Source organism: Mirounga angustirostris, unplaced genomic scaffold, assembly GCF_029215605.1.
Source record: "Mirounga angustirostris isolate CCGP_5_RB_7025 unplaced genomic scaffold, mMirAng1.0.hap1 SCAF_17, whole genome shotgun sequence".
Classification (NCBI taxonomy): Eukaryota; Metazoa; Chordata; class Mammalia; order Carnivora; family Phocidae; genus Mirounga; species Mirounga angustirostris.
Genome location: NW_026991725.1, coordinates 3305546 through 3449724, shown reverse-complemented (window position 1 = coordinate 3449724; position 144179 = coordinate 3305546). Strand labels below are relative to the sequence as shown.

At 40.3% G+C, this 144179-nt stretch overlaps 2 protein-coding genes and 1 pseudogene across 2 annotated transcripts; 1 reads left to right on the top strand and 2 right to left on the bottom strand.

The window, feature by feature from the left end:
- Nucleotides 1-9622: 9622 nt before the first annotated feature.
- Nucleotides 9623-20726, bottom strand: TMIGD1 (transmembrane and immunoglobulin domain containing 1). Its single transcript, XM_045888139.1, has 5 exons — nucleotides 20645-20726; nucleotides 18329-18607; nucleotides 15106-15381; nucleotides 10689-10792; nucleotides 9623-9667 (listed from the first exon to the last, which is right to left on the bottom strand). Exons 1-5 carry the CDS (start codon nucleotides 20724-20726, stop codon nucleotides 9623-9625), a joined length of 786 nt encoding a protein of 261 aa, XP_045744095.1.
- Nucleotides 20727-41906: 21180 nt separating this feature from the next.
- On the bottom strand, nucleotides 41907-42381 carry LOC123854361 (uncharacterized; annotated as a pseudogene).
- Nucleotides 42382-63001: 20620 nt separating this feature from the next.
- CPD (carboxypeptidase D) lies at nucleotides 63002-143199 on the top strand. The gene is made up of 21 exons (XM_064583205.1): nucleotides 63002-63794; nucleotides 69472-69719; nucleotides 92645-92787; nucleotides 93336-93505; nucleotides 94348-94697; nucleotides 95378-95569; nucleotides 97081-97248; nucleotides 113578-113687; nucleotides 118668-118770; nucleotides 119259-119401; nucleotides 120951-121120; nucleotides 125064-125387; nucleotides 127133-127328; nucleotides 129937-130072; nucleotides 130981-131112; nucleotides 131913-132008; nucleotides 132111-132175; nucleotides 135767-135898; nucleotides 136416-136601; nucleotides 137014-137113; nucleotides 139075-143199. Exons 1-21 carry the CDS (start codon nucleotides 63058-63060, stop codon nucleotides 139299-139301), a joined length of 4128 nt encoding a protein of 1375 aa, XP_064439275.1. The 5' UTR covers nucleotides 63002-63057; the 3' UTR covers nucleotides 139302-143199.
- The last annotated feature ends 980 nt before the right edge of the window (nucleotides 143200-144179 follow it).

The window sequence follows — 144179 nt, the reverse complement described above, 5'->3', positions numbered from 1 at the left end:
ATGGGGGGCTCGATCCCAGGACCCTGGGATCATGACCTGAGCCGAAGGCAGACGCTTAACGACTGAGCCACCCAGGCGCCCCTAGTTAGATGATTAATAGCATTGTGGAATCATAAAATGCATTATACCTGCATTTAGAGTAATCAAAAGAGATTGTACAGAAATCTTTAGCCGAAATCCGAACTTGTTAATAAATCAGTAAATATTTTCTTAAAAACAAATATGATACACAACTCAAATCGGGGCAAAGTCTTTTAGACTGGTGATTGCCAAGTGAGCCAAGTTTGTTATTAAACACTTTTATGAGTCCCATAACTATAAAATTCAGGATTCAAGGCTATGTTGCTTTAGCAGAAGCAAAGTTTATATCCTCTTTGGTGGAATGTTTTAAATTATGCCCTTGAGCAGCCTATAAAGCCTACAAGTGATAGCTAGAGTGAAAAATGACCTGTTTGGGGCTGAGAATCTGTTGCAAAAGAAACATACAGTTTGCAAAATGCCGTACAAGGCCATACAATAGTAAGGCCTCCCAAGAGGTGTTTCATTATCAGTCATTTTAATATGAGGACTCACAGGATCTTAAAGATTATCTTTTGGTCTAAAACCTCAGTTTGAAACCTCTGGAAGATTATGGGACATCCTGGAGGTGAGCAGCTCATTAGCGGCTGAGCCAAGAAGGGAGGCCTGTTTTCTGAAGCAAATGTTCATACATCTGGTAGCTTCATCTACATCTGGTGGCTCAAGCTTTCCCATGAGCAACGTTGAATATACACAGCAGAGTTGCATTACAAACTACAGGAATGCAATTACCTCCTTTAGCACCAATCAGGTTGGATGATACAAGTGGGTTGTGGCTTTAAGACTCACGGATTAAGGGGTGCCTGTGTGGCTCAGTTGGTTAAGCGACTGCCTTCAGCTCAGGTCATGATCCTGGAGTCCCTGGATCGAGTCCCGCATCGGGCTCCCTGCTCGGCAGGGAGTCTGCTTCTCCCTCTGACCCTCCTCCCTCTCATGCTCTCTGTCTCTCACTCTCTCTCAAATAAATAAATAAAATCTTTAAAATGATTAAAAAAAAAAAAAGACGCACGGATTAAGTTCCAAAGTCATGCAGACATTGATTATAATCAACATCCTTGGAAATTCGCTGGGGAAGTGTTGCCTCAGAGACCCAAACAGCTCCTCTTAATAAGCACAACAGAGCAGGTTTTCATTCCAGAATTGGGAAGAGATTGCTGTTTCTTTGGTTGAGAACCAAATTAAGTAGTTGGCTTGCATTTAGGAGCCACATTGTAAGAAAAGTGCACTTCCTTGAACACTAGACTCATCCTCCGCTCATGAGATGCTCATGCTTTAAGAACCATAAGGGAACGAGCTGATTCTCCTCCTCATCTTCTGCTCTCATCAGGGCACGTGTTCTTTGAGTTGAATGGCCGTCCTCTCACAGTACTTTTACTTTGTTCTCTCTCCCTCTCTCCCATCCTCTCTCCCTTCTTCCTCACCCCTGCCCTTTTTTTTTTTTAAAGATTTTATTTATTTATTTATTAGAGAGCGAGCGAGAGAGAAACAGCATGAGAGAGGAGAGAGTCAGAGGGAGAAGCAGGCTCCCCGCTGAGCCGGGAGCCCGATGTGGGACTCGATCCCAGGACCTGGGATCATGACCTGAGCCGAAGGCAGTCGCTTAACCAATTGAGCCACCCAGGCGCCCCACCCCTGCCCTTTTTTGCCCATTCTCCCCTCCCTCCCTAGCTCTCTGCATCTACCTTCAACTTGAATTCAAAGGTTAAGTGTGTCGCTAATAGGGATTAAATCAGTCTATAGATGTTTGTTCCTGCCATGTAGGAAGTACCGTTGTAAGTCAGTTGTTAATGTAAAGGTAATTTTCCCTGGTGGTTAAAAACTCAGAAACCATACTCCGTGGGTCCAAATCTGGTTCAGCCCCTAATAAGCTGTGTGACTCAGGACACACATGACTTAAATTCTCTGAGTCCTAGTTTTCCTCTCCTATAAAATGGGTATGATAAAGATAGGATCCTTGTTGTGTGATTGTTAGGAGGACTGAGTGAATTGTAATATATTTCAGGTGCTTAAGCCAGAACAAGGCAAGTACTTATAGGAGCGTAACTATAGTTATGTGACGTCCATGTCCTTCAGGTCGCTCAGAGAAGTCAATTCTGACAGTTCCGAATGATTGTGTGCACTAGTTTAATTTCTCACCTTCTGTCTCCCTTCTTCCTGGCATATAATGATCACTTGTGAGGCAAAAGGGCTGCATGAGTGTCACTTACACAGAGCCCAAAGGCAGGGTGATAGGAGGGGTGACTCTTCTTACTAGCTGTGTGGCCTCGGACAGATCACTGCAACCTTCGGAACTTGAGTATTTCCGGTTGCAAATCGTACAGGAAGACAGCACCACCTGTGTCACGGGCTGGCTGTGAGGATCAAACAAGGTGTATGTAAAAATGTTTCCTAAACTGTAAGGTAGCTGGAAAGTGTAAGAAATTGTTACTAATAACCATAATTTATTTAAGATTTTATTTATTTATTTGACAGAGAGAGACAGAACACAAGCAGGGGGAGTGGGAGAGGGAGAAGCAGGCCTCCCGCCGAGCAGGGAGCCTGATGCGGGGCTCGATCCCAGGACCCTGGGATCATGACCTGAGCTGAAGGCAGATGCTTAACCGACTGAGCCACCCAGGCGTCCAGCAAGTATTTTGTTTTAGGAGAAACATAGGAAGCCATCAACTCCTTTGCATTTCCTTTACTAAGAGAGAGTCAGTCAAATACCCAGTCCTGAGAGCATTAGATACAAGCAGGTAAAGTTTTTTTATTTTTTATTTTTTAAAAGATTTTACTTATTTATTTGACAAAGTGAGACAGCACGAGAGGGAACACAAGCAGGGGGAGCGGGAGAGGGAGAAGCAGGCTCCCCGCGGAGCAGGGAGCCCGATGCGGGACTCAATCCCAGGACTCTGGGATCATGACCTGAGCCGCCGAAGGCAGACGCTTAATGACTGAGCCCCCCAGGCGCCCCATAACCATAATTTAAACTGAAGCTATTGTTGTGGATATCAAGAGCATCTGAAGAGACAAAGACAGGTATTTCCTGAGTTTCCACAGCAATACTTTACTGTAGGAATCTGTCGGTAAGGATGCCAGATTCCCGATTTTTTTCTTTACATGTGTACAATTCTCTGAGAACTCAGGGTTTTGGGAATTTGCAATAGTGTCCTCCATGTCTTCCAGTATTCTGTCAGGGAAAGCTACCCATGCTCTAAGTTGTTTGCTCTAAAATAACCTTGGTGTTGCAGAGATAGGCTCTTGAGGAAAGATTACCTGAGTGTTAAAGAATTTGTGTTTCATTATGGGTTTTGTTCTCTAGTCATTGGCATGAGGTTAAATATTATTTGGATTTTTTAATGAGACAAGTTAATTTTTTTGTCTGGCTTGCACTACTGCTGCCCTATTTCTTTAAAGATGTGAGTTTAGGGGCGCCTGGGTGGCTCAGTTGGTTAAGTGACTGCCTTCGGCTCAGGTCATGATCCTGGAGTCCCAGGATCGAGTCCCGCATCGGGCTCCCTGCTCAGCAGGGGGTCTGCTTCTCCCTCTGCCCTCTTCCCTCTCGTGCTCTCTGTCTCTCATTCTCTCTCTCTCAAATAAATAAATAAAATCTTTAAAAAAAAAAAGATGTGAGTTTACTCGAAAGGGAAACGTGATTTTATTGCAGGTTTTTCAGCATTTAAAAATGACTCAGGATCCCTGGTGGGAGGGGATGGGGATTATGATGAATTTGTGCTTGAAATTAAGCCTCACTTCATTAAACTAGATTAAACCTTTTCCTGATTTCTTATTATAATGAAATACCTGTATTAATCAGGATAGACTAAGTTATGCTGCAGTAGCAAATTAATCCTAAAATCCAGTGGTTTAGGGGCACCTGGGTGGCTCAGTCGTTAAGCATCTGCCTTCAGCTCAAGTCATGATTCCAGCGTCCTGGGATCGAGCCCCGCATCGGGCTCCCTGCTCAGCGGAGAGCCTGCTTCTCCCTCTCCCACTCCCCCTGCTTGTGTTCCTGCTCTCACTGTGTCTCTCTCTGTCAAATAAATAAACAAAATCTTTAAAATAACTAACTAACTAAATAAATAAAATCTTAAAAAAAAAAAATCCGGTGGTTTAACACAAGGGTCTATTTCTCACTTACCTGCGAGCAGGTAGCTCTGTTCCACATTGTTACTCAGAATCCCAGGCTGACAGATGCTCTTAACATCGCTTCACAGTGGCCATATTGGGGGGGGGAAGGGAGGAACCTAAAGAACATGCACCCATTCTGCTTTGCTTTGCCCAGAAGTGACACTGTTAATTCTATCCATAGCCCCTTGACTAGGACTAGTTACACGCACCATCTAATGGCAAAGGGGGCAGGGAAGTGTGAAGAGCACAAGGATATTCAGTTAACGCTAAATATCTCTGCGACAACCCCCAAGCCTCCAGTCAGTAAGATGCTGTCAGTCACATTCCAGTATCTTTACCTCTGTCCCCCTGCCCCAGGAGGGTGCAGTGTAGGGAAGGAGCATGGACTGTGAGGTCATGCAAGATCAGTGAATCCCAGCTCCACCCCATGCCAATTGTGGGAGTCGGAGCAAGTTATTTTGTTTCTCTAATCCTCAATTTCCTCATCTATAAAATGAGGATTCCAACACCTACCTTTTAGGGTTGCTGCAATATTAAGAAATTATCTAGGCGAACCCTTTGGCAAAGAGTAATACTTGTTGATTATGATCGTCAGGACAAGCAAATATCTAGGACAGCAATTCTCAGCTCCCATACTGCAACATTGCAGGACATCTCGAATGATATCAGGGAGTGTTGTAACATCTTCAAAGATTGTTGTAAATCTTAGAGCTACCCATGCTCTAAGTTGTTTGCTCTGGAATAACCTTGATGTTGCAGAGATAAGCTCTTAAGGTAAGATTACCTGAGTATTAAAGAATTTGTGATTAATTATGGGTTTTGTTCTATAGTCACTGGTATGAGGTTAAATATTATTTGGATTTTTTTAATGAGACAAGTTAATTCTTTTTTATGAACTCAAAATAAATGATCTATAGGTCACTAAAGTAGGATTGGACATCTTTCTTGGCAATATATAAGAGAAGTGAAGTTTGTCTTTATTATTCAACCTTTGCCCCTTCTGTGATATCCTCTCCCCTGCTCCAGGCCCCAGGCTTTGGATCAGGCCAATATGAATCCCAGCTTAGTCACTCTCTATAAGTGAGTGAAGCATTCTGAGCCCAAGTGTCCCCGTCATCAAAGTTGTGACAGTCATCAGTACTTCATAAGGGTTGTTGATAGGATCGAATAACACAGGTAAAGTCCTCAGCACAACATAACTGCCCTCTGACTTACTTCTTCATGATCATGCCTAAGCTTTGGAGGAGAGGAGGACAGGGGTGAAAATTACAAGAGCTGTTCATAAAAATCTCCACGAGATAATGAAAGCCCAAGACAATGCTGGGTTGTAACTTAACTAACAGATTAGCAGGTATTGGGGTGAGAGGATTCATCTACTTCTAGACATCAGGATTAAAAAAAAATTTTTTTTAAGATTTTATTTATTTATTTAAGAGAGAGTGAGAGAGGGAGCAAGAGTGGGGAGGGAGCTGAGGGAGAGGGACAAGCAGACTACCCGCTGAGTGCAGAGCCAGACATGAGGCTTGATCCTACAACCACAAGATCATGACCTGAGCCAAAACCAAGAATCGGATGCTTAACTGACTGAGTCACCCAGGTGCCCCCTCAAGTTTTTTTAATTAAGAAAATTACACATAAAAATTCAGAGTTCTGACTTCTCTTAAAGAATCAGAAGATCTGTCCCCAATGGCAGCTATTCACCCTCTTATAGACAAAGCTGTGTTCTCTATTTGCCTCTGTCCCCACCGCTCCCTATTGTTTAACAGCTTGCCTTTTTCACTGATCTGCTTGACCCCTGTAAGAATTTGACTTTATGACCCATGGCCAGTAGGTTCAGGTGATGGTGGTGATAACAGGGGTAAAATTGGTGAGCAAAGGAGTTTGGAAGCTATTTTCAGTGATTCAAAAAACCTAACGGCAGTGATTATATTGTTAACCTATAAAAGATTGCCCAGGTTAAGTAAAGCACCAGATTTCTTTGCTCTGAAATGGAATTTCATCAACTGGGTAATGGCACCATCATGAAAGAAGTTCAGGTTGGCAAGTAGAAATCACTGATGTTTTATGTATTTATGTATTTATGTATTTATTTATTTTTGTTTAAGTAGGCTCCATACCCCATGTGGAGCCCAATGCAGGAATTGAACTCACCACCCTGAGATCAAGACCTGAGCTGAGATTAAGAGTTGAATGCTTAACTCACTGAACCACCCAGGTGTCCCAGTATCACTGATGTTTTGAAAATTGGGAAAGCAGATTATTATTACTTAATAAATACAGGTTTCTTGATAGACCAGGGTTTGTTTGTTTGTTTGTTTTCAAAAAATGGGGCCCAAAAAGGAGAAAAATGATAATTACAAAAGGTGTTCCTATTGGTAGAAAGGTTGAGAAGATAACAACTGGCTTTGTCTGTCACTTCTTCACTGGTATTTGCAGTCCAAAGTGTCAAAAACAGACTATTAATGTTGGAATTTCAAGTATCTCATAGTAGATAGAGAAGATATTTAGGGAAAGGCCATGGGGGTTTCTTTTAAGTTCTGGAATTTTGTCCTTTTAAGTCAGGTTCTAGGCTGAACTTCTAATTTTAAATAAGAGACACTGTTTTGGAGAGATTGGGTGGCTCAGTCGGTTAAGCATCCAGCTCTTGATTTCGGCTCAGGTCATGATCTCAGGGTTGTAAGATCCAGTCCCACCTTGGGCTCTGTGCTGGGCATGGAGCCTGCTTAAGATTCTGTCTCTTCCTCTCCCTCTGCCCCTCCCCCCTCAAAAAAAATAATAACAGACACAGTTTTTAATAAAGGCTCTGGTTTTTTTTTTTTTTTTCAAAACTAAGGCAAAATGAAATGCTGTGACCATTTGTGATATTGCTATGCTCTGTTAAAACTAATGTTCCTTGTCTATGCTAATGTACAAGGTCACTGAAGTTTGTAAGGGTGAAGAAATTCCCTACTGATGACCCGTAATACTCAAGGATTGCTATATGTCCTAGAACAAAGCTGATTCATAATTCTGCTAGGTAGGGCAAAGGTATTAAGTGTTCAGTTTTTCTTGCCAACTTCTTCCAGCATTTAACTAAACTATTTGGGAATCTTTTGAGAACCACATGCGTTAACATGAAATTCAACATGAAAATTAGTTCTTCCTCCAATCCAACCTCCTCGTATTCCAAAGGCCCAAGAGAGCTTAAAGGACTTGCCCAAGGTAACACAGCCAAGACTGGAATTCGGGTCTCCCGATTCCAAGTCCAATTAGATAGGTAAGTTTTTCCCATTTTCCCTTCTACTTTAAACTATCCCAACCCCCCATTGCCTGAGGTGTGTGTGTTTTCTTCCATAGAGTCTCCAGGCTTCTCCTTCATTGTCTAAACTTCCAGATTTTCACAGTCCCCCTACCTTGTCCTTACACCGTTTCACAGGGCTTCCAAATTCTACTTTGAGAAATCCTGAATGAGGAACAAGATTTGAAGGCTTCCCCACACAATCCTGCTGAAGAAGACAAAGAAATCTGAAAATCACAGTCTTTAATGGTCTCTTTCTGCATTCCATGCAGAAGTTTCCAAGGAAGCAGAGAGAAGCCTCACAGGAGGATGTGTCTGGGTCCCTTTTACACACAAGACCGTTGGGATTTCTTACAATCTGCTCGTTTCTTCTCTTTGCCTCCATTATCAGTAAGAAGCTTTGAACCACCAGGCTGATAGTCGATCTCTCTTTCTTGCTGTGACACCTTCAGCTACTGCAATATTAAGCCAAAAAATTGTTGTTGTTGTTGTTTTCTAAGAGGGTGAGCAGAGCAGAGACATCAAAGGTGATTCTGGCCAGGACGACCTCTCTCCCTAACCCATCCCACCTGTGTGGGGCAGCAAAGCAGAGACTCTCAGGGGAAAAAATGAAGAAAGAATGGAAGTGGGGAAGGTCGATGATAGATCACAAGAGCCAAAATTTAAAATGAAGGTATATGAGAAGAGTACAGGCTGATTCATAATAAATGGAGAAGGGTGAAGGTTGCCTGTGAGCAGAGCCACTGGCTAGCCCGTGCCCCCTGCAGTTTTCGTCTCCAACCCCACGTAAATCTTATAAAGTCTGCAACTGTGTCACCAAACCAGGATGAGATGAGAAAAATAAGGACATATGCTGACTTTTTCACAATGCTAAATTTATTCCGTTGAAAGGAATGCCTTATATTCTGAGATTATATCCGTCCTTTTTTTAGTCCAAAAACACTTCTTTTATGAGACAACAGTGAATATGGATGATAATTGACATTATTTATGTGCTTCCTTGGCAACTTAGAAATTGATCACTCTAGGTTCAGCTCCCCTTTTCATTTTGGTATGGCACTGATTCGTGAAACCCAAATATCTGTTCATCTCCTACCTAGAAAAGGACTCAATGGTGAACGGTGACCAACCTTTTTGGAGCAAATCTCCATTAATTAACATACCCTTCAAGGAGAAGACTTAACAGAATCTTACTTTTCCTTCTTAATAGTGTTCTCCATAAAAATGTTCTGCAGGGATATCAAATTAGTCATAACAACTACTGTTCAGTGCTTAATGAAACACTTCTTCATAACCTCTGACAACTTGACAGGAGTGAATTTAATAATAGCAATAAATACAGATGGGACTACATAAATCAAGGAAGTCCTGATGCAAAACTCTTGGTGTGTGAGGTGGCATCTCTGCTTGCTCATCTGAAATGAACCAAGAAATCAATTATAATGACGATCATGGCAATAAGAAAAAAAAAATCAAAACAAAATTCACGCTCTTGGAAAGAACACCTTTGCTCTTTTTACCCACTGCTTACTTCTCTGAGGCTGGAGCCAACAGACTAAAGGAAGCTCCACAGAGAAGGCAGTGTTCAGAATGAGGGCTGGGGCTACAGACCCCATTGTGAAGGAGAAAGGAGAAGGCAACGTGGCTCCCCACCCCACCCCACCCCCCGGGGTAAGCCCTCTCAGCCATTTACGAATGTGGCAATACAATGCAGGCAATTTAGCATTTAGCCCAAAACTTCCTAAGTGGAGAGCAGGCTTAAGACCAACGATAGTGGGACGCCTGGGTGGTTCAGTCAGTTGAGCGTCTGCCTTTGGCTCAGGTCATGATCCCAGGGTCCTTGCTCCGCAGGGAGTCTCCTTCTCCCTCTGCCTGCCACTCCCCCCTGCTTGTGCGCACTCTCTCTCTCTCTGACAAATAAGTAAATAAAACCTTAAAAAAAAAAACCAACGGTAGTATCCTCAGTCCTAGGCAACCTTCCAACCTAGCCTCACCTGTCTTCCTCTAAAGTGGAGGCAGATTCTCCGCCACCCTCCATTCTTGTCTGAACCTCTTCACCTCCCAGCACCTCCCACCTCAGGAGGAGTTTGCCCAGTATGACACACACCACAGCTACCCATCTGCTTCTGGGAAATCACTGGCCCCAGCCCGGAGTACTTACAAAGCTGTGTCTCTTTGAGGATCTTCATCCTTTCTGCACAGCTAAAAGCAAACACAAGGGCAATGAGTTTGCCTGCTTTTCTAAGGCTGTAGATAAACATTTTGAATGCACCAATGTGGCTCAAGGGATAGGAAACCCAAATGTCTGTTAATCTCCTACCGAGAAAAATACTCATCGATACAGAGGTGGCTGGAAATACAGACACTTCTGCGCTGGTATCTGTCTTTGGCCATATTAATTATTTCTATTGAACCTACAGAGATGTAATTCTTAAATCAAAATGCTTCCAGGATTCTTAGGTAGTTGAATATTTCTTTTTACTTTCCTTTTCTTTCTTTCTTCCTTTTTTTTCCCCAGGCAAAAATTTGCTTTGGGTTGGCACCAGGGGGTGGGTGAATTTCTTCTTGGGAGACGTTGTTGCCCTGAATCATACCCAGGTACCATATGTTTCAAGAAGATGCCTCTTGCTGCATAACTAACAAGCCTAGACCGTACTGGCCTTTTCTTAGAGGCTTCCTGCCACATTTGCCTCCCTTTGGCACTGGAATAACCGGCGAAGCCAAATGCATGGCATCAACAGAGGCACATACACTCTGCACCAAGCTAACCACCAAGGCGAGCCATTCAGCAGTTCAAACTCCAGCCCACGGCTACCAGGGCCTGGGGCTGTACTCACAAGGTGAGCAGCAAGGGCCACTTTTTTTTCATGCAGATCTCTGAACCCATAGCAGATGTTTCTCTGTATATTTATTTATTGTCCCGAAGGTACCATAGCAACAATAAAGGGCAATTTAAAAGGAAGAAAAATCAGCCCCCAATCCCCTACTCCTAACACCACAGCTATTTTCACCCAGGTTTTGTCCCGATGCCTTCCCAGTCTTTGTTAAAGGGGTACTCATAGTATTTGTATGATTTTTATTTCTTTGAGCAACTTCCATTTTAGATCTTTAGAGAGACCAGAGTGTCCAAGTGTGGTTCCCAACTCCAGAGTCACTTAGACAGCCAGTTCTCTGCCTGTATTTAGGTGACTTTTTACCTAAATAGCTTAGAATACTTAGATACCTTCATTATTCTTTTTCTTCTAGCAATCAGGCCAAAGCACAGCGTCAGAAAGACCACAACACACGCAGCAATAATGGGTTCTATTGGTAGAGCCACAGTTCTATCTGTTGGAAATGCAAACACAAGGAGCAAGAGCTGACATTTATACGAGTCTCGTTTATATACTTCTACTAGATCATTCTCTTAATTAAAGCCTCCAAACAACCCAAGAAGGTAGGAATTATTCCCTCATTTTACAGGTGAGGAACCACTGATCCAAAGTCACAGAACGAGTAACTAGCAGAGATAGGCTTTGGATCCATTCCTTTGTGGAAGGATAATTTATTGTAATATGAATAACTCTCCCAAAGCAGGTAGTCAGACCATTTTGTGCTTTCTTCATCCAAAATTTTTGCCACACAGAAAGCAGAAATAGGCTGAAATCAATGTTTTTTTTTCTGCACTTTGAAAAGCCCCAAAGATATTCGGAGGTATCTCCAAGGGAGAAAAAAGAGGAAGGACTTAAAGGCAAGAAGAGAAAAATTAGGGGTGTCTGGCTGGCTCAATCGGAAGAGCATGCAACTCTCGATCTCAGGGTTGTGAGTTTGAGCCCCATGTTGGGTATAGAGACTGCTTAAAAATAAAATCTTAAAAAAAAAAAAAAAAGAAGAGAAAAGTGGAAGAGCCTGCTGGACTAAGGGGAGAGAGGCCTCTGGCCCGAGGAGTAGCACTGTGATAGTGCCCCAAGCAGGTGACAAGACATTATACAAGGTGGCTGCATGGTCCCCCTAGGGAAGCAGGACAAAGCACCAGCCTTCCCAACCTTGGCAAAGATGTTCATACCTTTCTAAATGACATGGAAGAACAAGGTCTACTTCTAATTTGGGCTAGAAAGAGATCAGCAGGGGTGCCTGGGTGGCTCAGTCGTTTTAAGCGTCTGCCTTCGGCTCAGGTCATGATCTCAGGGCCCTGGGATCGAGCCCCGCATCAGGCTCCCTGCTCTGTGGGGAGCCTGGTTCTCCCACTCCCACTCCCCCTGCTTGTGTTCCCTCTCTTGCTGTGTCTCTCTTTCTCTCAAATAAATAAATAAAATCTTTAAAAATATATATATAGGTTCCAAAATATGAAAATAAAGTGGCAAAATTAATAAATGTTCAAACATCTATAAAATGTAACTTTGTGTCAACTGTAACCCAACTGTTACATAATAATAATAATATTTAAACTTTAAGAACCAAATTAATAACTTATTTATAATAAAATCCAAAATGTATGCAAGTTACAAACATCCTTTCAAAATTTTTACAGCAAAGAAGTATACTTAATGTGCTTCATTTTAATGTTTGATATGATATGGGATGAAACTTTTTTAAAAAACATTTTATTTGTTTATTCATGAGAGACAGAGAGAGAGAGGCAGAGGCAGAGGGAGAAGCAGACTCCCCGCCGAGCAGGGAGCCTGATGCGGGACTCGATCCCAGGACTCTGGGATCATGACCTGAGCCGAAGGCAGACGCCTAACCAAATGAACCACCCAGGCGCCCGGGATGAAACTTTCAAAAGTAAGAGTGCTTAATTAAGATCAACAAAGACATTTAAATGACCCAGTCTAAGCCCCAGAATTCAGCCTAGAAAAGGGGCAGGGCTCCAATCTTGGATAAGATAATATTTAAGGAATTTATAGGAAATAAAAAGTGTGCTGCATCTCTCCTACTGTCCTGTTTTACTCTCTTATTTGTAACCAGACTTGGTTATTTTTTCCCCTCCGTATTTATTAGGCAAGATAATCCCAACACACAGGCTACACTCTTGTGTGCTCAAGATCCACGCTTTCACTTCTAGCTTTGCATGGCCTCATTTAGAAACTACCCTGCTGAGGGGTGAAGCCGGGAGAGGCTCACGGCAAACATATTTAGCCTGAGCACCAGCAGCAGAGCACTTAATGCTGTGAAGGCAGCCCACAGCCAAGGAAATAACAGAGCAGGAAGAAATCAGAAAAACAAGCTGGTTTGGAAGAGCTCCACCCAAAACAGGATCCCAGCCACCTAAAAGCCAAGTTGCCAAGCTAGCATTCTGCTTGCCACACGAGTTGTATGTTTTATTTTGTCTTTTTTCTGGCACAGAGCACTCGTGATTCCTTCTTAACCAACAGGGATGATATAATTCCCTAATCTCTGCGCATAATTTTCACAGCCGATTGGAATGGTGTGGCTGGAGGTCCCATGCTTCGGAGAGGAGGTGAATAGGCACGGCTTCGATAGGGTGCCTCCTCCACCACTTCTAGATCCCATGAGTACTTGGGTTATTTGTGGGTTTGGTTTTGAAAGCAAGCAGCCCTGGGCGCCTGGGTGGCTCAGTCGTTAAGCGACTGCCTTCGGCTCAGGTCGTGATCCTGGAGTCCCGGGATCGAGTCCCACATCGGGCTCCCTGCTCAGTGGGGAGTCTGCTTCTCCCTCTCCCACTCCCCCTGCTTGTGTTCCTGCTCTCACTATCTCTCTCTGTCAAATAAATAAAATAAAATAAAATAAAAAGAAAGCAAGCAGCCCCTGGGCATACCGTCACTGCTCTGTAGGACAAGTTACTGAACATGCCAGTAATCACAGTAATGGACCTTCAACTGGGTTGGTATCCCAGACCTCTCCTCGAGGAGGAGGAAATAAGCCCTGTGGTCACATCATCCAACACTTCTGGCAGGGCTTCCTGGCTTCCCAGGAACTAGCAAGAAAGGCAATGTGTGGGCACAGGGAAGCAAATGATGAAGTGAATAATGTTCTAACAAGAAATAGGAGCCTCAGCTTGTTTGGCTGTTCTTAGAATATTGGCCTCGGACCAGGTAATGTGTGCATGAGCATTTTCTGCATCTGCTACCCCAGGTATCTTGCCTTTCTCTTTTTCTTTCTTTCTTTTTTTTTTTTCAGAAAACTTAAATTTTATTTCAACGGATCCACATTATCCAATTAGAAAGAGAAGGGACTTATTAAAATGTACCCAAACTAAGGCTTTCCAACCAGAACATTAACTTAGCTTGCCCAAGTTTGCAGATGACATGATCTGATATGTCTCTCAACTTCATAAATGCAGTTTTAACATGAAAGCAAACTTCAAAGATTTTTTTAGTATGTTTTTCCTGTATATTCAGCAACTAAGATTGACAATTAAGGGTCTTTTTTTTTTTTTTAAAGATTTTATTTATTTTTATTTGACAGAGACAGAGACAGCGAGAGCAGGAACACAAGCAGGGGGAGTGGGAGAGGGAGAAACAGGCTTCCCGCGGAGCAGGGAGCCCGATGCGGGACTCGATCCCAGGACCCCGGGATCATGACCTGAGCCGAAGGCAGTCGCTTAACCAACTGAGCCACCCAGGCGCCCGACAATTAAGGGTCTTAATAAATGGTTGTTTCAAATTAAAGAGATGTTATCTAAGAAAACTATGTTAACCAAACTTTCGGAATCTGTTATCAGAAAGGAAGTTATTTTTGAACTTGGATTCAGTTAATAGCAGCAAAGAATGATTGACAGGTATGATTGCTGCCAATTTCCATCTCATACTGTCCTGCTTCAACATCCAAAAATTTCCAGGGCTTGGGCATTGTCTACAGAAGCCCTCAAGACTCAACATCCTCTACAGGTCTTTTCTGCTGTGCTTAGATGGTGGCTTTCTTTATCCTGCTACCAAGATCATTCCTATTCCAGTTATCACAGTTGTGTTCTTAAAAATTTCTTTTTGTGCTGCTCACCTCAAGGTCAGTTTTTGCCACAATCACCCGTGGTAAGTGGAGGTGTGGAAATATTGGTTTGCATTCCATTCATTCCCTGACCTCATTTCTTTCTACTGTCTTCCTTGCTTTCTCTGCTCAGGTCCCCATTCTCTTCTTGTATGAATGAGAAGTATGAGGGAAGAACACTTGGAACTTCGTTTGTTCCCTGTTATTTACTGCAGGGATGAAAAATCTGGGTAGGTGGAGCATGAAGCCAAGAGAAAGACCTTTTGCACCATCTACCCCCTCTCTCACTACTGCTTAGCCTATAGATTACAATTTCAGAGTTAGGAATGATTTAAGAGACTCATTTTCTTATCTATCTTTCTTTCTCTCTGTGTTTCTGACTTCTTTTTCTGTTTGTCATTAGGGCTGTAAACTCAGAAGTCCAGCTCCTATGAACCTTATTGCCCAAGAGGATTCATGAAAGGTACTCCTCCCTAAAAGCCACCTGGAATTGTCTTCTACCCCTTGGTTCTAAAAAGGACCTTTGCCCAAAAAGCGGTGTTTTATATGGAATGGGATCCTAAATGGAAGAATTGAAATTCCTTGGATAGGGATGACTCTCCAAAGAAAATCATAGCCACTAATCATAACTGTCATCATCATTTGTTGCCACAGAAATATTTAGGAAAACCTATTCTGACCTTTTGCTTACTATTACTTAAGAAGAGAGTTACCTTTGACGATGAGATGAAAGTCCTTGGTCTCCACTTGCAGAGATGAATTGGCAACACAGCTGTAGGTTCCATTGTCAGATTTCTTGACTTTGGTGATTGACAGTTGAAGAGACTCACTTGTCTGATGGACTTGGTAAGTTTTCTCTAAATTCAGGATGTTGCTGTTTCTGTACCACATCATTTGAGCCTGGGGGTTGGATTTCACACTGCAAACCAACTTCACATCACTGCCTTCCTCAACTGCTTGGAAGTCATCTCCACTTAGAATAGGGGGGACTGCAAGACTCAAGCATTTAGGTTGAATTAGCTGATAAGCAGTAGTTTACTGTCAACGTTCAAGATCTTCCTTCAGTCTATCTCATGTAGTCATCCATTCATTTGACAAAAATTTATTGAGTATCTACTATGCCAAGCACTGGACTAGGACTCAGGGATCCAATGGTAAATAACATATATCCAGTTCTAAACCTCATAGAACTTCTATGTGGTAGAGAAGATGAACCGTGAAACAAACGTATATAATAACGAATCTGGGGCGCCTGGGTGGATCAGTCATTTAAGTGACCGACTCTTGGTTTCGGCTCAGGTCGTGATCTCATGGGTCGTGGGATCAAACCCCACATCTGGCTCTACACTCAGGGAGGAGCTTCTGCTTGAAGATTCTCTCCCTCTGCCCCTCCCCCACTTGCAGGTATGAGCACTCTCTCTCTCTCAAATAAATAAATCTTTAAAAAAATAATGGGGGGCACCTGGGTGGCTCAGTTGGTTAAGTGTCTACCTTTGGCTCAGGTCATGATTGCAGGGTCCTGGGATTGAGTCCCACATGGGGCTCCTTATGCAGTGGGGAGTCTGCTTCTCCCTCTCCCTCTGCCTCTCCCCCTGCTTGTACTCTCTCTCTCTTAAATAAATAAATAAATAAATAAATAAATAAATAAATAAATAAAATCTTAAAAAGAGAAATCAGAAGCAACTATATGAAAAAAGAAATAATTAAAAATAATAAATAATAATGAGTCGGGGTGCCTGGGTGGCTCAGTCAGTTAAGCGTCTGCCTTCAGCTCAGGTCGTGATCCCAGGGTCTTGGGATCGAGCCCCACATCAGCTTCCCTGCTCAGCGGGGAGTCTGCTTCTCCCTCTGCCTGCCGCTCCCCCTGCTTGGGCTCTCTCTTTCTGTCAAATAAATAAAATCTTTTTAAAAAATTTTAAGAATAAATAAAATAATGCATCTGTATCAAGTAGAAGATTTATAACACTACATAAGAGCATAAGCCTTGAGTCTTTGCTCTCTAAAACCAATCTGCACTAATATGTTGGAGAAAACAGTATAATAGGAAGAAAGCAGGAATTGCAGCTGTCCCTAATTCCATCTACACCACTTACTGTGACCTTGAGAAAGTTACTTAACTGCTAAGTAACCGCTCAATTTCCTCATCTAAAAAGTGGGATGATACCTTTCCCTGCTGTAGACATTAAATAAGATAACGCCTGTATAGCATTTACCACGGTGCTAGTTACTATCATTGTGGTGGTGGCGGCCATGGTGGTTTTGAGGTGTCCTTACATCCTCTATTTTTGCATGTTACCGAACCACATTTGCCCTGGCCATATCTACTTGCATTTCCTCACTGATCCTCTAGAAATAATGTCCTCCTCCCAGAAGGTGTTCCAATCATGGCAACTCTGACATCGATGGAAGGTATGACCTTCTGAGTCTCCCTCATCCCTCTGTGTGAGCAAGTCCTTACTCTCTCCATGATAAGGGCAGTCGTAGAGACATAGATACTTGAACACATTTATCTTCACCAAATAATTCCAACTCACCCCCACCTGGGCTTTCCAACATGTAGGAGGAGAAATGGCTGAGCTGACTCTTTTTCTTCTCCATGCCCCTTGCGTTTTAAGGTCAAGGTGCAGAAGTGTAATAAAGTGCTTGAAAAGTGGGCAGTAGGAAAGAGATAGAGGTGGAGAAGAGGAAAAAAGGAGCTTGTATAATCTGCACACTGAATAATTAGACCCTGAGTAGGCTGTGCTATTAATAACTCAGAAAAGTGACATTTTGTTGCTCTTTGGAATGAGCTTGAAATTCTGTATCCATATCCAACGAGGATGTTATATGGTATTCAGATATGTAGGAAGCTGCGAGAATAGATAACATAATTACCATATATACCATAGGGCTTGTGGACATGTCCTATTAGTTGTTACTTTTTATTTAACTATTTAAAGTTAATTGTGAAGCTGTGAAGCCTGTCAGCTATACATAAATATTCCCTTTTGCAAAAATTAGTACATTTCGGATAAAGTTAAGATCCTCTTTGACTCCATCTTGTTCACTTCCCGGCTCCCCAAAGATGCTCACTGCTATGAGTTTGATGTAAATCCTTGCAGATCTTTTTTTAAAAAAACCAGTTTTTTATATACATATAATGTACCAATAGGAAATACATTGTATTGTTTTAAGAGGCTTATATAAAAGACTCTATTCTCTCAATAGCTTGCATGTTTTTGAGAGATATATCCACATTGAACCACAGAGATCTAGCTCATTGTTTTAGAGTGATACCATGTAATATAGGACTTTTTAATCATTTTACTTGATGGGCATTCTTTTCTTCCTTCCTTCCTTCCTTCCTTCTCTTCTTCTTCTTCTTCTTTTAGAGAGAGAGTGTGTGTGTGGGTGTAGGGCCAGAGGGAGAGGGAGAGAGAGAATCTTAAGCAGGCTCCAGACCCATCACAGAGCTCCACAGGGCTCGTTGGGGTGGGGGTGGGGTTCAATCTCACAACCCTGAGATCATGACCTGAGCCAAAATCAAGAGTCAGTCACTTAACCAACTGAGCCACCCAGGCACCCCTAGCCAAACCAATTTTAAAAAGGCAAATAACCCAATAGAGAAATGGGTAAAGGACATGAGCAGGCATTTCGCAGAAAAGAAACATGAACAGCCAATACATTTATGAAAGGGTGGACACCCTCATTCTTAATTTAGAAAATGAAAATAAAATTCCACATCAGGCCGGCAAATTCTTAGAGTTTGAGGATACTCAGTGCGCATGAGGGTGTAAGGAAATAGGCACCCTCGTGCATTGTTGTGGGAGCATAAATAGGGCAATGAGGCAACACCAAGCAAATGTGAAAATGCACACACTCTTTAGTCCCAGGTTTCAAGTACCAGTTAATATAGTGCAGACAACACAGACTAGCAGTTTCTTCCCCCTCACTCACAAATGACATTCAGCACCACCGAGACGGACACCGACTGGTCGCTCTGCAGCTTGCAGGTAAAGGTGACTCCGTTGTCATTTTCACTGATGGAAGAGACACAGACAGAGCTGGAGTTGATTTTGTTTCCAGATTTCAAGTCCACTGTCCCCTCTTCTCGGTACCAGAGAAGTTCTTCCTCCCTGGTGTGGTTTTGAACAGCGCATTTCAGAGATTCTTGGGAGCCAAGCCAAGTGTCCAGAATATAGTTCTCAGTTCTATCATTCACAGTTAAAACAGAACCTGGGAGGGCAGGAAGAAACTATTAACCTAAAGTGAATGATCTAAATGGTATAATCAGGAGATAGGTTAAACAAATCACATTACACAAGTGCAATGAACTACTCTGTAATAATTAAAAATAGTCATATTGATCTATATGATTTTACAAGGGAAAAGTTCCATAATGTAACTAAAAGAAGCAAAATGTTAAAATGATGGTTACCAGATTTTGCTACACATTGGACTCACCTGGGGATCTTTAAAAACACTGATGCTTGCTCCCACCCCCAGACATTCTGATTAATTGATATGAGTGCAATCTGGGCATTGCATTTGCAAAAAGCCTTCAGGCGATTCTAATGTGTAGTGAAGTTTGAGAACTACTACGCACAGAATTACCCCATTTACACACAAACACACACACGCACACACACATGCACGCACACATGCATTTAAGAGGAAAAGTCTTGGGGAAAATCTCAGTGTGTACACTGAATAGGGTTGATAAAAAATAGAGAAAAAAATAGAGAAGTGCTTTCCAGACTTAAACTGTTTACTTCAAGGGGTTGAAAGTAGCAAAGGAAGGGGGTGGAATTGGGGAAATACAAACGAAAAAGGACAATAGCAAAATTAAAAAATACTTAAGACACATTAGGTGAATAGGCAGAATGTAAATTACATCTCTAGTAATTACTGTAAGTATATAAAAATTGAATATGCAATTGAGTATGGACAAAAGCTGATTTGAAAAGATTTCTGATTAGGTGATGGGATTGTGGAAAATTTGGTCTTGCATTTCTGATGTTTGAACAATAATTGATGTTTAAACAGCTGTGGTTTGTAGCATAGATGAGTTGTTGTAGAGTAGATGATTAGAATATATAGCAGTTGGTCTTCATCTCTGATTTTCAGAAATCCATTCACTGTAACATACCTGAATTTCAGTTCTTACTTCCCTGGTTCAGAAGCAAGTAACAGAAGCTAAAATTGCCTTTAGCTGCCACAGACTTGCCCCCGACATAACATTTGTTAATATAGTCTGTAAACATATGAACTTTTCCTTTAAAATGCATAAACTAGGGGCGCCTAGGTGGCTCAGTCATTAAGCGTCTGCCTTCGGCTCAGGTCATGATCTCAGGATCCTGGGATCAAGTCCTGTGTGGGGCTCCCTGCTCAGCGGGGAGTCTGCTTCTCCCTCTCCCACTCCCCCTGCTTGTGTTCCCTCTCTCGCTGTGTCTCTCTGTCAAATAAATAAATAAAATCTTTTAAAAAATTTTAAAAAATGCATTAACTACTGGTGAAAACAATGTGATTGCTGCCTAGTATTTTTTTAGAAATCTGGAAGAACATATAACAAAATGTTGTTGAGTGGTTATCTCTGGATGATGGAATTTAGTTTTCTTTATTCTTTTTTTTTATTAAATATTTTATTTATTTTGGGAGGGGGAACAGAGGGAGAGAGAGAGAGAAGACGCTCACACGTGAGCAGGGTAGGGAAGGGCAGAGAGAGAGGGAGAGAGGGAATCCTGAGCAGACTTCCCGATGAGCCTGAGCCTGACACAGGCCGATCCCACAAAATCAAGAGGCAGACGCTCAACTGACTGAGCCCACAGGCACGCCTTCTTTATCCTTTTATATATTTCCTAATTTTGTTTTTTTACAAGGACTATGTATTACTTTTAAAATTGGGGTTTGTGGGGTAGGGGATCTACTTCCAGGTTGGGGGAGAGAACAAATGCAGGCAAGATTTTCCTGTAACTGGTATGCTCACATAAACAGAAGAGCTTATTTTGGATGTCATTACTAATGAAATGCATTAAAATGTAGAAAAACTCCGGCTGTGCTCTGGAGAGAATAGAATATTTACTCTGTCTTATAATATCAGAACCATAAAAATATTTTTCCATTTAATGTCTTATCATGTTGTCTGACTCCTCTACTCTGAGCCATACCAACTGTGTATTTGGAGATTTGGATTTTGGATTTTCCCAATGCCCACGGATCGTGTTTTAATCGGAAATGTTTATTTACAAAGAGACCAAAGGAATATCAACTTACTTGTCACCTCACAGGGCGGAAACAAAATCACTAAGAGAAGAAATCTGCACATTCTCATTAGGCCACTGATGTTCCACGCCATCTTTAACAAATTTACATCTGATCTGCTGGGGGAGAAAGGGTGTAGTTGGTTCTGTACTTTGGTCTGTACTGAGTTTATGAACCGTCCTCTTGTCTATTATGCATTTAAAATAAAATCCCAGATGAGTCATCCCAACTGTAACAGTACTTTTCCTAGTTTTTAATTAAACAGTCTTGTTCTGATTATTGAGTTCAAAGTACTTTTAGTATTAAGGATTTTTTTTTTTAAGGCAAGAAAAAGAAAACCACAAGGAAATAGGCTATAAGATATAGGGAAGCTATAAGGCAGCCCTGGGGAAAGTGGAGCCAGTCTTCCCTGGAGAAATTGATAGAATGTCATTTTAACAGAAAGAGAGAAGAAACTTGCTTCATTCACAGACAGTCTCTACTGAGCTGCAATAATTCTGATTTTGAAAGCCTCTCCTGGGCAATTTTTGTAAAAGTTGCTCTCTGCTAAAGAGAGTTTTTGAGACTGTTCCAAATTCCACAGACTCAAACGGTTCATACCCTAGAAGAGACTCAACTGCAACATGGTCTCTGGTCTGAAATCATGTTAATCTCTCTGCTTTCCCCCCATCCCACCACCACCCTCCCCCTTGGAATACACATTCTGCTTAACCCAGTATAGATGAAAAATAATGGATAATAAAGTCCTCCTTTTTCTTCCTTCTATGCTTTTGCTGCTGCTATCCCTCTCCCTAGATTCTTTCCATTTTATCTGGAAAAAACATGTATGTATCACCTCCTTTCAAGAGTACCACATGAATACAGTAGAAACACATGTTGAATGCTTTCTATGCAACAGGCACTGTGCTAAACACTCTACATATTTCTTTCAATCTCAATGAAGTCCCTAACAACCCTCTTGAGGTCATTTCTAAAGGTTTGGAGAGATTATATAATTTGCCCAAGATCCTGGAGACAGGAAATGTCAGGGCTAGGATTCGAACTCTGGACTCCCAAGACCAGACTCTTAAGCACCCTACGGCATAGACTGATATTCTCCTCCTTTAAGAAGCTGCCATTAATCCCTTCTGAGCCCTCTCCACAGACATTAGGGACTTGAAGTTTTGTCCCCTTAATACAAATATTAACCTTCAAGAGCTGGAATTTAATTCAAATATTAACCTGCCTAGGACTTCTGTAGGCAGGCTCTGCTCCTCCCCATCCCAGGCCGGTCCTGACAGGAGCAAGCTTCATTCCTGCCAGACTCACCCTTTCTGACTGGCAACCCTATGTCAATATTTCAATAAGATACATTTAGTACTAACATCAATTCTTCTGGGAAGCCTCGGTGGCTCAGTTGGTTAAGCATCTGCCTTCGGCTCAGGTCATGATCTCAGGGTCCTGGGATCGAGCCCTGTGCCGTGCTCCCTGCTCAGTGGGGAGCCTGCTTCTCCCTCTCCTCCCTGCCTGTGCTCTCTCTCGCTATCTCTGTCTCTCTCTCTCTCAAATAAATAAATAAAATCTTTTTTAAAAAAAATCAATTCTTTTGTAATTTTAAAACCTTGCCAAACAGACTTCTATCTTAACACTCTAACAGTGATGATTTCAGAATTTGGTCATTAATAGAGTTTTCTCAAGCACTGTCCACTGTAGGTGCCTAATAAGAACTGAGAGTGTGAGCTCCTTGGCAGACCCTACCCGGCCCTATTAATTAAGGAGGAGGATTAATGTCTCCCCTTCCCTTCCACCATACCAGACAGCATCCTTTCAAAATGAATTTCCTTTACTTGACTTGTTTTTAACTTTCTATACAAGACAAAGTTTTACTGCTTACCTGCTGAGCTCTGAAAAGTTGACTTCCTTGGCCAATTGTTCCTTCATCTGGAACCCTGAATCCTTCCCTGTTACCATCTTTATACTACTTGAATTTAAACACTTTATGACAGTAGAATCAAGTCAGCAAAATAAATTGGGTTCAAAGTCTGTTTCTTTTTATGGATTTGTAGAGAAGACACTAACTAGGAAAGACATCTTCAGATCTAAGTTTTCATGTGTCCCTAAATTACTAGGTGGGGCCACATATTGCTAACAGGGATGTAATTATTCCAGGAAAACCTGACCTTATGCAAAAATGTGTAACATATTTCACTGAACATTACCATGTTCAAGTTAGATAATGCACCGGGCTTGGGTTACCAGTGGCAAGTAATACTTTTCCAGCATTATTTAAGTTGTGGAATCTTCCAATATTTCAGCTGCTGTGAAAACCAACCCTCTCCTCAGACTTACCCCCTTACCATTCTCAGGTTGTCAGATTATCAAAGTTATCTAACTTGAATATGGCGGCCAAAATATTGGAAGATTCCATAACTTAAATCATGCTGGAAAAATATTGTTTGCCACTGGTAACTCATGCTTGGTACATAAGCTGTACTAAGCCAAGCATGACGGAAAAGTTTTTTTTGTTTTTTGGGGGTTTTTTGTGGGTTTTTTTGTACAACACCTAGAAATGATTTATTTCCGGTGACTTTAGAACACAGTTCAGAGCCCTGCAAGGACAAAAAGAACTAAAAAGACATTTTAAATTTCATTCAGTCATTTTCTTGGTAATATTATTATTGGTTTTATTATTTGAAATTATTTTCCTTATAGTGAAGGATAAACACATTTTTGAGTTAATAACATTAAGAATCAAGAATTTTAAGGGCACCTGGGTGGCTCAGTTGGTTAAGCATCTGCCTTCGGATCCCAGGGTCCTGGGATCCAGCCCCGCATGGGAGTCCCTGCTCAGCGGGGGGGGGGGGGGGGGGGGAGTCTGCTTCTCCCTCTCCCTCTACCCCTCCCCCTGGTTTGTGCTCTCTCACTCACTCTCTCTCTCTCTCAAACAAATAAATAAATAAATCTTAAAAAAAGATCAAGAATTTCAGTATAAGAGAGAAAAAAAGACCTAATCAGAAAATCAAAGAACAAAGTAAAACACTGTAATGGTAAACAGAATTTAAAACGATTTTTAAAAATGCAGTCTTTTTCTAGGTATACAGCTTGGAATGGCTGGAAACACTGCCAATCCGGTAGAAAAGAACTCCTAGTACCTAGAATCTGGGCTTTAATATCATTCCTCACTACAATGAACTAGGACTCCTTGAAGAAACAGCTGATATCAGGTCTGGGGCAGGAGAAGTACAAGGTGAACCAAGGAGATCTCAAGCCAGAAAGGAAGGAAATTTTTGAAGATTAATGAGATCCTATAAGGCAGGGAAAAGTTTTATCCCTTTGAGACCCTCACATGTTTAGGGAATCCTTGTGTTACACTCTCAAGAATCAGCAACTGAAGAGAACTCTTTTTTTTTTTTTTAAAGATTTTATTTATTTATTTATTTTTATTTGAGAGAGAGAGAGAGAGAAACAGCATGAGAGGGGATAGGGTCAGAGGGAGAAGCAGGCTCCCCGCTGAGCCGGGAGCCCGATGTGGGACTCGATCCCAGGACTCCGGGATCATGACCTGAGCCGAAGGCAGTCGCTTAACCAACTGAGCCACCCAGGCGCCCTTTTTTTAAAGATTTTATTTATTTATTTTGACAGAGAGAGACACAGCAAGAGAGGGAACACAAGCAGGGGGAGTGGGAGAGGGAGAAGCAGGCTTCCCATGGAGCAGGGAGCCCGATGCGGGGCTCGATCCCAGGACCCCGGGATCATGACCTGAGCCGAAGGCAGGCGCTTAACGACTGAGCCACCCAGGTGCCCCTGAAGAGAACTCTTTTATTGGTTAAAAACCATGTACATTTATGGTGCTGTTACACTGTGCTATATAGTGTTATCTGGCCTGCACTACTGTTCTTATTTATACAAGAATAGAATAAAAGAAGATTTATGGTTATCTGCACATTTTAACACAGTGGTGAAGCATACCAGAGATCTGCCTCTTGCTAGTCGTGTGACTTCAACAAGTTATTTAACCTCCATGAGCCTCAAGTTCTTCGTCAATAATATAATAATAATGCCTTCCCTACAAAGTCACTGTGAGGAGTAGGTGAAGTAAAGTATGTGAAGCACCCACACAGTAAGCTCATAATTAGCAGTAGCTATCATTATATTACTAATACAGCCTGGGCAGGACATAATAAACACAGCCTCAGCATATAACATTGTTCCAGTAAGAATCGTAACTAAGAGTGGTTTCCGTGGCTGAGTTGCAAGCACCATCTAAGCAGGTTTGGAGTTTGCTTCTCTGTGGATCTAAGAACAGTGTGTTTTACTATCATCATTTGTAAGTGAATTTCGCAATGAAGCAATGTCTTGGTTCTGGGTCCCTCCAGAGCAGACTCTAAGACAGAAGCTTCGGCTGCAAGTAGTTATTTAAAGGTGATCTCAGGAAGCACAGTAAGGAAGTGAGGTAGGGAAGGAAGGACAACCAACAAAGGGTGTGTTAATGAGCAGGTTAGTGCTGTGGGCGACCATCACTGTAGACACTTTGACGCCCTCTGTGGAGCACAACTCAGAGTCAACTCATGAGAGGAAGGAAGCTCGGGTGTTTACCCACCAACTTCTTTCCATCACTGGTCAAGGAACACTGTTGGGGTATTGACTCCCCAGCATCTCTAGCCCAGCGTATGAATGTGGAGTGCACTGTTTTGATCCAGCCATGAAGGTTCAGGCGGAGACACTCAGGAAGTCACCTGTTTGCTATACGGGAACTGTTGGCAGGTTACCCAGTTTCAATTTTTCTGTATATTTGACATTTTCATAACTAAAATCTGAGGGAAACTATTTAGCAGATATTTACCCCCTATGTGCTGAGTACTCTACACATGGGGAGGGCCAGTGCCATCCAAGCCAATATGATGTCTTTATCATGCATAAATAAAAGACTTGGCTTCTCAAGTCATCTCCTGACATCTGTGGAAAATTGCTTTATTAACTACACAAATCTATGATGTCTACAAGATGAACGGTGCTCCCTGAATTCCACAAAATTAAGTGGGTACCCCAAGACATACAAAGATTTGCAAAACAAAGCTCCTCGTCTTGAAGGGCCTTACATTCTAGAAGGGAAAGTTAATAATGAGTAGGAGCCAGGGCGCCTGGGTGGCTCAGTTGGTTAAGCGACTGCCTTCGGCTCAGGTCATGATCCTGGAGTCCCAGGATCAAGTCCCACATCGGGCTCCCTGCTCTGCGGGGAGCCTGCTTCTCCCTCTGACCCTCCCCCCTCTTGTGCTCTCTCTCCCATTCTCTCTCTCAAATGAAAAAATAAAATCTTTAAAAAAAAATTTTTTTTTTTTAAATAATGAGTAGGAGCCAGGTAGACTGCACTCAGTGCTGGAGACGGAGTTCAGATTTTTCAAAAATGATATCATGGCGCCCCTTCTGGAGAGTCAAAGAAGTGGTGAGTTTTGTCCAAGGTCGTAAAAGTCATTCCTGGAACATTTCTCCTTCCTAAAACTGACAGAAAGGGGAAACAATTCTGCCATAAATAGTGAAGCCTAGTAGTTAACCATTAAGCCTAAGTAGTCTAGGACTTGACATCTCCCCCAAGTAGGTCAGGCCCAGAGGGAGAGGAGAGAGTCAGCCTCAAATTTGGAAATTCCTGGCAGTGGAAACCAATCTGCTCCTCATCCGGCCCCGTGCACTTCTGGACAGAGAAGGGGGTCCAAGAACTGGCAGCCAGAGCCTGCTGATTTTGGTGAGCATAAGAAACACCTGGGGAGGGGCGCCTGGGTGGCTTAGTCAGTTAAACCTCCGCCTTCAGCTCAGGTCATGATCCCAGGGTCCTGGGATCGAGCCCCGTGTTGGGCTCCCTGCTCACAGGGAGTCTGCTTCTCCCTCTCCCTTTGCCCCTCCCCCTGCTCGTGTTCTCTCTCTCTCTGTCAAATAAAAAAATCTTAAAAAAAAAAAAAAGAAAAGAAACACCTGGGGAGTCTCTGGGCACCTTTCCTTCACCAGTTCTGATGAGACTCAGGATTTTCATCTTTAACAACCTACCAGGTGACGGACACGGTGTTCAGGATTCTCATTTTGGGAACCACAGACTATAGACCAAGTGCTGGTGAGAGCGATGGAGATGGAGCGTAGAGCCTACTGCATGGCAGGTGCTCCAGAAACATCAGCAAAAGGAGGGGAGGGAGGGAGGGAGGGAGGAACGGAGGGAAGAGAAAGGAAGGGAGAAAGAGATGAGGAGGATACCCACTTGGAGATAAATTAGGGGTGCAAGCTGGGTGCTCCCCTGGAAGAGAATGTGTAATAGGGCCGTCTGTGGGAGATGGACTCTGCAGGTGCACGGGCCCCTTCATTCCCTGTGGAACGGGAATGAAGAACAGGAGAGGGAACCAAGCAACCAGCATGTAGGAAAGGCCTGAGAGGCACAGGTTTTAAGCCATTTTTTAACCAGGGCTATTCCCGAAGGTCTTCAAGCCATAGCCTTCACATCTGCTGTCACCAAGCTTTATGCAACAGAGGCAGCAGCTTGGCAAATGGCTGGAGGGTTGCAAGCCAGGAGGATCATCTAGCTGGTCACTGGGAATGCATTGAGGGTTTTTAAGTGACAGAAAAGCTGGAAATCTGGTAGTCACAGCCTAGCGACAATAGAGTGGTTCTTTGAGCAATGCAGGGACCCAGTGTGGTGACTTTTCCATCCAGAATCCAACACGGTGTCCACTCAACTGCTTAAGCTCAGGGGTGCCTGGCTGGCTCAGTCAGAAGAACATGTGAATCTTGATCTTGGGGTCGTGGGTTCAAGCCCCACGTTGGGTGTAGAGATTACTAAAAAAAAAAAAAAAGTAATAACCTTTTAAAAATAAAAAAAATAATAAACTGCTTACACTCAGTCATGGGACTTCAGAATTTCTAGCTTAAACAATGATTAATGATCCTCTAATTTCCCAGTCTCCTTTAGGATTCTTTCATCACTGAAAATCTTAGACCTTAAATCAAGACCTCAGAGGCCACCTGTCTAGGGTTGCCAGATTTAGCAAATAAAAATACAGGACCCCTGTTAAGTTTTAAATCCAGGTAAACAATGAACACTTTTTTAGTCTAAGTATGTCCTGTGCAACTACTATCTGTTAATTCATAACAAAGCCAATATTTGGGATATAGTTGACTAAAAAAAAAATCTGTATTTATTTGAAATTCAGATTTAACTAAGTATCCTGTCTTTTATCTGGAAATCCTACATCTATCTACCCTTCCTCTTTTTAATGGATGAGGAAATGAAGCTCAGAGAGGTAAGGAGACTTGTCCAAAGTGACACAGGGGTTAGAATCCATTCAAGATTCCTGGATGCTCCACTGCATTCTTATCCAAATGCCGTATTTCAGAGTTTGACTTGGCTTCTTGAACCACCATGGATGTGCCTTAGAGTATCAGTGAAATTCCTGAATTTCAGGCAAAAATGTATGTGCGACGGTTATTTTTCTGAGGAGATGGTCTCTGGCTTTTAATTAGCTTCTCAAAGGAGTCAAGATTTTAAAAAAAGAGATTAAAACCCACTCTTTCACAGTAGTATGCCCCACCTTCAAAATGCAAAACATCTATTACTCTCGGCTGAGGTCCCATTTCTTTTTTTTTTTATTATTCTTATGTGAATCCCCATACATTACATCATTAGTTTTAGATGAAGTGTTCCATGATTCATTGTTTGTGCACAACACCCAGTGCTCCATGCAGAATGGGCCCTCCTCAATACCCACCACCAGGCCAACCCATCCTCCCAACCCCCTCTCCTCTAGAACCCTGTTTGTTTTTCAGAGTCCATTGTCTCTCATGGTTCGTCTACCCCTCCGATTTCTCCCGCTTTATTCTTCCCCTCCCGCTACCTTCTTCTTCTTTTTTTTTTCTTAACATATATTGCATTATTTGTTTCAGAGGTACAGATCTGAGATTCAACAGTCTTGCACAATTCACAGCGCAATGAGGTCCCATTTCTGCTTCCTCTCTATCCCTTCACTCCCTGGCACAACACTGGGCCCGGTGTCCCTCAGAGATGAGTAGATTTTGTCTGCAAACATCCACTCCGTCATCTACACACCATACGGAGACGTCATCCTACCCTCCACAACCTACCTATATCAAAACTAAAAATCCTTCTGATCTAGTCTACATCTTCCTTGTTCTACCTCTTGGAACGGACACCCCAGGGTTGACAGACCGGAACACCTTTCAGAGACAAGGGGGAAGGTGGCAGGGATGTGACCTTTGCGATTGACCACTAGAGGTCCTTCTCATCTGCAGTGGTTTTGAAGTTAGACTGCTAGGGGTCTGAGAAGATGCTTCCCTGGGCCACTGGGGACGGTCGCGGCCTGTCACAGGCCAACTGTTGTATTCTGTGCCAAGCAGGGGGGGGGGGGGGAGCAGCCACGTGATTCAGCAAGAGTGACGCAGCATAAAATGGCTTCCTTGGACGTTGGATGATGGCTCAAAGGCAGAGTTTTTAAGCAGCACGGGTTTGGAGCTTCCTTCTCCTCCACAAAGAAAAAAAAAAACCACACACACACACACACATACACACAGGACATTTCCCCGCTCACCGTCACCAGACAAACGTCCAGCTCTCTTTGGAACATAGTCTGGCTACAGAGGTGCATTTACCGGAAGCGAGTGAAGCTTCCACTGGAGACTCTCCTTTGCCCCTTCTAAAGGCCCTGACCCTAGTAGCTTTATATTTATAAGGTTGGATTCTGAAGCGGGGGAAATCGAAGGGGCGGACGAACCATGAGAGACGATGGACTCTGAAAAACAAACTGAGGGTTCTAGAGGGGAGGGGGGTGGGAGGATGGGTTAGCCTGGTGGTGAGTATTGAGGAGGGCACATTCTGCATGGAACACTGGGTGTTATGCACAAACTGAATCATGGAAAACTACATCTAAAACTAATGATGTAATGTATGGGGATTAATATAAGAATAAAAAAAAAGATAAAAAAAAAAAAAAAGGTTGGATTCTTTTCTTTAAAGAAGGTGATCCCCCAAGTCTATAAACACCAGGCCTCCTAGGGCCTGGATGCAGCTCCTCTGGTTCCAGGAGACCGGATTTCAGAGAGGAAAGGGGCCAGTGTCAAAGGGAGGCCTCCCTGGAGACTAATGAGGGAGAGTTTCCTGTGGAATGAGGAAGAGGTTCATACATGTGTCAAACAACAAGGCAGCCACTTAATTGCCAACGAACCGTAACTGTGGGGGCACCAGAAGCGAGGGAGCGCCCTCTTGCCTGCCTGGAGCTTTCCGTGGCCATCGGGAGCTTGCCAAACCTTGAGGGGCAGGGTGGTTCACTGACCAGCCTGGAGCATCCTGTTGGCTGCTTTCTGAGTAAACAAGTGGTCTTGCCAACCATTGTGTAGATTTAGGGTGGGGGGAAATACTTCAGTCCCAGAATTCCTACGAGCTGTGAAAGGCCATGAACTTTACAAAAGAGTAAATAATTAATCAGGGTTGAATGAACAATGCTGTTTGGGAGGTATAGATGGATTCTGGAATCCAAACTAAATCAAGATCCACAACTTTAGAAGCAGATGAGTGTAAGGAGCTGGGAGTTTTTTCTGAAAGAGAACAGTGCTGGAAACCTGCAGCCCGCAATATGTTGGAACTGACTGGTACCCGCGGGTAGGAGCTGACTCTGCACATTTCTTCTCCATTCTGCATTCAGCTATTGCAACCCGGTAGCTTGAAATCAGCCACGCTGGGAGTATTTACACCACTGAAATTGGCAAGTGCTACAACTCAGGGCTCTCCCCACCAGGACTGGTTGTTAGATATTTCCCAGCACATCACTGCCGTTACTTTACCCTTAAAACCATCCCTCACTGCCCCCCCTCTCCCCCACTGACAGACCGCAGAACCTGAAAGCGTGCCACCCTGTGCGTGTGTATTTGTGTATGGGTAAACACACAAAGGATCACATTTGTACACTTCCCCTTTGTAGCCAGCTTGGATGTCAGCAATCTTCCTGGTTCTGTGTTGACATTTTTAGTGTTTTTCTACTACTTACATCCTGATCCCAGACAGTGATCTCTCTCTCTCTCGAATTCACAGTTGTTCTCTCCCTTATATCGTGAAGCCTTCATTACCTCAGGGATTAAGGAGCCAATTGTGAAAGCTTCTGAGGCCATAATATAGTCAGAACAGCAAATCACCTGAGCTGTCCGTAAGTGAGAAGTACAGACCGTATCAGCAACTTGCATAGTATTGTCCAAGTGGAAATCATGTTAATATTTGGTCAGTGTTCGGGGCGCCTGGGTGGCTCAGTTGGTTGGGCGACTGCCTTCGGCTCAGGTCATGATCCTGGAGTTCCTGGATCGAGTCCCGCGTCGGGCTCCCTGCTCGGCGGGGAGTCTGCTTCTCCCTCTGACCCTCCTCCCTCTCATGCTCTCTGTCTCTCATTCTCTCTCTCGCAAATAAATAAAAAATTAAAAAAAAATATTTGGTCAGTGTTCTTTCAAGATGCAAGTTCTCACCAATGTACATCCTGTTCCCCTAGCCCTTGGAGAAATTGGAGATGAGCATCTTTGTGTCAGATAGACAGAACCCAGGAACGTTATGTCACTTCTCAGCCTGAAAGTCTTGAACTGCAAAATATTACATGGGAGACATAAGGAGGGGACTGACATCTTCGTGTCTACTTTAGGCAGATATTCCTGTAACAAATAGTCTTTGAGGAGATCATTATTATCCCCAATTTCCAGACAAAAGAATGGAGGCCCAGGGAATTTAAGTCATGTATTCAAGGATATATAGCTAATAGGTAGTATAATTTTTTAGTAGTAACTTAACATATCTAATATATACATAATATGGCAGAACTTGCAGGAAAATCAATCCCTTGTCCTATTTCTCTCCACGCACGGCCTCTCCTAAATCTGCTCCCCAAGGCGACGCTTTTTGTTTTTTTTTTAAAGATTTTATTTATATATTTGAGAGAGAGAGAGTGAGTGAATGAGAGAGAACAAAGTGGGGAGGGGCAAAGGGAGAGGGAGAGGCAGACTCCCCGCTGAGCGGGGTGCCTGACATGGGGCTCCATCCCAGGACCCCGGGATCATGACCTGAGCTGAAGGCAGACACACTTAACCAACTGACTGAGCCACCCAGGCGCCCCAAGGCAACTCTTTTTAGACTTCTACTATTCCTTTTTAATATCTCTATCTTTAACCAATAGGCTTATAAGTAGAATGAGTGTAGTGACTTTGTTTAGTTTGTTTTATGTCTGTATCCTCATTGCTTTAGGACATCATAAAAATTTGTTGAAAAAATACCATCATTTGATGTAACAGTTGGTTTCCTGCTATGTAAGATAAGGATCTGGTGTGCTAAAAACACTTCCCTTTCACCTCCCCCACTGCTTCCCATTAAGTCTTTATCAGTATGTTTATTTCCCCAGCTAGTAACCTTTGTAACTCCAAGTCATGCACATACTCCTTTATTTCTTATTCCACAACTATAAATACTACCTTTGGACTCCAGCGTGAGGGTCCTGGTTTCACGGCGGGTCTGTCTGACTTGAGGACGCACAGCTTTTCCATCCCGCTGACCACTTCTGGGCCAGTGAGTGTCCCTCTGCCTCATTTTGGAAAATATATTTAAAAAATAATAGGCACTGGATAATGGATTTTGAGCTAGAGGTATTCTTGGGCCAGCGTCTACCAACAGAGAACGGTCTGAAGATACTAGAGTGAAGTTTATGAAGCTAAAGATAAGTGTAGTTCAGAAGCATTAAAAAATATGCACAGTCCAGAATTCTGATAGCAGGTTTGCTGAAATTCTCCTATTGCCTAAGGTGAATTCCTGCCCTTCCTACAAAACAGGACTTGCATTTTACATTAGGGAGGTGATGGACCCAAGAAACTGGTAGATACTCTGGGGTCTATCATCAGCACAAAATACCCCAGAAATGCCTCCCCCCCCCCCCCATGTGTGCCTGGAGCCAAGTTATTTCCTTGGCATGTGGTGAGAAAGAGAGTGGGAGCTGAGCATAGCCCTGGCATAAGCCTGGGTGTGGGTTCCATTAGAGAAAGTAATTGACACCGAGAAGCAGAGGCCATGAAAGGAAAACAGACATGGCCTTTGTTTCCCAGGGCCCTCTGGCTGACATTACACACACAACGCAAACACTGTCCACGTTGGTGCTTGATACGGACTTTTTGTTTGTGCCCAGTCCCTGCCTTCTTCTAGAATACAGCTTTACTTGTCTTTTATATGTACTTCCTTGTCCCTGGCAAGTCCCACTCCTTGTTCTTAAAGGTACCTGCTGGCTCTGCATAGCTAAGGGCTTGACCTACACATCTGGAACCTGCGCTTGGGCAACACCCGGACAGATGGCAGGAGAGCTCAGTTCCGAGCCCCAGAGGCACCTGCTGGTCCTGCTATCTAAAGAGAACCCCAAGGACCAGCCCCTGCCCTAACCTAGCCTCATCCCTACAGTTCAGCAGGAATGTCCCCCTCTCTGCAGATTGTGGAGTTGCCAGTGGGAACCTGGCAATGTTTGCTTGAACTCTTTGCCCTATATTTAGAGACAATACCTACCTACTAGAAGAATATCATAGGAAGTAGTGGGGGAGCACATGTCATGGCAAGACTAGATTTGAGTTGTATACACTGAGGGTCTGGACTTGAACAAAGCCACATCATCGGGATTAGAATCAGTTAGGAGTAACAGAAAAATCTAGAAATGACTTAAAAATGCAAATCTATTTCTCTTTCATATTTTAAGAAGTCCAGAGATAGTCATCCCAGGATTGGTAAGGTATGCCATGGTGTCCTTCTTGCATATTGCTTTAGCCTGCTTGGCTTCTAATCCCAAGGTTATCTCAACATGGCTGCTAAACTTCTAGTCATGGCGTCCACATTATAGCCAACACAAAGGAAGAAAGGCAAAGCGGGGCTTTGCTTTCTTAAGGCTATTGCCTGGAAATAGCTCACACCAACTACTTACATTGCTCATACCAACTACTGCTTATATGTCATTGGCCAGAGCCTGGTCACGTGACCACATCTCACTGCAAAAAGACCGATCATTGTTGTTTTCACTCCAGGCAGTCGTGTGCCCAGCTAATAATCTGGGATTTTGTTACTAAGTACAAAGGAAAATGGAGATTGAAGGACAACCAGTTGTCTCTAATCCTTGATGGAGCAGATCAATAAGAGATCTGCTTATTTGGGGTTGACTGGCCTAAACAAACATTACACATGTTGGAGAGCCAACTCCCAAGGACAAAGATGAAACATCCTCTCAGGTCACACCCACTCCACTGACCTCTCAGGTCAGGTCAGACCAACTCCATTTGAGGAATTGGGATAATTAGTATCCCAATGTATCCTGGCTAAGAAGGCATGCTATCTAAAGATAACCTTTGTCCCTGCCACAGGAAAGAAGAGCAATAGGCTTAGACCTGTCCCAACACACAACTGAAGGAAGCAGGGGGAAACATCTCTAATAGATGTGTACCCAAGGGCATTGGACTCCAAATTAGGGTTTGATTTAGACCTTGCACCTATCTTCAATGACTAACATGGTTGGTCAAGGTATGCCTCCTGGACCACAGAGCACTGAGAATGCAGGCCATGCCAGATGGAGGAGTAGAGAGCTTCACTGACCAAGACCTGGTCAATCATGTCAATCATGGGGCACCCCTGATCCAGGTAAAGCCACACCCATGGAAGTATATGGATACTGTGGCAGGCAGTCTCTGAGAGGACCTCAATGATCCCTCTTTCCTGTTATCCGTACCTGTGTGTAGTCGCTTCTCCTTGTGTGTGGGCAGGACTCACTGCCTCATTTCTAACAAAGAAAATATGGCAGAAACTGTGGGATGTCACTGCTGAGAATAGGTTACAAAAAGACTCTGGCTTCTGTCTTGCTCTCTATTTGAGCACTCACTGAGGGAATCCAGTTGCCCTTGTGGGATGCCCTTGGGGAGGTCCACTTGGCAATGAACTGCTGTCTCCAGCCGACAACCAGGGATGATCTGAGGCCTGCCAACAGCCACCTGCGTAAGCTTGGAAATGGATCCTTCTCCAGTCAAGCCTTGAGATGACTGTAGCTCCCACCAGGAGCTTGACCACAATTTTGTGAGGAACCCTGAACCACAGTCACCCAGCTAAGCTGCACCCAGATTCTTGCCCCGCAGAAACTGTGAGAGCATGTCTATTGTTGCAAACTGCGGGGTCTTGGGGTAATTATTTAGGCAGCAGTAAATAACGAATATAGGTTGTTTAAATCTTAGAAATTCTGTGAATTTATTCCCATTCTCAACTTTTAAAACCTGTTGCTATCTCAGCCTTGAAGTGCCAGGTTCAGGCCATGCAAGAATGTGATCACAGAGCTGAGATAATCCCCTTGAAATTAGAGAAATATCTCTGCAAGCAGTGTGAGTGTCACGAAGAAATACTATAAATCACTTTCTTTATTTAAAAAAATGTGTGGGAGCGCCTTTCCGCAGCAGACGACATGCCTCTGCTTAGAGAAGCAGAGTCTCGTTTCTTCTCACAACATGCTGAAAAGGCATTCACTCATAGGTCGCATTGCATATTTGCAATCACCTCTCCTTCCTTCATCCCTGAGTCAAGGTCAGGGCACCTGTTGTTTGCTTTGTTCTTCATGAGTGAAGCATTGTGTGGATTGGCATTCCGGTGCAACCTTTTATTCCTAGAATAACGCTCTTCTTTGCTAAGCATATGGCCAGGTTTCCATCAGTATCGACTCCAACATCTATTTTTTCACAAAATAATTATTATAGATGAAAACTCTCTTCTCCCGTAGCATGAATCTGTAGCGATGAATAGAATAAAATGTCATGGAGCACTTTTCCCTCCTATATTTAGCGCACATATGCCAAGGGCTGTTTTGTACATAGAACATCAGCCTTTTCCTTCCTATGTGAAGGGAAATATCTTTTAGTATGCGCACACATAGTAATTGCTTTTTTACATTGTATGCTGTTGAATTTTTGCAACAGCCTAGAACATCACTAGATAAACAACTTTTGTTTGCTTTCTCTTCAAGCATAAAATGTGTCATTAGCTCCGTAATTGGATTTAGACCTTTTTGGCAATAGAATGATTTATAGCCTTGTTTTACTGCAGAAGTGTAGATTTCAATAATGTTGCTATAGTTATGATATTTTCTGTCTGCCTTTAGAAACAAAATTCATCAGTATGGAAAGCATTATTTGTTCTTATTCTAGAAAAAATTTTATTTCTTTATTGAGAGGTCACCATCTTTTATTTGAAAAAGACAATAAAAAGTCCTGGGTGGCTCTATGTTCATATCTGAACAAGTTCATAATAATCAATACACTGAGGAATAGAGATGAATAAATTGCCAGCCCAGGAATATCTAATTTTCAGATACCCACTATCCCTTTTACTATTTGCACTATTATTTTTTGCCTACTTGTGCAAAATAATTACATTTTCAGATGTCTATCCTATAACACACAGAGTCATGCTCTATATTTTCACTGGAGTCCTATTCACTAACTTTATAATGCTATTTTGATTTGTGGTATTCATGTTACTGTATTCGTGATTTTTATTTTATTTATTTTATTTTTATTTTTAGAGAGGGAGGGGGAGGGGGAAAGGGAGAGGGAGAGAGAGAATCTTAAGCCGTCTCCACGCCCAGCATGGAGCCTGACGTGGGGCTCGATCTCACAATGGTGAGATCATGACCTGAGTCGAAATCAAGAGTTGGACGCTTAATTGACTGAGCCACCCAGGCACCCCTATTCGTGATTTTTAAAAAAAGCTTTAATAACAGGTTGATTGAGATATAATTCACATAAAATTTGCCCTTTGAAAGTGTGCAACTCAGTGGTTTTCAGAATATTGGTAGAGTTGTGCAACCATCACTGTTACCAAATTTTAAAACATTTTCATCACCCCAAAAATAAACCCTCTCCCCCCATTAATAGTCACTCCCTATTCCCCCCTTCCCTCCAGACCCTGAAAACCACTGATCTGCTTTCTGTCTCCACAGGTTTGCTTATTCTGGACATTGCCAATAAATGTAATCACGCAACATGTGGTCTTTTATGTCTGACTTCTTTCACTTCTTAGCATGTTGCTTTCAAGATTCATCCATACTGTGGCATCTATCATGACTTCATTCCTTTTTATGGCTAAGTATTTTTCCATTACATAGATATGACACATTTTGCTTATTTCTTCATCAGTTCATGGACAATTAGACTGTTTCCTCTTTTAGCTATCACGAATAATACTGCTACAGACATGCATGTACAGGTTTTTGTGTGGACGTGTGTTTTTATTTCTCTCGTGTATATACATAAGAGAGGAGTTGCTGGGTCTTATGGTAACTCTATGTCTAACGTTTTGAGAAATTTCTAAACTGGCTGCACCATTTTACAATCCCCCTAGCAATCTATGAGGGTTGCAATTTTTCTGCATATTCATCATCATTTGTTATTGTCTGTCTTTTCTATTTTAGCCATCCTAATAAGCTTAAAGTGGCAGCTCACTGTGAATTTTTTGATTAACAGCTTTATTGAGATACAATTCACCTCCATACAATTCATCCACTTAAAGAGTACAACCCAGGGGCACCGGGCTGGCTCAGCCGGTGGAGCATGTGACTCTTGATCTCGGGGTGGTGGGTTCGAGCCCCACATTGGATGTAGAGATTACTGAAAAATAAGATTTTTTTTTAAAGCGTACCATCCAGTGGTTTTTCATACATTCACAGTTGCGCAATCATCACCACAATCTGTTTTAGAACACTTTCATCATCCTCAAAAGAAACTCCATGCCCTTTAGCAATCTCATTGTGGTTTTCATTTGCATTTCCTTTGTGCGTAATAATATTGAACATCTTTTCATGTGCTTATCGGACATTTGTACATCGTCTTTGGAAAAATGTCTGCTCAAATCTTTTGCCCATTTTTGTTTTTTTAAAGATGTTTTTATTTGAGAGAGAAAGAGAGAGAGAGAGAGAGAGAGAGCATGGGGGGGGGCAGAGGGAGAGAATCTTCAAGCAGACTCCCTGCTGAGCTCAGAGCCCAACATGGGGCGTGGGGCTCCATCCCACGACTCTGAGATCATGACATGAGCCGAAACCAAGAGTCAGACACTCAACGGACTGAATCACCCAGGCACCCCTTGCCCATTTTCAATTGAGTTATTTTTCTTTCTGTTGTTGAGTTATAAGAGTCTTTATATATTCTAAATACAAATCCCTTATCAGGCATCTGGTTTGCACCTAGTTTCTCCCATTCTGTGGGTTGTCCTTCTACTTCCTTGATAGTGTCCTTTGAAGCACAAATGTTTTTCTTTTTTTTTGTTTTTTTAAGATTTTTATTTATTTAACAGAGATAGAGAGAGAGCACAAGTAGGCAGAGCGGCAGACAGAGGGAGAGGGAGAAGCAGGCTCTCCGCCGAGCAGGGAGCCCGATGCGGGGCTCAATCCCAGGACCCCAGGATCATGACCTGAGCCGAAGGCAGATGCTTAACCGACTGAGCCACCCAGGCGCCCGAAGCACAAATGTTTTTAATTTTGAAGAAGTATAATTTACCTATTTTTTTCTGTCACTTATGTTTCTGATGTCATATCTAAGACAACATTGTCTAATCCAAGATCACAAAAATTTACTCCTATGTTTTCCTCTAAGAGTTTTATAGTTTTAGCTCTAACATTTAGGTCGAAGATCCATTCTGAGTTAATTTTTTACATATGGTATGAGATAGGAGTCCACATTCATTCGTTTGTGTATGGATATCTAGTTGCCTGGGCAGCATTTGTTGAAAAGACTAATTTTTCTTCATTGAATGATCTTGGTACCCTTGCCAAAAATCAATTGACCCAAAACAGGAAGGTTTATTTCTGAATACTCAATTCCATTCCATTGATCTATATGTGTCTATACTTATGTTATTATCACACTGTTTTGATTACTTTTTTTTTTTTAAAGATTTTATTTATTGGGATGCGTGGGTCAGTTAAGTGTCTGCCTTTGGCTCAGGTCATGATCCCAGGGTCCTGGGATAGAGTCCCTTGTCGGGCTCCTTGCTCAGCGGGGAGCCTGCTTCTCCCTCGGCCTGCCGCTCCCCCTGCTTGTACTCCCTCTGACAAATGAATAAGTAAAATCTTTTTTTAAAAAGGTGGAGAGAGGGGCGCCTGGGTGGCTCAGTTGGTTAAGCGACTGCCTTCGGCTCAGGTCATGATCCTGGAGTCCCGGGATCGAGTCCCACATCAGGCTCCCTGCTCAGCAGGGAGTCTGCTTCTCCCTCTGACCCTCCCCCCTCTCATGCTCTCTGTCTCTCATTCTCTCTCTCGCAAATAAATAAAATCTTAAAAAAAAAAAATTTAAAAAGGTGGAGAGAATAAGAGAGAGTGAGCACAAGCTGGGGGAGGGGCAGAAGGAGAGGGAGAAGCAGACTTCCCGCTGAGCAGAAGGCCCCATGCGGGGCTCAATGCCAGGACCCTGCGATCACGACCCCAGATCATGACCCCAGCCAAAGGCAGATACTCAACCGACTGAGCCACCCAGGGGCCCCTGTTTTGATTACTTTTTACTAGGTTTTGAAATTAGGAGTCTGAGTCCTTCAACTTTGTTCTTCTTTTTCAAGATGGTTTTGTCTATTCCAAGTCCCTTTCATTTTCATATGAACATTAGGATCAACTTATCAATTTCTGCAGAAGAGAACACTGGTATTTTGATAGGAATTTCACTGAATCTGTGTAACAATTTGGAGTATCATCATCTTAACAAAATCAAGTCTTTTGATTCATAAGCATGGGATGTTTTTCCAGTTATTTAGATATGCTTTAATGTCTTTCAATAATGTTTTGTAGTTTTTGGTGTACAAGTCTTACACTCATTTTGTTAAATTGATTCCTAAGTATTTTAACTTTTTTGATGCCATTGTAAGTGAAATTGTTTTTTCTTTTTTTTTTAAAGATTTTATTTATTTGAGAGAGAGCATGAAAGAGAGAGAGAGACAGAGGATGAGTAGGCAGAGGGGGAGGGACAAGCAGACTCCCTGCTGAACAGGGAGCCCAATGCAGGGCTCAATCCCAGGACCCTGAGATCATGACCTGAGCTGAAGGCAGCAGCTTAACTGACCGAGCCACCCAGGTGCCCCTGAAATTGTTTTCTTAATTTCATTTTCAAATTGTTCATTACTAGTGTATTCAAATGTGTTGACTTTTCCATGCTGATCATGTGTCCTACAACCTTGCTGAACTTGTTTATTAGTTCTAATAGTTATTAGTCTCCATTAATGATATTCTGTATATAAGATCAAATTAAATCACCTAAAAATATAGTTTTACTTCTTCCTTTCCTATCTGAATACCTTTTATTTGTTTTTTCTTGTCTAATTGCCCCAAATGGAACATCCAGTGTAATGTTGAATAGAAGTGGTGAAAGCAGACATCTTTGGCTTATTCCTGTTTTTAAGGAAAAGTTTTCAGTCTTTTACCATTAAGTATAATAGTAGATGGGTGTTGTATTCATATTTTAATGAACTACTTTTGAGCTGCTAGTTTTTTTTTATATAGTTTAATATATTTTAATAGCAAACTTACAGGAATAGCACAGAAGACAGACAATGTTAAAAACATGTACTTGCGGGTAGGACAAGTCAGTTAGAAAAGCATAGTGAATGGATGGAATCTACTACTTATAAAAATGCTATAAACACCAGTTAGTTGCTGTCAATAAGAAATTTGCTTGTTTATTATGCTAAGCGAAATAAGTCAATCAGAGGAATACAATTATCATATGATGTTACTGATATGTGGAATTTGAGAAACATGGCAGAGGATCATAGGGGAAGGGAGGGAAAAATGAAACAAGGTGAAACCAGAGAAGGAGACAAACCATAAGAGATTCTTAATCTCAGGAAACAAACTGAGGGTTGCTGGAGTGGTGGAGGGGGTAGGAGGGATGGGTGGCTGGGTGATGGACATTGGGGAGAGTATGTGCTATGGTGAGCACTGTGAATTGTGTAAGACTGATGAATCACAGACCTGTACTCCTGAAACAAATAATACATTATATGTTAATAAAAATAAAAAGAAGAAATTTACTTGTTTTGGGTGCCTGGGTGGTTCAGTTGGTTTAGTGTCTGCCTTTGGCTCAGGTCATGATCTCAGGGTCCTGGGATCCAGCCCTGTGTCAGGCTTCCTGCTCACCAGGGAGTTTACTTCTTCCTCTCCCTCTGCTGCACCACCGGCTTATACTCTCACTCTCTCCTCTCTGTCAAATAAATAAAATCTTTTTAAAAAAAGAAATTTACTTGTTTTTTAAAAAAATCCAAAATCCAAATACTGGCATTGTCCAGAAAAATTTAACAGGTTTATTTGTGTGTGGTTTTTTTAAAGATTTTATTTATTTATTTTTTAGAGAGAGAGAGCATGAGCAAGGGGAAGGGGAGAAGAGAGCGGGAGAAGCAGGCTCCCCAGTGAGCAAGGAGACTGAATCAGGGCTCAATCCCGGGACCCCGGGACCACAACCCGAGCAGAAGGCAAACATTCAACCGACTGAGCCACCCAGCCACTGCTTAACAGGTTTATTTGTCATTGTTATAAAGTTGAACTGCTGAAACATGTTCACTGAAACATTCTGACTTGAGTTAATGCTTTATGTCCCTGCCTTTCTATTAAAAATTCACACACACACACACACACAAATGGAAAAACTGCCAATACCTGATTTCTGCTCCCTACTTTTCCACTTGCAGTCATATACTTAGGTGCCTTTTAATCCCATGGGAAAAAAATATCTAACATTCAGAATTACCAATAACAGGAAGAAGTGAATTTTTTTTAAAAAAGAATGAAATGTTTTCCATCATAGTGGATTCTTTTTTTTTTTTTAGATTTATTTATTTATTTATTTGAGAGAGAGAGAGCATGCAGGGAGGGGCAGAGGGAGAGAAGCTTCAAGCAGACTCCCCAACAAGCAACTGGAGCCTCACACCGGGCTCTATCCCACAACCCATGAGATCATGACCCCAGCTGAAGCCAAGAGTAGGAAGCTTAATTGACTGAGCCACCCAGGCGCCCCCATCATAGTAGTTTCTTTTTTTTTTTTAAGATTTTATTTATTTGTTTGAGAGAGAGGGAGCACAAGTGGGGGGAGGAGCAGAGGGAGAGGGACAAGCGGGCTCTGTGCTGAGAGCAGAGCCCGACGTGGGGCTTGATCCCACGACCCTGAAATCATGATCTGAGCTGAAATCAAGAGTAAGACGCTTAACTGACTGAGCCACCCGGTTGCCCCCCATCATAGTGGATTCTTAAGCACGTTCTCCACATAGGCCAGGTGCTAGCTGGATGTCTTTTGGCATAATTGTTATATGTTTGGCATGGATAGCACACAGGCTGGTGTCTCCAAAGAGGCCCATCAGATAGGCCTCGCTTGCCTCCTGCAAAGCACCAATAGCTACAATCTGGAAGTGCAGATCTGTTTTGAAGTCCTGAGCAATTTCTCACACCAGACTCTGGAAAGGAAGTTTGTGGATCAGAAGTTCAGTGGACTTATTTTTTTAATTAACATATAATGTATTATTTATTTCAGGGGTACAGGTCTGTAGTTTGATGGACTTCTAATAACGTCTAATTTCAGAGTGCCATGGGACCAGGCCTGTAACGATGAGGTTTCTTCACCCGTCCAGTAGAGGGCGCACTCTTGCGAGCGGCTTTTGTAGCCGCTGGCTTCCTCTGTGCTTTACCACAGGTCCATTTGCAGGCAGTCTGCTTTGTACCAGCCATGGTACAAAGACCTCCTTAATTACCCCCCTTCTCCTTGGGCTGGGCTTGGCAAGCTAGAGGCGGCCCTGGCGTTAGTGAGTGACGAGTGACGGTGGCGAGGAGGCCTCAGCTACTAGTTCTTCTTAAAATCTTTTGGAAATATGGTGCCCTGGGATAGTGGCAATGAAAATGCAAATTTAATCATTGTTCAGTCGGTGTTCTTAGTTGCAAGCAGCAGAAACTAACACTAGGTGATTTAAACACGAAAGAAAATTTACTAAAGCGATCTTGCTGGGACTGATGGAGAACTGAGAATCGGCTCTGAGAATCGTCAGAATGAGGGGTGTTCCATCAGTAACCAGGACCACAGCCTAAATATTACTATAAATCAGTCCGGGAAGATCCTGTGGCTACAACTGTGGAACCACTGAATGCCACAGGTTGGATCATGCTCCCCAGAGGCCCTGGACACTGCCTCACTGCTAAAACCGTAGCCCCTGCAAGTGGATATTTCTGCCACCACGGCGCCACCAGCCACCACAACCAGTTCCTGATTCTCCGTGTCACTTGTCCACAGTCCAAAGTTGGAGAAAGGACGGTGCAAGATCACGTCTACCCTTGTGTCTCAGACCCGTTGACGCTTCCCAACCCGCCTTTGGAATAAGACTGGGGCAGCTCAAGGGTGCAGCAATCTGGTTGGAAGGAGGTCTTGTGTTGAAATTGCATTTGCAGCATTAACAAATTGTGTTTCCTTAGACTGTGTATTTATTTAGGGTGGCTTTGGGCATATAATGGAAAGTAGGGAGAGGCTGGTGATGGTAGAACTCTTCCACAACAAGTCACCCTTTAGCATATGTAATTCAGACATACCTTGGTTTAACTCCTAGCTGAACCACTTAATTTAGTTACGGAGCTTAGGAAAATTATGTGAGCTTTCTGAGTCTTGTTTCTTTCTTTCTTTCTTTTTTTTTTTAAGATTGTATTTATTTATTTGAGAGAGAGAATGAGATAGAGAGAGCATGAAGGGGGGAGGGTCAGAGGGAGAAGCAGACTCCCTGCCGAGCAGGGAGGCCGATGCGGGACTCGATCCTGGGACTCCAGGATCATGACCTGGGCCGAAGGCAGTCGCCCAACCAACTGAGCCACCCAGGTGCCGTCTTTTTTTTTTTAAATAGATATTTTGTGGGGTTTTTTTTTTAAAGATTTTATTTATTTCAGAGAGAGAGAAAGAGGGCACAGAGGGAGAGGGAGAAGCAGGCTCCCCACTGAGCAAGGAACCCAACGCAGGACTCGATCCCAGGACTCCGGGATCATGACCTGAGCCGAAGCAGATGCTTAACGGACTGAGCCACCCAGGCGCCCTGAGCCTCGTTTTCTTTGTCTAGAAAATGAAAACATAATAGTACCTTTTTTACAGGGTCATTGTGGGAGTCAGAGGAGCAATGAACATAAAAGTGAATAAGACAGTGTTTGGACATAGAAACGTTAAGAACTGGTGGCTGTTGTTTATATTCTTGGGTCAGTCTGTTTCTTGGCTACCAGGTCTTTTTTCTTGGAGTCAGCAACAGCCCGTTTTTCACTCTAGCTTTTGAACCATCTCTGGCTCCTAGACTTTTGTATTCCGGCTCCCAACCAAAGCCAGTGTTTCTGAACTTGAGTACCTGACCTACTCAGAAGCAGCACTGCCTCATATTGAACTTGGTATTGGATGTGTAGTCCTGGCCATGTTATCGGCAGAAAGCTGTCGGGCTTAGAAATGCCTCTCCACCCCTTCCACAATTAGCCAGGCACACTGGCAAGAGACAGAGCAGAGAAATCAGGTGTTGTAAGCACAGGCTCTGGAGTTAGACTGCATAGACTTGAACCCACCCGTCTCCATCACTTATTAGGTATTAACTTTGGAGAAGTTATGTCATCTCTCTGTTTCCTCTTCTGTAAAATGGGGGTAATGGTATTATTATTTCATGGAGTTATGATGATTAAATAAATATATTTTTTAGAACAGTACTAGGCCAGGAGGAAGCTCTGTAGTATTTGCTTTTATTTTATTTTATTATTTTATTTTATTTTTTAGGTCTGAGACTCAAACCGAAGCACTGAAGAATGAGGACACAAGGCAGGAAAATTATAACTGGCAACTAAGATGCTAAGGTCAGATTGTGCCCAGCAGAAAGACTGGCTCAGGCCAAACAGTGAGTTGCTGGTGTTGGCCTACTGGCGGAAGAACAATAGAATCAGAGCCATGCTTTGCAACAGGGGTCTCCAGAGGGGGTATGTGTGCTCATTCCTGGGGCTATATTAGATGCTACCTGGGATACAGAAAAAAATATTACAATTTCTATTTTTTTCTTTTTTCTTTTTTTTTAAAAGATTTTATTTATTTATTTGAGACAGAGAGAATGAAAGAGAGAGCACATGAGAGGGGGGAGGGTCGGGAGGGTCAGAGGGAGAAGCAGACTCCCCGCCGAGCAGGGAGCCCGATGCGGGACTTGATCCCGGGACTCCAGGATCATGACCTGAGCCGAAGGCAGTCGCTTAACCGACTGAGCCACCCAGGCGCCCCATCTATTTATTTTTCTTTAAAAAAATGAAACTTTTCTGAAATCTACTGTATGGATTGTTGCTGGCAGCCACACTTACCATACATGAGAGAAGTCTCCTGCAAGGAACGCGTGTGCCCTAGGGTATCATTGTTAAGGCCATTTTTATGAAAACAAAACCAAAAACCCAAGACTTTTAAGTAGTAGAACCTTGGTTGTTGTTGTTGCTTAGTAAGTTCTGTGCCCGGGGTGGGGCTCAAACTCACAACCCCAAGATCAAGAGTCCCATGCTCTACAGACTGAGCCAGCCAGGCGCCCCTAAGTAGTAGAATCTTTGTAATATTGTATAATGAGCTAGGGAGAGACTGTAAAAATCAATTGTATCAAACAGGCTCATAGGTCACTTTGGGGTAGAGGACTTAAAAGAATTGCCAATTTAGGAAGCCTGGGTGGCTCAGTTGGTTAAGCGACTGCCTTGGCTCAGGTCATGATCCTGGAGTCCCTGGATCGAGTCCCACATCGGGCTCCCTGCTCGGCAGGGAGTCTGCTTCTCCCTTTGACCCTCCCCCCTCTCATGTGCTCTCTCTCTCAAATAAATAAATAAATAAAATCTTTAAAAAAAAAAAAGAAAGAATTGCCAATTTAAAGATAAATTATAGGGGCGCCTGGGTGGCTCAGTCAGTTAAGATCTGGGGTCCTGGGATGGAACCCCACATTGGGCTCCCTGCTCAGCGGGGAGTCTGCTTCTCCCTCTGCCTCTCCCCCTGCTCATGCTCACTCTATCTCTCAAATAGATAATTAAAATCTTTTTTAAAAAGTAAACACTATGCTACCTAGCAGATATTAAAATAATAAATACATTTAGACATTATCTTTAAAGAAAAGGTGGTGCAATGTAAAAGTAACTGCTTTTGCAAAGAAACTCTTTATTGAGAGACCATTTTGAAAATGGATGCCTGGAGGGGCGCCTGGGTGGCTCAGTGGTTAAGTGTCTGCCTTCGCTCAGGTCATGATCCCGGGGTCCTGGGATCAAGCCCCGCATCGGGCTCTCTGCTCCACGGGAAGCCTGCTTCTCCCTCTCCCACTCCCCCTGCTTGTGTTCCCTCTCTCCCTGTGTCTCTCTCTGTCAAATAAATAAATAAAATCTTAAAAAAAAGAAAGAAAGAAAGAAAGAAAATGGATGCCTGGAAATGTTTCCATTGTTATTTTATCCCTGAAATTGATATAACTGTATTATCGCCTAGGAAACATTTGAATCTTCATGCTTAAAAAATTTTGGAAACAAAGTCCTCTGATCTATTCATATTCCAGACATAGGTTTACGATACCTTTCAATTGGCTTGCAAGAATAACTCTTTGACAATACATTTATTGGCTGAATTTTGATAAAACTGCATAATTGGTGGATGGAAATGAGTATTAAGACCTAGTAATGCTTTTTTGGTGCATTTTAATACTACATTACTTTGTGAGACTCTTTTTTTCAGCTATAGTGATGAATAAAACCTTTTTTCAAAATAAACCGAAGTTAGAAACATGTTTGTGAATCTCTGAGTCACAAATTATTAAACCAACATTAAAACAAAAACAGTGAAATTTATTCAGGTATAGAGAGAACAAAAATGTTTTGTATCTCTGAGATGTCAAATAAAAATTTAAAAATACTCATTTCCTCTCTATTTCCTTTTAATTTATATTTTTCTGCACATTTTACAGTGTTCATCTATGTTTAGTCATATGCGTACATTACTTAGAAATAAAGAAATATACTAGAGATTCATGCTCAAGCATTTTTATTGAGAGGGAAGTCTGAGCCTGTGTAGGAGATAAAGGAAGAGAGAGGCAAAAAGATGTTAGGACCCAGACCAGTCAGGCACCTCCGCCTCGCAACATCCCAGGTCAGTGGTAGTAAGAGAATGAGTTAGGGTGGTGACATTTTGAATGGAAAGGGACAGTTTCAGGAAAATGAGGTGATGAGAAGACAGCAAAAAGGTTTGGTTACTAATGGCATTTAGAAAGCAAGGAGAAGGGCACCTGGGTGGCTCAGTTGGTTAAGCATCTGCCTTCAGCTCAGGTCATGATCCCGGGGTCCTGGGATCGAGACCCACACCGGTCTCCCTGCTCAGTGGGGAGTCTGCCTCTCCCTCTGCCCCTCCTCCTGCTCCTGCTCTCTCTCTTAAATAAATAAAGTCTTTTTTAAAAAATCCACCATTTAAAAAAAATACAGAGCAAGGGGAAGGAGGTATCAATAACTGAACTGAGGACAAAAAGGTTGTTGGGCCGTAAAACAATGAATTTCATTTTAAACATGTTGAACTTGAGTGCCTTTTGGGACCTTAAGAGAGAAGATCAAAGGAGCAGTTGAAAAAAAGAGAGTGGGTGACAGTGGCTAAAATCGACTTTCCAGTCCATATGTTTTACAGTTCTAACATATTGCTGTAAAGATAATATACATTCATGGGAGACAACGGATTTGACTTCTTAAAATATGACTACCCTTTAGAGGCACACATATCTCTCTTTCTCCTTTAAGGACTTCCCACAGTAGCAGAAGATGGGTGAGAGAGGGAATCCGGAGGCTTAAGGTGGAGACACTGCTCTGGGAAACTCAAATTCCAAACCCACTCTACCACTCACTGGTAAGGCAACTCTGGAGACTTACTTAATCCTCCTAAGACTTAGTCCTGCCATTATTAAATGATGGCCTAATAATAATTATTTTATAATGTTATTGTGCTAATTGAATGAGCCACATAAAGTACTTATATCCTCGCCTTATACCGTTTTTAAGCATTATTTAAGCATTAAATAAAAATTGGTTCTAATTATCGTCTGGTCTCTGTAGTTCTTGGCAAACAAATTGGCTGCTGTGGTATCTTTTATCTCAGCCTACTATATCAGAGACTACACATTCACATACTTATAAAGCCTGGACCTTGTGTTATATCTGTCCCCAAATAAGTGTTGTTTTCTCCCCTTCAATATTTCTATAAACAGTGGCACCATGCAGCGTGTTTGGGTTTTTTCTAATGTTTCATATAAAAACTATATACTCACATTCACACGCATGCACACACACACACACACACTCACACACATACTAAAGACTATCCACAAAGTTTTGAGACCTGAGCTGAGAAAGAACATTAAAATTCCCATATTTGTGGGGTTTTTTTAAAAGATTTTTTATTTTTTATTTGTCAGAGACAGAGTACAAGCAGGGGGAGCAGCAGGCAGAGGGAGAGGGAGAAGCAGGCTCCCTGCTCAGCAGGGAGCCCAATGTAGGGCTCGATCCCAGGATCCCGGAATCATGACCTGAGCCGAAGGCAGATGCTCAACCGTCTGAGCCACCCAGGTGCCCCAAAATTCCCATATTTGGATCATACCTATAATAATGATGATTATCCTTATGTTATAGACTGGATGTTTGCATCTCCCCAAAATTCATATGTTGAAATCCTAACCCTCAACGTGATGGCATTAGGAGGTGGGGCCTTTGGGAGGTGATAAGGTCATGAGGACAGAGACCTCTTTTATAAAAGAGACCCCACAGAGTTCTCTTGCCCCTTCTGTCATGTGAGGACAGTGAGAAGACATTTATGAACCAGGAAGTGGACTTTCATCAGACACCGAATCTGCTGGCACCTTGATCTTGGACTTCCTAGCTTCCAGAACTAAGAGAAATAATTTTCTATTTGTAAGCCACCCAGTCCATGGTATTTTTGCTACAGCAGCTCAAACTTAGACATTTTACATCTATGTAGAATTTTGCAGTCACAGAAATGATACACATTGAGAAAAGACAACAGAAATCCACCATGTATATACGTGGTGTCCCTGAAGTAGAGAGCTGAACAAATTGAGAATAAAAATATTCGAAGAGAGGGCACTTGGGTGGCTCAGACGGTTAAGCATCTGCCTTTGGCTCAGGTCATGATCCCAGGGTCCTGGGATCGAGTCCCACATCGGGCTCCCTGCTCCTTGGGAGCCTACTTCTCTCTCTGCTTCTCTCTCTCTCTCTCTGTCTCTCATGAATAAATAAATAAAATCTTTAAAAAAAAATATTCGAAGAGAAAAGTAGTTCCCTGAAATGAAGAACAGAATCTACAAATTTAAATCATACACTGTGTTGTAGGAAAAATTAATATAAGAGGCATAAAAACATGACATAGTCACATGAAATGACTAAACTTCATGAACGAATGAATAATCCTACATACATCTAGGCAAAAAACACAAGTCACTTGTAACAGGAAGAGGTAAAGCTGGATTCAAACTTATTTACAGCAATGGTCCATGCCAGAACATGATAGAGCAATGTAAGGAGAAATTAGTGTGACCCAGGAATTTTATACCCAGCCCAGTATCTACCTGTGTATGAAGGCAACCAACAAAGAGTCTGACACGTGGTTAGGCTTAGCTCAGGTAAGGCAATATAGAAATACTTTTTGCAAAAGCTACCTAATGATGAAATCCAGGCAATTAAGACATTTCAGAAGAAAAAACTAGGGAATGGGGGAAATGTGATATAACAGGACTAGTCATCTATGTAAATATAGAAATAAAGCAACACCATTACAGATCGTTACAAAAGAGGTCCTCCATGTTTGAACAAAGAAGAGCCAGCGTGCTAAGTGAGGAGGACATGGAAGTGGTGGTGTGGTCCATCACAGGATGTCAGAGCCTGAGTGGAGCAAGGAGGGCATCCATGCAGAGGAGCAGCCCCACACAGGGTAGGTGTCAGAGTCCATGCAAAGTACTGGTGTTGGAGGGCTTCTTGAGTACACGACGTTGGAGCCTGTGAGGGTGAGAAGGGTATCCACGTTGGGTGGTGATGGCGGTGGCTGAGGGCAGGGTGTGAGAGTCTGAGCCAGATGGCGAAAGTGTCCATGCATGGAGGTGACCTGGCAAGGGTGTCAGAGCCCAAGCAGGGTGAGAAGGGCCTCTCTGTGGGAGCACAAACTGGTATAGAGTATGAGAGCTTGAGCATGGTAAAAGGGAATCTCCATTGTAGGGCATGAAAAAGTGTCTTGTCCTTATTTGTGATTTTTCTGACCGTGTGTGACTGTTTTTTAAAATGTGCTTTAACACAGACTTTTTTTCTGACATTGCAGCTACTTACACGGGAGGAAACAACACAGAAAATGGTTTTAAAGTCTTATTTGGGGCGCCTGGGTGGCTCAGTCGTTAAGCGTCTGCCTTCGGCTCAGGTCATGATCCCAGGGTCCTGGGATCAAGCCCCACATCGGGCTCCCTGCTCGGCAAGAAGCCTGCTTCTCCCTCTCCCACTCCCCCTGCTTGTGTTCCCTCTCTCGCTGTGTCTCTCTCTGTCAAATAAATAAAATCTTTAAAAAATAAAAATAAAAAAATAAATAAAGTCTTATTTGATATGTATGTATACAAATGCTAGGAGTATCATATTAATCACATGGCATGGATTCCTTTCAACTGTGTCTTGCTTTTCTAATACATAAATCCTTTTGTCTATATCATTAAGGAATTTTGGTATGCTAATTTAAAAAGTATTTTAATGCCACTCAAAGAATACGAAGTGGGTAGACTGTAGACCCTGAGACTTCCTAGACCACCTCACTTTGCAGTGCCCATTTGCTTCTTTCCTTGGCAGGTGCATGAAGCTTACTTAGTGTTCAGGCTCCCAGGATTTTCTGAGATTCTGCTGTAGAGGCTGAACCTCGAAACCAACTATGCATTTCCTTGTGGTTTCACACTTGTTATATATTTTTTCTCACCTTACCACCACCCAGACAAGCTCAGCCTCCCTAGCTACATCAACTTTGGGTTGATTCACTTCCTGGCTTCTGGGAAACCACAGCTGCCGGAGCTTTTGCTGGCTAAGCAGTGCCCCCGTTAAAAGCACGCAAATTAGAACGTAGGTGTAGGAGAATCACCAGTGTGGTATCCGATGGCGTCAGGGGGAGGAGAGCCCAGTTTCCCCAGCTGTCTTCACTGTCATCCTCTGGTCAAGAGGTCTCTCTGGTCTTCAGTCTTTCAGTAGCTGTCTCTGGGCCATTTTTGCATTAAATTCTTCCATATGAAAGAAAGTGTGCTTTCAGGACACTAGAAATGTCATATTGGCTCAGAATAATGGTTTGGTGGGCTCAGGATTTCTACTGCTGGTGCTGCCATCAATCCCTACTTGGTAGTATCTACCGGTCTCTGGTCTCCCAATTGGTGCTAATCTGGGAAGTTGTGTTTTTTTTTTTTTTTTAATTCACCAGTAATGAAATAAAAAGAGTAAGAATAATATGGGAGAACATACCCAAATGTCATTTTGGGGAAAGAACTGTTTTTTTATCCTGAGGCTATGTCCTTCTTACATTTCTTAACTTCAAAAACATACCTCCTTTTATGAAATGCATAATGCATATGAGATGGCAAGTTATAGTTCTTCAGGATGCTTACTTGGCAAAGCAAAAGGTAGACAACTTCATGTCAATTCGTGGGCAGCCTTTTCTCAACACTCTTTTTTTTAATTTGTGGTAAAATACATATAATTTAAAATTTATCATCTTTTTTTTTTTTTAAAGATTTTATTTATTTATTTGACAGAGAGAGACACAGCGAGAGAGGGAACACAAGCAGGGGGAGTGGGAGAGGGAGAAGCAGGCTTCCCGCAGAGCAGGGAGCCCAATGCGGGGCTCGATCCCAGGACCCTGGGATCATGACCTGAGCCGAAGGCAGTCGCCCAACCAACTGAGCCACCCAGGCGCCCTAAAATTTATCATCTTAACAATTTTAAGTATACAGTTCAGTGATGTTAAATACATTCACACTGTTGTGCAGCCTTCACCACCGTACATCTTCAGAACTCCTTTTGTTTTGCAAACTGAAATTCTGTCCCCATTAAAGAATAACTCCCCATTCTCTCCTCCCCTCACCCTTGGTAACCATCATTCTACTTCCTGTCTCGATGAATTTGACTCTAGGTACCTCATCTAAGTAGAATCATATAGTGTTTGTCCTTTTGTGACTGGCTTATTTCACTCAGCATGATGTCCTCAAGGTTCATCCATGTTGTGGCATATGTCAGAATTTCCTTCCCTTATAGGGCTAGATAATCTTCCATTGTATGTATATACCATATTTTATTTATCCATTCTTCTGTCAATGGACACTTGGATGGCTTTTACCTTTTGGCTACTGTGACTAATGCTACTGTGAACAAAGGTATACAAACATTCTTTTAAAAAATCGAGATATCATTTACATATAACAAAATGCACAGATTTGAAGTGAACTGTTTGATGAGCTTTGAAAAATATATTGATTAATGTAACTGCCACCCTAATCAAAATATAGAATATCTCTGTTACCTCAGAAAGTTTCCTTGTGCCTCCTTTTGATCTCTTCTCCCCAACAAACACTGTTCTGACTTGTATCACCATAGGTTCATTTTGTCTATTCTAGAACTTAAAATAACTGAAATTATACAGTATGTACTCCTTTGTGTCTGGCTTCTTTTGCTCAGTATAATGTTTTTGAGATTTAGCCATGTTGTAATTCATTCCCCTCTATTGCTAAGTGTTAGGTCATTGTATGAGCATATGCAATTTGTTTTCATTCTTTTTTGGGTTGTTTCCAATTTGGGGCTCTCATAAAGCTGCTATGAAAAATCTTGTATATCTTTTTTGTGGACATATATTTTCCATTTCTCTTGGATAAATGCCTAGAAGTGGATTTGCTCTCATCGGAGAAGTGTATGTGTAACTTTATTAGAAAATGCCTAACAGCTTTCCAAAGTGTTTTATTTTTACCATTTTACCTTGTACTCCCCGGCAATGTATGAGAGTCCCAGTTTTTCCACAGTTTTGCCTTTGGTATTGTCAGTTTAAAAAATTTTTAACCAGGGGCGCCTGGGTGGCTCAGTTGGTTAAGCGACTGCCTTCGGCTCAGGTCATGATCCTGGAGTCCCGGGATCGAGTCCCGCATCGGGCTCCCTGCTCAGCGGGGAGTCTGCTTCTCCCTTGACCCTCCCCCCTCTCATGCTCTCTCTATCTCATTCTCTCTCTCTCAAATAAATAAATAAAATCCTTAAAAAAAAATAAAATAAAAAAATAAAAAAATTTTAACCATTCTAGTTGGGGTGTGATGGTACTTGTATAACTTTATATCAATTCCCCAGGCAATCAATTTCAAGGAATATTCCAGATTAGCTTTGCTAGGATAGGACTCTTTGGATAGAGTTAAAGAAACACAGCTGAAGCTAGTTTAAATGGAAACCAGTCTTTATTGCCTCCTCAAGCTAACCATGGAGGGCAGAGGTGGAGCTGCCCTCAGGAATGACTGAAATTAACCTCAGATCACTCCTGTATAACCTGTTCTCTCTATTCGCATGTTGGCTTCATTCTCAAAATTCATTTGTCCCCGCTAAATTGGAACTTTGTCTTCAGGCAAGTCTAGGCTTTCATCCATACAGTCTTCTAACTGAACAGAGAAGAAATCACCTTCCCATTAGTTCCGGTTAGAAACTGATCATTCTAGCTTGGGGTACACACCATCCCTGAACCAATCACCATATTAATGGCAGAGACCAGCCTGGGTTGTGTGCCAGTCCTGTAGCTGGAGAATGGAGAAACTATGATTGGACCATAACTATGTTTGGAATGGGGAAGAGCAGTTTCCAAAGAGATAGAGTACTCTTTGAGGCAGGTAAAACAATACATATCTATATATTCATCTTGATTTTTAAGAATGTTTATGGGGGCGCCTGGGTGGCTCAGTCGTTAAGCATCTGCCTTCGGCTCAGGTCATGATCCCAGGGTCCTGGGATCGAGCCCCGCATCGGGCTCCCTGCTCCACGGGAAGCCTGCTTCTCCCTCTCCCACTCCCCCTGCTTCTGTTCCCTCTCTCGCTGTGTCTCTCTCTGTCAAATAAATAAATAAAATTTAAAAAAAAAAAAAAAAGAATGTTTATGTTTCCATGAGATCCAAAAGTCTTGGGCCCTTGTTCTTCACTTGACTAACAACCACAAGTCAGAGATATAGCCCAGACACTTCTAATCTTACTTAACTCATTGTACATCTTTCAGCTCTGAGTTTATCTAACCATCCATGACTTAAGAACTGGGAGGGGACTGCCACTTGAACAACATTCTGTTGGGCCCAGTAGCCAAAACACCATCTGGGCCTCCTAACAAACAACCTACCCCACCTTGCTAACATGTTGACAAAGTACCCTTTGGCTACTTCATCTTGCTTTAGAATACAACTCTAGTTAGTAAATCATTGGCTTTTAACTTTGGAAACTTTCTTTTTCTGCAATTCCCAGGCTCCAATCCCAATTATTTTGGCTCGTAGAAGCCATCTCAAGAACTTGTTTTTCCTTCCTGGCCTTGATCCATTCCTGTACTGCTTTTTGCTGGACCTGCTATCCACCAAGTCCTGCCTGGTTTAACATTGTTCCCACACTTTCGTCTCTGGGCTCCACTGGTACCCGAGTTCAGCTTCAAGAAGTGACTTGTAATTCTAGTGCTCAAGGCTATGGTAAAGAAGGCCACATTTACTGAGGCTGTATCTTTATGATTGGGGTCATATAACCTCCCAGTTTCTATATTTCTAGATGGTGGTCAAGGTACAAAATGATTTAGAAGATGGAAGCCATTCCTTCTCCCTAATATCTTGGTGTTCTCTAAAACCATCTCCACACCCTGAAGCACAACTACCAAAAGCTCATTCAGCATCCTGATTCAGCATCCCACAATGATTTTGTGGAATTTTGTCAGCAAGCAGGCTGGTTCTTTTTCCAGAATACCAATTTCTTCCTTGTTGCCACCTCATCTTCCTTTCACTCATTAATAACCATGACGACTACCAGAAATTGGGAAAGAGAAGGGCAGTCATGGCGGCCAGAAAAGCAAGAGTCATCCTCCCATGAGCTTTTAAAGGGCAGGGAAAGTGTCCACAGCTGGTCACCCCTTAAGACACCAGCAAAGCAAGAACACCAAAGTGAAAGCCAAAGAAACATTCATCTTTAATTAACGTACCCAGAATTTTGTCATCCTTAAATCTAGAAGGAAGCTATTTTAATTTGAGCATATATGTAAGGTTTTGTGGCATTTTGAAAAATAAAATCTTATTTTGAATTTTCTTTTGGGAAGGGGACACCATAATCTCTTCAGTGCTTAAGGCCTGGGAGGGTTTTCTTAATCTGGTCTTAAATGTGTTTTTTTCACTTCTGTATGTCCAGAGCTTTGTCCTAGGTCTGGCATGGAGACTGTGCTTAGTCAAGGTCAGCTGGATGAACTAATAGATGGATGGAATATCTGCAGAGCAGAATGCAGTGCTGGGAAGGAGGTAAAGATGAGAGGGGGAGGGGTGTTGGGAAGCAGCATTTGAGAACCTGATGGAAACATCTGCTCTAGTTCCCTTAGAGATTGGCTATAATTTCCACTCATTCTGTCTTAGCTTTGGTTGCATCAGTTCACCCTATTTTATCTGGCTTCATTGTCTCTCATTTCTTTCTTTAGATGCTGTGAAAAATGTTTCCCTTGTCTAGTGAGCATATGAGCTAATAATTGCTTCTTACAAGGGTCATTTTGCAAACTCACTATCTTGTTCTCTGTCCCCAGCACTCAGGGTCTCCTGGGAGCGTTGGCTCCTGTGTGGGCTTGAGGCATTTCAGTAGCTGCTTTCTCCTTATAGCTCCTTCTATCCCTTGCACCATTTCCACCCAGACCTATAACAGAAAGATGACTGCAGATTGTTCCCATAAATAGCATCAATCTCTTCACCTTCTGGAGCTTTATCATGTACTCTTGAGTTGGAGTCCAGCTGGCTGGGTGTGAATGTGCGTTGTTTGTGCCAATTCAGTCTCGGCAAGTATTTTCATCAAAATTAGAGGCTGGAATTGCTGGCTGCAAGAGCATCCCTGGTAACTGACAACTTTTCTGGTTAAGGGGTGTGCGTTGTGCTCTGAGGTCTTTATGCAAGAGTGCATAGTCTTAGTTACTTGCTCTTCTTTTGGAGGGTGTCTTTGGATCTGGGCATTCCTTACAACATCTGGGCAAGAGAGCACTTGGTCCTGTTTGAATGTGTGGTAGAATCAAGGGTCCGCCTTGGACAAACCTGTCAAATAGGTATAAGGTATTACCCAAATAAAACTAGGCTATATTTAGCCCTGTCTCAGCACAGAATCACATCCAAAAGAAATCCAAATCCAACTCCCATAAAAGCCTTAAAAAGTAAAGTATGGTTAACTTTACATTTTGCTTTATGATTTACCTTACCATTACAGAGCACACTTTCTCTCTCCTAAAGTCTCTCTTCTTAAGAGCTTCCTCCAATTTTCCTTTTTTCTCTGAGACTCTCCACCCTCATACATGCCCTTTATTACCCTCTCCCCTCTTGGGGGATGCAAGGCGCTAGTATCTTTTTAAAATTTTAACTGAAGCACAATTCACATAACATAAAATTAATCATTTTGTTTTATTTCTTTTTAAGTAGGCTCCAGGACCAGCATGGAGCCCACTATAGGGCCTGAACTCATGACCCTGAGCTCAAGACCTGAGCTGAGATCAAGAGTCGGAGGCTTAACTGACTGAGTCATGCAGGCGCCCCTAAAATTAATCATTCAAAGTGCAGAATTCTTCTTTTTTTAAAAAAGATTTTATTTATTTGGGAGAGAGAGAGAGACAGAGACAGAGAGCACAATCTGGGGGAGAGGGAGAGGAGGAAGCAGACTCCCTGCTGAGTGGGGAGCCCAACGAGGGGCATTCCCAGGACCCCAAAATCATGACCTGAGCCAAAGTCTGAGGCTTTGGCTAAGCCACCCAGGCACCCCTAAAGTGCACAATTCAATGGCATTTAGTCCATTCACAATGTTGTGCTACCATCAGTTTTATCTAGTTCCACAATATTTTCATCACCCCAAAAGGAAACCCTATCTCCGTCAAGCAGCCATCCCCCATTCCCCTTACACTTGTGCTTTGTATAAGTTCCCTAGGTGATTCTAAAGGGTAACCAGAGTTGAGAACCATCAGCATCAAATAATCCTGTGTTTCCTGGGGCTTCCTTTGCTGACATCTCCACTCTTTACCCCGGCAGACTAAACAGCCAGCCAAGCCAAAGATCCACAATAGCAATGTGGGGGCAAAGTCTGTTTTTGGCTCCAGTCCCATGGCAACCCTATTCTTTTTTTAGTATTTCTCTCCTTCTCCTGTCCCACCCACCTATATCCCAGCTCTCAAGCAGCTGTTAGCCAAGTCCTCTCTAAGATAAGAATCCCTACCTTTCCTGCTCCCATCCCTGGTCTCAGCTAAGATCGCAAGATCCCTGACATGCATGCCTATGAATTGAGAGAAAAGCCTTTCAGACTCCGAGAAACCCCTCTCTAATGGTACATTTCAGGCATTAGACATATGGGGAAAGGGAAGGACTGTTTGGGGATCAAAGGAACCTTTCCCACTTCCTCCATTATCTATGAATGAAGCGTGGAAGATCGTGTGGTCCTCGGCACCAGCTATTTAATCTCTCAGAGCCTGTATTCTCACCTGAAAAATGAGGATGATAAAACTGACCCCAGGAGGGGCACCTGGGTGGCTCAGTCAGTTAAGCGTCTGCCTTCGGTTCAGGTCATGATCCCAGGACCCTGGGATTGAATCCTCATTGGGCCCCTTGTTCAGCGGGGAACTTGCTTCTCCCTCTACCTGCTCTCCCCCTGTTTGTGCTCTTTCTCTTTGACAAACAAATAAATAAATAAAATCTTAAAACAAAAACAAAAACGAACCCCAGGGATGCCTGGGTGGCTCAGTGGGTTAAGTGTCTGCTTTTGGCTCAGGTCATGATCCCAGGGTCCTGGGATCGAGCCCCATGTCGTCGTCGTCATCCTTCTCGTCCTGGGCTCCCTGCTCAGCGGGGAGCCTGCCTCTCCCTCTCCCTCTGCCCCTCCCCCCTGCTCGTGCTCTCCCTCTGTTGCTCTCGCAAATAAATAAAATCTTAAAAAAAAAAAAAACCTGATCCCAAAGTATTGTATTTCAATAAGTTGCAGCCACAGAAACTGATTCTGGTTGAAGATGAATTTATTAAAAGGATATTGGTTGGTTTGTGGGATTGCTAGGAGGACTGGAAAACCTGAAATTCTCCCTGGAGAGTTACGATGCTCCAAAGCAAGCAGCAGAACTTGGGGAATTGCAAGTACCAGCTGCGGCAGCTTACCCTGCCACTACCCCTGGCACTCAGAGTGGGGTGTCCTGTTCGCTCCGTCACCTGGAAATCTATAGGTGGCTGGCACTCTCACTCCACTACAGCCAAAATGAATTTCCCACAGTCTCTGCCTCTTTGTGTCACAATTCAAAGCTGATCGCGAGTTAATCTACTTGGCCAAGTCCAGGCTGTGGGCCCAGGTCCTGGGAGAGCAAGCATCTGGCATGTTCAGCCTGTAGAGTAGGAGGAGGTCCCGCCTCCCACCAAGACTCATAAGGTGGGACGATTCCCTAAAAGAAGGGAGGGGGTCTGGATCCTGGACAGCCAGAAATGAGGACAAATGTTCCTCTTCAAATTGTGGGGATGAGCAAGACAGACTGTATGGGAAGCACACTGTAAAAGCTCTAACGCCCACACCGGTATTAGTTATGAGCACTGCCTACATCCACAGTTACTTATTCACGTATTTCTTACTTCTTCCACTGTGTTGCTTAATTCACTGCATTGCAGCACTTTCTCTTCCTTCTTCTTCTTCCTTCTGTCTCATACACAGTTACGTGCCCCCCCCACACACACACCCCTCCCCCCTCCCCACCCAGGACAGGGCACAGAGATATACCTCATAATGTTGAGTGAATAGAATGTTCTGGTGTTAGTATGGTGACGCAGGTTGGTATAGATTGGTTGTCTTCCCAGCTTCCATTCACCACCTACTTTTTGCCATAGGCTCTGATTTCCATTTGGGAATCCATGCAATTCCTGGGATTAGATTCCGTGCAATTCCTGGGATCAGATTGCATTTGGGGCCCCAGCCATGGAGTTCATATCCTAAGCCAAGTCAATCAGTATACTCCATCTCGCCTGTAGTGATTGGTTCAGGGGTGGGCATGTGACCTAAGCCGATCCAATCTAAGTGAAACTCAGCAATATTAATAAGATAAGGGCATCCTCTGTTTCTTGCTGAGTATGAATGAGAAAGCATGTGGTTTTGGGAGCTTCGGGCAGCCCCCTTGGGACCACAAAGGGAGACAAACTTAGAATAAAGTGAACATTGTAGAAAGCAGGTGCTTGGTGACCATTTAGTCACAGGGTAAAGCTATGCCTCAATCCAGACTTCTCCTTCGGACTTCTCAGTTACATGAGCCAATAAATTCCATTTATTATTCAAGTTAGAATGAGTCAGGTTTTCTGATAGGTATAACTGAAAGTATTTGATACTTGCTTCCCTCCCTCTCTACCTCATGAGAATAGAACTGCTGTCCATTTGGTGCTGGCTGATAGTGAATTTTTTGGAAATAAAGATCAAAATCACTATAGTGGCGGGGGCTCCTGGGTGGCTCAGTCGTTAAGCATCTGCCTTCGGCTCACATCATGATCCCAGGCTCCTGGGATCGAGCCCCGCATCCGGCTCCCTGCTCGGTGGGAAGCCTGCTTCTCCCTCTCCCACTCCCCCTGGTTGTGCTCCCTCTCTCGCTGTGTCTCTCTCTGTCAAATAAATAAATAAAATCTTTAAAAAAAAAAGAATTTATAAAAAAAAATCACTATAGTGGCATCATGATTGGGCAACAGCATTTCTATGCCCTAGAAACAGGCCTAACTAAAATTACCTAACCAAGGTAAATTTTTTTTTTAGCTTGCAATATGCAAAGTATGACATAAATATTATACATGTATTATTTAATTATCAGAAAACGGAAATAACTTTCCCAAGTTAAAACAGCTAGGAAATGGTTGATCTAGGATTTCAACTTGATTCACGATCTGATGGTATTGGTGAAAATTTCTCTGACTCATCACAATTAGTTGCCTTTTCCTGTGTTCCAACAGCAGGGGTTTTGTTGTTGTTTGTTTTTAGTTCACTACACAAAAGCAGATTTATTACAGAGATTAAACATATAGACTCTGAAGCCAGATTCCCTGGGTTTGAGCCCTAGATCTGTGGCTTGCCAGCTGCGAGACCTTGTACCTCAGTCTTTTTATCTTTGAAATGGGAATGATAATAGTACTTACTTCAGGATGGTTATGAGGATTAAATGCATCAGCCAACAGAAAGGGTTTAGCATAGTGTCTTTGCATAGCTCCAGCCCTAGGGACACATCCTGTCCTATGTTCTATCTCCCTCACTAGACTCTGGCCTCCTGGGAGAGGGGAATCTCTCATTCATCTTCCAATCCTCCTGCGCCCAGCGAGGCAGACCTTTCACTAGAGTGGGTGCTCCATAAACATCTATCAAACTGAATTTGTAAGTCTATGGGTGTTCACGCCAGACAATGTGACGTTTACAAGTTCATGGTCTATGCTGTGCTTCAGTTACCTTTATGTCTTTTAAAGAAAGTGGTTACCAAAGCAACAAAGCCATCCAACAGCTCTGCCTTGTTTTGAAAAGTCTGGGTCTTTACTGCTCTGCTTCTGTGAACAGGAAGCCTTTTCACCTTCAAGCTTTTCCTAAGTTCCTTCACCTGTGAGGCCAACACTTTCTTTGTGGGGGAGGAGGAAAGGGACACCTGTCACAAGGTTCAAGACTTCTCCGGGACAGCTAGAGGTATGTAGCTGGAGATTTCCCCTCCAGTGAGCAGTGACCGGGGTCAGGTTTCACTTCTAACCCCTGGCACCGCGTACATGCTTAGACCGGAGGCTCCAGACCTGAAAGAGGTCTGAGGATTCCTGGGACACCTCTGGCTCGAGTTACATCACAGTGTTTCACTGCCCTCCAGCTTGTTTGTTTACATTTCAAGGCTGCCTCGCTAGGTGAGGCTATGGGAGTGAGGTGGCAGGAAGAGGTTTCAAAGGAGAGTGAAAATGGTAGAAAAGGAAATATTTGATTAGAGGTTAACATGTCCCCTGGGGCTTCTTCGATTTGGATGATTGTAAAAGTGCATCGGGTAAAGATTAAGCACTCCCCAGGGGGCAGTGGTCTCTGCTCCGAGTGGGGACTTCTGCTCCTGATGAGTTGCAGCTGCTGTGTATGCTGTGGACTAAACCAAACGGGGCGTGGAGGAGAAAGAGGCATTCACAGCACCAATCACAGTGACTGTGCTAAACTCATCATCTTCACCTAAGCCTGAGTTTCTTCTGTCTTGTATCTTGGTGAACACTTGCAAGTTGCTTAGGCTGTAACTTGGAATCAGCCTACAATCCTCTCTCTCTGCCACCAGCTCCTGTATACTTTCTCTCCTGAACATCTTTCAAATCCATTTCCTTCTCTCCGCTTCCCCTGGCATCACCTTTGAAGGTTAAGAGTTTTATCATGTCTTCTTGGATTATAGCTTCCTGATGGTTTTCTCGGTCTCAAGTCTTAGGCCTTCCACTCCATTCGCTATGTTACTGTCAAGGGGATTTTTCAAAATTAAAATCCATCCAGTTTAAAATCCATCAGTGGCTCTCCATGGTCTTCTGTATTAAATGCTCCCCAAAGCTGGGCTTGTGAGGCTTTTCGGGTTCTGGTCCTGCTTCTCTGGCTTGTGTCCTATCAGGTCACCTCCATATCTGTGAGTACCTTCACATCAGTAATCTTGATCTGCATGCAGTCCTCAGAACATGCAGTATTTGCTCTCAAGCCTGGCAGCTTGCTGTGCTTGCTCCTCCTTCTGCCCAGAATTCCTCCTCTCCCCTTCAGCTTCTCTTCTCCTTTTCTCCTCCTCAGGTTGAATGAGGTTTCCCACGCCTGAATATCTCTATCACAGACTGTATCTGATCTCTATCTTACCAGCATCTGGCTCTGACATACAGTAGTTGCTCAATAAATATTTGACAGAGAAATGAATTAACTCTTTACTAGTCATATTAGGGTTCAATCATAGTTCAAAGAAGGGGCCTTGAAATGCCTGGCTCTGAAAGAAGGAAATACCATAAGTCATTACAATTATGTTGTTAGATGGGTAAAATTTCACACTTGATAAAAGAATTGTGAGGTTTTGTGTTTCTTCAAGCTAAAGTGACTGAAGCTTATTTTAAAAACCAGTTTAAAAGGCTTCATCTCTAGATTATAAAGACCGTATTTGCCAGCTTTGACACAACATTGAGGAGTTCAGGAATTATACTCACCAGGCAAGTGTTTCCAGAAACGTCATACCTGCTGCTTTGAGAATGTCATTTTCAGGCCACAGTTAAACAAATAACTCTCTCGGGAGAGTTGTGAGGTGAGAAAGTGAACATGAAATCTGCCGACAGAGGGCTGAGACCAGCACACACAAGAATTAGTGGCCGTGAAATAACATATATACATTATTATACAGCAACACAAAGGGAGCCTACTACATAGCAGATCTCTGCTAAACATAAAGGAGGCACCTTCGTTCAACACAGAAACTAAAAGCTGGAATGGACTGCCTTGTGAGGAGAGCTTCGAGTGCCCCAGTGTCCCACGGCCTTCGGTGGCTTGCAGGGCGCTGGGCTCAAGCCAAGTCAGGGCGGCTCCAGTGGAAAAGGCGTAGGGTGGAAAGGGCTAAGGCGTCCTTTGGCTCTTTCAAGGTAGATTCTTTCGAATCTTTTGATTTTTTTTTTAAATTTTACTGGAGTTCTTTGATTCTTTGGAACCTTTGGAACCTTTCGATTCTTTTTTGATTCTCGATTCTAAGCGTTAAAGAGCAGCGGGGGAAAGCTGCAACAAAGATGGGAAGGGAGTTGGTAAGAGTACTCAGAGAAAAGTGGGTGAGAATTTAACGGGTAAGCCATAAAGGAGAGATTGGGCGAGTAGAGAAAAAGCAGAGCAAACGCAGAAGAGGAAACGGGGAGGAGGGAAAGAGAGGGAGAGGAACCCTCGGGAAGGAAGAGAGTGACCAAACTCGTCCGGGACAGGAGGAAGGCACGCCCAGAGGGAGCTGCTTCTTTAAGGAGAGCCCCGCCCCCTGCGTGTCGCCGCAGCAGGCCCGTCCACGATTGGCTGCGGCCGGAAGGCGGGAGGGGGGTTGCTAGGTGCGCAGGGGATCCGGCGGGCCCCCTCCTCCCGGAGCGCGGAGCCGCGGGAGCGGAGCCGGGGTTAGCGGCGCTGCTGGAAGATGGCGAGTGGCCGCGACGCGCGGCCGCCCTGGCGGCCGGGGAGCCTCCCGCTCCTGCTGTGCCTGCTGCTGCTGTTGCTGCGGAACCCGGCCCGGGCAGCGCACATCAAGAAGGCGGAGGCGACGACAACGACGACGAGCGCAGGCGCCGAGGCGGACGAGGGCCAGTTCAATCGCTACTACCACGAAGAGGAGCTGGGCTCGGCGCTGAGGGAGGCTGCGGCCGCGGGGCCCCCGGGCCTGGCCCGCCTCTTCAGCATCGGCAGCTCGGTGGAGGGTCGGCCGCTGTGGGTGCTGCGCCTCACGGCCGGCCTGGGGCCGCCGTCTCCTGACAGCGACTCGGGCCCCGACGCGGAGGGGCCGCTCCTGCCCGGCCGACCGCAGGTGAAGCTAGTGGGCAACATGCACGGCGACGAGACCGTGTCGCGCCAGGTGCTGATCTACCTAGCCCGCGAGCTGGCTGCTGGCTACCGCCGCGGGGATCCGCGCATCGTCCGCCTGCTCAACACCACCGACGTGTACGTGCTGCCTAGCCTCAACCCCGACGGCTTTGAGCGCGCCCGGGAGGGCGACTGCGGCCTCAGCGATAGTGGCCCCCCCGGGACCAGCGGTCGCGACAACAGCCGCGGCCGTGACCTCAACCGCAGCTTCCCCGACCAGTTCAGCACTGGCGAGCCACCAGCCCTGGACGACGTGCCCGAGGTGCGTGCCCTCATGGACTGGATCCGCAGGAACAAGTGAGTGTCCTAACCCCCCGCCCATCCACGTGAGCCTGGCCTAAGGGACGGGGGTCGTGAAGGTGGAAGGCGACACCCCATAACCGGGACAGGGCCCAGGCCGCTTAGTCTCTTGTCCCGCTAATAGTCCAAGAAGCACTGCCTAGAGGCTGTCATCTGTTCAACGGATGCAAAGAGCTGTTTGGCTAGAAGCGAGACTTCTTTCCGACATTCTCGTCCCTATTGTCACAGGACCATAGAACATGAGCAATAGAAGAGAACTTAAGGATAGCTTAGGTCAGCTCACTCATTTTATAGATCAGCTGTCAATACTGCTATTATTACTGTAGGCACGGTGCTAAGTAAGCTCTTTCTCTGGACTGCATGACCTGTCTCACTTTATGTTGGCCACAACCTCATGAAACAGACATCATTAATATCCCTGTTTTGCATATAGGGGAAATTAAGGGTCAGAGTGGTTAAATAATGTACACAGTAGGGAGTGTAGCTGGGACTTAGATGCTGCAATCTGACTCTTTGTCAGTGCTCTTAACAGCTACAGAGGGAGGCTGTAACCCATTAATGATAAATGACACTCCCTGGGTCTTGGTTATTTGATGGAAACTGGTTCTCTTCCAGTCTTTATTCTGACTCAGCTAGGGAGCATATGGCTACGGCTGGAGAACTTGCACAGAGCTGGTACTTTCATCCCTGCTTCATTTTAGATTCTCTAAAAGGTTTCTGTTGCCATTTGTGCACTTTATTAGTGGGCCAGGGCTGAATGGCTAATTATCGCATTTAGTACACACCTTAAGTGTTATTAAGCATTATGTGGGATGTAAAAAATTAAAAGCAATAGGACCTCAAGAAATTGATGTATAACAAGAGAATATCATAAATATCTGTGAGGTGTGTTTATGTACCCAGTTAAACTTTAGGAGTTGTTCCTACTGGCAAAATATGTGTGGGCTGCAATAATACAGATCATCTCTGTGGAAGAGGTAGAACTTGAATGGCGTTTCGAGGATTTTCAGCAAAAAGGAGGAGGGGAGGAATAAAAGAACAGAGAACTTACTCCAGATGGAATAGTGTCTGAAGTGAGCATGTACTAGTTCCCTTTTCAAGCATCGGCTTTACCAGCATATCCCCATTTTTGTGTCTTTCATAAGGCTTGCGAGGCAATAGTTAATCTTTCCATCTGGATTTGAAGATTTCTAAGTGACAGATACAATAAAAGTAATAATGAACAGAGAAGTTTCTCTGTGGGACTTGGGATCACCTCTTCTATAAGATTTCAATACATATAGCAGACCTAGAAAATTCATAGGCATTATTGACAACCCTAGATTTTTTTTTATTTCCACCTTTCACTTTACTCTTCCTTTTGAGATCCCTTGTAGATATTTAATTTTACATATATATTCTGGGAAGATTTTTTTTTTTCTTGTAAAGATAACCATGTCATGATCTCTGAACATTTGTCTAAGAAACATGACTTTAATGTATATCTTGCTGTCAGAAGCTATGATGGCCAGGGCTTTTCTGAGATGATATATCGAATGCACTGTTTACATTGCTTAAATGAAAATGCCCTGTCATGACCCTTGCAGGGATATAAATTCCGTGACTAGATTTTTCTCTTCAGTATTAGTTCTGTGGTGACCAGAAATGAAAATGAGCTTTGCCTTGGTGCAAGTCACCTTGAGGCTGCATCAAAAGCCTTAAACTTTAAATGTGGAACCAAAAATTTGCTCTCTGGTTAACGTTTTCATATCACAGTATTTAATTATTATAAGTTTTGGTTTGGGCTTGTGACAATTTTAAAAGTTAATCTGGGTTTGTTGTCATTACACAAAAAGTCATTTTGTTCCGTGGCTATGGACTATCCCAATCTGAACCAACCACGTTTCAAAAATGTAATTCTAATAAGGGAAAGTAGGTGACTATATAGGGTGAAAAGTACATCCATCCATCCTCAGTTTTCACAAATTAACTCAAAATGCATATTCTTTAATGATAAATTAATAACAAAGGACACTGATATGTGAATAAAATGAGAAGCACAAGCATACACACAATTTGAGATTGATGCCTAGAGTCAGCTCCATGAATAGGAAATTTAAGAACTGCACACATTAGTCTGTATGGGAAAGTTACCTTTTTCAGTGTATTTTCTGAAATCATTTGAGTAATTTCTGGATATGCAGTTCACCCAGCTATATTAGAAATAGATTTTTGTTGCTATTTTGGGTAGGTAAGAATTTAAGACTTAGTTCCTTCTGCTTAGGAAAGTGAATTTTATTTTCTTTGTTTCACTTTATACTTCATCCAGTGGGTGCCTCTGTATTATTGATAATTGACACATACTTGGGAAAATATACAAGATTTTAACCCCATCATTAAAATAAAGATTTTATAGTTTTCTTGGCCCCCATTTTTGGCACACTAGGCTTCTTTAATTAAATGTATTTGCTTAGACTTAATAGGAGATTAGCATATAAATGATTTTTTGGTATGTTGGTGGAAAGCATTACCATATTGCTGGGGGTGGGTACAAACTACTATTGAGGGGCTTGTATTATATCTTTAGTTTCCTGAATCTTTAGAATTTAGTTTATCAGACTCAAGTTCTCATAATTTTTATTTATCTTTTATTTTTATTTATTTTTAAATTTATTTTAGAGAGAGAGAAAATGCGGGAGGGGAGGGGCAGAGGGAGAGGGAGAGAGAGCTGGACGCGGGGCTCGATCCCATGACCCTGAGATCATGACCTGAGCCAAAATCAAGAGTCAGACACTTAACCCACCTAACCACCCAGGCGCCCCTCAAGTTCTCATAATTTTTAAAAGTTATTTATAGGGTTATCTGGAGAGCATAATAGAGTTAACTTAGAGATTAACTTTTTTATATCTATAAATCTTGTTTATAATATTTATAATATATTTAGCAGGTACCTTAAATCTTATGCAAGGAATAATATATGATCCTGAAGTATGAGGAACATTTAAAAGAACTGATTTGAATGAAAACAGTAAGGGGCGCCTGGGTGGCTCAGTCGTTAAGCGTCTGCCTTCAGCTCAGGTCATGATCCCAGGGTCCTGGGATAGAGCCCCGCATGGGGCTCCCTGCTCGGCGGGGAGCCTGCTTCTCCCTCTCCCACTCCCCCTGCTTGTGTTCCCTCTCTCGCTGTGTCTCTCTCTGTCAAATAGATAAATAAAATCTTAAATAAAAAAAAAAACAATAAAATACCTTTCAAATAAAATTGGATTGACATGCAAAGTTGGTTTGATAAAGACTAAAAACGATAAACTTATAGCGACTGTAATAGGTATCACTTTGTCTTGAAATCCTTGTAAGAGTGGCATTCATACTTTTAAGACTACATAAGTAAAGTAAGGAAAATCTAACAGTTGAATTTTATCACTCAAGTAGATTGCAAATATTTTGTTTTTCTAAAAGTATTTCATTAGGCCATTTTAATATTTCTGAGAAGCATTGCAAGCAATGCCAGACAAAGTGAAAACAGCATTTAGTCGAGAATCTCGGACTTTAAAGTTTTAATTGAAAATATACAATTAAAAAAAAAGAAAATACACAAAGTAGCATGCTTCACTTATTTAGAATATGCAGTTATCCATTTTATTTTACTAGAATATGAGTGCCTGTGGGCATTTTTATGTTTGTTTGTTCCCTGGCGTATTCCTTAGTGCCTAGAACATTTGGCACATAGTTGACACTTAAGAAAATTTGTTGCTGAATGGAACTAGGCTAGCCTTCTTGTAACTTTCCCAAAATCAGAAGGGGGAGAGAAAAGTACTTCAATTACTTTAGGCATACAAATCAGAAGTAAATTGATAATACCTTAGCAGTGAGGGCCAGATGGGTAGAATGGAGTTAGAATTTCTGTATCATTCTATCACCCAAGAGCTAGCACTGGTAGTGGGGAAAAAATGAAAGTCTGAAGGCAGTGATTCCCGAAGTAGGATGCTAGATATCTCCAAAGGAGTGGACATTTGTTGAGCAGAGGATATACAGCAGTTGTTGTGCTGGAAGGTGTCGTACGTGTATTAATTTTTATAACAACCCTGGGAAGCAGGTAGCATTAATCCCCATTTTACAGATGAGAGAGAAACGGGTTCAATGAATTTAGAGGCAGTAACTTCTTCCTGATCATATTTTATTACTGGCGATATCATACTTATTACTGAGCAATATCATATTTATTACTGGTGACATCATATTTATTACTGAGTGACAGCTCTGGGAGACTGAATGTTCTTGCCCATATTTGCCTGACTCCAAAGCCTGAGCTATTGCTGCTCCACCAAATGGCATTCTCTGGTGTCTGGAAGATTGCTAATTATAATTATATATGTTAGTTTTTTAACTAGTCTCTTTTCATACTCTATTCTAGTATTTAATCACTGTTTTTATTGGCTAAGTTCTATCTTCTGATGAACGGATTCTGTGTTACAAGTAATTTTCACTTTTTGATATTCCCTGGGATGGTACTGATCACACTTAAAATAACCTTTCAAATTAGACATACTATAGGTTTAAGTTTCTTTGAAACATATAGAAAGAAACATTATACATAACCCCCTTTAGAGTTTCTGTATGTCAGTTCATTTCAGCCACAAAAAGGCAGAAGCAAGAAAATCCAATTTAGAGTGCAAAGAGGAAAGTGTTTAATCTGTAGTCACAGTAATAGTTTGAACTGTTCCATGAGGGAAAGATGTATAAATAGGACTTCAGCATGTTTTTGCCTTTAGCTTTCACCATAAAAGGAGTTCTTCAGTATTTCTGTATCTATAAATTTCACCAAATTATAAATTGGTTCGCTTAGAAGTAGAAACATAAAAAAAAAAAAAAATGTTTCTTTTATGGGAGCGGGCCCTGTCTCCATGTCAGTTTATTTTTTAATGGACCAATCAGAAACCTTGGGCTTAGAAAGAGAGCTGCTTCTATGGTGATGCACTGAAGGACTAATCTTCTCTGTGCTATATTGTTTTTCTCTGAAAGCAGCTCACTGTATCAGGTTCTCCCCACCCCCAGTCTTGTCAACTGCAGCTTCTCTCTTGAAAATGTGAATTTAGTATATTGTGAAACTGGAGTCAGGCAAAACACATCCTGTTTTAAATTAGACTCCCTACCTTAAATATTTTGGAATAGTAAATATAAAAAATCATGGAAGTTATTAACCTAACTCACATATTCAACATGTATTTATACAGGCCATGTTTTCTGCGATGTTAACATGTTATGAAATACAAGTATTAGGTTGAACTATATGAAATTGTCGCTTTTGTAGTCAAAATGTGACTGAGCACTGGCAAGTTCATATTGTTCAACCTAACACATATATTTGAATTCCCTGAATAAGATGTCTCCTGGAATGTTAATTTATACTGTTATTCAGCTACTTTTTCAATGATGGGAAAATTCTTTAAAGTTACTTAAGGTTAACTTAAATTGCAAAAACTGTTTGCCTGAAATTTGTTCAACTGATGATGCTTTCTTTCCTTTTCTTTTGTTGTTGTTCTGCTTCCAGTAGCTGATAGTGTTGTCTTCTAAGTCTCTAAGAGATACCTGAGTTCATTTATGAAAGATGTAGAATTTTTAAATACATGGCATTTTCTGTGCTTGTTTTTTTTTTTTTTTTTTTTTTTAGTGATATGTGCTTTGGTTGTTTTCAAAGGTTTGTGCTTTCTGGAAATCTGCATGGTGGCTCCGTGGTAGCAAGCTATCCTTTTGATGACTCTCCAGAACATAAGGCCACTGGAATCTATAGCAAAACCTCAGATGATGAAGTCTTTAAATACTTGGCAAAAGCCTATGCATCAAACCATCCCATAATGAGAACTGGTGCCCCTCATTGTCCAGGAGATGAAGATGAGACTTTCAAAGATGGGATCACAAACGGCGCACATTGGTATGATGTGGAAGGTATGGAAAGCCCTGAATTTGCAATATTTTCCTCTTTGTTCATTTGGCTTTTCTTTTTTCTTTTCTTTTCTTTTCTTTCTCCCTTCCTCCCTTCCTCCCTTTCATTAGGTAAGCTCTGTGCCCAGTGTGGGGCTTGAACTCACTACCCCCTACCCCCACTGAGGTAAAGAGTCACATGCTGTACTGACTGAGCCAGGCAGGTGCCTCTCATTTAGCTTTCTTATGAATACTCTGAGTGGAAAAGAGGAAACTTTGAGGAATTCTAATTTTTAAAAATCTTTATTTTGAAATTTTCAAACCCACAGTACAATTAAGACTACACAAAGGCCGGGTGCCTGGGTGGCTCAGTCGTTAAGCGACTGCCTTCGGCTCAGGTCATGATCCCAGAGTCCTGGGATCGAGCCCCACATCGGGCTCCCTGCTCGGCAGGAAGCCTGCTTCCCCCTCTCCCACTCCCCCTGCTTGTGTTCCCTCTCTCGCTGTGTCTCTCTCTGTCAAAAATAAATAAATAAAAATAAATCTTTAAAAAAAGACTACACAAAGGCCTATATATCCTTCATTTAAATTCACCAACGGTTATCTTACCCTAAGTGCTCCACCTCTCCCGTCCCTTCCTCCCCACACATTTCTCTTTTGCCAAACCATCCAAAAGTAGGTTGCAGATTCCTTAATACTTCACCTCTAAGTACCTCAGCATGTATTTTCCAAGTATGGGAACATTTTTGTGTACAACCATATACTGTTGCCCTAACTGAGAGATCAACAGTAATTCAGGACTACCATCCTACATTCTATTACTCAAATTTCCTTTATTATTCCTCAGATTTCCTTTATAGCTCCTTTTCTTTCAGATCAGATCCAATCAAAGTTCAAGCATTGCATTTGGCCCTTGTGCTTTTGTGGTTTCCCCAATGTAGAACCGTCATATCAATACTCTCTTTTCTTAAGAGAGTAAGTGAACTCGTCAAAGTGAATCCTTTGCTGAGTTCAGGCCAGTTGTCCTACAGAACATCCCATATTCTGGATCCTGGTCAAATTTTCCAGCAAGACTCCTATAGAACACATCACATCACATCAGGATGCACCTAAAGTGCATGTGCCATGTGGCCATGGTAGACATCTTAGTTAATGGGATGACCATCAGTTCTCTCCCTTTTATATAATGGCATGGTTTCCTTTTATATTTTAATCTGTGGGGTGATCGTGGAATTTTTTTTTTTAATTGGTTGAACACACACACACACACACATATATAACATGAAATTTGTTATTTTGACCATTTTTAAGTATAGAATTAAGTGGCATTCATTTCATTCACGGTGTTGTGCACCCATGTCCCCACTGCCTACTTAGAAAACTTTTTCAACATCCCAAACTTGGTAACCATTAAGCCAGAATTCTCCATTCCCTTCCAGTCTACTCTCTATCTCTGTGGATTTGCCTATTCTAGATATTTCATAGAACTGGAATCACATAATGTTTGTCCTGCATCTGGCTTATTTCACTTAGCCTGATGTTTTTAAGGTTCATGCAATCTGTAGCATATATCAGCACTTCATTGCTTTTTATGATGGAGAAATATTCCATTGTATGTATATACTGCATTTTGTTTATCCATTCACCTATTGACAGGCACTGGATTGTTTTCACTTTTTGGCTGTTGCAAGTAATGCTGCTATGAACATTGGTGTACAAATATCTGTTTAAGTCCTTGTTTTTGGGGCGCCTGGGTGGTGCAGTCGGTTGAACGGCTGACTCTTGGTTTGGGCTCAGATCGTATTTCAGGCTTGTCAGATTGACCCTGCGCTCAGTACAGTGGGCTTAGGACTCTCTCTCCCTTCCCCACTTCTCCTCCCCCCTCCATTCATGCTCTCTCTTTCTCTCTAAAATAAAGAAATCTTAAAAAAACAAAATCCTTGGGGCACCTGGGTGGCTCAGTTGGTTAAGCAGCTGCTTTCCGCTCAGGTCATGATCCCAGGGTCCTGGGATCGAGCCCCGCGTCGGGCTCCCTGCTCTGCGGGGAGCCTGCTTCTCCTTCTCCCTCTGCCTGCCTCTCTGCCTACTTGTGCTCTCTCTGTCTCTCTGTCAAATAAATAAATAAAATATTAAAAAAAAAAATCCTTGTTTTCATACCTTTTGGATATGTACTCAGGAGTGGCATTGTTGGATCATAAGGTAATTTTCTATTTAGTTTTAAAGAACCACCAAATTGTTTACCCCAGTGGCTGTACCATTTTACATTCCCACCAGTAATACATAAGGGTTCTCATTTTCCACAGAATATTATTTTTAAAAGAGTCATTAAGTAGGTTTGTTTACCTTTTCTTTTTAAATGTTATATAAACAGCTGTTGTGCTTTTTAAACTTTTGATGTCCTTTTAATAATAACTTTTTTGATTTTATGCAGCCTTAGACTAATTAAGACTAAGCAGAAGGAAGAAGTTAATTCATGGAAATGTCATCTGTATAAACTTGTTCTCCTGTTAGAATCTGCCGCTGGTGAAATGCCTTAGCCCTTCCTTACTTTTTTACTGGCAGTTAATTACATTATAAAGTGTCTTATGACATTTCTTTTAATGTGCCTTTATTTAAATCTTTGAATTATTCTTTTTTTTTTTTTAAGATTTTATTTATTTATTTGAGAGAGAGAATGAGATAGAGAGCATGAGAGGGGGAAGGGTCAGAGAGAGAGGCAGACTCCCTGCTGAGCAGGGAGCCCGACGTGGGACTCGATCCCGGGACTCCAGGATCATGACCTGAGCCGAAGGCAGTCGCTTAACCAACTGAGCCATCCAGGCGCCCAAATCTTTGAATTTTTCTTTGACTTTATGTGTCAAGCACTGTTTACCCAAAATGAGTCCTAAGTTTCAGGACTTGATACTTTTGAGAATTTTTTGATTCCCCTATAGTTTCTACCAATATTTCTTGTATGTAACAAACATCCACAAGAGGTTTAAAATAATTAGAAGCCATTTCTGCCCATAACAACTAGAGGTGATTTGAAAATCATTTATTTTCTTTTGTAGATAAGGGACATACTTTGATGTTTAATCCCATTTCAGTCTTCAGCAAACATTTAATAAAACCTGACTTCATGAACTAATGGTTTTGTGATGTAGTCAAGTTGCTTCATTAATTGGAGATATTATTTAAGATAATGAATTAAAAATAATTTACTTTTCTTTTTTTGGAGAAAATTGTAAACAGAAAGTAATTTTTTGACGATTAAAGAAGGTAAATCTATGTTATACTATTAAAAAAATAGGGTGCTGCCTTCACAGTAAGATTATTTGGTTAAACCAGATACCAGATTTTTTGATTCTTCAAACATCTGAAGAAGCTACATTTTGCTGCTGCCATTATTATTGTTTTTATGAACGTCAACTTTTCTCCTTTTCTAGCTGGATGGTCAGACATATTTTCTGTTATTTCTACAACTAGCTTATATCTCTTCCTGCCCCAGCAATATTGAGCAGTTTTAAGAGTTTCAACAGGGCAGATTCACTTTGTTTATCTTATGTAGGACTGCAGTGAGTAAGATATTGTAAAACCTTGTGACTAGGCATGTACTCAGACCCGGATGTCCTGGAGTAATTTGACGCTTTATGTGATGTATTTACAAATTCTAGCTCAAAGTAGTATATACTTTTAGAGCTAAAAGTGAATATATTGATCTATTTCAACCCTTTTGCTTTATAGGAAATCAGGACCCTGGAGAGGAAATAACTTGTACAATATCATTTATTCCTTTAGCAAATATTTACTGAGCCTCTGCCACATCCCATATACTGGGTTAGGTGATGGGAGCAAAAAGGTGGGAGCAAAATAGGAACAATTCCCGCTCTCAAGGATCAGACAGTGTATTAGAAGTATGGGATATGGAGTGATCTGGCCCCACCATGTTCATGTTGGTTACCAGGGTTGACTGAGCATATCTAGCTGCCTATGTGGGTGGGCCTTGCTTCTCTCAACATGTTTCTCAAACCTGCAGGATCCCTCTAGGGAATGACTCTCCTAATAAGGCCTCTGAATGAATAGTCATGCTCTGCTACTAAAGCCTCCTATTGTGAGAGCCTAAACTGAACTTATTCATGGAGCAGGCCTTCTTTTTTTTTAACCACAATGTACTGATTTGTATGCCTTTTGTCTACCATTCTTTTTTTCTTTCTTCACAGTTAAGGAGACATAATAATCATCTGATGGTTTAATATGTTTATTCCAAAGCTAATTTAATGAAACTGAGTGGTAGTTTTAGGTCAACTTTTTTTTTTTTTTTTTAAGATTTTATTTATTTATTTGAGACAGAGAGAATGAGAGAGACAGAGAGCACATGAGAGGGGGGAAGGTCAGAGGGAGGAGCAGACTCCCTGCAGAGCAGGGAGCCTGATGCGGGACTCGATCCCAGGACTCCAGGATCATGACCTGAGCTGAAGGCAGTCGCTTAACCAACTGAGCCACCCAGGCGCCCCTTTAGGTCAACTTTTAAGAATTGCCTTCTTTTAACTTACAAAATACTAAAAAGGACAAGTAACCCCACGCCACCTATAATTGAAATTATATGATCAAAAGTCACAATTTGATATAATTTTTAGAAGCTTACTTAGGCAGAATGCTGTTATATTTTTTTCTTGCAGCTAGAAGAACTCTGGAAGGCAGTGTAGCATAGTGCCTAAGGGCAGAGCTTTGGAATCCTGCTGCCTTGAGTTTGAATCCCCACTCTGCTGTTGACTAGAAGCATGTGTGTGGGTGTGTGTGTGTGAGAGAGAGAGAGAGACAGAGACAGAGGGGGAGAAAGAAAGAGAAGCTTGGGCAAGTGAAGTAATTTCTCTGGGACTCATTTCCCACATATATAAAAGGAAGACAAATACTATCTACCTCATAGGATTGTGAGGCCCAGGTGAGAATGGATGTCAAGCACTTAGCCTAGCAGCTGACACCATGGCCACTTATCTGGTGGAATTTAAACTTCAGGAGGGGTGCGCCCGGGTGGCTCAGTTGTTAGTTGTCTGCCTTCTGTTCAGGTCATGATCCTGGGGTCCTGGGATCGAGCCCCACATTGGGCTCCCTGCTTAGCGGGAAGCTTGCTTCTCCCTCTCCCACTTCCCCTGCTTGTGTTCCTTCTCTTGCTGTGTCTCTCTCTGTCAAATAAATAAATAAAATCTTAAAAAAACCCCAAAACTTCAGGAGGGCAAGAACTTGATTTATTCATTTTTCAGTTTTCTGTTTCTAGCACATAGAACTGTGCCTGGTCTATAGAAGGTAAACAATAAGCCTTTTTTGAATTTTGAATAAATGAATTGTTGCCATCTGAGAAATGAGTACACAGTTATTTAAAATCTTAGATGATCTTTAGACAAGATAATCTTACAAAAATTTATAAAAATATTCCTCCTAATTTTATTCATACTCTGAGAAAATAAGTTGTCTTACTGATAGATCTAAGATCAGTATTTTTCAAACTTTTTTTTTTTTAAAGATTTATTTATTTATTTGAGAGAGAGAGAGAGAGCATGAGTGGGAGGGGCAGAGGGGGAGTGAGAGAGAGAGAGAATCCGAAGCAGACTTCACGCTTGGAGCATGGAGCCCCACAAGGGGATTGATCTCACCACCCCGAGATTACCACCTTAGCGGAAACCAAGAGTTGGATGCTTAACCAACTGTGCCATCCCAGGCGTCCTGAAACTTCTTTTTTTTTATTGTAATCTACAATGTAAAATACCTTTCAGTAATTTAAATACATTTTGTATTTGTGTGTACATAAAACTGAAACAATTTCATGAAATAGTACTTTGTGATGTATTCTGGTATTTTTTTTTCTAGGCTCTACTAGTTCATTAAACAAAAAATGCTTATCTGAACCTACTTATATATCTCACAGTCCACTAATGGGTCATGACCTACAGTTTATTTATTTATTTTTTTAGATTTTATTTATTTGACAAAGAGAGACACAGCGAGAGAGGAAACACAAGCAGGGGGAATGGGAGAGTGAGAAGCAGGCTTCCCGTGGAGCAGGGAGCCCGATGCGGGGCTCGATCCCAGGACCCTGGGATCATGACCTGAGCCGAAGACAGAGGCTTAACGACTGAGCCACCCAGGTGCCCTATGACCCACAGTTTAAAAGTACAGTTTTTGTTCACTCTTGGTAAAATTGATTTATTTTCAAATTCTAAGTAAGAACAAAACACCTTATAAATTGTGTGTAGTAACTTACTATTTAGGCTTTTTATTTTGTCCTGTCTTGTTACGTCAGCCATTTCCAGTAAGGACTGAGCCATATGTATGTATCTGAGATGACCTACTTTTAGACTGTTTTCCTTATATGAATGAGTACTGAGATAAGAAATTGGTCAGAAATATTGTCAGGCCTGTGTGTTGTTCATGTGAGTCTATGTGTTCTCTAGTTAGGTCAGCTGCCATAGGCTTAAACTTACATCTTTTTAAACCACTGCTAACTTGGGGCTGAGTCTTTTCAAACTGGTAATTATGAGTTTTTTTTCTCCTTTGGAAGAAGAAAATTTTCTGTGAATTTATCAAACTTTCTTCCTTCTCCTTTTATACTTTATTTGAACCTTTTCCCCCTTCTCCTTTTATGGGCAAAGAGTTATAAAATGTGACCAGATAGCATATAATGTAACTAATTCAGTTTTTTTGTGAGAATAAACGTCTTTGATCACGTGGGCAGGTATTCTCTGCATAAAGTGGAGGTCAGACTGAGCAGCACTAATGTGCTCTAAATATATTGAGGTGTATTTGGCTTGAGGTAGATGGTTGCCGGAAAGGGGAAAGCATGGGGAAAATAATTACCAAATTGTTTTGAACAGCATGAAAGGTTATATTTGGTCCAAGAATGAACTGAAAAGCTTATTCTTGAGGGGCATATTCTGTGTCATTGAATAGGGTATTATGGTGAGGACATGGAGAAAAAGGAACCCTGGTACAGAGTTGGTGGGAATACAAGCTGGCGCAGCCATTGTTGACAACAGTATGGAGGTTCCTCAGAATATTAAAAATAGAAATACCATATGATCCAATAATTCCACTATTGGGTATTTACCCAAAGAAAATAAAAACACTAATTTGGAAAGATACATGATATGCATCCCTATGTTTATTGCAGTATTATTTACAATAGCCAAGAGATGGAAGTAACCTAAGTATCCATCAATAGACAAATGGATAAGGAAGATGTGATGTGTATACACACACACACACGTATATACACATTATATACGTATACACACACACAAATATGTGTGTATATGTATACACAATGGAATATTACACAGCGTTAAAAGGGATGCAGTTGTGCCATTTGAGACAACATGGATGGAAGGTGTTATACTCAGTGAAATAAGTCAGACTGAGAAAGACAAATAGCATATGATTTCACCCATAAGTAATCTCTAAACAAACGAATGAATGAATAAAAAAATAAATAGCTGAATCAAACCTATAAGTACAGAGAACAAACCGATGTTTGCCAGAGGGGAGGGGGTGGAGGCTTGGGCAAAGTCGGTGAAGGGGAGTGGGCAATACAGGCTTCCAGTTATGGAATGAAGAAGTCAAGGGAGTAAAATACGCAGCAGAAGGACTGAAGTCAATGATATCATAATAGTGATGTGTTGGGATAGGTGGCAGCTACACTTGCCGTGAACATGGCATAGTGTATGAACTTGATGAATCACTGTGTTGTACACCTGAAGCTAAGGTAACATTGTGTATTAACTATACTCAAATAAATAAAAAGCAAACAAACGCAGGGTATTATGGATTAATCATATGATGCCAGAAAATTGTAATCTATTTAAAACAAAGAATCAAATGGACAGTGCAGAACTGAAAAAAATGCAATATCTGAAATTAAGAATAGACAAATCCATAAATACAGTAGGAGATTTTAAACATGTCTCAGTATTTGTTAGATCACAAAGACAAAAATATCAGTAAGGACACAGTAGAATTAAATAACATAAATAAACCAACCTGACTAATGAACATATACAGAATATTGTCCTCGTATCTAATTTTCCTGCAGTCTTCAGTAATTTGAAGTAGAGAGGAAAGTATACTTATGGAAGATGTGTCTGGTTTTATTAGTGTTTGTATTACTTTGTTTTTAGAATTATATATTACAAGCAAAGTAGCAAACTTACAGAAACCTAAAGCATTCTTATACCTTTGCTTGTTTCACATATTAATGGGATCAAGTCTAAACTTAATAGCATGACACTAAAGGTCTCAGAGTCTGACTCAACCCTACGTTTCTGGTCTTCTCTCCTACTTCTCCCCTGTCATTGAACTACTTGTCCTTTCCCCAAAACGTGAACCTTGGGCTATTTTCTGGGATGCTTTTCTCCAGTTCCACGTAGTGGAAGCTCTAGGGTCACTGTCACTGTCTTACCTTCCTAGAGCTTTTTTTTTTTTTAAGATTTTATTTATTTATTTGACCAAGAGAGACACAGGCGAGAGAGGGAACACAAGCAGGGGGAGTGGGAGAGGGAGAAGCAGGCTTCCCACGGAGCAGGGAGCCCGATGCAGGGCTCGATCCCAGGACCCTGGGATCATGATGAGCCGAAGGCAGATGCTTAACGACTGAGCCACCTAGGCGCCCTCCTAGAGCTTTTTTTGATACCATCAATATGATGCTTGTCCAGTTATGTTGTTCATAGTTTTTTGTGTCTCCTGCTAGAGTGTGAATTATTTGATCATAAGGACAGTGTGGTACTATTCATTTGGAGTTATCTTTATACAAAATGTATTGGCAGGGAAAGAGTGCTAGAGGAAGAGAGACTAGGGAGGTGTTTACAGTTCTTTGGAGCAAGGTTTTTTTTTTTTTTTTTTTGGAGATAAGGGCTTTATCTAGAGGAATGCTGTGGGAATAAAGAGGGAGTATGAGATACAAGAAATTGTGCAAAAAGAACTGCAGGATTGATCATCCATTAGATGGTAGAACAGAGTGTCAAAAAGAGGATCCAAAGGTATAACTTGGAGGTTTTGAGCCTGGAAAAGTGATTGAACCTGGGAAAACTAATTGGAGGAGTATGTGTGTGTGTTCGTGTTCTCTTCAGGTGATAGAGGAGTGAAGATCGGGGATGGTACTTGATGCACTAGTTACAAGTACCCAGTGGGCAGTTGGGAAATAGGCTCTGAAAATTAGGAGAGAAGTCAGGATGATAAAGAGATTTAGCAGTTTTGAGATGTGGAAAGCGTATGGCAGCGTATATGATTTTGAAAATTGAATTGATACTGTGTCCTGGCATAATTTAATTGCTTAGAGCTGGAGCCAGAAATTCGATTAGAATATATATGTATAATAGAATACATAGGGCGCCTGGGTGACTCAGTCGGTTAAGCGTCCACCTTCGTCTCGGGTCGTGATCCCAGGGTCCTGGGATCGAGCCCCACATCGGGCTCCCTGCTCAGCGGGGAGCCTGCTTCTCCTTCTCTTGCTCCCCCTGCTTGTGCGCGCGCGTGCGCTCTCTCTCTCCCTCTGATAGATAAATAAATAAATAAATAAATAAATAAATAAATAAATAAAATATTTTTTAAAAAATAGAGTACATATATAAATGAACAGATGGGTGGGGTTTGGGTTGTTGTTGTTTTTTTTTTTTTAACCTCTAAAGTGAATGTACTCCTGGCATTTGCACCGGGATGTTTTCTTTAAGGAATGCTGGAAGTTCAGATATTAATTCTCGGTCCATTGTTCATGTTTAAGAATACTATTGATAATCAAATGTGCATTAGTAAAGTGCTTTGGTCTTATGTGATCTTGTATATTAAGGAGGTGCTTGGACCTCTTCCTTTTTCTCTGTTTTAATCTGAGTGCTGCCTAATTTGAAAGGAAAGCAAAAGGTAAAACGGTTCTCAAACAGAATATTTGCTTCTACTCGAGTCATGAGTTTGCTTTAGTAAACTAAAATATAGCCTTTAGGAGCAGCGAAGTTGTATATTTTGTAATGTGATAGACTTACATGAAGGTTGAGAACCAACCATTAATCACTACTTTAGGCTTTGGTACCTTAAATCTTCAGATCTGAGGTCTAGATATTAGATGTGCTTTTTTTTCTTTTCTTTTTTCTTTTTTCTTTTTTCTGTTTAACTCAGGTGGTAGAGAATGGGAAAGTACTTTAAAAAAAGGAAAATGCAGTTCAAAGAGCTGTGTGAGAGATCATGTTGACCAACTTGAACAAAACTGAAAATAGATGCAGGACTGTGTAATTTAGTTTAACTTTGTAGAACCATATCATTAGCAAATATATATTCAGTGGGAGTGGTGAAGGAAATAGATAAAGTTGCTGAGAATACAAAGACCAAATTCAGTTAAGATTTGCTCGAAGTAAACTTGAATTTAAAGACCTGGAATATGGGGAATTTTTTTAAAGGGCAACCTCGGTTTTTTTCTATTCATTTGACCCAGATGTCCCACTTAAAATTTTTTATGAGCACTATGCTCATTAGCTTTTAAAAATATCTCAGGGAGTACAAAATTATCACTTAAAACTCACTTATTATCTATAAATAAATTGTTCACAAATGTCAAAATTGTGAGAACTTCTCACTAGTCCCTGTATTTTTTTTTTTTTTTTTAAGATTTTATTTATTTGCCAGAGGGAGAGAGAAAGAGCACAAGCAGGGGGAGTGGCAGACAGACGGAGAAGCAGGCTCCCTGCTGAGCGAGGAGCCCCATGTGAGACTCAGTGCCAGGACCCTGGGATCATGACCTGAGCTGAAGGCAGATGCTTAACCAACTGAGCCACCCAGGTGTCCCTGAAGTAGTTTTGTTTTTATTTTTGTTTTTTAAAGATTTACTTATTTGTCAGACAGAGAGAGAGACAGCACACACAAGCAGGGGGAGTGGCAGGCAGAGGGAGAAGTGGGCTCCCTAATGAGCAAGGTGGGGACTTGATCCCAGGACCCTGGGATCATGACCTGAGCTGAAGGCAGACACTTAACAGACTGAACCACCCAGGAGTCCCTACTTTGAAGTAGTTTTATTAAAGAAATAGCAGTAAGCTCCAAATTTGAATCTACAGTGGAAATTGCCTATCTATATTCCTATACTCCAAAATGTTTTTCCTATAAAATTTCCTAATATGTTGCGATTTTTTTCTGTAAAAAATTTATAGGGTTCTTATATAATACAGTTTGATACTTTATAGTTTGGCCTACTAAGGCAAGTTAAAATAAACTTGGTATGTTTAATTCTTAACACTGAAACATTGATTTTTTTTTTTCTATTGACTTTCTGCTTGAGAGGTAAGAGTGAGTCATTCATTAGTTCCCTGTTTTTGAATGAAGCGTTCCTCTCCTCCCCCGACAAAGCTAGATCTCTATAGTGAAAACAGTAATAGGGACTGGTTCCATGATAAGGATGAATTGAGTGTCCTGAAGCATATGAAAATTTGCTGTTAGACAAGTGAAGGAGTTTAATGGGTATGAGTAGGTCCTTTTATCAGATTTAGCCACCCATAATAATTACTGTTGATCACAATTTGTTGTATTACTGGACAGATTCCTAATGGTTACATTTTTAGTCTTGTTTTTGATGCTGCTAAAGGAATGAAAGCATTATAGGTTTCATAGTACATTGCATTCAGTTTTTTCTGAACAAAGAAAACTTTGGATTGGTAGGTAGCATTTTTTTTTTTAAGTTTTTTTTAGTTTAATCTCTACAACATGGGGCTCGAACTTACGACCCGAGATCAAGAGTTGTACACTCTTCTGACTGAGCCAGCCAGACACCCAGGTAGGTAGGTTTTTTTTTTTTTTTAAAGATTTTATTTATTTATTTGACGGAGGGACACAGCGAGAGAGGGAACACAAGCAAGGGGAGTGGGAGAGGGAGAAGCAGGCTCCCTGCAGAGTAGGGAGCCTGATGTGGGACTCGATCCCAGGACCCTGGGATCATGACCTGAGCCGAAGGCAGTCGCTTAACCGACTGAGCCACCCAGGCGCCTGGTAGGTAGGTTTAAAAGCAAAATTTATACCATTTTTTTTTCTTTGTCAGTTCTCCTTGTGAGTAGAGGAAATAATCTAAATCAGTGGTTTTCAAACTGAGGTATGTGTGTGGAGAAGGAAGAGACCTGTTCCGATAACTTTAAGGAAATAAATTTCCAGGTCTTCCATACCTACTCTTTCCTAAAATTGGTTGGCCTGAGAGAGATGCTTACTGCGGGGGTTCGATCATATGTCCTCTTTGCCCACTTGACTGAAGATAGGCATAGTTTTCTACCCACCTGAAGCTCACTATGGTATGTTGACTCAGTTTTACAAAATTCCAGGGCACCAAAACAAAAGGGACAATTTTACTTTAACCGTATCATAAAAGCATCACACCAAACTTCTCATTAAAAGGTATTTTTGGGGCACCTGGGTGGCTCAGTCAGTTGAGCTACGGACTCTTGATTTCGGTTCAGGTCATGATCTCAGGGTCATGAGATTAAGCCCCACATTGGCTCTGCATTCAGCGGGGTGTCTGCTTGGGATTCTCTCTCCGTCTCTCTCTGCCCCTCCCCCCATAATAAATAAATAAATATTTTTTAAAAAACATATTTTCAGGGGCGCCTGGGTGGCTCAGTCGTTAAGCGTCTGGCTTTGGCTCAGGTCATGATCCCAGGGTCCTGGGATCAAGTCCTGCATCAGGTTCACTGCTCAGTGGGGAGTCTGCTTCTCCCTCTGCTTTTGCCCTCCCCCCTGCTTGTGCTCTCTCTCTTATGCTCTCTCTCTCAAATAAATAAATAAAATCTTTAAAATAAATAAATATATTTTCAGTAACTATTACCTGTTTATTAAAATTTATAATTTTGCCTTTCTGATAAATTTTATGCCAGTAGTTATTGTAATAATTCAATCTAAAAGACAAAAATTAGTACTTAGGGCATTAGAAATTGAAAATTAAGGAAAATTTAAGTATGTATACATACATACTATAGTTTGAAGTGATACAGGATGATCAGTGTAAGACTTTGAACCATATAAGTATATCATGTTCAAATAACAATCTGTGGATGAAGCGGAATAGAAATATAAGTTCAAGTAGAAAAACGGAAGATGTAAAATTCCTATTGTTAAAGAAGAGTATATGTTCACACAAGTTTTAAATAGATGCTTCCAGGAATTAAATCTATATTTTTATTTATTTGGGTACATCTAAAATAATAATGTAAAAGTTTTATTTAAAAGTATAAAAATTATACCATCCAGGAAATTACACTGTTTGCAACTATTTAAACTTAAGATGAAAACTTTTAGATACCAACTTAAAAATATGTAAAGCACTGCATAATTTTTCAAAAATTATTTTAGTATGAATAAACAAGTTTGAAGGTCATTGGCTTAGATAGCCCCCTGAGAGACTAATGGATAATAGAGACTTGCTTATTTATGATTGTTAATAAGTCAGATAAATAACAGATCCTTTTATACTATTAATAAAGTGCTTTATTGCTTTGAGGCATGCCTGTAATGAATGTTCCACTCCCCAAATTTAAATTTTCCTTAATTGGATAAAGATACTGTTCTGAGGTCTGATATTTAATCCTTTAGTCTGTTTTGAGCCACATGACATCACCTTAAAAAAAGCAAACATATTAACTGAATCTGGAAGTAGCTCAGCTGCCAGTAACATCAGGCTTATCTACAGATTAATGGCTGTTCTGTTAACAGGGAACTGTAGCTTTGTATAGGTAGGTTTTTTTGTTACTGAGGAAAAGATCAAGACAAGATCTAAACCAGCTGCCTAGTTAAGATTACTCATTGACGGGCACCTGGGTGGCTCAGTCGGTTAAACGTCTGCCTTTGGCTCAGGTCATGATCCCGGAGTCCTGGGATCGAGTCCCGCATCAGGCTCCTTGCTCAGCGGAGAGCCTGCTTCTCCCCTGCCTGCCGTTCCCCCTGCCCCCTGCTTGTGCTTGCTCTCTCTCTCTCTCTTGCTCTCTCTGTGTCAAATAAATAAATAAATAAAATCTTTAAAAAAAAAAGATTACTCATTGACATTTAGTATTGGTAAAATAAATGTTAAGTTTAATACAGATAACAAATAATGCCTATTTGTAGCACCTTGCAAAAGAAAATTCTTAAGTTATTCATAACTCAGTTAATATCTTCATTTGCTTCTAGGTTTTTTTAGATGATTAAAAAAAATAATTTCTAAAGTGAAACTTGAAGCTAGTGAATAAAAACTTTCTGATATTCTAGAGTTAGGATAGCTTTTTTAGGGCGCCTGGGTGGCTCAGTTGGTTGGGCGACTGCCTTCGGCTCGGGTCATGATCCCGGAGTCCCTGGATCGAGTCCCACGTCGGGCTCCCTGCTCGTCAGGGAGTCTGCTTCTCCCTCTGACCCTCCCCCCTCTCATGTGCTCTCTCTCATTCTCTCTCACACAAATGGATGAATAAAATCTTTAAAAAAAAAAAAAGGATAGCTTTTTTATATTTTTTTTGTATTGCAATTAAAAGTTTAGTTTGCTACTATTCACATTGGTGGGTTCCTATGAGTTTAGAAATGTAGATTAGGTAGATACCACAACTCATAAGTTGCTTTCTGAGAATAGTTTATTATTATAGACTCAGAGGAAATTTGCTTTACTTTTTTGAGATTTCATTAAGAAAAGGATATTCTGTATATAGCTTTCTATTACTGATTTCTATGTAATTCCATCATGTCAAAGAATATACCTTATATGATTTCAGTTCTTGTACATTTGTTAAGTTTGTTTTACAACCCAGCATGTTGTCTGTCTTGATGAGTGTTCCATTTGTACTTGGAAAGAGTGTGCATGCTGCTCTTGTTTGGTGGGATGTGCTATAAATGTCATTTAGATCTAGTTGATGGTAGACTTGAATCGTAATGTTTTCTTGGTCAATTGAGCCTTTTATCATTATGTAATATCCCTCTTTAACCCTGGTACTTTTCCTTGTTCTCAAGTCTACTTTAGCTGATACCACTATAGCCCCTCCAATTTTGTTTTGTGTTCGCATAGTATATCTTTTTCTCTTCTTTTACTTTTAACTTGCCTATACCATTATATTTAAAGGGAGTTTCTTGGGGCACCTGGGTGGCTCAGTCGGTTAAGCATCTGCCTTCCGCTCGGGTCATGATCCCGGGGTCCTGGGATCAAGCCCCTCATTAGGCTCCCTGCTCAACGGAGAGCCTCCTCCTCCCTCTCCCTCTGCCTGCTGCTCTGCCTACTTGTGCTCTCTCTTTCTCTCTAAATAAAATCTTAAAAAAATAAAGTGAGTTTCTTATAGACAGCATGTAATATGCAATAGTATGAATCAATCTCAGAAGCATTGTGCTGAGTGAAAGTAGCCTCATACAAAAGTCTTTACATTACATGATTTCATTTATATGACATTCTGGGAAAGCAAAAATATAGGCAAAGGAATTAGGTTAGTGGTTGCCCAGAGCCTGGGAGCTGGGGGAAAGGAACTTCCTGGGATGACACAAATGTTCTGTATCTTGATTGTGGTGGGGCTTATATGAATGTACACATTATACTATATACTTAAAAGGGATGACTTTTACAATATATAAACTATGACTCAATAAAACCGCATGTTGGTTAGAGAGATTGTCAGAATTGTTTTGAATCAGTTAACTCATACTTGAGTATAGGGGAACTGAGAAACTCTGTCTGTTTCAAAGAAGAATAAAGTTTAAAGTATCATGCAAAAAGATATATCTTTATATGCTGTTTTATAACCTTTTTTGTTATTATATGGTAAATATCATGCCCATAAATGTGTGTCCACAATACCTTAAATAGTTGCACAGTAGCCCATTTTATATAATTATAAACTGATCCCCCATTTTTGGATAGTCAGGTTGTTTCCAGTTTTATTCTCCTTCAATTTAAACACTGTAGTCCTCATCTTTGTAGCTATTATCTTGGAATAAATTCCTGGAAAAGAAATTTCTCTGTTAAGGTCATGCCAAAGATTTTATACCCATAATTATTAAATTATTACCCAGGAGTGTTCTATACTCCCTTATTTTATGTTTTTTTCCTTAGTCTCTTTTTAAAATTTTTAAGGTAGTTTTTTGATCAACAAATATTTTACAGTTGTTACTAGTTAAATCTATCATTTTTTTCCTTTTATGCTTTCATACTACTTTGCTATCAAACTTAGAAAGGTTCTCCTCAAAAAAAAAAAAAAGAAAAGAAAAGAAAAAGAAAGATTCTCCTCATCCTGAGAGTACAAAAATATTTATGTTGGCTTCCAGTTTTGCTTACGGTTTCATTTTTACATCAAATTCCATATGGATTTAAGAGTTTATTTGGTATGATATGAGGTAAAGCTCACCTGTATTTTTTGTCACATAGTTAACCAGTTGTTCATGTAACAATTACTGACTAATTCATTCCCCCTTGGTCTTAAATGTGTCTTTAATCATATTGCAAATGCTTTTATTTCTGTGCTTTCTACTTTGTTCTGTTGGTCTGTTTATTTTGATAAACTGCTTTAGTAAGTACAGTTTTAAGACATTTTAATATGTGGCAATTCAAGTCCCTGTTGTCATTCTTATTTTTTAATGTTTTCTTGGATATTCTCACCCATTTGTTTTTCCAAATTCTAGATCATTTTGTCCAGTTCCAATAAAAATCTGTTTTTCTGAGTAGTATTTGTAAATTAATTTCAGGGAAATTTAATATTTTTATAAGCCTCCTATCTAGAGGCATGAAATCTACATCCCTCAGTAAAATTTAATAATGTTAATTTATATTAGGCATTTTATTACATTTAATCCTACATGTGTTATAGGTTTTGTTGCTGAGATCTTTTTTTCTGTTACGTTTTCTGATTATTGGTGAAATATGGGGAAGGAATTAGTTTTTGTATTTTTTTTTTTTTAAGATTTCATTTATTTATTTGACAGAGAGAGACACAGCGAGAGAGGGAACACAAGCAGGGGGAGTGGGAGAGGGAGAAGCAGGCTTCCCGCGGAGCAGGGAGCCCGATGCGGGGCTCGATCCCAGGACCCTGAGATCATGATCCAGGCCAAAGGCAGCCGCCTAACAACTGAGCCACCCAGGCGCCCCTGTATTGTTTTTCTGTAGTGTAGTCATCCTTTTATTTCCAATATTTACATGGCTTTCTGTTAAATAGGGTCTTATCAAAGGAAAATTTGGGGACTATATGTCAAGATTTAATGAAGATTTTATATTTCCACTAGATTCTATGCTGTGAAGCTATAATTAACTCCACAAAGATGTGTTACAGTTAGGTACACTATTCACTGTAATATTTCCTCAAATCTATAGGACCTACAAAAAGAGTTTTGTCTCCATGAATCTGACTTTCAGTTTTAGATTGTTTCTAAAGTTATATGATAAAAAAAAAAGTCGCTACAGTGAGTGATCTGTGGGACTAGAGGCCACTGAATGTAATTTCTTCTCTTAAAGTCTTATTTTCAAAGACTTCTTCCTTTCTACCCCCACCCTGGGAATATATTTCTATGTGTCATTGATTGGCACTGGCTAGTTACAGTACTATTAAAGTTAAGTCTAAAAAGTGGATTAGATAATATTCCAAAATATTACTGTAAACTTGGTCTTCTTGTTGCTCTTAGCTAGTGTTTCTTAAATTGCCACTGAAGTAAGACAATTAAGGGACAGACAAAAGAATGCCAGGACTCAGGCCTGGTGATTATAGTGTTGTAAGTAGTCTCCTTCACTGCCTTCTGGCATAATTAAAGTATGAGTTGGCCATGTTTGCAATTTAACACAGCTATTAAGTTTTACATATGCAAAAAAAATATTAGCTCATACTTGCATTGCTCTGAAATTATTATTTTTATGTGTTCTGTATTTTCCTTCCTCACCAAGACTCTAGACTATGAATGAAGGTATGTCTCTTATTTATAAATCCCTATAATCTTAGTATAATGTCTTAAACACAATGACCATTATACTATGACTAATACAGTAGTAAAAATTGGAAAAGACTAATAAATATTATATATGATGAACAGTATGTGTATGTCCACATGTGTACATACAAGTGAGAGTTAACCAAAGATGATCATAGATGCCAGACCCAAAGTGAGTACCAAGATGCTGGACAATAAGAGAAAGCCAAAAGATGGATACCTTGCCTTCTAAGAAGAATGTTAAGACCAAGTTACTGGGCTTGTGGTGATTAGAGAATGCATATATTCTGGGAAGACAAAGTCTTTGACATCTCTATATAGATGTTCAGTGGGCATCTCAAATTTAATACATTCAAAACAGAAATCTTAATTACCTACTTAGTTTCATTCTTTCAACAGATATTTACTGAAGGACTCCTGTGTGCCAGATACTGTTCTGGTGCTTGGACTATCCATCAGTGGGTATAACAAATATCTCTGCCCCTGTGTTGCTTATAATCTAGCAGAGAGAAATAGGCAGTAAATAATAAACTTAGGTAAATTGTTAAGTACTGTAGAAAAAAGAAAAAGTACAAAAGGGTGAGTGGAATTGTGAGTGTTGGTGGGATGGGCTTGAGGATAATGGTGGGGAGAAGCAAGTAGCAACTTTAAGTGGGGAAGTCAAGTTGAAATTGGAGCAAAGAGCTGGAGGTGAGGGAATTAGTCAAGCAGGGATATCTGGGAGAAGGGCATACGAGGCAAAGGAGTAGCTAGAGCAAAGATCCAAAGTCAGGAGGTACCCAGTGTATCCAGTGAACTGCAGGGAGGTCATGTGGCAGATGCAGAGCCAGTGATGGAGAGAGTATGAAAGAAGGTTAAAGGGGGGGAGGGAAATGGTAGAAGACAAATCACGTAGGGCCTTAGGCCACTCTAAAGACTTTGGCTTTTAGTCTGAGTGAAAAAGAGAGTCATCATACAGAAGAGTAACATCTGACTTACATTTTAGCAGAATTAATCTGGCATCTCTGTTGAAAAAAGAATATAGAAGGGCAAGGGCAGGTACAGGGAGAACTGTTAAGAGTGATTGAAGAAATCCAGGCAGAGAAAGATGGTGGCTTGTACGAGGGCAGCGGCCATGGAGGTGAGGAGAAATCTTTGGATTCTGGATTTTGAAGTTAGAGCTACCATGATTTTCTGATGCTTTAGATTGGGATGTGACTCCAAAGGCTTTTGGCCTGAGCAGCTGTAAGGATGGAAGTGCCATCAGCCATGATAGGAGAGACTGCAGGTGGAGCAGGTTCAGAGAAGATGAAGATATGTTAAGTTTGTGATATTCAAGTAGAGATGTTGAATAGACAATCGGATGTACAAGTCTGGAGTCTGGGAAAGAGGTCTAGGCTAGAGATAGAAATTTGAGAGTTGTCAGCCTGTAGATAATATTTAAACCATGAGACATCAAGGGAATAAGTAAGAGAAGAGGACCAAAGACAGAGCTTAGGCATGTCATAGCTTCTTCCTTTGTTCTCCTTTTAGATAGTTAATGGCACTACTATCTCCCTAGTTTCTCTAGCCAAAAATCTGGAAGTCATCCTTGATTCTGTATAAACAAACCCTTTCTAAATCCAAATCTACCTGCTTCATGTCCAATACTAACCTAGTCCAAGCCATCACTTTCTTCTGATTCTTCACTCTGCTTCACTTTTACCCCCCACCCCCAGTCATTCTCCACCCAGCAGTTAGAATGATCTTTTAAAAAGGCAATTCATGGGGCACCTGGGTGGCTCAGTTGGTTAAGTGTCCAACTTTTGATATCAGCTCAGGTCTTGGTCTCAGGGTCATGAGTTCAAGCCCTGCATTGGGCTCCATGTTGGGCGTGGAGCCTACTTTTTTTTTTTTTTTTTTAAAGGCAATTCAGATCATATCACACTTTTGTTCAAAAACCTCCAATGTCCTGGGTAGCAAGGGAAGCAATCAACAGAGTAAAAAAGCAGTCTATGGAAAATATTTGTGAACCATATATCTGATAAAGGGTTAATATTTAGAATATATAAAAAACTCCTACAACTCAAAAACAAACAAACAAAAAACCCACAAGTAATCTGATTAAAAATGGGCAAAGGACTTGACTAGACATTTCTTCAAAGAAAATATACAAATGGCCAACAAGTATATGAAAAGATACTCAATATCACTAATCACCAGTGAAAAGCAAATCATAACCTCAATGACTTATCACCTTATACTCCTTTAGGGTTGGTCATTATCAAAAAACAAAACAAAACAAAATAGCAAGTGTTGGTAAGGATATGGAGAATTTGGAACCCCTTGCCTGGTTGGTGGGAATATAAAAATAGTGCAGCTGCTATAGGAAACAGTATGGAGCTTCCTCATTAGAAATAGAATTACCATATGATTCAGCAATCCTGCTTCTAACTACATATACAAAAGAATTGAAGCAGGATCTTAAAAAGATATTTGCACACCCATGTTCACTGCAGCATTATTTACAGTTGCCAAGAGACAACCTAAATGTCCACTGACACCTGGATAAAGAAAATGTGGTACACATGTACAGTGGAATATTATTCCGCCCAAAAAGGGAAGAAACCACATCTGATAAAGGACTGTTATCTAAAATACATGAAGAACTCTTAATTAAAACTCAACAATAAAAAAAATAACCTGATTAAAAAGTGGGCCAGAGACCTTAACAGACACCTTACCAAGGAAGTTATACAGGTGGCAGGGGCGCCTGGGTGGCTCAGTCAGTTAAGCATCTGACTCCTGATTTTGGCTCAGGTCATGACCTCAGGGTTATGGGATTGAGCCCCACGTTGGGCTCTGCGCTCAGTGCAGAGTCTGCTTGTCCCTAGCCCTCTGCTCCTCCATCCACTTGATCTCTCTCTCTCTCAAATTAATAAATAAAATCTTTAAATAAAAAGAGTTATACAAGTGGCAAATAAACATGAAAAGATATGGGGAGCCTGGATGGCTCAGTCAGTTAAGCATCTGCCTTCGGTTTAGGTTGTGATCCAGGGTCCTGAATGGAGCCCTGCTTTGCATCGGGCTCCCTGCTCAGCAGGGAGTCTGCTTCTCCCTGTGCCCCTCCCCCCAGTCGTGTGGGCTCTCTCTCTGTCTCAAGTGAATCAATAAAGTTTTCAAAAAAGAAAGAAAAGATGCTCCACATTGCATGTCATCAGGGAAATGCAAATTAAAGCAACAAGTTACCACTTCCCACCTACCAGAAGGGCCAAAATCCAGAACACTGACAACAAATACTGACAAAGACATGAAGCAACAAGAACTCTCTTTCACTGGTGATAGGGGAAGGCAAAATGCTACAACCACTTTGGAAAACAGCTTGGTGGTTTCTTAAAAAACCGAACATACTCTTACTATATGATCCAGCAACTATGCTCCTTGGTATTTACCCAAAGGAGTTGAAAACTTATGTCCACACAAAAATCTGTATACAGATGTTTATAGTGCCTTAATTCATAATTGTCAAAACTTGGAAGCAACCAACGCATCCTTCAGTAGGTAAACAGGTAAAATAAACTGTGGTACATCCAGACAATGGCATATCATTCAGCACTAAAAAGAAAACTATCAAGTCATAAAAAGACATGGAGGAACTTTAAATGCCTATTACTAAATGAAAGAAACCAATCTGAAAAGGCTATATACTGTGAGATTCCAACTATATGACATTCTGGAAAAGGCCAAGCCATATGGAAATAGTAAAAAGATTAGTGGTTGCCGGGCGCCTGGGTGGCTCAGTTGGTTAAGCGGCTGCCTTCGGCTCAGGTCATGGTCCTGGAGTCCCGGGATCAAGTCCCACATCGGGCTCCCTGCTCAGCAGGGAGTCTGCTTCACCCTCTGACCCTCCTCCCTCTCATGCTCTCTGTCTCTCAATCTCTCTCTCACAAATAAATAAAATCTTAAAAAATTAAAAAAAAAAAAAAGATTAGTGGTTGCCAAAGGTTAGGGAGGGGGAGGGGTTAATAGGTGGGGCACAATGGATTTTTAGGGCAGTGAAACTACTCTATATGATACTGTAATGGTAGAAACATGTCACTATACATTTGTCAAAACCCATAGGATATACAATACCAAGAGTGAACCCTAATGTAATTTGTGGACTTTGGGTGGTAAGAACATGTCAATAATGTAGGTTCATCAGTTATAACAAATGTACCACTTTGGTGCAGATGTTGATAATGAGGGAGCCCATGCTTGTTTAGGGACAGGGGATAAATGTACCTTCTCAATTTTGCTATGAACCTAAAATTGCCTTAAAAAATAAAGTCTATTAAAAAAATCAAGTGACAGGAATGATAAGGTAATAAGCTTTCTACAGAATGAGTATGTGGGCTTATATGGGTGTAGAAGTGGTGAAGGTAGTCGGCTGTGGAGGCTTACTCCCCTTTTTACTTTCCTCTTCCATTGAACACATTTTGAAAGGGTTTGTTGTGTCTCACCTTCTCCCCCCTCCCCCATTTGTGTAACTGCACCACCCTATGTTTGGCCTTTCTTTTTTCTCTTGCCACCTTCTTGAAAAGGGAAATACAGTTAGAATAGTAGGCACTTAATAATGCTTTGGCATGAACATCCTTCACAACTTTAAGATCATGTGTACCTTTCATGCTCATGCTGTCAAAAATCTTAACCTCTCTCTCTGTATCCTACTTCTCACATAAAATGGGTGAAATAATACCTACCTTATACACTTGCTGTAAAGATTAAATGTTAATACTCTCAAAGCTCGTAGGACAGGTCTGGCATATGGCAAACACCCAAATGTAAAGCTGTTATCATTATTACTGTTGTTATTAACTGATGTGTTTGTGCTCTTCATAATTGTTCATCCTATCAGTCAAATACATTTCCTTTATGTATATTCCTTTTCAGTGTATATTCCTTTAACCTTCCTTCTTAGTCTGCTCTGTAATCCAAGAGCCTTCCCCAATTTCAAACAATGTTATGAAAAGAAAATTTATAGATGCAGAGATGGCTCATTTAATTTTTTTGGTCTTTCTGAGAGTAAACTTATTTTTTCCTTTATGTTACAGGTGGTATGCAAGATTACAATTATGTATGGGCCAACTGTTTTGAGATCACATTAGAGCTATCTTGTTGCAAGTACCCACCTGCTTCGCAGCTTCGACAAGAATGGGAGAACAATCGTGAGTCTTTGATCACATTGATTGAAAAGGTAAAAGTAGCTGACTGGAAGGTTGGGGAATAGAAATAGCGGATAATATAAGGGAGAAATTCAGTTGCATTGGAATAACAATCCTTAACAGTTCTCTTCCTCTGGAGGGCTTTCTCTGATTGTCTTAGAACATTATAGACTGAAATAATCAGCCAAACTTGTACTGTCAGGTTCTTACAATGTCATGTGATCATATTTGCTAGAGAGCCTTTGACCACTATATGAACCATGGACATCAGTTTAATTTAAATATCAGACAGGGTAATATATGATTGAATATACCAGAAATTATTACTTAATGAGAAATTATTACTTGTTGAGAAAATTAGAAGTCTGGTTTGGAGGAGAGGGAATTTCAAAAGCATATTACTAGTCTACATGTCAGACACATATGACCAAGTTTAAGAGTCAGTATTTTTTGTCTATATTTTATTTTCACTTGGAGCATAGGAAAATAGAGAAGCAACCTTTTTTTTTTTTTTTTTTTAAGCAGTTCTAGCATCAATGAAGAGAGGTTATGCAGTCTACTTTGATTCATGTTTTTTTAGGTTCACATTGGAGTTAAAGGATTTGTTAAAGATTCAGTCACGGGATCTGGTTTAGAGAACGCAACCATCTCAGTGGCTGGTATTAATCATAATATCATAACAGGCAGATTTGGTGATTTCCACAGATTACTTGTTCCTGGAACTTACAACATTACAGCTGTTTCAACTGGGTAAGAATTTAGAATCTAAAAATATCAAGCCTCTATTTATAGCTAAGACAGAAATACAGTCTAGGAAATGTTATTTACTGTATCTGGCTTTTATTTTTCCTTGTATTCTGATTTTTCCCTTTTATAGTGAAAAAATAGTATTGTGGAGTCTTTTGTAACATAGTCTAACAGTATAACTGGATATGAAGCATAATTGTAAAATTGTGAGGAAGGACAGTTTCAAACACTTAAAAAGATGGTCAGCTGTGTAAAGCATTGCCTCAAAGCTAATTGAGTACAGAGTAGAAGAAACTCGGAGCTCTGGGAAAGACATTTTAAAAAGTTGTCTTAACATCAGCTTTCTAATATATGAAATGAGTGGTTTCTCACCTCCCCGGACTCCTTTCTGGAAGCTCAGTTTGCTAAGGATTTAATTGAAAATGTTTCATTTAATTTTGAACTTTCCTATTTACGAAAGTAGTTGGAATGTAAGTTTGAAAAAGCACAGCCAAGAATTGGACGGTTTATCCCTTCTTTGAGTATTGTAGCAATGGTTACAGTGGGTTAATGACCTCCATCTTTCATATTACTCTTTCCTTTGCATGTAGTTTTTGGTAAGCATTCTAATGTGTGGAACTGAGATGAGGGTGAGAGAAATAGTTCTTTAAAGACTTAATCTGGGATTCTCTGAGATCATATCCTAAAAGTCTTGAGTTTACCCATTTATCTTTATTTAGTTTGAGTTTTGATAGACCACTAAGTGTAAGAGTATGAAAAGGCTATTGTGCTTTTATAATGTTAAAGCTATTGTGTGTTTGAATCTAACTCCAAGCCACCTACTTTTTCAAAAAAATTTTTTTCAGGTATATGCCACTGACAATTAATAATATAATAGTGAAAGAAGGACCAGCCACAAAGGTGAATTTTTCCCTTCGGCCAACCGTGGCTTCCGTAATCCCTGACACAACTGAGGTGGTAGTAACTGTTAGCACAGTTGCTCTGCTTAATAATCTTCCTGGAACACAATCCTTCCACCAGCCAATTCAGCCCAAGGACTTTCACCACCACCATTTCCCGGATATGGAAATCTTCTTGAGAAGGTTTGCCAATGAATATCCTAACATCACCCGGCTTTATTCATTAGGAAAATCAGTGGAGTCAAGAGAACTTTATGTAATGGAGATATCTGATAATCCAGGTGTCCATGAACCAGGTAATTAGCATGGTCTTATACAGAATTTCAGTAGTGCCTTTCAGAACTATGTACCATATTTCTGTGTTTCATCTAGAAAAGTCACCTTAAGTATGTATAACTGAAACAAAGAAAATGTAACCAGGGGTGCCTGGGTGGCTCAGTCAGTTAAGCGTCTGCCTTCGGCTCAGGTCATGATCCCAGGGTCCTGGGATCGAGCCCTGCATCTGGCTCCCTGCTCGGCGGGAAGCCTGCTTCTTCCTCTCCCACTCCCCCTGCTTGTGTTCCTGCTCTCGCTATCTCCCTCTCTGTCAAATAAATAAATAAAATCTTTAAAAGAAAAAAAGAAATGTAACCAATCTTTTGCGAGAAAAAAAGGAAATCCATTTAATAATCCATATTAGGCACAGTATTTAATATACTGCATAGATTAGATTTTCTTCTGCTAATAGTATTTTTATTTTCATATTATATGGCATGTGCATATCTGTGTATGTGTGTGTGTGTGTGTGTGCTTTGAGCCTCCTCAGACATACATATTATAAGGAAGCTGCTTTATAAGATACTTTTTCCTGCTTCTTTTGCCAAAAAATATCTTTTGTTAAATTTTTGGTTCAGGGTCTTACATGTTGGGGAAAAAATAGAGTCCATGCTAAAATAAAAAGGAAAAAAACTCTTCCATGCAATTATTTTGTTTACAGGTGAACCAGAATTTAAGTATATTGGAAATATGCATGGAAATGAAGTAGTTGGACGAGAACTGCTATTGAACCTCATGGAATACCTTTGTAAGAACTTTGGAACAGACCCTGAAGTGACAGATTTAGTTCGCAGCACTAGAATTCACCTTATGCCATCCATGAATCCTGATGGGTATGAAAAGGCCCAGGAAGGTAAAGAATAGCTGTCTATTAATGCTTAACCTTTTTGATTATCATATAGCATGATTATTTGGGAGTAGAAGAGAATTTGAACTGGTTGTTTCCTTGGAATTTATTATTTTGTTCTTATATAATTGTTCTGGCTTTCGTATTCTTGTAAGATTGGCTAGTTCATTCAACAGTTATGATATCAAGTTTATATTTAATGGAGTTCTCCACTTTGGTAATGGCTCTTATTTCCTAAAAAAATAATATAAGATTTTAATAAATTTTTCCATTCTACCAATAATTTTAAAGAACTTAATTATTTGATTAATAATAAATTAACAAATAACTTAATAAAATACGTTTAATTATTTTTTTTAAATTACTGTTACATAGTAATTTTGTTAAATTATTGTATTGGGAACACTATCTCATAGGTGAAAACTCAAACCAAATTTCTTTTGAAGCCGGTAACTCTAAATTGACTCCCAGTTGTGCTCCCCATGCATGCATATTATAAACCTGCTGAGTTATTGAGTACCATTTCTCTGCCTCCTCTGGGCCAGCCCACCTCTCCTGGGGCAATATAGTCAGCAGGGTCCGGGGCAACTTGCTTACAGGGGCCACTTTATGCGGAACGCTAGGAATGTGAGAAACTGTTTTTTCCCAAACTGTGGTTCCTTCCAGGCAATCATACCAGTGAGTAGAGTAGGTACCACCATATGAATATGCAACCACATGACTCTCACTGACTGAACACTGAGAGAATCACCTAATGAATGACCAGGTTAATCCATTTTTTATTATTCAGTTTACTTCGCTAAGGACCTTATTCTTTGTCAGCCTCACAAATCCCTCCACCTTCCTCTTTTGAGACCTTTCTGAGAGATAAAACTATTTACTACTACTGAACCCTCCAGTAGGTTTTTCTCATTCACTTGCAAATTTTTCTCATCACTATGATTATAATAGGATTCCCGCTCCTTATTAAAAAGGAGTAAATTTAAATTCAACCCTTTCTTCATCAGGTTAAACTTCCAACTGTGTTCTTGACTGACTACCTTTTTGTGATTACTTTAATGTAAGCATATCACAGTTTTCTTCTTTTCATTTGGTCTATTTCTTTACGATGTTTTAGTGATGTGTATATCAATACAATAGAACCTTCCTCTGATTAGTCATGTCCACTCAACATTGTGATCATGTCATTGTGTATGGATTATTGACAATTGAGCAGTACTTTTTTTTGAGCCAATACTCTAATATAATTTATACAGTTGTTTTTTTTTCCCTTCAAAGTATGAACAGAGGGCAGAAATGAAAGGATAATGGTTTTACCTTTCTGTTCAAAAGATCTGGAAGAGATATACTTTTTTAATGTACAATACCAGAAAATGTGTGTTTTAATCATAATGTGATTAATCATAGTGAAGCCTGATGTGTTCACATTTACCTTTGAGTTAAGATAGCTGAAGTAGTATGTGTTGGATTAAAATGTAAATGAAACATGGCTAAAATTTAAATACTTTATCATACAGGAGATTCAGTAAGTGTAATTGGCAGAAACAACAGCAACAACTTTGACCTGAACCGAAATTTCCCAGACCAGTTCTTTCAGATCACAGATCCTACCCAACCAGAAACTATTGCTGTAATGAGCTGGATGAAGTCCTATCCGTTTGTACTGTCAGCAAACCTGCATGGAGGTAATAGCAACTTGATATTCCAGTAATTATTTCTTGTTGAGAGCATTTGAAAATCCTGGTGGAATGTTATCTGTTTATAGTCTTAGGCTATCTTAAAATGGGTATCCTATTATCGCTTTTACAGCAGACAGTTATAAAGATCTTTTCTCATTGCTTTTTAAGCCAATTTCCTGGCTATTTCCCCCCCTTCCTCTCCCATTCTTCCCCTCCCCTATACTACCTCCCCACTTTCTTCTCCCTCCCTCCCTCCCCCATCTCTCTCTCCCCTTGTCCCTCTCTCCCTCCTCTCCCACCCCCCACACTTAGTTCTTCAAGTGTTTTATATTTATCCTTCACATGTGTTTTATATTTATCCCGCTCACTGGGAATTTGGTAACATACTCTTTGTCATTCAGAAAAATTAAACACTAACAAACTGGAAATCTTTAGTCCTATTCTTCCCTAAGATTTAATACTCTTTTATGTAGGTTTATAAGACATTCTCTTATTTTTTTTCCTTACTATGAATTTAACTGCAGTACAATAGCCTCATTTTCTTGTGGTGTTTGGATTTATATACCTTCATATAATTCAGCAGGAGTTCAAGATTAAAAATCATCACAATGTCCAACTAGGGCTATATGAGTAAGAGTGAAGTGTAAATACCAAAGAGAACTGAAAAGATATGTCTACATGTAAACTTGTACATGAATATTCGTAGTAGCATTATTCATAATAACCTAAAAGTATAAACCCAAATATCCATCAACTGATGATTGGATAAATAAAATGTAGCATACTCATACAATTGACTATTATTCGACCGTGAAAAGCAATGAAGTCCTGATGCATTTTACAACATAAATGAACCTTGAAAATATGCTAAGTGGTAGAAGCCAGTCACCAAAAACCATATATGATTACATTTTATGAAATGTTCAGAATAGGTAAATGCATAGAGATAGATAATAGATTTGTGGTTGCCTCAGGCTATGGTGAATAGTGGTGGGAGGAAATGGGAGTGACTACTAATGGGTATAGGGTTTTCTTTTGGCATGATGAAATGATCTATAATTAGATATGGTTGTACAACCGTGTGAATGTACTAAACAACGTTGAATTATATACTTTAAATGGATGGATGTATGTTATGTGAATTACAGTTGACCCCTGAGCAACATGAGGGTTAAGGGTGCTAGCCCCTGTGCAGTTGAAAATCCATGTATAACTTTTGACTCCCCCCAAACTTAACTACTAAGAGCCCACTGTTGGCCAGAAGCCTTACCGATAACTCAACAGTTGATTAACACATAGTATTTGTATGTTGTATATATTATATACTGTATTCTTAGAATAAAGCAAGCTTGAAAAAAGAAAATTTTATGTTACTAAGAAAATCATTTATAGAAATACATTTCTACATTTCTACAAAATCATTAAGAAATACATTTTAGTACTGTAGTGATAAAAATCTGCATGTAAGTGGATCCATGCAATTCAAGCCCCTGTTGTTCAGGGGTCAGCTGTTCATCCCAGTAAAGCTGTTTTTTAAAAGAAAGAGCACAAGGTATTAGCACCAGGGGTAAGGGAAGTAATTTAGCGTCAGCATATGTTGGAATATCTAATAAAGTATCACAGTTGAGATTTGATGGCATTTAGATTAACCTGCCATTTATTTTATTTTATTTTATTTTATTTTATTTATTTTTTATTTATTCTTTTTACCTGCCACTTTAGAATGACAGTACACACTTATGATGTTTATAATACTAGTTACATTCCAATGAAAATAATTTACAGATTTACACATGTGGTATCAAGACCTTGGCATGGTGGGGGATACATCTTAGTCATGTGCACTTGTTTCTTTGCAGGACATATTTTGCCTGTAAACTTCCCTTTTAGAACCATTTTTGCTGCATCCCAAAGGTTTTGAACCATTGTGTTTTCATTTTCATTTGTTTCCATGCACTTTTTTATTTCTTCTTTTATTTTCTGATTGACCTATCCATTGTTTAGTAACATGCTATTTAACCTCCATGTATTTGTGGTCTTTCCAGATTTTTTCTTGTGGTTAACTTCTAGTTTTATAGCATTGTGGTCAGAAAAGATGCATGGTATGACTTCGATCTTTTTAAATTTGTTGAGGCTTGCTTTGTGGCCCAATATGTGATCTATTCTGGAGAGTGTAAACGTGCACTTGGAAAGAATGTATATTCTGCTGTTTTAGGATGAATATATCTGTTAAATCCATCTGGTCCAGTGTGTCATTCAAAGCCATTGTTCCCTTGTTGATTTTCTGTTTAGATGATCTGTTCATTGATGTAAGTGGGGTGTTAAAGTCTCCAATTATTGTATTATTATCAATTATTTCCTTTATGTTTATTATTAACTGTTTTATGTATTTGAGTGCCCCCATATTGGGTACATAAATTTTTTTTAAAGATTTTATTTATTTGTCAGAGAGAGAGCATGCACAAGCAGGGGGAGTAGCAAGTAGAGGCAGAGGGAGAAGCAGGCTCCCTGCTGAGCAAGGAGCCCAACACGGGACTCAATCCCAGGACCCTGGGATCCTGACCTGAGCCAAAAGCAGATGCTTAACTGACTGAACTACCCAGGCATCCCTGGGTGCATAAATATTTACAATTGTTATATCTTCTTGTTGGATCATCCCCTTTATTACTGTATAGTGTCCTTCTTTGTCTCTTGTTACAGTGTTTGTTTTAAAGTCTATTTTGTCTGGTACAAGTATTGCTACTCTGGCTTTCTTTTGACTTCCATTTGCATGATAGATGTTTCTCCATTTCCCTCACTTTCAATCTGCAGCTGTCTTTAGGTCTAAAATGAGTCCCTTGTAGGCAGCATATAGATGGATCTTGTTTTTTTTTCCATTCTGTCAGTCTGTGTCTTTTGATTGGAGTGTTTAGTCCATTTATATTCAGAGTAATTATTGATAGGTATGTATTTATTGCCATTTGATTACTTGTTTTATGGTTGTTTCTGAAGATTTTCTCTTATCCTTTCTTGTCTCTCTTCCATGGTTTGCTGGTTTTCTTTAGTGATATATTCGGATTTCTTTCTCTTTATTCTTTGCAAATTTATTAGTGGTTTTTGATTTGTGGTTACCATTAGATTTGTATATAACATCTCCTGCATATAGCAGTCTATATTAAGTTGATGGTTGTTTAAATTTGAACCCATTCTTTACTCCTCTCCTCCCTATGTTTTAGGTATATGGTGTCATATTTTACATTCTTTTATTTCATTAGTTCCTTGACTGATTTTTTTACAGGAATATTCATTTTCACTGCTTTTGTGTTAACTGCCTTCATACTGTCACTTTTTATCTCTCCTTTTTACTCAAAGAGTCCCCTTTCATATTTCTTGTAGGGCTGCTTTACTGGTCATGAACTCCTTTCGTTTTTTTGTTCGTGTGGGAAACTCTTTATCTCTCCTTCCATTCTGGATGATAGCCTTGCCGGATAGAGTATTCTTGGTCCCATTTAGCACTTTGAGTGTATCATGCCACTCCTCTCTGACTTAGAAGGTTTCTGCTGATAGCTTTATGGGGTTTCCTTTCTATGTAACTGTCTTTTGTCTTGCAGCTTTTAGTATTTTTTCTTTATCAGTGTATTTTGCCATTTTAATTACAATATGTCTTGGTGTGGATCTACTTTTGTTGATTTTGTTGGGGGATCTCTGTGCCTCCTGGATCTGCATATTTGTTTCCTTCCCCAGATTAGGGCAGTTTTTAGCTGTTATTTCTTCAAATAAATTCTCTGCCCCCCTTTCTAACTTTTCTTCCTCTGGAACTCCTATAATATAAATGTTATTATGTTTGATGGAATCACTGAGTTCCCTAAGTCTAGACTCATTTTGCATAATTCTTTTCTTCTCTCTTTTGTTCAGACTTACTACTTTCTATTACTCTGTCTTCTAGGTCTGTTCATTCCATCAAACATTTCATTTATTGACCCCTTTAACTCTGCTGTTATTCTTTATGTCTGTGTTAATGGTCCCATTGATGTCCTCCACTCTTTTCTCAAGTCCAGTGAGTATCCTTATGATCATTGCTTTAAATTCTCTATCAGGCATGTTATTTATATCTGTTTTGCTTAGATCTCCAGCCATGGCCTTGTCCTGTTCTTTCATTTGAGACACATTTCTCTGTCTTCTCATTTTATCTAAGTTTCTGTGCCTGTTTCTCTGTGTTAGGAAAGTCAGCTATATCTTCTATCTTGAGGATAATGGCCTTATGAAGAGTTCCTGTATTACCCTGCTCTGTGTAGCATCCCCTCTTCCCCTAAAAGCCTGGTGCTTCTAGGAGTGTCTTCAGTGTGTTCTGTGTGTGCTCTCCTGTTTTGTCCTGGCTACTTTATCCTTCAGGCCAGTTGCCTGCAGAGGCTCTCTTTGCCTGTTATGGGCAGTGTTTGGTCCCTGGCCTGAATCTGGTGAGTTTTAACTAAATATGCTCTGGTTTGCTTGTGAAAGGAGATCTGTTGCCACCACCACTGGAACTGAAGCCCTACAGAACTCCCAGTTCAGGAGACTCACTGTGGGCAGGGGTTGGGCCAGTCTTCTGGGGGAGGGGGCCCACCAGGTTGGGACTCAAGCAAGCGAGACTGGGAAGGGTGGTTCTTCCAGAGTATGGAGGTGGGAAGTTGGGGGTATGGTGTATAGGGCTTGGTGTAAACAAGTTAGGTATTGCATGTCAGCACTGTACTTGTTCCCACAGGTGGCCCTGTCCTTATGCTGAGGGATGGGGGAGGGAGATAGCTCTGGCCAGTTTCCTTGTTACTGAAGGAGCATCTCCATGAATGCTGCCTCTCTGGGACACAGTCTGAGATGAGCAAGTAACCTCCCCATTGTGTGCCCCGGGTGCTCTTCAGATTGCTGCTTCCATGCTGTATGTCCATGGGCTGTTTCTCCTGCCTTCTCTTCAAGAGCAGCCCCAATGTCCTCTAAGCTCTCTCAGAGCCAAGCATGCTGGCCTTTAAAACTACAGGCTTTTTTTTTTTTTTAAGATTTTATTTATTTAGGGGCGCCTGGGTGGCTCAGTTGGTTAAGTGACTGCCTTTGGCTCAGGTCATGATCCTGGAGTCCCGGGATCAAGTCCTGCATCGGGCTCCCTGCTCAGCAGGGAATCTGCTTCTCCCTCTGATTCTACCCCCTCTCATGCTCTCTATGTCATTCTCTCTCTCAAATAAAACAATAAAATCTTTAAAAAAAAAAGATTTCATTTATTTATTTGACAGAGAGATAGCGAGAGCAAGAACACAAGCAGGGGGAGTGGGAGAGGGAGAAGCAGGCTTCCTGCCGGGCTGGGAGCCAGATGTGGGGCTTGATCCCAGGACCCTGGGATCATGACCTGAGCTGAAGGCAGATGCCCAATGACTGAGCCACCCAGGAGCCCCTAAACCTCCAGGTTTTAAGCCTCACTGGTTGCAAGGACTCGTGGAAGTCAGGCCTTTTTGCTTTCCAAACCAGTTGCTGTGGGGATTTGCTTTCCCCTGTGCATCCCTCTGTCTCTCGCCCTTCTCTGCAACCATGGTTCTCTTTCCACCCCAGTGGCCATGATCCATTTCTCTCCTAAACCGTGTCTCCACACTTCCTACCTTCTTCCATGTGGCCTCTTCTCTATGTTTAGTTGTGGAATTTGTTCTGCCAGTCTTCAGATCAATTTCTGGGGTATTTAGGATGATTTGATAGTTATCTAGCTGTATTCATGGGATGAGGTGAGCCTAGGGTCCTCCTATTCTACCGCCATCTACCTCTCCCTCTCCAGGACATATTTTGTTTTCTCATCATAAAATCTTTAAATGGGTTTTGAAATCTTAGCAAAGAAATTTAAAAGAGGATTTCTTTGGTGTCAACAATTTAGAAGGATTTTGAAAGACTATAGAGAAAAGTAAAATTCCTCCTTGTAAATTTTGATATTAATTTTTTTATTGAGGTGAAATTCATATAACATAAAATTAATCATGTTAAAGTGAACAATTCAGTGACGTTTACTACATTCACAATGTTGTGCAACCACCATCTCTATTTAGCTCCAAAACATTTTCATCTCCCCAAAAGAAAATTTCTTACCCATTAAACAGTTGCTCCCTATTTTCCCCTCCCCTCAAGCCCTGGTAGCAACCAGTCTGTGTTCTGTCCCTGTGGACTTGCCTGTTTTGGATATTTCATAGAAATGGAATCATGCAATATGTGATCTTTTGTGTCTTCTTTCGCTTAGCATAATGTTTTCAAGTTCATTCATATTGTAGCATTTATTAATACTTCTTTCCTTTTTATGGCCAAATAATATTTCGTTGTATGTATATACCACAATTTATTTATCCATTTTTCCATTGAGGGACATTTGGGTTGTTTCCATTTGTTCACTATTATGAATAATATTGCTGTGAACAATGGTATAAAATATCTGAGTCTGTGCTTTCAGTTCTTTTGGGTAATTCCATGTTTAGTGCTTTCTAAAAAAATTTAATTCCAGTGTAGTTAACATACAGTGTTATATTAGTTTCAGATGTACAATATAGTGATTCAACAATTCTGTACGTTACTCAGCGCTCATCATGATAAATACATTCTTAATCCCCTTCACCTATTTCCCCCTTCCCCCACCCACCTCCCCTCTGGTAATCCTTAGTTTATTCTCTATAGTTAAGAGTCTGTTTTCTGTCTGTCTCTTTTTTTCTTTGTTCATTTGTTTTGTTTCTTCATTTCCACATATGAGTGAAATAATATGTCATTTGTCTTTCTGTGACTGACTTACTTCATTTAGCCATATTTAGTTTTTGATGGAAATACCACCATATGATAATTGCATGTTTAGCTTTTTAAGGAACTGCCAAACTGGTTTCCACAGTTGCCATCCCATTTTACATCCCCAGCAATGTATGAAGGTTCCAGTTTTTCTTTATTTTTTAATTTTATTTTATTATGTTATGTTAATCACCATACATTACATCATTACTTTTTTTTTACTTTTATTTTTTTATTGTTATGTTAATCCCCATACATTACATCATTAGTTTTAGATGTAGTGTTCCATGATTCATTGTTTGTGCATAACACCCAGTGCTCCGTGCAGAATGTGCCCTCCTCAATACCCATCACCAGGCTAACCCATCCTCCCACCGCCCTCCCCTCTAGAACTCTCAGTTTGTTTTTCAGAGTCCATCATCTCTCATGGTTCGTCTACCCCTCCGATTTCCCCGCCTTCATTCTTCCCCTCCTGCTATCTTCTTCTTCTTTTTTTTCTTAACATATATTGCATTATTTGTTTCAGAGGTACAGATCTGAGATTCAACAGTCTTGCATAATTCACAGCGCTTACCAGAGCACATACCCTCCCCAGTGTCTGTCACCCAGTCACCCCATCCCGCCCACCCCACCCCCCACTCCAGCAACCCTCAGTTTGTTTCCTGAGATTAAGAATTCCTCATATCAGTGAGGTCATATGATACATGTCTTTCTCTGTTTGACTTACTTCACTCAGGATAATACCCTCCAGTTCCATCCACGTTGTTGCAAATGGCAAGATCTCATTCCTTTTGATGGCTGCATAATATTCCATTGTATATATATACCACTTCTTCTTTATCCATTCATCTGTCGATGGACATCTTGGCTCTTTCCACAGTTTGGCTATTGTGGACATTGCTGCTATAAACATCGGGGTGCACGTACCCTTTCGGATCCCTACTTTTGTATCTTTGGGGTAAATACCCAGTAGTGCAATTGCTGGATCATATGGTAGCTCTATTTTCAACTTTTTGAGGAACCTCCATACTGTTTTCCAGAGTGGCTGCACCAGCTTGCATTCCCACCAACAGTGTAGGAGGGTTCCCCTTTCTCCGCATCCCCGCCACCATCTGTCGCTTCCTGACTTGTTAATTTTAGCCATTCTGACTGGTGTGAGGTGGTATCTCATTGAGGTTTTGATTTGGATTTCCCTGATGCCGAGCGATATTGAGCACTTTTTCATGTGTCTGTTGGCCATTTGGATGTCTTCTTTGGAAAAATGTCTGTTCATGTCTTCTGCCCATTTCTTGATTGGATTCTTTGTTCTTTGGGTGTTGAGTTTGATAAGTTCTTTATAGATTTTGGATACTAGCCCTTTATCTGATATGTCATTTGCAAATATCTTCTCCCATTCTGTCGGTTGTCTTTTGGTTTTGTTGACTGTTTCCTTTGCTTTGCAAAAGCTTTTAATCTCGATGAAGTCCCAATAGTTCATTTTTGCCCTTGCTTCCCTTGCCTTTGGCGATGTTTCTAGGAAGAAGTTGCTGCGACTGAGGTCGAAGAGGTTGCTGCCTGTGTTCTCCTTTAGGATGTTGATGGACTCCTGTCTCACATTGAGGTCTTTCAACCATTTGGAGTCTATTTTTGTGTGTGGTGTAAGGAAATGGTCCAGTTTCATTTTTCTGCATGTGGCTATCCAATTTTCCCAACACCATTTGTTGAAGAGAGTGTCTTTTTTCCATTGGACATTCTTTCCTGCTTTGTCAAAGATGAGTTGACCATAGAGTTGAGGGTCCATTTCTGGGCTCTCTATTCTGTTCCATTGATCTATGTGTCTGTTTTTGTGCCAGTACCATACTGTCTTGATGATTAAAGCTTTGTAATAGAACTTGAAGTCCAAAATTGTGATGCCACCAGCTTTGCTTTCCTTTTTCAACATTCCTCTGGCTATGTGGGGTCTTTTCTGGTTCCATACAAATTTTAGGATGATTTGTTCCATTTCTTTGAAAAAAGTGGATGGTATTTTGATGGGGATTGCTTTGAATGTGTAGATTGCTCTAGGTAGCATTGACATCTTCACAATATTTGTTCTTCCAATCCATGAGCATGGAACGTTTTTCCATTTCTTTGTGTCTTCCTCAATTTCTTTCATGAGTATTTTATAGTTTTCTGAGTACAGATCCTTTGCCTCTTTGGTTAGATTTATGCCTAGGTATCTTATGGTTTTGGGTGCAATTGTAAATGGGATCGACTCCTTAATTTCTCTTTCTTCTGTCTTCTTGTTGGTGTATAGGAATGCCACTGACTTCTGTGCATTGATTTTCTATCCTGCCACTTGACTGAATTCCTGTATGAGTTCTAGCAGTTTTGGGGTGGAGTCTTTGGGGTTTTCCACATAAAGTATCATATCATCTGCAAAGAGTGAGAGTTTGACTTCTTCTTTGCCGATTTGGATGCCTTTTATTTCTTTTTGTTGTCTGATTGCTGTAGCTAGGACTTCTAATATTGTGTTGAATAGCAGTGGTGATAGTGGACATCCCTGCCGCATTCCTGACCTTAGGGGAAAAGCTCTCAGTTTTTCCCCATTGAGAATGATATTTGCTGTAGGTTTTTCATAGATGGCTTTTATGATATTGAGGTATGTACCCTCTATGCCTATACTCTGAAGAGTTTTGATCAAGAAAGGATGCTGTACTTTGTCAAATGCTTTTTCTGCATCTATTGAGAGGATCATATGATTCTTGTTCTTTCTTTTGTTAATGTATTGTATCACGTTGATTGATTTGCGGATATCTTTTCTTTTTGATAAGTCTGGCCAGGGGTTTATCAATCTTGTTAATTCTTTCAAAGAACCAGCTCCTAGTTTCGTTGATCTGTTCTACTGTTCTTTTAGTTTCTATTTCATTGATTTCTGCTCTGATCTTTATTATTTCTCTTCTCCTGCTGGGTTTAGGCTTTATTTGCTGTTCTTTCTCCAGCTCCTTTAGGTGTAGGATTAGGTTGTGTACTTGAGACCTTTCTTGTTTCTTGAGAAAGGCTTGTATTGCTATATACTTTCCTCTTAGGACTGCCTTTGCTGCATCCCAAAGATTTTGAATAGTTGTGTTTTCATTTTCATTGGTTTCCATGAATTATTTTAATTCTTCTTTAATTTCCTGGTTGACCCATTCATTCTTTAGTAGGATGCTCTTTAGCCTCCATGTATTTGAGTTCTTTCCAACTTTCCTCTTGTGATTGAGTTCTAGTTTCAAAGCATTGTGGTCTGAAAATAGGCAGGGAATGATCCCAATCTTTTGGTACCGGTTGAGACCTGATTTATGACCTAGGATGTGATTGATTCTGGAGAATGTTCCATGGGCACTAGAGAGGAATGTGTATTCCGTTGCTTTGGGATGGAATGTTCTGAATATGTCTGTGAAGTCCATTTGGTCCAGTGTGTCATTTAAAGTCTTTATTTCCTTGTTGATCTTTTGCTTAGACGATCTGTCCATTTCCGTGAGGGGGGTGTTAAAGTCCCCCACTATTATTGTATTGTTGTCGATGTGTTTCTTTGCTTTTGTTATTAATTGGCTTGTATAATTGGCTGCTCCCATGTTAGGGGCATAGATATTTACAATTGTTAGATCTTCTTGTTGGATAGACCCTTTAAGTAGGATATAGTGTCCTTCCTCATTTCTTATTACAGTCTTTGGTTTAAAATCTAATTTGTCTGATATAAGGATTGCCACCCCAGCTTTCTTTTGGTGTCCATTAGCATGGTAAATGGTTTTCCACCCCCTCACTTTCAATCTGGGGGTGTCTTTGGGTCTAAAATGAGTCTCTTGCAGACAGCATATGGATGGGTCTTGTTTTTTAATCCAATCTGATAGCCTGTGTCTTTTGATTGGGGCATTTAGTCCATTTACATTCAGGGTAACTATTGAAAGATAGGAATTTAGTGCCATTGTATTGCCTGTAAGGTGACTGTTACTGTATATTGTCTGTGTTCCTTTCTGGTCTGTGTTGCTTTTAGGCTCTCTCTTTGCTTAGAGGACCCCTTTCAATATTTCTTGTAGGGCTGGTTTTGTGTTTGCAAATTCCTTTAGTTTTTGTTGGTCCTGGAAGCTTTTTATCTCTCCTTCTATTTTCAGTGACAGCCTAGCTGGATATAGTATTCTTGGCTGCATATTTTTCTCATTTAGTGCTCTGAATATATCCTGCCAGTCCTTTCTGGCCTGCCAGGTCTCTGTGGATAGGTCTGTTGCCAATCTAATGTTTCTACCATTGTAGGTTACAGATCTCTTCTCCCGAGCTGCTTTCAGGATTTTCTCTTTGTCTATGAGACTCGTAAGTTTTACTATTAGATGTCGGGGTGTTGACCTATTTTTATTGATTTTGAGAGGGGTTCTCTGTGCTTCCTGGATTTTGATGCCTGTTTCCTTCCCCAACTTAGGGAAGTTCTCTGCTATAATTTGCTCCATTATACCTTCTACCCCTCTCTCTCTTTCTTCTTCTTCTGGGATCCCAATTATTCTAATGTTGTTTCGTCTTATGGTATTGCTTATCTCTTGAATTCTGCCCTCGTGATCCATTAGTTGTTTATCTCTCTTTTTCTCAGCTTCTTTATTTTCCATCATTTGGTCTTCTATATCACTGATTCTCTCTTCTGCCTCATTTATCCTAGCAGTTAGTGCCCCCATATTTGATTGCACCTCATTAATAGCCTTTTTGATTTCTACTTGGTTAGATTTTAGTTCTTTTACTTCTCCAGAAAGGGTTTCTCTAATAACTTCCATGCTTTTTTCAAGCCCAGCTAGTATCTTTAAAGTGATGATTCTGAACTCTAGATCTGACATCATACTAATGTCCATATTGAGTAGGTCCCTGGCAGTCGGTACTACCTCTTGTTCTTTTTGTTGAGGTGATTTTTTCCATCTTGTCATTTTGTCCAGAGGAGAATAGATTAATGAGAGAACAAAATGCTAACAGGTAACAACGTCCCCAGAAAATATACTCTAAACAAATCAGAAGAGACCTGAAGCAGTGGGAAAAGAAAGGGAAAGAGAGAAAAAAGGAAAAAGAAAAAGAAAAAAGATAAAGATAAAAACAAACAAAAACAGAACAAAACAAAACAAAAAAACAGAATGTGATCAAATATGATCAGGCTGGGGGCGCCTGGGTGGCTCAGCCATTAAGCGTCTGCCTTCAGCTCAGGTCATGATCCCAGGGTCCTGGGATCGAATCCCGCATCGGGCTCCCTGCTCGGCGGGAAGCCGCTTCTCCCTCTCCCATTCCCCTTGCTTGTGTTCCTGCTCTCCCTGTCTCTCTCTCTGTCAAATAAATAAATAAAATCTTAAAAAAAAAAAATATGATCAGGCTGGTATATAGATCAGTGCCACACACTAGATTTTGGGTGTATTTGGTTTGTTAGAAGAAAGTGCCTCCCAAAATTTTAAAGAAAGAAAAACTTATATATGTACAAAAATAAGGGTTGATATGATGAAGGGATGGAATATGACTGTAAAGATGGAAATTATAAAAAATTTTATAAAAAGAATTGATAAGAAGTTGTTTTAAAAAAGAAAGAAGAGGATTTAAAAAAAGAGAGAGAGAGAAAGGGAGAGAATGTGATCAGGCAGGGGAGTAGAAAAAAACCATACAATAGAGATTGAGGGTATATTTTGATCTGTTAGAAGAAACTATCTCAAAATTTTAAAGAGAGAACAACTTATATATATATGCCAAAAATACGGGTAACTACTATGAAGGGGTAGAATATGACTCTAAAAATGAAAAATAAAAATGTTTTTTTTTTAAAAAGGGATTGATAAGATGTTGGTTGAAAAAGGGAAGAAGAAAAATTAAAAAAAAAAAAGACAGTTCAAAAAAAATTAACTTTGAAAGACTAAAGAATCATGGTAAAAAAGGCATGAATTCTATGTGCAGTAGTCCCCTAGTGCTGGAGTTCCGCCGTTCTCATTGATCGGTAAACTTGGTCTTGGCTGGCTGTTCTCGCTGATCTTCTGGGGGAGGGGCCTGTTGCCGTGGTTTCCAAAAGTCTTTGCTGGAGGCGGAATTGCCCCGCCCTTGCCCGGTCTGGACTAAATAATCTGCTCTGGTTTGCTCTCCGGGGCTTTTGTTCCCTGCAAGCTTTCCGTCCAGCTTTGGAGGAGGAGAGTGAAAATGGCGGCCTCCCAATCTCTGCCTCAGAGGAGCCGAGAACTCGGGGCCCCGCTCCTCAGTGAGCCCCCAGAGAAAAGCCGCCAGTCACTCCCATCTCCCCGGTCTCCGGCCGCACTCCATGCTCACCCGGCCGTGACCGCGCGTTTCTATCTCTGGCACCCGACCCCGGGTGGAGTCTCCAAACCCAGCAGATCCCTGCGGTGCACTCCCGCGCGGCTCCTCCGGCGGGGGGGGGGGGGGGGGGGGGGCGGGGAAGGTGAGTCTCCCTGGATCTGCCGCTTGTTGAGTCCCTGATGGAGGAGCAGTGGCCCGACTGTGCCATGGATCCCGGTTTATGGCAACCCCGAGCTGAGAGCCCGTGTCTGGGCTCCGCCTCTGCAGCCAGCTTCCCCGCTCCGATACCTGGGAGCTCTGCTGCACTCAGGTACCCCCGGTTTTTCTGTGACCCCGAGGGTCCTGAGACCCCACTGTCCCGGAGGGTTCCACCCCCCGCTTAGCCACCAGAGTGACGTCCCTCAGCAAGCAGACTTCTAAAAGTTCTGATTTTGTGCTCCGCGGCTCTATCACTTGCCGAAGCTGCCCACGGAGGCCCCTCCCCCGCCATCTATCCTCCCGAATATCGCCTCGGATTCACTTCTCCGCACGTCCTACCTTCCAGAAAGTGGTCGCTTTTCTGTTCAGAGTTGTTGCTCTTCTTTTCTTCGATCTCCTGTTGAGTTCGTAGGTGTTCAGATTGGTTTGATCCCTATCCAGCTGAATTCCTGAGAGGAGACGAAATCCAGGTCTCCTGCTCCTCCGCCATCTTGCTCCACCCCCACATCATTACTTTTTGATGTAGTGTTCCATTATTCATTGTTTACATATAACACCCAGTGCTCCATTCAATATGTGCCCTCTTTAATACCCATCACCAGGCTAACCCATCCCCCCACCCCCCCCCTCTACTTTAGAACCCTCAGTTTGTTTCTCAGAGTCCATAGTCTTTCATGGTTCGTTTTCCCCTCTGATTTACCTCCCTTCATTTTTCCCTTTCTGCTATCTTCTTTTTTTTTTTAGCATATAATGTATTATTTGCTTCAGAGGTACAGGTCTGTGATTCAACAGTCTTACACAATTCACAGTGCTTACCATAGGACAGATTTTATTTATTTATATATTTGTCAGAGAGAGCACAAGCAGGGGGAGTAGCAGGCAGAGGGAGAAGCAGGCTCCCTGCTGAGCCAGGAGCCCAATGCGGAACTTGATCCCAGGACCCTGGAATCATGACCTGAGCCTAAGGCAGATGCGTAACTGACTGAGCCACCCAGGTGTCCCTGGTTCCAGTTTTTCTACATCCTCATCAACACTTGTTAGTTTCTATTTTTATATTACAGTCATTTTAGTGGGTAAAGAATGGTATTTCATTGTAGTTTTGATTTGCATTTCTCTGATGACTAATAATGAGCATCTTTTCTTGTACTTGGCCATTTGTGTTATCTGCTTGGGAGAAATATCCATTCAAGTCTTTCGCCAATTAAAAATTTTTTTTGTCTTTTCGTTGAGCTATAAGAGTTCTTTATATAGTCTGGATTCTAGACCCTTATCAGATTGCTGATTTTGAAATATTTTCTCCTGTTCTCTGTTCTATAGGTTGTATTTTAACTTTTTTTTTATTTTAACTTTCTTAATAATGTCCTTGACACACAGAAGTTTTTCATTTTGATGAAGTCAAATTTATGTGTTTTTTTCCTTTATTGTTCCTGCTTTTTAGGTTGATACTAATTATTTTTTTTAAATAGACTGTTTCATAGAAATGTCTCTCTTTTTTTTTTAAAGGTTTTATTTATTTGACAGAGAGAGGCACAGTGAGAGGGAACACAAGCGGGGGAGAGGGAGAGGGAGAAGCAGGCTTCCTGCGGAGCAGGGAGCCGGATGTGGGGCCCGATGTGGGGCTCGATCCCAGGACCCTGGGATCATGACCTGAGACGAAGGCAGACGCTTAATGACTGAGCCACCCAGGCGCCCCAGAAATGTCTTTTATGACCTTTTTTTCCTGTCCTTAGAAAATTAGCTGTTTGAAAAACAGTATTGAATAGACGTTGATGTTGACTTTTTTCTGTTCGAATTTTTAGATATGGGTCATAGTTCTGGGGTGAAATTAAATTTTCTTGAGACATTAAATTTGTCTAAGAAGAGGTATTGAAGTATACTTGTTCTTGTTAGAACTATTTTGGGGAATAGAATGAACATAGTTCTTCATACTTGCTTCTTAAAGAATGTTTTTCTCTGTATAAATGTTGGCTGGTATTTGTTACCACAGGATTACTTCATCTGAATTCAAATTGAATATGTTCTTTCACTTCCATTCCCATGAAGTGGAATGATAAAAAGTACAAAGATGTGTAGCTTAGTAGTGGTAGATAGGATACGTGGACAGGTGAACAAATGAAAACAATGTGACTAATAGGAAAATAAGGGATTTCATCTTGTGGTAGGAGAGTAGGCATGTGTAGCTCAGGGCTCTTACCTGAGAAACACCCTAACTTCTTTATGCCCTATGGGGAGCATGAAGGGACTTGATATCATTTACATATGTTTTAAAGTATCACTTCCTTTATCTTAAGTCATGAAAAATCATACAATGCAACTCCAGTTGACTAATTTCTAATGTGAGCATAAGGGAAATTTTTAGCATTTTTTACTGAGTGTAGGTCAGGGCCGGCTCTGCTCTCCATACATTAGTCATTTAACCTCTCTGTTTTAGACTCCACATCTGCAAAATGAAGAGGATGGATTAATTGAACTTAAAGGATCCTTTCTTTTTTTTTAATTTTATTTTTATTATTTTTTTAAGATTTTATTTATTTGTAAGAGAGTGAGAGGGAGAGAGAGCACAAGCAGCAGGGAGGGGCAGAGGGAGAGGGAAAAGCAGGCTCCTTGCTGAGCAAGGAGCCCGACGCAGTGCTTGATCCCAGGACCCTGGGATCATGACCTGAACTGAAGGCAGTTGCTTAACCGACTGAGCCACCCAGGCACCCCTCAAAGATCCTTTCTTATTTTAAAATTCCATGATATTATAAATGTCTGAATTTTACTAGGAAAGTATCGAATTTTGCTCATTTTTTCTGATCCTATGTATTATAAGACTGAAACTTTAAATTAAACCTGTGTACTTCTGGTTTTGGCTCTGACATAAATTATACCTAGAAGTTCAGGTAAATTCCTAAGACCTTTCTAGTTAAGGCAACCTTTAAGTGTCATCATAGCTATTTAATATTTCACTTATCCAGTTGATTTTCCATTGAGGAAATTAGCAACTTCTTCATTTCTAATGAGGAAATTAGCCTTGGAAAATTGTATTGGTTTCCTGTCTCTGGCAGTATTGTGAAAGTGTACTTTATGTTGATGATCCGTCTTGAAGGAGATAACATGATACATTTTCCTCTTTTCCCTTTGCAGGTTCTTTGGTAGTGAACTACCCTTTTGATGATGATGAACAAGGGGTTGCCACATACAGTAAATCACCAGATGATGCTGTGTTTCAACAAATAGCACTTTCTTATTCCAAGGTAGGCTTGTGTTTAAACATAAAATGCTATAAAATTCTTTAATTAAAAAAATGAAACGAAGTCCAGTAAGACTCTGGTCAAGTGCTTTCTTCTTGATTAAGCCTTCCATAATTCCTTTCCATGATTCCTTTCAGTCAGTCTTAACTGCTTTTTCTCTTGTTTCCTACCTCACTTGGAACATACCATGTATTTCCGCATTACCTTTAGCCTCAAGTAATGTCTTTTTGTCTATAGTTTTTAGCACAGTACCTGAATCATAATAAACTAAACATAATAAATATAAATTAGCATGCTGGTTTATTTCACTTGACTAATATTTTTTTTTTTTTTAAAGATTTTATTTATTTATTTGACAGAGAAAGACACAGCGAGAGAGGGAACACAAACGAGGAAACACAAACGGGGAGTGGGAGAGGGAGAAGCAGACTCCCTGACGAGCAGGGAGCCCGATGTGGGACTCAATCCCGGGACTCCAGGATCATGACCTGAGCCGAAGGCAGTCGCTTAACCAACTGAGCCACCCAGGCGCCCTCACTTGACTAATATTTAAGTTATAAGCCTACTTGTAGTCTAAAGTGGAGGTTGACAAGCTACAGCTGTAGCTCCAAATCCAGCCCATTAACTGCTTTTAAGTAAAATGTTATTGATACACAGCCACATCCATTTTTTTGTGTATTGTCTATGGCTGCTTCCTCTTTCAGCATTTGAAAAGAAATGAGTGTAATTAACCAGTATTAGCAGAGTAAAGAAGAAAAACACAGCATTCATCTCAATAGGTGCAGAGGGTAGAGTTGAGTAGTTGCAACAGACACGTTCAAGCCTGTAAAGCCTAGAACTTTTACCGTCTGATCCTTTACAGAAAAAACCACTAGTCTAAGCTATTGAAGAGCCCATTGTAACATAACAAGGGAAAGCAGGTAGATATTTGTGTATTTTCTAAATTTTTTATAGCGAACACACGTTACTTTTATAGTCAGAAATGGTATATGTATGTGTGCATGCTTGTGTGAAATTTTAATTGAAAAATTATTCTAGATAATGTGTTAAAAGTTGGGACTTGGAAACTAGGCCTGTTAGTTTCAATTTTTGGTCTTACTACGGACTCAGTCTGTGACTTTATTGGTTATAGATAACACTGCAACTCTATGGTCTCTAATCACAGCCTTCTGTTATTTCACATTGCCCATGTCTTCATCCTGCACAAGTGGACCCTGTGAGATTGTTAAGAGTTTCTAACAGGGGAATACATCTATTATTACACTTTAAGGAATAGCTGTCTTCTGTTTGGGCACACCATTGTTAGAGGGATGTTCATGACATAGAATATTCTGCCCTCTGAATAATCAAAATAAAAATTAAGTGATCAGATTTTGTTCATATCCCCATCACATTTGGTGCCCAGTCTTATAGTTCTGCTTTTTATCCTCATTGTGACTTCAAGTTCCTTAGCCTCTTTTTGTATTTGAGAGAGAGAGAACACGAGCACAGTTGAGCAGGAGGGAGGGGCCGAGGGAGGGGGAGAAGCAGACTCCCCGCTGAGCAGGGAGCCCGATGTGGGGCTCCATCCCAGGACCCTGAGATCATGACCTGAGCTGAAGGCAGACGCTTAACCGATTGAGTCACCCAGGCACCCTTTTTGTTTTCTTTGACCTTTAATTCATTTGATTTTACTTTCTATCCAGCTTAGACCTATGGATGTCCCTTTCAGTGATGCTCTCACTTACACCTTGGGATACCCTTTTGACATACCTGCCTCGCCAGTGTCCATTCCGCAGTAGTTGCCACCACCATCTCCCTTCTACATCCCAGAAAAGTCACAGAGTCATGGAAATTGACCACACTCTATCTATGCTCTCTAACCTCAGGAGAGGTTTATTATATTTTAAGTATAATGAAATTCAGTGAATTCAATTTAGTGAAAGTGAAGAAACAGCTTTCTGCTGTACAATGTGACAGATATCAAGTGACAAGGAAATTTTAAGGAGGCATTAGTGGAATAACTAGTAAGTTATGAATAAAAATTAATTTATTTTAGTTGACAGTATTACACTAGTGTTAATTTCCTTGTTTTGATAATCACTTTGATTACATAAGATGCTAACATTAGGGAAAGCTGGATCAAGCGTATATAAAACTCTCTGTACTATTTTTTTTTTTTTTAAGATTTTATTTATTTATTTGACAGAGAGAGACACAGTGAGAGCAGGCTCACAAGCAGGGGGAGTGGGAGAGGGAGAAGCAGGCTTCCCGCGGAGCAGGGAGCCCGATGCGGGGCTCGATCCCAGGACCCTGGGATCATGACCTGAGCCGAAGACAGAGGCTTAACGACTGAGCCACCCAGGCGCCCCTCTCTGTACTATTTTTGCAACTTCTCTGCAAGTCTAAAATTAGTTCAGGTTGGGGTGCCTGGGTGGCTCAATCGTTAAGCCTCTGTCTTCGGCTCAGGTCATGATCCCAGGGTCCTGGGATCGAGCCCCGCATCGGGCTCCCTGCTCCGCGGGAAGCCTGCTTCTCCCTCTCCCACTCCCCCTGCTTGTGTTCCCTCTCTCGCTGTCTCTCTGTCAAATAAATAAAAAATAAATAAAATCTTTATAAAAAAATAAAATTAGTTCAGGAGAAAGCAAAAGAAAAGAAGAAAACTGAGTAGTCTCTTGTCTCCGCTTCCTTATTGTTCTCTCCTCTCAGTTTCCTGTCATCTGCCTTCTGCCTACATTGTTTTACCTGGACGTGCCCCCTCAAAGGTTACCAGAAATCTGTTGTTGTTTTTTTAACTTTCTTGACCTCTGAAGTCTGACATGTTTGTCTTCTCCCCTTGATCTCTGCCCCATTGCATAGTAGAAAGCTCGGCTTTTTTTCTCTTTTGTTGGCTGGACATTGTCTCTTTTACTTTTTTTTCCCTCCTTCTTCCATCCTCAGCCATTTTTACCATCTTAGCAATTAATCCAGTTGGTTTACCTGTCACTACTAAGTAAATGCCTCTTTAAAAAACTGTTTCATAGAATGGGAGTTATTGTAAACAGATGAAAAGATACAGAAAATAAACCTAGAGAGCACCCATCATTTAATATCTTGGTATATGACTTTCAGACTGTGTGCGGACTGAGACTGGACATCCTCACCCTCAGGCTTCTTGTCAAACTGTTTGCTTGAAAAATTTAATTAGGTTTTAAAAAAATTATCAGAGTAGCAAGAATTAAAGGAGATGGCAAATGCACATGGTAAAATCAAAGTCCACAACCTTCTGGGGGCTCGTGATCTCACACTTGGATTATTTCAGTAGTACTCTGATGGGTCTCCCTGGTTTTGGTTTCTTTTTCACATTATTATTTGGATAAACTTCCTAGAGCCATGAATATTTCGCGTATCACTCTTTCTTCAGAGATTTTTAGTGGCTCTTTGTTACTCTGAGAATCAAGTCGAAATGTTAATAGCTACTTCCTACAACTATGGTGTCTAAAGTGAGGTTTATACTAGATGATCCATTGAAATGTAGGAAGAATATATTAGAAATTCTATTTATACTTTTATATTTATCCCTTAAATATTTTTTATTTTTATGCAGGTTTATATTATATGTATTGTCTTAGTATAGTAGTACATCTATTAATTTATAACTGAATGGATAGATACTGATGGAAATGAAGAGAGAGACATAGAGGGTGCATGCACATCTTCAGTGAAAAAAACAGAAAGCAAAAGAGCATGTACCCAGTTATTACAGTAATCCAAAATAATAATTTTTATTTGATAAGAAAGCAGTGGGATCATAAGCTTGAAATTCATATGTTAAGTTTATGAAAGCATATTGTTTATATATATATTTTTATTTTAAATCCAGGGGGCTTGTTTATGTACACATACATACATATACATATGTGTGTCTATACACAAACACACACACACACATATATATTTTTAAGTAAGCTATACGTCTAACATGGGCCTTGAACTCACGACCCTGAGATCAGGAGTTGCGTGCTCTACTGACTGAGCCACCCAGGCGCCCCTCTTAATATATTTTAAAGTTAAATGGTTAATTCTCAATAGTGGGAAAATAGGAAATTGTTATTTTTCTTTTCATGCTTTCTATACATTTTTTTTTCTATTTCCACAAGAAAGCCGCTCTGGCCAGCAATCCTTCTCTTCCCTAGAGTCCAGTAGCACTTCCTTGTGTCTTCATGGCAGTTTGTCTTACTCTTCCTCAGGCAAGCTGTTGCACATGTGCTATGCTAGACACTGCTAGATGCTGAGGACACGGAGACATACACTGTTTCAGGGAGTAGTGTCTTGTTTTTAGGGAAGAAAAAGGTGCAACCAGTTGTAACAGAGTACAGAATGCAGTCAAAGCACAGGGGGACCATCTGGAAGTGAGAGAAAGCTGCTTACTCCACATCATGTGTGAATTATCTTCGGGACTTTCAAGCTTCTTGAAAACATGAGTATGAACACTTTTTTGTGGGATTTATTTTTTGGAGAGGGATTGAGTTGGGTTTTATATTATTTGTAACTGCAAGTCATAAAGTTTTACTTTTTTACAGAACACGTTTAATTTTGATTTTTAAAAGTAGGTAACAAGTTCAGATAGTAAACAATGAAAATGGCATAGAAAGTTATACATTAAAAAGTCTCAGTGCGGGGCGCCTGGGTGGCTCAGTCGTTAAGCGTCTGCCTTCGGCTCAGGTCATGATCCCAGGGTCCTGGGATCGAGCCCCGCATCGGGCTCCCTGCTCCGCGGGAAGCCTGCTTCTCCCTCTCCCATTCTCCCTGCTTGTGTTCCCTCTCTCGCTGTGTGTCTCTCTCTCTGTCAAATAAATAAATAAAATCTTTAAAAAAAAAAAAAAAGTTTCAGTACTTCTCATGGCTCCACTCACCCCATTCCCACCTCCACATACTCCCTATTGGTAACCACTTTTATTATTTTTCCTTATCCTTCTTGTGATGCAAACAAATATAAGTAAAGATTCTTAATTTTTTTTTCAGGAAAATTCCCAGATGTTTCAAGGTAGACCTTGCAAGAATATGTACCCAAATGAATATTTTCCTCATGGAATAACAAATGGAGCTAGTTGGTATAATGTCCCAGGTAAACATTCTTTAATATCCAGGCCATATAATTTGATGGATTTTCTGTCCCCCTGGATGGTGCTGCTTCTTATTGGTTTTTTAATTTTGAGAAAATATCATTCTTTTAAAAATATTGTTTAAATAATTTAAAACTTCAAATAACCTTTTCAGCTATTTTTCAATTTGGTACACTCAGAGTTTTGAGTAAAGGGATTGTACTAAAACTTTATGAAAGTGTTATATTTTACCTCTGGCTGTTACAAAAAACCTTAGGTGTGCTAATAAGAAGTGGGTAAGCTATACTTGAATTCTTCCTGAACATGGAAGTACAGGTGTCTTACCTGCACCATAAACATCAAGGAGCTCTCAAATGAACATATTATTGTTTTTCAACCAATGCTGAGAAAAGATGGATTTGGCTTTTTTACTAGGAATTTTGCTTACTTTTTGGGATCTGATCTAGTTCTACTTCTTCAGAGTTACTGATTTTAATTTTTTATCTGTTAGGTGGTATGCAGGACTGGAACTATTTACAAACAAATTGCTTTGAAGTGACTATTGAGCTAGGTTGTGTGAAATACCCATTTGAGAAAGATCTGCCAAAATTTTGGGAACAGAATCGAAGATCTCTAATCCAGTTTATGAAGCAGGTAACTATTCAGGAGTGAAGTATAAAATTTCTCCCAAGAGCAAGAATACTTTTGTGTGTACATTTGGTTTTCACACAGTGATTTTCAAATACATCCTTCTGAATTCAGCCTATTCATGTTTTAGTGTGTTTATCTAGAAAATTCATAGATGAAAATGAGTTTATTTGTATGTGTGGGGAGGAGTTGAAAATGATTAAACAGGGTGGTGGTGATTTGCTTTAAAAAAATTCATTTATTTATTTGAGAGAGTGTACACAAGTTGGGAGAGGGGCAGAGGGACAAGCCAATTCCCTGCTGAGCGCAGAGCCTGATGCAGGGCTCCATGTGGGGCTCAATCCCAAAACCCTGGGATGATAATCTGACCCAAGTCAGATGCTTAACTGACTGAGCCACCCAGACACCCCTGGAATGGATCTTTTAGAATAAGGATATTCTCCTATACGACATCTTCAGGTGCCATTATTTCACCAAAGAAAATTAATAGTAATTCTCTAATATTACCTAGTACCTAGTCCACATTCAAATTTCCCTCTCTTTTACCCCAAAATGTCTTTTTCTTCCCCCATCTTCTGCCCATTTTTAAAAAATTTTTATTGTTATGTTAATCACCGTACATTACATCATTAGTTTTTGATGTAGTGTTCCATGATTTGTTGTTTGCACTGGGTGTTATATCCAAAATGTCTTTTCATAGCTATATTTTAGAACCAGGATCTAGTCAAGGTTTATGCATTGCATATGATTATTACATCTCTTTACTCACTTTAATCTGGAACAGGCCTTCCATTTTTTAAAAAATGACATTTCCCTTTTATTTTTTTTTAAGATTATTTATTTGAGAGAAAGAGAGTACGAACAAGCGGGGCGGGGCAGAGGAAAAGAATCTCAAGCAGACTCCCTGCTGAGTGTGGAGCCCCAACATGGGGCTTGAAATGGGGCTGGATGCAGGGTTCAATCTCTTGATCCTGAGATCTTGATCTGAGCCGAAATCAAGAGTCAGACACTCACCTGACTGAGCCACCCAGGCACCCCTGACATTTCCCATTTAAAGAGGGCAGGACAGGGGGCGTGTAGGTGGTTGAGTCAGTTAAGTGTCTGCCTATGCCTCAGGTCATGATCCCAGGGTCCTGTGATTGAGCCCTGTATCAGGGGCTGAGCAGGGAGCATCTCCCTCTCCTGCTGCCCCTACTTGTGCTATCTCTCTCTCTCTGTCATATAAATAAATAAAATCTTTGGGGAAAAAAAAAAGAGGACAGGACAGTTTTCCTGTAGAATGTCCTATATACTGAAATTGTCAGATGTGCTAAAGTTTAAACAGTGTTATTTATATTCCTCATGATAAAGACAAACCTAGGCTATGAAAAATTAGCCTTTCAGAAACTAAAATATTTTGCTTAGTAGGTGTTTACTTAGCTTTACTCTCAACTTCTAAATTCCTGTTTGTTCCACATGTTTATTATCAATCTGTTATTTTGGATATGAGAGCTCCCAAAGTAATTAAATGATGATCTTTACCTTTGACATCTGGGTGTCCTTGTACTTTATCCAGGTTCATCAGGGTGTCAAAGGATTTGTCCTAGATGCCACGGATGGCAGGGGTATATTAAATGCCACGATTAGTGTTGCTGAAATTAATCACCCAGTGACTACCTACAAAACCGGAGATTACTGGCGTCTCTTGGTTCCAGGAACTTACAAAATCACAGCCTCTGCTCGAGGGTGAGTGACTGAATACTTTGATATTAAGTGCTTGAGGAAAGACAAACATGGTTCTATTCTAGACAATTATTGTCATAAGGCCCTAGAAAAGTCAAGCAACCTTGAGTTTAATGCTGGGAAGTTTAGAGCTGGTTACACATTTGATTCTCCTCCAGTGATAAAGTGAGTACATAAACTGTCAGATTTAAGAAATCTATGAAATTCTGCCCTTTGAACAGTGGCCTCCTCCTCTCAGGTCCTCTGCCCCCTGTCCAGATGTAAAGCTGTAGTGAGTGATTCCTTCACTAGCTGGTAACAATTCTGGGAAGTACCTGTTAGTTGGGAAAAAAGGACTCCTGTTGTGCTGCATACTTCTAGTTATGTCGTCCAATAAATACCACCACTTTACATTTGTTCCTTTTTAAAGTTTTCTCACACTTTTTTTTTCCTATCCTCACCTAAACCATTCTTTTTTTATTTAAAAAATGTTTTTAATATGTGTATAGTTGACATCCAATGTTATGTTAGTTTCAGGTGTACAGCCTAGTGATTCAACAAGTCTATACGTTACTCTCTGTTCACAAATGCAGCTACTATCGGTCACCATACAATGCTATTACAGTATCATTGACTGTATTTCCTGTTCTGTAACTTTCATCCCTGTGACTTATTCATTCCGTAAATGGAAGCCCATACCTTCCACTCCCCTTCACCCATTCTGCCCACCCACGCCCCTTGCAACCATGTGTCTGTTTCTGCTTTTTGTTTGTTCATTCATTTGTTTTCTGAGATTCCGTATCTAAGTGAAATCATATGGTATTTGCCTTTCTCAGTCTGACTTATTTCACTGAGTATAATACCCTCTAAGTCCATCATGTTGTTGCAAGTGGCATGATCTCATTCTTTTTTATGGCTGCATAGTATTCCATTGTGTATGTACACCACACCTTCCTTATCCATTAGTCTATCGATGGACACTTAGGTTGTTTCCATATCTTGGCCATTGTAAATAATGCTGCAATAAACATAGGGTTACATGTATCTTTTCGATTTACTGTTTTTGTTTCCTTTGGGTAAATGCCCAATAATGGAATTATTGGATCATAGGGTATTTGTATTTTTAATTTTTCAAGAAACCTGTATAAATTTTTCCACAGTGGTTGCACCAACTTACTTTCCCACCAGCAGTGTAAAAGGGTTCCTTTTTCTCCACCTCCTCAACACTTGTTTTTTCTGGTCTTCTTGATTTTATCCATTCTGACTGGTGTGAGGTGCTATCTCATTGTGTTTTGATTTGCATTTCCCTTATGATTTTTGATGTTGAGCATCTTTTCATGTGCCTGTTGGCCATCTATGTCTTCTCTGGAAAAATGTCTATTCGGGTCCTATGGCAATTTTTAATCAGATTGTTTGGGTTTTTTTGGTGTTAAGTTGTAAGAGTTCTTTATATATTTGGGATATTAACCCCTTATTGGGTATATCATTTGCAAATATCTTCTCTCATTCAGTAGGTTGCCTTTTTGTTTTGTTGATGATTTCCTTCACTGTGCAAAAGCATTTTACTTTGATGTAGTCCCAATAGTTTATTTTTGCTTTTGTTTCCTTTGCCTTAGGAGACATATCTAGAAAAATGCTTCTATGGCCAATATAAGAAAAATTACTACCTCTGTTCTCTTCTAGGATTTCTTTTATGGCTTCAGGTCTCACATTTAGGTATTTCATCCATTTTGAGTTTATTTATGTGTATGCTGTAAGGAAATGGTCCAGTTTCATTCTTATGCATTGTAGCTGTCCAGTTTTCCCAGCACCATTTATTGACGCGATTACCTTTTCCCTATTGTATATTCTTGCCCTTTTTTGTCATAGATTAATTGACTATGTATGGATTTATTTCTGGGCTCTCTATTCTGTTCCATTTTTGTGCCACTGCCGTACTGTTTTGATTACAACAGCTTTGCAGTATACCTTGAAATCTAGAATTGTGATGCCTCCAGCTTTGTTTTTCTTTTTCAAGATTGCTTTGGCTATTCGGGGTCTTTTGTGGTCCATACAAATTTTAATACTCTTTGTTCTAGTTCTATGAAATATGCTGTTGGTATTTTTTTTTTAAGATTTTTATTTATTCATTTGAGACAGAGAGATAGAGAACATAAGCAGGAGGAGAGGCAGAGGGAGAGGGAGAAACAGACTCCCCACTGAGCGGGGAGCCCAACATGGGGCTCGATCCCAGGACCCTGAGATCATGACCTGAGCCGAAGGCAGTCGCTTAACCAACTGAGCCACCCAGGCGCCTGAAAAAATGTTTTTAATTTGCAGAGTGCTTTAGGTAGAATGGACATTTTAACAATATTCTTCCAATCCATGAGCATGGAATATCTTTCAATTTGTGCCATCTTCAGTATCTTTCATCAGTGTTTTATAGTTTTCAGAATAAAGGTCTTTTACCTCTTTGGTTAAGTTTTATTCTTTTTGGTGCAATTGTAAATGGACTTATTTTCTTAATTTCTCTTTCTGCTATTTTGTTATTAATGTATAGAAATGCTACTGATTTCTGGGTATTTTGTATCCTGCAACTTTCTGAATTCATTCATTACTTCTAGTAGATTTTGGGGTAGCCTTTAGGAATATCTACGTACAATATCATGTTATCTGCAAGTAGTGACAGTTTAACTTCTTTACCAATATGGATGCCTCTTATTTCTTTTGTTTGTTTGATTGATTGACTGCTGTGGCTAGGACTTCTAGTAGTATGTTGAATAAAAGTGGCAAGAGTGGACATCCTTGTCTTGTTCCTGATTTTAGAGGAAAAGTTCGCCGCTTTTCACCATTGAGTATGATGTTAGTTGTGGGTTTTTCATATATGGCCTTTATTATGTTGAGGTATTGTTGTGGTGAAATTTTCTTTCTTATTTCTAATTCTCTAAGAAAGGTAATTTTCATCTTTTTTTATAAGTTTATTTCTACAAAGACATATTTACTCAAAAAGAGAAAATGAACTTACGACTTTTTCTTTGGAAAAAACTTAATTTTCTTTATCTTCCCCATCCTTTACAAAACACCTGTTTAATTTGAAACTTACCATTTTTACCCTCTTGTAGTTTTCTTTTTTGTGTTTTAATAAGTGTAGATGTTAACAGTGGATATTTTCCCCTCCCCTTACTAGCTATCTTATTTCAGAAGAGTTAGTTTGGACATTAAATTGAAGTAAGGGTAAGTACATGAAAACATTTATAGTTACTGCTACCTTTTAAAAAAAAATGATTTCAAATATCTAATGGTCTGTAAAATGGATGGATTAGAACTTCAACTAATGAGAAATGAGATCTTTTCTGTTTTTCTTCCATTTTGGCATAATATTAGAAAAACAAGGGGCGCCCGGGTGGCTTAGTCGTTAAGCATCTGCCTTCGGCTCAGGTCATGGTCCTGGGGTCCTGGGATCGAGCCCCGTGTCGGACTCCCTGCTCAGTGGGAGGCCTGCTTCTCCCTCTCCCATTCCCCCTGCTTGTGTTCCCTCTCTTGCTATCTTTCTCTGTCTGTCAAATAAATAAATAAAATCGTTAAAAAAACAAACAAACAAACAGCAAGATATCTGAAAAATAGGCTAGGAATCATGCATTTGGTAGATAATGTCCTAAGTTAGTACCTCTCAAATTTTCCCAGCCATACACTCTGATGACAGACAAGTGAACTCAGATTCCAGGAGACATGGGGTATTTACTGCAAGTATGAACTTCTTTTGTAGTCATATACTTAATCTTAAAAATTCATTCACATTTTACAGTCTACCCATGTCTGTTCTTTGTTAATTAATGTTTAAAACAAATAATAAATTATCACAAAGTTACATATTTGACTCTCAGAGTATTTATCTCAAGGATTCACGTATCCTCTGCAGACTTCTGTTTCCCCAAGGCCTGGGTATTCCCACTGCAGAAGCCTGGCTCTGATCTCTCCTTTATTACAGGTATAATCCAGTTACCAAGAATGTGACTGTGAAGAGTGAGGGTGCTATTCAGGTCAACTTCACCCTTGTTCGATCTTCAGCGGATTCAAGCAATGAATCAAAGAAAGGAAAGGGGGATAGCACCAACACTGATGATGTCAGTGATCCAACTACTAAAGAGTTTGAAACTTTAATTAAAGACCTTTCGGCTGAGAACGGTTTGGAAGGCCTCATGTTACGGTCCTCCTCAAATCTGGCTCTTTATCGATACCATTCATACAAAGACTTATCAGAGTTTCTGAGAGGACTTGTGATGAACTACCCACACATCACAAATCTCACCAAGTAAGTACCACCCTCTCGCTGCTTTTCTTTCTTTCCTTTTTTTTTTTAAGAAGTTACATTCAACATAAGCCATGTTGAATGGTTCTTGTAATTTATTTGGGAGCTGCACATAGAGAGAATTGGAGTTTACTTATTTTGAAACATATTGCTTAGAGATCTTTCTAACACTGACTCTGGAGAATTTTATGAGGAACATTGGAGGAGAATTACTTGTTAGATTAGCGATGGATGGTCTGTGCCTCCTGGAAATGTAAAATTACTCTCCCTGATGATTATTTTGACTGAATTAAAAACGCTCTCCACTTCTCAGCTGCATATTCATGTCCTGACTGTTACTTAGTTTATTTTGCTGAGGGCAAGGGACAGATTTGGAACTGAGAGCTCACCTGTCAGGGATCATTCTTTTTTTTCAAAATGAAAAGGAAGCCTGGTTTCTGTCATTTTCTGTACTCTAGTCTCTATTGACAGTTGCTATTCCCCAAAGACTTAGGGACAGTATGGGATTGAGGGTCCTGGAAAAATATGCAGTACTGGCTTAAGTAAAACTGATGCTGACTGTCTTCACTTTCTGTGGCTGCTCTGCCTCACTTTCCCTGATTGTAAATCTTTAGGTCTTGTTGCAGTTAACTCGAAAATAATTTTCTTCATTTGTTGATTCCTATTGTCTGCCTATTGTGGGCTTTACTCTGCATTTTTCCCTGAGCTTTGTATTTTAGTTCTCTACCACATACCTAATGAACATTTTCTAGCCTTTGACATTTTTACTTCATTTTCCTTCATTGGTCCTTCTAATATTACCAGTACATTTAGCTTCTCAAATACTGGTTTATAATGTTCCTAGATGCAAAGAGTGATATCTCCTTTGGCAATACTCTTCCTCAACTCCCAATTCAGGTTTTAATATTGTCCATCTTAGTGCCGTATAGAGCTTATAGACTTTCTTATTTTAAAGTAAACGAAAAATTGGACATTATTTTTGCTATCCATTACTTAGTTCATTTAAGTTTTTTTAACCTTCCAACTCAAGATGCACTTTTTAGTTAAGTATTTTCCCCCAAAATGCAACACCTGCCAGTGGTGAGACACGAGACAGTTTTAGGTGGTCCACCAATGGGCACTAAGTATCATTGAATAGAACCATGGGAAAACAATAATTTTTCTATTCCATTAACCCTTCTCAATTTAATGCTAATATTTTTTTCTATATTACTCTTGGAAATATCCCTTTGTATCAAAGAAAACGGGCCTTAAGCTCAGAGCTCTTGGGCAAGCACAACACTTTAAATGATTTTTGCTGCAATACTATTATTACATTTATAGTAAAGTATAAAGTATCTTATTTATGTAAATTAATTTACATTTAGAAAGTAAGGTTCTGTACATTTGTGTATATATAAATTCTTCCATAATAAAAAATTTAAGTGAATTAATTTAAAAAACATATGTTAGCTAAGTAGTAGTATTAAGATTATAGAAGGTAGGGCAAATATTGTGAAGATGGTATGAGAATGACTGAATTTGGAGGAACGGTGAACCCCATCATACTCTTTCCTAAATCTGATAATATCTCACTTGTATTTGATTTTCTTTGGCCAAGGAAAACTAATTTTCGGACACAGTGATTCATTCTTTAAAGACTTTTAAAGGCTTTTTATGTTTGTTTTCACGTCTTTTTAAAAAATCTGTACGTCAACATTAACATAATGCTCGATTACTTCTGACTTTTTGTTTCTGATTTTTGAAAGTTTGGGACAGAGCTCTGAATATCGTCACATTTGGTCCCTCGAAATCTCCAATAAGCCCAACATATCTGAGCCCGAAGAACCAAAGATCCGTTTTGTTGCTGGTATCCATGGAAATGCTCCAGTTGGAACTGAACTACTTTTGGCTCTGGCAGAATTTCTCTGCCTAAACTACAAAAAGAACCCAGCTGTTACTCAAGTAAGAGAAGAGCCTGTTTTGACATGCTTTAGAAGGAAGAAGCTCAGTCACACACTGAGATGAATGCACCATTAAAAATTTTTTAGGGGCGCCTGGCTGGCTTAGTCGGTAGAACCTATAACTCTTGATCTCCGGGTTGTGAGTTCAAGCCCCACGTTGGGCCTAGAGCTTACTGTTTCCTGTTGGATTTTACACAGAGGCACTTTTAATGCATTACCACTTTAAAAACGGACCGTCTTTGTCTATACGCATTGTTAATAGTGTCTTTCTGTTATATTTCTTTGTGTGTAATTAAGAGGCATAGAAGAAAAAGTACTAAAGATTTGCATTCAATCCTTTACTCCTTTATTTAATAGTCAAATTACTCTTCCAGTCTTTACTAACCATTCTGTACATTATAACTTGAGGGACTTCCATTGCTAGTTACTTATAATTAGGATACTATATTGAAAATGAGGTGGAAGACAAATAGTTTTTCTTTTCGTTTAAGGAGTTTAGAATTATTGGACATCTTGGCTGCTAAGAGATTTTAGGAAAAGCAATATGGCATTGTCTACTTTAGCCACCCATGACTACAGAAAAGAACTTTGATCCAGAGGATTGGTCACTTATGATTGAGTAACCTAGTTCTGTGTTGTCTTAGAGAAAGGAAGGAGAGAGTGTGCATCCTTCTAGAGTACTCACTAATTGGCACTGTCTATATAGACTTTAGGAAAGGGGAAAGGAACTAATATTTGTTTAATACCTACTGTGTGTCAAGTGCTTACACCAAGTACTTTACATGTATCATAATTTAATCCTCAATTTATGTTATCTTCATTTTATAGATGTAAAAACTGAGGCAGAGATATTTGATAACTTACAGGAGGTCACACAGCTAGTATGTGGTAAAACTGAGATTTAAACCCAAGCGGGTCTCACTGTAAAGTCTATGCTGTTTTGTTTTACCATACTGCCTCCCCTAAAAGAAATTTGGGAAGAATTTATGTCATGATTAGGATCAGAAAGCACCTATGGGATTAGGTGAGATGAACTTAAATCAGAACTTGGCCAAAAATTATTTTACCATTTTCAGCAAAGCAAATTGTATTGATTACTTAATGTGAGTTGTAAGGAGTATCCCAAGGACATTTTTTTGTTCTTTCCTTAAAAAATGAGAGAGTATCTAGGATACTGGTTCTCAAACCTGGCTACACATTAAAAACATTTGGGAAGTTTTTAAAAATACCAATGCCTGGGCCCCATCCCCAAAGACATCAGTATTCCTTTAAAAGCTCCTTAGGGGGCGTCTGGGTGGCTCAGTTGGTTAAGTGTCTGCCTTTGGCTTAGGTCGTGATCCCAGGGTCCTGGGATCGAGTCCCACATCGTGCTCCCTGCTCAGCCGGGAGCCTGCTTCTCCCTTTCTGCCCTGCTCATGCTCTTTCTCTTGCTATCTCTCTCTCTCAAACAAACAAATAAATAAAATCTTTAAATAAATAATAAATAAATAAATAAATAAAAGCTCCTCAGGTTATTCTACTATTTGGCCATATTGCTACCTACTGATACTTTGGTTATAAGAGACTATATGTCCTAGGTAAAATACCTACCAGGAATTTCAAAACTTCTAGTTTATGAGAATTTGCCTCACTGGTCTAATTAGGCTTGAGCTAGTAATCTTACTCTAGATTGCCATTTGTTTCGAGATAAGTAAGGGTCACAATTATCTGGCAAGTTCAAGAAAATATACACATACCCAGAGACCTGTAGCAAAGCCCAAGCATGTACATTTTAGAAAAAAATCTCTCTCCCAGGGGAGAAAGTTAAGAACCAATGAATTTAGGGTCTCCAATATTTTCAATCTATAGACTATTTTAACAGAATAAATAAGCCAGGCATCATTTATTCTGATTTACTATCAGAAATATCTAGGATGAAGTATATCAGAACTTAGTTGATGTTGCATATGTAGGTATTGATGCCTATGGATTATCCAGAGGAGAAATTATTATGAGGAAGACAAATATCTACTTCATTTTCTTGCTGATTTCAACTTTTCTGTCTCATTGTTTCCAGACATACACTGATGTTTGTTAGACTACGAATTTCAGTTTCTAATCTGGAAAATATAGTCTATTATTATTGGTTTTAGCCAGTGGTCAGCAAGCGTTTTCTATAAAGGGACGAATAGTATATATTTTAGGCTTTGTGGGACAGCTGTTCTGTGCTGCAACTATTCAAGTCTGCCATTGCAGCACAAAAACAGTCATATGAATGGGCGTGGTGGTGTGCCAATAAAACCTTATTTACAATAGCAAGCAGCTGGCTGGACTTAGCCTGCAGGCAGTGGTTTCTGACCCCTTTGTAAGTCATCAGGAGGTCTCTAGGAATATTAGTTGTGCAATAATTTTTCATTTCTTTTTAAATTTATTTGGAGCAAGAGAGAATTTTCTATCTATAATTTTCTATCTATCTATCTATCTATCTATCTATCTATCTATCTATCTATCTATCTATTTTTAGTCCTACCTTTTAAGTCTGTTTAAAACAAGAAAGACTTTCTGTTTGAGGCATGGGAGGGTATCTTAGGATTCCACATAGAGCTAACTGATTTCTCTTTCTGTTTTAGCTGGTTGACAGGACTAGAATTGTGATTGTCCCTTCTCTAAATCCAGATGGGCGAGAGAGGGCACAAGAGAAAGACTGTACTTCAAAGAGAGGACAAACAAATGCTCATGGCAAAGACTTGGATACAGACTTCACAAGTAAGCCTAATTTTTAGGCCATTAAAGTACTTTGCAGATAATCTTATTTTTCTTTACTAGGAGATTGATAGAGTGTGTAGATGAGTAATGGGGTTACTTTCGCTCTAGGTTGTACATAAAAAGTATAAATGACAAGCTAGAAACTTGTCAAATTTTTCTCCTTTATCATTTGTAAAAGTAATTCAAGTTTTTTCTTAGAAATTCAATCAATAATATTGGGGGTTCCATCACTAGCCATACAGATAGGTATATTTTCTCTCTCTATCCCCCATATACATGTATACACATGTACACACATGCACACACATGGTGTATGTGTATATTGATTTGATGGAGTCTTTCTTATTGACTTAAATAGGATCATCAACTATACATATTGTTCTGCAACTTTTTTCACTGAGTATATCACTGATATCTTTCCATTTCAGTACTTATAGATCTCTAACATATTCTTATTAATGACATCTTAGTATGCTGTTAACAGTCTAGTTTATTCAACAATTTTCCTACTAATGGACATTTAGTTTCTTTCTAATTTTTTGCTCTTGCAAACAGCACTATGGAAAACATCCTGATTTCTGAAAACTTTATTTTCTTTCAAAGATAGGTTATATATTCTCGATATTATTTTTTAAAAGAGGACATATCCATCCCTTTTTGTGTCCGATAAGAATTTTCTTAAATTTCCTTAGATCGTTAACCTTTGAAGTGTATAAAACTCAAGATAATCTGCCTTCTAGAGTGTATCTTTTATGCTGTTGAGATAGTGGCTTGTGGAGTAATAAAGTATTTATATACAGGTTTTTTAAATTAGCTGCTGATTGTGTTCATGTACAGAATATTTTATTAGCTATTCATACTAAAATTTTAATACTTGATATTTTATATTCAACTTTTATGTTTTTTAGATAATGCCTCCCAGCCTGAGACTAAAGCCATCATTGAAAATTTGATTCAAAAACAGGACTTCAGCCTTTCTGTTGCTTTAGATGGTGGTTCAGTGCTGGTCACATACCCATATGACAAACCAGTACAAACAGGTATGTAGAATGTCAGTTTATTATATAGTATTCAAGCTTAGATAGGAAATTCCAATTAGGTAATGTCCCTTCTAAATTTTTTAAAAATCGTGAGCATTTGCGCACACTCCATGAGCAAATAACCAACATAGGAAGGTTGTACATATATCAACAGCTTAGTTACTTGGAGGAGAGAGGTCAGATCTAAAGATGAGCTAGCTTTATTGCATGTAGCCATCTTGTCACATTTGTTCAGTTTAGTTCACAAGCATTTATTGAACAATTATTATGTCTGTAAACATTGGGAATGCAAAAGTGAATAAGACACATTGCCTACCTCAAGAAACTCATTATTATATGTAACCAAATATTAACAATACAGAATTGCCCTCCCCTGCTTTAAACCTTGACTGACTGGTTGCACTTAAGATGAGATTAACAATTGCTTGTTGAATCTCTATGGGACCATTGTATATGGAGTTTGTGTTGTTTTCAGTGCAGCCTAAAAGAAATATTGTCATTAGGCCACAATTGTCCTAGAATGTAGTAAAACCAAAACAAGTTTGTATTTTAGTGTGGTAGGCTCTTGTGTAAACTAACCATTTTTTTTTACCTTTTAATATAAGGAAGGTGTAGATCTTCTTTGTCTGATTATCCTGGACTAAAAAGAACCATGTAGTTAATTATAATAACTCCTCGATAAACTTCAGTGGGGTATAAGATTTACTAGAAGGAGAAAAAGATGACTTTTGTATCCATGAAGTTGAACTTGGAGTAAAATCTTTTGGATTTCTCCAACTTCTGAATTTTTCTTTTTATAGTGGAAAACAAAGAGACTCTGAAGCATTTGGCATCTCTTTATGCAAATAACCATCCATCCATGCATATGGGACAGCCCAGTTGCCCAAATAAATCAGGTAGGTATTTTCCATACCCCTTGTTATCGTTGCTGCTTTTGGGGATAGAGGGTGTCTTACCTTAAGGTCTTGTTGATCCTGTATCTCTCGATGCTTTTATAGATGAGAATATCCCAGGAGGTGTAATGCGTGGAGCAGAATGGCATAGTCATCTGGGCAGCATGAAGGTATGCTCTATAGAATACAGTGAAAATAGAATTATAATTATTGGCCATTGAGCAACAGAATAGGTGACTTTTCTGATATAATCAAAGTGAATGGCATCTGCTTCATGGCTTTCTTGACAAGACAGCCTTCAACCTCTGACAGCACTTTTTTTGTTTTGCCATTGTAATCATTCTTGTACAATTCAGTGACATTAATTACATTGAACTATTGTGCAATCATCATCATTCTAAGCCATCTATTTCCAAAGCTTTTTTATCACCCCGAACAGAAACTGCAATCCGCTAAGCAGTAACTCCTGATTCTGCTGGTAAGCCCCAACTCCTGGTAACCTCTTTACTTTCTGGGTCTATGTTTTTGCCTATTCTAGATATTTCTTGTAAGCTGAATCATACAATATCTGTCCTTTTGTGCCTGGCTTCTTTCACTTAGCGTAATGTTTTCAGGGTTCATCTATTTTGTTAGCCTGTATCAGTACTCCAGTCCTTTTTATGGCTGCATAATGTTCTATTGTATGTATATCACATTTTGTTTATCAGTTCATCTGTTGATGGACACTTAAGATGTGTCTGCCTTTTGGCTATTGAGAATAACAGGCAATGAACATTTGTGTACAATTGTAAGTTTGAACCCCTGTTTTCAATTCTTTGGGGTTGCATACCTAGCTGTGGAATTGCTGGTCATGTCCGAATTCTATGTTTAGCTTTTTGAGGAACCAACAAACTGTTTTTCACAGCAGCTGAACTGTTTTACATTCCCACCAACAGTCTATGAGGGTTCCGATTTTTCCACATCCTCACCAACGCTTGTTATTTTCCTTTTTATATAGCAGGTGTGAAGTGCTAATTCATTGTAGTTTTTTTTTGTTTTTGTTTTTTTTAATATTTTATTTATTTATTTGATAGAGAGACACAGCAAGAGAGGGAACACAAGCAGGGGGAGTGGGAGAGGGAGAAGCAGGCTTCCCGCTGAGCAGGGAGCCCGATGCAGGGCTCGATCCCAGGACCCTGGGATCATGACCTGAGCTGAAGGCAGACGCTTAACAACTGAGCCACCCAGGCGCCCCACTCATTGTAGTTTTGATTTGCATTTCCCTGAAGACTAATAATGTTGAGCATCTTTTCGTGTGCTTATTGACCATTTGTATATTTTCTTTGGAGAAATGTCTGTTTCTCCACTGCCTGTTTTATTTATGTATTTATTTTTATTCCATTGCCTATTGGCCTATTTTTAAATTGGGTTGCTTGTCTTTTTGTTGTTGGGTTATAAGAATTCTGTATTTATTTTGGATGTTAAACACTTACCATTTGTTTGATTTGCCAGTAGTTTCTCCCATTATGTAGGTTGTCATTTCACTTTCTTAATAATGCCCTTTGATGCACAAAAGTTTTTAATTTTGATGAAGTCAAATTTATCTGTTTTTTCTTTTGCTGCTCATGCTCTTGTTGTCATATCTAAGAATTCATAGCCAAATCCAAGGTCATGAAGATTTACCTCCATGTTTTCTTCTATGAGTTTTATGTATTTAGCTCTTGTATTTAGATCATTGATACATCTTAAGCTGATTTTTGTATATGATGGGAAGTAGGGGTTCAACTTCGTTTTTTTGCATGTGAAAATCTAATTAATTGTCCAAGCACCATTTGTTGAAAAGACTACTTTTTCCCCCCATTGAGTGGTCTTGGCACCCTTGTCAAAAATCAATTGACCATAGATGTATGAGTTTTTTTCTGTACTCTCAATTCTATTTCATTGGTATTTATATCTGTTCTTCTCCCAATATCCCTGTTTGATTGCTGTAGCTTTGTGGTAAGTTTTGAAATTAATAAGTGTAAGTACTCCAACCTTTTTATTTTTCAAGGTTGTTTTTGGCTTTTCAAGGCTCCTTGCCATTCCATTTGAATTGAGGATTGATCTTTCTTTCTTTCTTTCTTTCTTTCTTTTTTCTTTTCTTTTCTTTTCTTTTCTTTTCTTTTCTTTTCTTTTCTTTTCTTTTCTTTCTTTCTTTCTTCCCATCTGTCTCTTTCTTTCTGTCTTCCTGTCTTTCTGTCTTTCTTTTCAAAGAATGCTTTTGGAATTTTGTTAAGGGTTTGTTGAATCTGTAGATCACTTTGGGTTATATTGACATCTCAATAATATTGTCTTCCTCTTCATGAACTCAGTTACGTCTTTCCATTTACTTAGGTCTTCTTTAATTTCTTTTGGATAATATTTTAATTGGTTGTCCATCCACTTCAAATTAGTAAGGAGTTGTTAGCAGGTGGGTGGTTAGCTCATCATTTCATTAACATGTGCAACTAGAAATTTGACCTCATTCTCATCTCTGCCTGCCTTCCCTCCTTTATTTACTAAGAACTTACTATATGTGAGGCACTTTGCTCTACTAGTGATAAATAAAATGTATTTCCTATCCCACTGTACAAATAACTATGTTACAGAATTAATTGATTTGACCTCAGGGAGAGCAACTCTTAGTGTGCCATGAGAAATTAAAGACAGAAAAGATTACACCTAGTCAGAGATATAGTGTTCTCTTCATAGAGGAAATGGCATTTGGGATGTAGAGATGGTGAGGCAGAACATTCCAGAAAGAAAAAGCAGTATGGGCAGAGGTCAATAAGCATTCTAGTTCAGTTAGAACAGGAGGTGTAATGGAGAGCAGCAGAAGACAAGAATGGAAAGAGAGTTTGGGGCTCTGAATACTTTGTTTTAGTAAGGAATGGGAAGCCACTGAAGGTTTGAGCAGATATATAGTAACATGATCGGAACTGTGCTGTGGAAAAATTAATCTCTCAGCAGTGGGTTAAGATAGTTTGGAGGAAAGAGAGACTGTGGCACAGGGAGACCGGTGTAGAATAGCCTAGTCAAGAAATAATGAGGGCCTGGATTAGGCTGGCGACAATGGGAATGGAGTCAAGGGATGAAGTTACAGCGATATTGCAGAGGTGGAAATGACAGGATTTGGCAAATTATGGATGATGGTGAGAAACTGAAGTCAAAGACAAGAGATTTCATGTCTGCGTGAGAACATGAGTTAATACCATTGACTGAATAAGGAAAAAGGACAGGTTTGGGGTGGGTAGGGGGAGGTGGTAAGTTAGGTTTTGGAACCCGTCCACACAAGCAGTTCCCGTGCCTGGAGAATTGCCCTCCGGGAGGCATTGGCTGCTGTCCCCGGCAGGGTGAAGGTATCAGAGGGCAGGTGCTCGAGCTTCTGCCTCCAGGCTCCAGGAACGGCTGTGAAGTTCCGGAGTCTCGAAGGAAGCTGCCCGTCTGCATGCACTTATTTATTCACTCACTTATTCAACAAACCCTAATAAGCCCCCTCTACCTGCCAGCCGCCATGGCAAGCCCTGGAGATACAGCAATGGATTAGACCTAGTCCCTGGTCCCAAGGACTCTCTTAGCAAGAGCCGTGTTTGTGACTGATGATAATACTGAGTGGTTCATTTGTACTGGCTATAAAATGCTCTACTGATTCTTGGTTTATATCCCCCAGGTTTTCTTTCTGTTCCATTCGTTGGATGACACAACCTCCTCCTTACTTTTATTTATTACTTTTTCTACATCTGTCTTTGAATTTTATATTGCAGGATTACAGTGTTACCTATGGCCACTGCCCGGAAATCACAGTATACACAAGCTGCTGCTACTTCCCCAGCGCAGCACAGCTGCCTTCCCTGTGGGCGGAAAATAAGAGGTCTCTTCTTAGCATGTTGGTGGAGGTGAGCCTTTCCCTTCCAACTGGCAGCGCATCCCAGCAGTATGTTCAGCGAAAAGCTTTATCAAAACATTTCCTTAATCTTTTACCAATAATTTATACTCTTGTCTTTAAAAATATATATAGAAAGAGTTTTGTTGAATTTCTACCACCTTAAATAGGTGCCGCGATTTCACATACTTGGAATCTGCCGTGCTTTAATCCTGTGAGGTGTTGCACATTTTCTCGTTGAATATCATGCAGAGAGAGTGTGCTGTGGTGGAAAGTCAGTCCTCAAGACATCAGAAGGTTTGGGTCCTAACCCTTCAGGCTTTGACTGTATCAGAGTTCCCTTATGTCAGCTCTGTGCTCTGAAGCAAGGAATGCGTAGCAAACGAGGCCAGAGTCAGTGGGGAAGGACCAACAAGCTAGTTTTATGGGGGGGTTTTGCTGTGGCTTCGTTTGTTCATTGTTTTTGTCATGGCTCAAGCTATTGCCCTGAGAATATTGTAACAAATCTATATTTTGAATATTTTTTACAGGTTCACAAGGGAGTCCATGGTTTTGTTAAAGATAAAACTGGAAAACCAATTTCTAAAGCAGTCATTGTACTCAATGAAGGAATAAAGGTGCACACAAAAGAAGGAGGCTATTTCCATGTGCTGTTAGCCCCAGGCGTCCATAACATCAATGCCATCGCTGATGGGTACCAGCAACAACATTCCCAGGTAAGAAAGTCAAGTTTAGTAGTATCATGTAAATTCTTAATCTTAATGGTATTTCCATTTTATTTTGAAACTCTCATGAGGAAGAAATAAGATGTGTAACCAGCTCTTGATTATGATATCTTTCCTTCAGCGACAAAAGGGAAATTTTTATACCATTTTGTATACCTCTGAGGACAGTGACTCCTCTCCTTGGTTTAGTATAAAGGCCTTAGGAATATTTCTGGGATACAATATACCTTAAGTATATTGTGTGAAAAGTTGTATCAAAAGTAAACTTTTTCATAATTTTTGCACTTTATATTGTATGAAAAGTTGTATACTGTATGAAATTCTTGCACTTTATACTGTATGAAAAGTTGTATATTGTATGAAAAGTAAACTTTTTCATGATTCTTGCACTTTATCCCTCTAGGTCTTTGTGCATCATGATGCAGCTAGTTCTGTGGTAATAGTCTTTGACACAGATAACCGGATATTTGGTTTGCCAAGGGAGCTTGTGGTAACTGTATCAGGTAAAGAAATTTAAATTTTCAGTAGTTGAAGTGAAAACCAGTTCTGTTCCTGAAACCAATATTGTACTATATGTTAACTAAGTAGAATTTAAATAAAAATTTGAAAAAAATAAAAAATAAATAAAGCCAGTTCTGACATTTTAGTTTGAGAGTAGATCACCTCCCCATCACCTGAAGCTAATCACTTTTCTTCTAATACTGGTCACCCATATATTCTCATGGCTTGCTCCCTCACATTTTCAGGTCTGTACTCAAATGTCACCTCGACAGAGCGGTCTTCCCTGATCACCCTAGCTAAAATAGCACCCCTGTCACTCTCTCCACCCCATTTTTTTTTTATTATAGAACTTACTACCGCTTAACATTGTATTATATATTTGGTCACTTACTTGTCTATATTTGATCTTTCCCACTAAAATATAAACACTCTGAGAGGACAGGGAGTTTATCTACATCTCCAGCACCTAGGACCATGGTTGGCATGTAGTGGGTCTTAGTGAAGAGTTGTTGACTGAATGAATCATTTGCTTTATATTAAGATCGTAAGTCCCTTGGACTTCGACTTATAGTTATTTTTTTAAGATCATGGAAAGAGGATATATTTGTTTTCTCCAGGATTAATTTGTGCCATACCTTGAATTACTGAAAGGTTAGAAAGGGAAAAAAAATGTAGTAAAATAATAAGTGCTCTGCTATATTGTATCTTTTTGACACAGAGAACCTTGGTTCATTTCTTTTCTTCTTTTTATTTTATTTTTTTTTAAAGATTTATTTATTTATTTTTATTTGAGAGAGAGAGAATGAGAGAGAGCGAGTACATGAGAAGGGGGAGGGTCAGAGGGAGAAGCAGACTCCCTGCCGAGCAGGGAGCCCGATGCAGGACTCGATCCCGGGACTCCAGGATCATGACCTGAGCCGAAGGCAGTCGCCCAACCAACTGAGCCACCCAGGCGCCCCTCTTTTCTTCTTTTTATTTTATTATGTTATGCTAATCACCATACATTACATCATTAGTTTTTGATGCAGTGTTCCATGATTCATTGTTTGTGCATAACACCCCGTGCTCCATGCAGAGTGTGCCCGGTTTAATACCCATCACCAGGCTAACCCATCCTCCCAACCCCCTCCCCTCTAGAACCCTCAGTTTGTTTCTCAGAGTCCATAGTCTCTCATGGTTTGTCTCCCCCTCCGATTTTCCCCCCTTGGTGCATTTCTAAAGTGCAATTTGGACTTGACCAAAATAACCAAGTTTAAGTATAGGGTGTGTGGGGGAGAGATTCTTAGTTAATAGAGAATAGTATATTGGAAACATGGTCAAATCATAGAGTCTGTTGTGGAGTGTTTAAAGTAGAGAATATTAGCTTGAACCAGATAAAGGGTGAATAACTTAGTGGTTAGAAACATAGGAGCTAGGAGTCAGCAATGGTTTAAATCTGGCTTTCCCACCCATTTGCTGTCATGAACTTAATTTTTATTATGGGTTTATTATTTTCTGTTACTGAGACTCTTATTTTGATAACCTATGTATAAATATTTTGAATAAATGAGGGGTTTGGGATGAGGTAAAATTTACTGGAAAGGATCCATAGAAGTCACTGATACAGAGCCAGTTGTAGAACAGTAGACAGTTTGGTTTCATTGTGGTAAAAGAAAAATATGCATATACATACATATGCATGAAGAAAGCTCTGAAAAATATTCACCAGAGTTGTTAAAAATGATCTCTGGTTAATGGAGATGTGATGTGGAGTTTTGGTTTGGGTTTTTGGTGTTTTTGCTTATCTGTATTTTTCTAATTTTGCATAGTAAACATCTACTGCCTGTGTAATAATAAAAGTGTTTCTAAGTGCATGAAATAAAAATAAAATAAATAAAGGCCATATCATAGAAAGTGTCCCTGTAAGCAGCTTATTTATATTCTTAAAGTGGAACACCACTCACATGGTGATTTTGTTTGGCAGGCGCCACCATGTCAGCATTGATCCTAACAGCTTGCATTATTTGGTGCATCTGCTCAATCAAGTCTAACAGACACAAGGATGGCTTTCATCGGCTCAGGCAGCATCATGATGAGTATGAAGATGAAATTCGCATGATGTCAACAGGCTCCAAGAAGTCCCTCTTAAGCCATGAGTTCCAGGATGAAACGGACACTGAAGAAGAAACGTTATATTCTAGCAAACATTGAAACACAGACTTCGCACATCTCCCAGCATAAGTACCAAGCAAAATTACAGTTCCTTTTGGGAGACACTGCATTAAGAAGAGAGACTCTCTTGCTTCTTCAAAGAGCTTTGGGGAGTTAACTTGCTAAATTTGTATTCTCTGTGAATTTGGCTGGCAGTTTTGAACTTCCCCTCCTTTAAGTACTCTTACCTTAAAAAAAAAAAAGATCTGCTTTCTATTTATGCAGCAGAAATGGGACAGCCACTTTGTTTTTCTTTTTAATTTAAGATGAGCTGTTTGGAGCTTGTGTTATAACTGCATAAAGCCAACTAGTGGATGTTATATTTTGCACATCAGGTGTTTACTAGTGGCTTTAGCTTTTTCTCTTTATTTTAGATGGCCAAAAGAATCCAGAAACATTTAGGCAGGGACAGCAGTCAGAATCTGACATAAAGCTTTAAAAACTCAAGGTTTTCTCAACCTACTGAGAAGTACTTTCCTCTAGTTATTAAATAGCTGGAGTTTTCTCTTATTCAGGTTTAATGGAGGCTGGATTGATTTTTAAATATATATAATATTAGGAAATGAATAAATGGGCTTCCGCATTTGGCTTTCTACTTGTTCCAAGGTTAGATCAGAACTGGTGGGCTATACTTTAAGCAGGATTTCACTACCTCTCTTATAAGGTTTAGCAAAGTTCTAAATACCCCCATTTTAAGGGAGAACTTGTTGACTTTGTTGTAAAAGATCTAAATGTCCATTTGAATAGAACTGAGAGGGAGATCTACCAAAAGCTAAAACTTGTGTCGCATATCTTTCAACTTTTAAAAATCCCACAGGTGCTGCTGCTTTTTATCTGTGAAGCACTAGTTTATTCTAGGAATGCCTAATTCTTTCATATTTCCTAAATTTGAACCTTTTTCTGTGTTGTACACTTATGGCTTTCAGATGACCCGGCAATGTACAAGATCTGAATTCTACTGAAAATATATGGAAGTGTGGAAGAGACCTACTTGCACATTCTTTAACCGACATTTGAACACAAAATATCTACAGTTCATGCTCCAGTTCAAGCCTACGGATATCCTACTGTTACTGAAATAGCTTGGCCAGTCTTATTCATAGAGGCCTCTGCAAGTGATTGGGTTCTTTGTCCTAATGTTTCATTTGACAGTCTCTTTTTGATCAACTAGTTTTGTTAAAAGTTCAATTGAAAGCATTTAAATATGGCTCTCTCTATTAAAAAAAAAAAATGTGAACTATGGACTACCGTGTTCTGTAACACTGTGGTGAGAAAGTATCATCTTCACTGCCACTCAGGTTATTGCAAAGACCTGAAAGATTTTCTTTTACTGTGTCTGTCATATCATGCTTTTCAATGGAATTGATGCTTTTTGTAAGTATGAGTCTTACCAATGATCTAATGGTTTAATACCTTTGAATGTTTTTAATGGCCAAGTTGCTGCTGAATTTGTACTAAATCAGGGGATCAAAAAACTTGCTCTCATCTTTTCAAATTGTATTCTATATCCATTAATGTATCAATCATCCCAAAGCCTTCATATGGAGTGGTTTACCACCCGTGTAGGTCATTCCAAGTTTTTTGAGGAATGCGCCCAAAGTGGCTTTATATAAAGAGATTTGGTTTAGCAGGAATAATGAGATCATGACATTTGTTAGTGAGTATCTGTGATAAATTTGGGTGGTTCAAGGTTAAGCCATTTTGATATTAATCCTATTATTAACAACTCTAAATTTTGAGCCCTTGCCACCCACTCTCACCCCACCACATACACAGCTAATACTTAATGAAATAGACATGATTTAATGTCTTCTAATAATACTTTACATTTTCTTTAAGGGGGTGATGTGGTGGCATTGCTCTTTTTAGCTTTACTTTTAAGAGTGCAAAGTCAAAACCAACAAAGGGCTGAGTGGCTGGCCCTGCTTGGGACATTGCAGCTAGAAATGAAACAAAGTTGGCGTGACAGTCTTTACTTTATTAGCATTGGTCTTCACTAGAGGGTGCCTTTTAAATTCATTTCTCTTTTGAATTAACCATGTCTTTAACTGTTCATCACAGTGGCTGGAGTCCATGTCTTTAAGCATGTATACAATTTTTTTTAGAAATGAACATACAGATAGTTCTTTTAGTAATTTTTCCTGAAAGTAAAACCAAATTCTGCTATAAATCTTGAATCTTTAATGAGTTTCTAAATCATGCATTGCTCTGGAAAATAAGACCTTCTCAGCCTGTGTTAGCTATGAACATGAATGTATAGGATCATGACTACTAAGATTGTGTTCTCAGCCCTGCTTTGTCTTTTATTTGTGGATCTAATCTTAGACCACATTAACCGCTTAAGGCATTGAAGCCATATGGAATGGGGAATGCATTTCTTCAGTGTTTCTCCTAGAGACTTTCCATTGCCTTGGAGTCATGGAGGCAAGTAAGTATCACAGTATTAAGAAATTTGCCCAAATCTGAGTTGTGCCTTTCTTTACTCACAAGGCATGTTTTTTTGTCCTGGTGATCAGTTTGTAAGCCTTCTTCCTTCCCAGCTCCTTAATAAAAGCAAAGTGATTGAGTAGGTAATTTTCAAAGTGTCTGCCTGTGTAAATGTACTTGTACTGGTTATGCAGTCCGATAAGATGAACTCAAGTTAATTTCAGATGGAGAGACCTTTTGTTTTTGATGTATTTTGCTGAACACTTGCTTAGTGTTTGGGATCCTGTCCAGTTGAGGAATGCTTGCAATTCTCACTGGAGGGAATTTGCTTGGGGACTTTGTCATCCTCCAGAAAGGAAACATAATGTATATTTGGCCCAGTGTGATTGATTGGTTAATCTTTGGTAATTTTCACCTGGATGGATTTGCTGAATTAACGAATATTGAACTTAAAAATAATTATGATTTGACAAATAAATAAAAGGTAGTCCTTAATGCCTGAGCTTATTGTGTTTCTGAGCTAATACCAGGTTACTCAGTAACCATGACCTGCTCCTCCATTTCCATTTATTCTCAATAGTAAATAGTTTTCTCTTCTTGTTGCCAGAAATGCACTTGTTGCCAGGTTTTGTCCCTGCTGTATTAAAAGCTTCTTGGCTATGAATGCTGTGATGGTGCCCCGCCTACGGTTCTCTGGTAGAATTGTTTTTAAAGATAGCAACTTTATTGTTACTACAAAAAATTCCGCTGTGGTTGATGTTCAGTGACTTTCTACCTAGCAACTTTTTGGTAATTCTTTGAGTTTCTGATTTGTTTTAACTATAGCAGATTCTTTGGGGTAATTAGGGCCTTTGATTAATGTCAACTAAACATGGATTTCCAGTTCATAAAGAAACATCTCCCAACACCCATTTCTCCAATCTTTAGCAATAATTAATATTCCACCTGATTTTCAGAATGTTGTCCTAGTTGATTTTGATTAGACAGAACATATTATGAAATTTGAAAACAGGCTATCATTTTAAGGCAATTGGATATAAATTATGTAAATATGTATGTTTGTGACTTTTATAAATGGCATAACATGAATGTACTAGCTACATTCTATGCTGGCCATGCTGCAGATTTTCTGGAGGTATGACATAATGGTATTTTTTTATGCTCAGAGTAAAAATAAACGTTTCACCTCTCCATCTTTTCAGAGTGACATTCCCAGGCTCCAGAACAATTCTATAGCTATTTATATGAGGTGCCCAACACTCGTTCCTCTCAAGTGCTTCAGTCTTTGGTTTATGTCATGCATTGTGCCTTCAAAATGAAATTTTTAAAAGGGACTTTAAATGAAGTTGAATAGTAGTTTTAAAAAGTCAATCTGTGTAATTTATGTGAAATCTAATTGTAATGAGGTCCTTTCTGTTTTTTATATGTAAACAGATCTACTAATCCTGTATAAAAGTTATTTTATGATGTTTGTCTTTCTTTGTGTTTTGTCTTATAACCTTTTTTCAAAAGCAATAGACAAGAAAAAACTATTGTCTCGATTTGAAAGTTATGTATTTCGTTTTCCTACCTATACTAGGGGAAAAATAGTACCAGGCTAGGAATACAGAGTGTCACCTGTAGAGTGTTTTTGTCTTCATGAATTGACTCAAAAGAAAGCTGTTTCTGAAATAATCACATCATATAGTAGTCAGAGTTCTTTCTGTTTGTGGCTCAGCTAGATTGATACATGTCCAATCACTCCCCAACAAACACCACAAAACGGGCCATTGAAAAGTTTATGTGCACATTTCAAACCTGTTTGTTAAAAATTTTGTCCTTTTTCCAAAGAAGACACATTCTATAATGTGTCCTACGGCGTTAGGCACAGTGGTGATGATTTCACCATCCCCTTTGAGTTTTTGTTGATACCCTTGGGTCCAATAGGAACAGGGAAAGTGAAGTTACGTAAAAAGATGGGCTCTGCTGACAAGGAACTCATAGTCCAGACCAGAGAAATAGAAATGAGAATAAAGCTGTACTTCCATTGTGGTTGGTTCCTCTAAAAAGAACATCTCTGCTGGAGGGGAACTATAACATGGAAATTCAAACACGGACATTGGAGTTGGCCCCATCTGTGATTGATTCTCGGCTCTCCCACTTGCTTCCTATGTGAGCTTGCATTGTATAGGTTTCTTCACGTTCTCTAAGTCTTACTTTCTCTACCAGTTAAGGAATAATACCCAATAGGATTGTATTGATATAATACTTGACTCAGAATTGAATGCCCGTGGTAACCAGGATCATTTTCCTTCATTTGCTGTTTTCTGATCTTTTGAAAGAAGAAAGAAAGGTATTGTACCAAATATATGAACAAACGAAGATCTGTTTACAGGTAGGTGGTCATTTTAATTTAGAAGAAATCCCTACACATGAATACTAAAAAAAAAAAAAAAAAAAAAAAAAAGAGCT

Coding starts and splice junctions, on each gene's coding strand:
- TMIGD1 (XM_045888139.1), bottom strand. CDS start 20,726: ATGGCGTGGAACATCAGTGGCCTAATGAGAATGTGCAGATTTCTTCTC. Junction 18,608..20,644: donor TCCGCCCTGTGAGGTGACAA/GTAAGTTGATAT, acceptor CTGCCCTCCCAG/GTTCTGTTTTAACTGTGAAT. Junction 10,793..15,105: donor CTTTCATCTCATCGTCAAAG/GTAACTCTCTTC, acceptor CATTTCCAACAG/ATAGAACTGTGGCTCTACCA.
- CPD (XM_064583205.1), top strand. CDS start 63,058: ATGGCGAGTGGCCGCGACGCGCGGCCGCCCTGGCGGCCGGGGAGCCTC. Junction 94,698..95,377: donor TCCAGGTGTCCATGAACCAG/GTAATTAGCATG, acceptor TTTTGTTTACAG/GTGAACCAGAATTTAAGTAT. Junction 118,771..119,258: donor TAGTTGGTATAATGTCCCAG/GTAAACATTCTT, acceptor TTTATCTGTTAG/GTGGTATGCAGGACTGGAAC.